The following is a 132,494-nucleotide window of genomic DNA, read 5'->3' as shown; positions in this document are numbered from 1 at the left end:
CACCACTGATAAATCCACCATAATTGAGAATTTCAATAAGCATTGGCTGGCCATGCTTTCCACCTGGCTACTCCTACCCCGGTCAACAGCACTGCACCACAGCAACTCAGCAACTCGTCCAAGCCTTCCCCATTTCTCCTTCTCCCAAATCCAGTCAGCTGATGTTCTGAAAGAGCTGCAAAATCTGGACCCCTACAAATCAGCCGGGCTAGACAATCTGGACCCTTTCTTTCTAAAATTATCTGCCAAAATTGTTGCCACCCCTATTACTAGCCTGTTCAACCGCTCTTTCGTGTCGTCTGAGATTCCCAAAGATTGGAAAGCAGCTGGTCATCCCCCTCTTCAAAGGGGGGGACACTCTTGACCCAAACTGCTACAGACCTATATCTATCCTACCTTGCCTTTCTAAGGTCTTTGAAAGCCAAGTCAACAAACAGATTACCGACCATTTCGAATCTCACCATACCTTCTCTGCTATGCAATCTGGTTTCAGAGCTGGTCATGGGTGCACCTCAGCCACGCTCAAGGTCCTAAACGATATCTTAACCGCCATCGATAAGAAACATTACTGTGCAGCCATATTCATTGATCTGGCCAAGGCTTTCGACTCTGTCAATCACCACATCCTCATCGGCAGACTCGACAGCCTTGGTTTCTCAAATGATTGCCTCGCCTGGTTCACCAACTACTTCTCTGATAGAGTTCAGTGTGTCAAATCGGAGGGTCTGCTGTCCGGACCTCTGGCAGTCTCTATGCGGGTGCCACAGGGTTCAATTCTTGGACCGACTCTCTTCTCTGTATATATCAATAATGTCGCTCTTGCTGCTGGTGAGTCTCTGATCCACCTCTACGCAGACGACAACATTCTGTATACTTCTGGCCCTTCTTTGGACACTGTGTTAACAACCCTCCAGGCAAGCTTCAATGCCATACAACTCTCCTTCCGTGGCCTCCAATTGCTCTTAAATACAAGTAAAACTAAATGCATGCTCTTCAACCGATCGCTGCCTGCACCTGCCCGCCTGTCCAACATCACTTCTCTGGACGGCTCTGACTCTGAATACGTGGACAACTACAAATACCTAGGTGTCTGGTTAGACTGTAAAACTCTCCATCCAGACCCACATCAAACATCTCCAATCCAAAGTTAAATCTAGAATTGGCTTCCTATTTCGCAACAAAGCATCCTTCACTCATGCTGCCAAACATACCCTTGTAAAACTGACCATCCTACCAATCCTCGACTTCGTCGATGTCATTTACAAAATAGCCTCCAATACCCTACTCAACAAATTGGATGCAGTCTATCACTGTGCAATCCGTTTTGTCACCAAAGCCCCATATACTACCCACCATTGCGACCTGTACACTCTCGTTGGCTGGCCCTCGCTTCATACTCGTCGCCAATCCCACTGGCTCCATGTCATCTACAAGACCCTGCTAGATAAAGTCCCACCTTATCTCAGCTCGCTGGTCACCATTGCATCTCCCACCTGTAGCACACGCTCCAGCAAGTATATCTCTCTGGTCACCCCCAAAACCAATTATTTCTTTGGCCGCCTCTCCTTCCAGTTCTCTGCTGCCAATGACTGGAACGAACTACAAAAATCTCTGAAACTGGAAACACTTATCTCCCTCACTAGCTTTAAGCACCAACTGTCAGAGCAGCTCACAGATTACTGCACCTGTACATAGCCCACCTATAATTTAGCCCAAACAACTACCTCTTTCCCTACTGTATGTATTTTATTTATTTATTTATTTTGCTCCTTTGCACCCCATTATTTTTATTTCTACTTTGCACATTCTTCCACTGCAAATCTACCATTCCAGTGTTTTACTTGCTAAATTGTGTTTGCTTTGCCACCATGGCCTTTTTTTTGCATTTACCTCCCTTATCTCACCTCATTTGCTCACATCGTATATAGACTTGTTTATGCTGTATTATTGACTGTATGTTTGTTTTACTCCATGTGTAACTCTGTGTCGTTGTATTTGTCGAACTGCTTTGCTTTATCTTGGCCAGGTCGCAATTGTAAATGAGAACTTGTTCTCAACTTGCCTACCTGGTTAAATAAAGGTGAAATATATAAATAAATAAAACATTGGTGCCATGACCCGGATCACTGGTTGCTGCGGAAAAGGGGGGTGAGTGATATGGCTAGCTAGTTAGCGGTGGTGCGCTCTAATTGCATTTCAATCGGTGACGTCACTTGCTCTGAGACCTTGAAGTAGTGGTTCCCCTTGCTCTGCAAGGGTCGTGGCTTTTGTGGAGCGATGGGTAACGATGCTTCGTGGGTGTCAGTTGTTGATGTGTGCAGAGGAGCCCGGGTATGGGCGAGCGGACGCACTAAAGTCTATACGGTTACACAGGCAACAGATGGCACACAGACAGCAGAGCTGTGAACAGATAGGCAGGGACAGACTGGCAGAGACAAGGAGTCTCAGGTAAGTTTGTTGAGTCTTTGTTTGTCAACAGTATGGTTCTCTCTTTTTTAGACTTGTAAAATAGGGACGTAATTGGACAATGCCATGGATACCCCCACTCTCAACTTAAACTGGTGACTGAATCAAGATTTGTTTAAGGCAATGGTATTTCTGTTGTGATTAATTGTGTAGTTTTGGGTACCGGTAGTTGGGAGTACGGCAAACACCTTATTTATTTTCTAGGAGACAGACTGTGAGTCAGTGAGTGTAGTGAAAGGGAAAGAGCCAGGGATAGAGACTTCAGATGACAGTGTCACAGCCACGACAGAACCAGGTGTCAACCTTGTTGCCAGCAGCACCGGTATAGGGGACAGTGGCACAGCATTGTCCAGTTACCTCAGTGATGTCACAAAACCATATCAGCCACACCCACAATTTATAAAACCGCAAACTCTGTGTGTTGACGTTTCAAGAGAAATGGTTTCGCGATTTCCCCTGGCTACATTATAATCCATCAAAGGAGTGTTGTGTTTTCACTGTAGCCAAGGGTTTTCAAGCCAGCCATCTTTTGGCCAAAGACCGGATGCTGCCTTCGTTAGTACAGTATTTAGGAAATGGAGAAAAGCCATTGTCAAATTCACAGCACATCAAAACTGCCAAACCCATCGCTACTTTTTAACTGTAACATCACACTAGCTAAATCCAATCAGTGCTCAGTTATCCAGCGCGTGGGGTTAACAGCAGGAGGATGCAAGGCATTGCTTGATGAAAATTGTTAGTTTGGTGCAGAATGTAGCAAGACAGGGACAAACCTTTAGAGGCCACTAGGATGACAGTGGGAATTTATACCAGCTTTTGAAACTTAGTGCAGAATAGGATGATCCCATTTTACTGAAGTGGTTAACAGAGCGTACCACAATGTACACAGGCCCCAAAGCACAGAATGAAATTCTGAACATCATGGCCAATACAGTCATTCGAGGCATTGCAGCTGAGATAAGGTAGGTCTCTTCCGATTGTACAATTTTCAGTAATTGTTGATGGTACTCAAGATGTCTCTGGTGCTGAACAGGAGAGTGTCTGCCTGTGTTACGTTGACTATGACCTTGTCTCTCACAAAGAGTTTATTGGGCTATACAGGGTGTCGGAGACAACAAGGGAGGGCATTGTGAAAGTGGCAACTGATGTGTTGTTGAGGCTCAATTTGCCCATGTCTGGCTTACGTGGGCAGAGTTACGATGGTGCTCAAACATGACTGGAAAATACACAGGTGCACAATCAATTGTGAGGAGGCAGCAGCCATTAGCCCTCTATGTGCATTGTGGAGCACACTGTGTAAATCTGATTACACAGGATGTCCGAAGATACACATCTGACCACCCTGAAACCCCTATGTCCAACAAGGTGGACTGTGCGGAATACTGCTATTAGAGCTGTGCTAGGGCAGTGTGAGCGGGTACTAAGCAGCCTAGAGGAGATGGCAAAAACTGCATGCAAGACAGCTTCAACTGCCACTGGCTTATTTGAGCACTTCAGCAAAGGCAAGACTGTGTTGGGCCTCACACTTGCCTCTCTCTCTTGGAGAGCTTGAACGTCTAAACATTTCACTGCAGAAGAAAACTCAGACTGTCTCTGGTATGCAGGCTGAAGTCGAGTGTGTGCAGTCATCTCTTAGGGGCAAGAGAAATGACGAAAGCTACCTTGCTCTGTATGAGAAAGCAACTACATTGATTGACCACTGAATCCATTGAATCTATTGAGACACACTGAATATGATTTTCTGGCAAAGCAGTGGATCAGAGCATACTTTTTTAAAATGTTGGATGGTGTGGAGGTTCAGTTTGGCGACCGTTTTGACCAAGGTAGTCTAAACGTCCTGCAAAAGTTGGAAAGAACACTTCTCACTGGGGAGTTGGAGTTTCTAGATCAGTGTTGGCTACTGGAACCCCTGCATATTTTGAGGCAAGGCAGGCAAGGTTTTGAGTGGTCCTCCACCCCCTCTATATCATATGTAAAGTTACTGGAAACCATGTGGTGCTGAATATGTTCATTACACTTTTTATTTCACAGACCCCTTGCAATTACACCACGGACCCCTGTTTGAGAACCCCTGTGTATAGTATGATATTTGTTATTTTGTTGAGTCGTTTTCAGTTTTTAGTACGTGACAGTACACTTACTAATTATTTGTTTTATGTTATTTTATTTAAAATGTCATACTTTGTGTGACATACTTGTACATAGCTGTTGTTTGAAGAGTTGAGAATAAGTATGAATGAGTATGAATAAGTATTTTTGAAGGATATTTTGTTTGATTTATTTGGATTATTCATTGAAGTAGTTCTTTCGCTTTTAGAACTGTACTTATTTGGATCTTTTTGTTCTTGTGAAGCTATTGTAGTAGACCAGTGGCACATATTTAATGACTATATAAATGTATCAGAAAAAGTCTAATAAAAAGGTCGATTTAATACTGAGACCAACTTTGTGATGGTTCTCAATGGAGATTATTTTAGATGAGATCGCACTATGCTCATTGTATTTACGAAAACTGCAACCATACAGTGTACAGTACCATTGCCACCTACTGGCCTTTCTTGGTATTGCTGGTTGTAAATACATACCTTCACACATGACTGATAAGGAACACTGCTATAACTATTAGTAGTAGTAGTATTATAATGATTTGAATAAGTTGGGACAGCCCTTCAGTTAACTATCTATCAATTATCCAGTAGTAGTGATTATGGTTCCTAAATATACATTTAACATATAACAACGTAGGTTGTGTTACAGCACTACTTTTGGTGTCCCCCTCAGGAAATGATATTGAGAAAATGTCATGTAATTTTCCCTTCCAAAGTTGATATCAGATTTTCGCCCCTGTTTTTGTAGAAATATTGCAACTTCTCTTTTGCTGTGAACATGTTTTTTGGGATACTTTTCAGGCCTTTTGGCTGGGTTTTGAGTCATATTTTTTCTGGAAAGTTCAGGGAACAGAACCGAAATCTGAAAATAACTGAATTTTTCAAGGAACAGAATCAAAACCGGGAACGAAAGTCTTCTATACAGTTCCGGAACAGAAGCATAATTTTAAAAGCACCGGAACCGTTTTTATTTATTTATTTAACTAGGCAAGTCAGTTAAGAACAAATTCTTATTTACAATGATGGCCAAACCTTCCCCTAACTCGGGCGACGCTGGGCCAATTGTGTGCCGCCCTATGGGACTCCCAATCACAGCCGGTTGTGATACAGCCCGGGATCAAACCCTGGTCTGTAGTGACGCCTCTAGCAATGCGATGCAGTGCCTTAGACCGCTGCACCACTCCCACCAAAGCATAGTCTACTGTAGCCTATTGTCAGGTATACTCACTCTCTGTCCTCTAGGTCATCAGGCTGCTGATTATCCCACACAGCTGTCACCATCGTCTCACGCACCTGCGCCTCATGACATTATCTTCCCTATATCTGTCACTCCCCTTGGTTCTTTCCTCAGGTGTTATTGACTCTGTTTTCATGTCGGTGCATTTGTGGTTTGTGGTTTGTGGGTTGTGGTTGTTTTATGTATTAAAACACTCATTCCCTGAATTTGCTTCCCGACTCTCAGCGCACTCATTACACCTATTGATGTTACAAGCGTGATTCAGAAATTAGGGAAAGAGATGTTTTATTAGAGAAGATTGGATTAGTTAAGGATGCTATAGTTGGATTTAATAATTGAAAAAAGGTAAGATATTTTTTCTTTATGATTTAGAGGTTTAAAAAAGTAACAGAAAAGAATGATATAACCAGAACTTTTCAAAACTTTTTTTGCTGATCGGAAAATGGAAAGAAATAATGTAACGAAAAAAAAAATTATGTATTTCGGAACAACAATATCATGTAATAAAATAGAATACATTAAACAACAAAAGGCTTGAGTATGCCTGCCGAGTATGCATGCCTAGTTTGTAGAATGACTGTATAGCCAAATAAGGGATTTTTCATTTAATTATAATTTAATTCTAAGTCATTTAAAAAAATATATAAAATTTTATATATTCAGGTCTCCCTCTCTAAATCCACCAAAGGAATGTGCCTTTGTTTCAAGATACTTTTCCAGCCAAAACTCTAACACGTTACAATTGGCGCATTCACCCCCCCTCCTCTCCCCTATAACTACTCCCCAGGTCGTTGCTGTAAATGAGAATGTGTTCTCAGTCAACTTACCTGGTAAAATAACGGTTAAATAAATGAAATAAAAACGTTCAAAAGCGAAAACTGGAACAATATTTCTAGCATAGAACATGGGGAATGGTCAGAGGCGATCTATAGAACATTAATGTAATTTTGTTTGTTATTTTGTGATATCATTAAGAATGTTATAAAGGAAATACTGTAACTTGGAAAGTATACCCACTACATGTCTGAAGTGTCCATCCTATGCGTTTTGCAGATACAAGGAGGTTACAACTTACAACTGTTGATACGAGGTTATAATTAATAAATTGACTGTTTATAGATGTGATAGGTAAAGACCTTTAGAGTTTAATTCAGGAGATGGTAACTCTTTAAAGAACTGCTCTCATAGTGCACCAGATACCAATGAGTTAATTGTTACATGATTAATTTAATTGGGCAACAATTAAACATATTTAGGTAATTAGATAAATAACAGTCTTCAGATTAATGTTAAAGTCAAGATAACATTTGACCTTTATTTAACTAGGCAAGTCAGTTAAGAACAAATTCTTATTTTCAATGACAGCCTAGGAACAGTGGGTTAACTGCCTTGTTCAGGGATAGAACAACAGATTTTTACCTTGTCAGCTTGGGGATTTGATCTTGCAACTTTTCAGTTACTAGTCCAATGCTCTAACCACTAGGCTACCTGCCACCCCATTAGGAGGGATCTTAGACCATTCCTCCATACAGAATTTTTCCAAGAAACCACATTTGTTTAGCAAGTCAGCAAGTCAGTTATGTTTTTTTTAAGTCAGTAAATGAGGCTGAATGAACTGTTTCGCTGCCAGAAAAGGCTCCGCTGATAGCCAGGTGTAGAAGTGGTAAGGTGTTGGGACTGCTGTTGGGACTCTGCTTGTTGGGACAGCTTTAAGTAGGTCCTAACAGTTTGTGGGCACGGTTTGTCACCATTATAGTGCAATTAATGTATAGTTTAGTGTTGTGTTGTGTAGTGGCTTTGCTGGCATGCATCCCACTTAAATTTTGTTTTGCCCCACCAAGATTTACATGATAAAATTCCCACTGCTCACACTGCCAGAGAGTGAGGAGGGTATGAGTGAGTGACATAGTGAGAGAGAATGAGAGAAAGTGAGTGACTGAGAGATTGAGTGAGAGTGGGAGACTCTATCACTCACTTTCACTCACTCTCCCCCTCTCTGTCACTCCTTCACATGCACTCTCTCTCTCACTCACTTGTTATGACCTGCTGTTCTCTGTCTCTCATCATATGTTTTTATTGCACTGTTTATCAATGATAAAACATAATGCAAGTTCTTAAGTCTACTATAAATATAATATCATTACACTTATTAAAAGTGTACTTTATATTAATCATTTTTCCAGTCTTTTAATATACTATAAATAAACTATCATCAACCTTCAGTATACTTATTAAAAGTGTACTTTAAATTCATTAAAGTATACTATATGCTCACTATCGTTCAACTTAAACACACTCATTAAAACTATACTTCAATTTCAATCGCTTTAATTGTAATTTATTATATTCATTCAAAAGACAGTTTTGTTTTTATGAAACTTTGTTTGTGAGTGATCAAGTACACTATAAGTATACAGTGCCTTGCAAAGGTATTCATACCCTTTGTATTTCTTCAAATGTTATTGTGTTAAAAAGTGGGATTAAAATTAATTTCATTGTAATTTGTTGTCAACAATGAACTCAAAGTACTCTGTAATGTCAAAGTAAAAAATTAATAATACAAATTAGATAACTAAAATATAACTATTGCATACGAATTCAGCCCCTTTGTTACGGCAAGCCTAAATTAGTCAAATGTGGCTTAACAAATCACATAATATGCTACATGGACTATGTGTGAAGTAATAGGGGTTGACATTATTTTTTTATGATTAACATTTCCTCTGTCCCCCATACAACATTTGTAAGGTCCCTTAGTCAAGTTTTGATTTTCAAGCACAGATTCAACGGCAAAGACCAGAGAGCCTTTTGAACGCCTCATAAAAGGGCAGAAATATATTAGTTGACACTTCAGTCTATTCTAAAGTAGATCCTTCATGATTATGAAAACATTATAGATAACATGTTTATTCCCAAATGGTCGGAGATATCTCTCTCTAGCTGATGATTTATATACAGTATAAAACATGAATTCAAACCTCAATAGAACAAAGTAAAACATTGCCAAGGACACCATCAAATTACAAATGTAATTATATTACTTGAATCACCATACGTATGATGACCGATACATGGACAATCGTAATTTAATCATAGGTAATATAATATTATGACAGCTGACGGATGGTGACCGCTGACTCATACCAGACCCAAAAGCCTGGGTAGACAGGCTCAGCAAAGGAGGCCTTGAAGCGGTGTATGAGAGACATGGTGTCCCCCACAGTGTAGAATGAGAGGGTGCCTGCTGAGTGGTCCAGGAAGACACCTATCCTGGAGGAGTAGGGTGCATTGATTTCCACCTGGTCTTTACCATATCGGGCGGAATAGCTGGAATCGGAGCAGAAAAGGCTCCAGGACTTGCGGTTGTAGCCGATGCGGCAGCTGTCCCCGTAGCCTACTCTCTTGATGCCCTTGTAGGTAATGCCCACGGAGGCCCCCTCTCCACTCCACTCCACCTCCCAGTAGTAGGCACCTCCAGACAGGGGCTCTTTGCAGAGAACCTGGGGCAGGCAGTCAAACCTGGAGGCACTGTCAGCGTAGTCCTGCGGTTCTCTCTTCAGGGCTGCCTTCCTGTTGCCTCTAGACAGGTATAGCTGGCGGTAGGCTGTGTTGGGGTCCAGGGTGAGAGCGCAGGCATCTGAGAGAGGAGAGAGCGAAGGCATGTCATGAGTGAGTGCCACTGTGTGAACTGAATGCTCTTCTTTTCTGTGGGCTTGATAATTTAACCCTTATACCCATACAATACTAGAAATTACAAGGTTAGTTATGGAATGTAAAAGGTTGTTTAAAACCAGTACTATACACAATCATACAAAACAATGGCTGCATTTAGACAGGTAGCCCAATTCTGATATGTTTTTCACTAACTGGTCTTTTGACCAATCAGATCAGCTCTAAAACATATTTGATGTGATTGGTCAAAATACCAATTAGTGAGATTTTTTTTTAGAATTGGGCTGCCTGTCTTGACACAGCCCAAGTCCCAGATTTAAGTACCATATCGTCTAGCACATCTCCAATCTGAAATGTCAAAAAGGTCAGACGTAGTTAGTTGAATTACCACAAACATAATATTGCAAACGCTACCAGTCATTCAAGTCAGCAAAGTGACCTTGAGTTTCACCAGACAAACTAAGGGCGAGTAACGTAGCCTGGTCCCAGGTCGGTCTGTGCTGTTTTGCCAACTCCTCTGGTAATTCTCATGCATTGGCAAGGCAGGACAAACAGATCTGGGACCAGGACACCAGGCTATGATTAATGGGACCCTGCAAGATTGTAGTTGGTCTTATTAGATTTGTCCTGCATGTCCAGTATGGGGTTCGTGTCTGTCACAATATCCATTTGGATTTCAGTTAATTCATACCATATACTGTTCAGAGAATAAAAAAATATATATTTGGTGCATAGACATTGATAAAAGCAATATTCTTTCAATTATGGATGTAATAAAAGTAATTTTCTTTCAATTATGGATACATTTCAGGAAAGTACTTCTGCCTTCTTGATCTTTGCCTTATCATTATGATTACACATTAGTTTTGTTACACATTTGATAGGACTATTAAGGCTTTTCAATAATTTTTCTAAAATGACTTGCAATTATTACAATAATTTTTTAAAGACAATTGTCTTTAGTGTTGGTATGCCCATGGATGTAAAATAACAAGCAGGACCCACAGGGAACCCCCCCCGCCCCCAGAAGACCCTCTGTAAAACCATTCCCATTCCCTGACCCCTGACCCCCTCACTATAATTACAGAGTTGTAGCCGCAGCCTTATATATGGAATCTCTTCAGCAGCATATTTTGTCTTAAAAAACACAAGTAAATAAGTTCATAATTCTGAACATTACAATTAAGTTAGCAGACTTGATGAATAAGGGTGGGTAATGATGGAAATGGTTTAATGAAAACAAGATATGACATACAGTGCATTCGGAAAGTATTCAGACCCCTTGACTTTTTCCACATTTTGTTACGTTACAGCCTTATTCTAAAATGGATTAAATTGTTCCCCCCCTCAATCTACACACAATACCCCATGTTTGCAAATGTATTTAAAATTAAAACTGAAATATCACATTAACATAAATATTCAGACCCTTTACTCAGTACTTTGTTGAAGCACCCTTGGCAGTGATTACAGCCTTGAGTCTTCTTGGGTATGATGCTACAAGCTTGACACACCTGTATTTGGAGAGTTTCTCCCACTCTTCTCTGCATATCCTCTAAAGCTCTGTCAGGTTGGATAGGGAGCGTTGCTGCACAGCTATTTTCAGGTCTCTCCAGAGATGTTCGATCGAGTTCAAGTCCAGGCTCGTGCTTGGCCACTCAAGGACATTCAGAGACTTGTCCCGAAGCCACTTCTGCGTGTCATGGCTGTGTGCTTAGGGATGATGTCCTGTTGGAAGTTGAACCTTTGCCCAAGTCTGAGATTCTGAGCGCTCTGAAGGAGGTTTTCATCAAGGATCTCTGTACTTTGCTGCGTTCATCTTTCCATTGATCCTGATTAGTCTCTCAGTTCCTGCTGCTGAAAAACAGCCACAGCATGATGCTGCCAACACCATGCTTCACCGTAGGGATGGTGCCAGGTATCCTCCAGACGTGACACTTGGCATTCAGGCCAAAAAGTTCAATCGTGGTTTCATCAGATCAGAGAATCTTGTTTGTCATGGTCTGAATGTCCTTTTGGTTGCTTTTGACAAACTCCAAGCGGGCTGTGTCTTTTACTTAGGAGTGGCTTCCGTCTGGCCACTCTACCATAAAGGCCTGATTGGTGGAGTGCTGCAGAGATGGTTGTCCTTCTGGAAGGTTATTCCATCTCCACAGAGGAACTCTGGTGCTCTGTCAGAGTGAACATCGGGTTCTTGGTCCCCTCCCTGAACAAGGCCCTTCTCCCCCGATTGCTCAGTTTGGCCGGGCGTCTAGCTCTAGGAAGAGTCTTGGTGGTTCCAAACTTCTTCCATTTAAGAATGATGGAGGCCACTGTGTTCTTGGGGACCTTCAATGCTGCAGAAATGTTTTGGTACCCTTTCCCAGATCTGTGCTTCAACAAAATCCTGTCTCGGAGCTCTACGGACAATTCCTTCGACCTCATGGCTTGGTTTTTGCTCTGATATGCACTGTCAACTGTGGGACCTTATATATAGACAGGTTTGTGCCTTTCAAAGTCATGTCCAATCAATTGAATTTACCAAAGGTGGACTCCAACATCAAGGATAATCAATGGAAACAGGATGGACCTGTGCTCAATTTAGAATCTCATATCAAAGAGTCTGAATACTTATGTAAATAAGGTTTCAGTTTTCTTTATTTGTAATACATTTGCAAACATTTATAAAAACCTGTTTTCGCTTTGTTATTATGGGGTATTGTGTGTTGATAGATGAGGAACAAATTGTATTTAATCAATTTTAGAATAAAGCTGTAATGTAACAAAATGTGGAAAAATAGAAGAGGTCTGAACACTTTCTGAATACACTGCATATAAACAACTTTTAGAAAGCTCATGTTCTGAGCTAGCCATTAAAAGTATGGTCCTCAGATCCAAGTGAATCTGAACAACCCTTTAACTGGAACAGAGTATGGAAAAATATGACCTTGACATCCCATAATCTGAGCCCTCAATTTACACTTTATTTGAACTGTATTTAACACAGAGGAAAGTTATATGATGAAATTGGCCCCATGCCTAACTGTTCACTGTGTGCCCTAAATCAGGTAGGCACAGTCCTTCATATAATGTGGGTGTGAACTGCAGTTAAATGCTTCTGGGACAAAGTTACACATTTTTTTTCAAAGTGCATGAATGTAAATGTTCAATCTGCTATGTTATATTACTTAACGGTTATAGCTCCTTGAATCTCTCAGAAGATTACTCCTGGCAGGGGGAAGGCATGATATGGGGAGGGTTCTCTGGTCTCTGGGAGGAAATGGGAAGGGAGGGAGGATGTAAAAGCATCCTCAGTTGACAAGGAACCTTGGATGTTTAGGGGAGTGGGCACTGACAACTAACCTGTGTTGCTAGACGGGGTGGAAAACATGGTTACATACCAATTGTACTATTACAAAATCCTTTTTGATCAAGATAATTATTTCTGTATGTATTTACTTTATCTGTTGGAACTTACTTTTTTTTTTTAAGTTGTGGAGCCCATAGGTACATGTTATATAAACTGAATATATGAATTGACACTGTACCTGTAAACCACCAAACAAAACAATTCTGAAATAAAAACTTGTGACCCTGCAGGACAGGTGTGCACCAGCATGCAGGTAGAGTAGAACAGCTACAGTAGCTCATGTACTATAGACTTGGTTCACCTGGCTGTGCTGCTGTATGTGCGCCTGCACCCCCTCAGCCAGGTCAGAACTGGTGGTACTCTCTGTAGCCATGGCTAGGACGAGATGACCGACCACTCGGCCCATCTGGTCTGGAAGATCGACCACTTGGCCTATCATCTGGAATACCACCGGAGGCAGAGCCATTTATTTACATGTATAGCTCGGACCACAGTTATTCAAATCTGCTTGTGACCGATGTTTCCCTTTCCGCATGCTCAGTACGCACTTCTATTCTATACCTTGATTGTCCTATTCAGAGCAGGTTTTAAACTTGCCGAAGCTGTAGTGTCCAATAGTTGTAGTAGTCAAGTAACGTAGCTTAGAAAGATTTGCCAACACAGTGATGTCATTCTGTATAACCCTTTTACAAACCTATACTCCCACTCACCGCAGTAAACCGGTATAAAGTTCATTGAGCATGCCCACTTACAAACCTAGTATCTAAGGAATGTGGTAAGACTACTCCCATCACAGCACTAGCCTGTTTCCATGTGGGCTGGGCGCCAGGTAGTATTTTAGACTAACTCCTGTCTTTATAGTGGTTTTAACGCAATTTATGAACAGTAGTTCACACTTAAATGATCAAATAGTACTAGCACTGGCACTAGAATGAACCCTCAGTCTTATAGTATTTGATTTGGTAAGTTTAGTCACTGAAGGTGAATCATTAAATTGACGTACATTTCAGGAAGTCTTCTCTGTGCTGGGGCTCCTGGCTTGGTGTCTTGTACACGGCAACAACTGCATCGGCTACAAAGAGAAGGAAATGCAAAAGAAAACAAAAAACATACACAACACTGTATTTGGATTGTACAATATAGCCTGATACTGCATGCATGGAAATGTACTTTACAATCTTGGGATTTATTAGTGTTTCGGATATCCCCAGAAAATCCAACTTTAATGAGTGTGTGTTTGTGTAGAATTGCTTGATGCGTGTGTGGTGTTCTAAGAGAGTTAACTTATCAGCCAATGTAAATATTCAGGGCCACTTGAGCCACCACCAGACCTTTGAGTGCCCTCTAATAAAAATCAAGGTGCTCAGACTACTTTACTATTCCAACAATACTAGAGGAACCATTTTGTTTTCTTATGCACAGCAGAGCAATAAGGAAATTATAATCACTCAAGGAACCATTTGAAATTCAGATTATGCCGTAATTGTCCTGTGAAAATGTTATTACTGGAATTTAGCTACAACACAAGGCAAGCCCATATTTCCTCAGCAACCACCTAACAATGTTGTTTGGGGGTTTGATGGAGGCCTGGTGGAGTGGTGGGGTCGATATTCTTGTTTTTGAACTAATACCATTCCAAGTATTTTCCAGAATGAGATCAGTGGGGAGTTTCATGTTGATTGACTCACCTTTCACAGTATTTCTCCTTTTGGCTTCATCCAGTTGGCAGAAAGGCATTTTGTTCACTGAAACAGGAAAAGTTCTGGTTGAGTAAATATTCTCTATAAGAATAATAATAAGAAATTACTGAAGCATTTCCAAGTCCATGGTTTTAAAAAGGACAAAAGCCTGGGGTTTAATCTAGGTCTTGGCTCTACATCACTCATTCAGCAATGGCAGTAACTAACTGAAGTTACAGTGCATTATCTCACTGCCTCACCAGTCTTGGCCACTTTGACCAGCTCCTCATTGCTGATGTCATGGAGATGGACCTTCATCTCAGAGACAGCCTTGGTGACGGGTCCGAAGGAGAAGTAGGGGTTCACTGAGACTGTGGGCAGCTCCTCAGCCTCCGTCTGAGCGATTAGCATGTGGTAGCTCTACAACAGAGAGGATAAGAGACAGTTAGCTGTGTGAATGGATGAGGACAGACACATTCATCATTTGAATTGGCTCGAATTGGCTTGAATTATTATAGACAGGTTGGTTGTTTAACAACAAAACCGACACGTGTGCAACTATGGGTCAAAACAGACTGGGTTGGCTTAGATTGTTGACATGTAACTATTTAGTCTTCAATGTTCATTTAAAAACAAATGCATTTGCACAATTGTTGTCTCAAATACATCATTGCAGTTGTTGGTTAGCAAGCTAGTTAATTTTTGCCATATTAGCATAGACGTGACATCAAAACAAGACATGGTATCAAAAATAAAGATAAAACATGCCAGCTACGAGTCTCCACATTGCAGCTTCTTATCATTGTTACTTGCCATCTGGCCATCCAGAATCACAACAACACACGGCCTTCTGCCCCATTGAAGCGGCAGGAGCATTGGGCCAGTAACCGAAAGGTCGCCAGTTCGAATCCTGAGCCAACTAGGTGACACATCTGTCACTGTGCCCTTGAGCAAGGCACTTAACCCAAATTGTGCAAAGAGTTCTGGTTATTTTGGGGTGATGAGCTTGGCGGGCCACTCAAATATGAGATATATAGTGTTAGGGGGAAGGCAATGTTTAAAATGGCTTGTCATTCCTTGGCTTGAGCCCAAATATTATAGTAGTTGTTTTAGGGTTAGGGGTGTTAGACTTTAAAGCCTGAGAGAACTAGCACCTCTGAACATCATTTGCGAACCAAGTGCTCACAGATTTTACGGTGGTTCCCAAAACAAAGCGCACTGAACGATCACAAGACAAACGCTAGAACCACATTCGGTGCGATGTGTGCAAGCCTTTAGTCACCTGGATAAAGTGTATGTGGTCCTCTGTGCGTGACAGCTGTGTGATCTCGTTGTCTCGCTTCTTGAGGTCAGCGATCTCGTGGGTCAGACGCTCGAGGTGACCCTCAGCGTTGTTCAGTGCTGCCCTCTTATTGGAGGAAATTAGCTTGGTCATTTCCTGTTGCATCCTCTCGATGGAACGCATCATGTCGCCAAACAACTTCTCACACTCCTGCATAGCCCTCTGGGCTGAGCTCTGGAGAGGAAAGGGGCACACTTAATGGGCGTGCTGTTAAAATCTCTAAAGCATTTTGGGTTGTACCAATACACCCAGGAGGTCAGTCATAATGGAACTCTATTGGTGATGTATTGATATTTGTGATCATGAAATCTCTTGGTGGGAAGATATAATTTGTCTCTCCAGGACACACATTAGAAATATACACTCTGAGTACACCTACAGTATGTTTAGTATGACTTAACAGTATATTGTAATTGTGTAATTTCACAACCCACTGTGTTTTATGTGCTATAGAGACATGTACCTTGAGTGAATCCACAGCTTGTTTCAGCTCCTCCATCTGCTTAAGCCTCTCGTGGATCCTCTCCTGGATCTCTGCCTGGGTGGCACCCAGACGTTGCTATGGATGGAGGACAGTGACATAGCCCCACAAGTCAGACAATTGTTTCAAATACTGATCAACCTAAATGCTACAGACAAAAATCGTGGCTGAAGTGAAGTGGCATCTTTTTCCTCCCCATTCATGTAATTTGAAATGGCCTTCAAAATGCATTATTACAATGTGCATTAGGTTCAGACAATGCAGTAATAAAATCTAGCCAATAGCAGTTCTTGGAATTAGAAGGTTGCAACACCCCACCCCAGCACACACACATTTACAGTAACTGCTTTCACTCATGTGGGTGGGTCTAACTGATTGCCTGAAGTATTTGTTTTAGGGGCTTGGCTGATACTAGCTACTCTATTCCAACAATCAACCTGTCGCTCTCAGTCACACAACTACAGTCAATTGGCTACAGAAAGGCAAATTATTGAAAAGCCTAGAAAAAAGTAGTCGTTTTTTCCCCCGTTACACGAATGGCTTTGTCATTTAACAATACAGAACGTCAACTACTTCAAAGAGATAAATCATCGTAATATAAAAGTTTGAATCAAAAATCATGCAAAGCCGTTTTACCTGTTCTTCTGACCTCTCCTGTTCGGCAGATACCATGTCGTGACCTTTGTGCTCCTTCACAGTGCACAGAACACAGATACACATCTGGTCCGTCTTGCAGAAGAGCTCCAGACCCTTCTGATGCTGGGGGCAAATCTGTCTGTCCAGATGGCCGATCTCATCCACCAGCTTGTGCCTCTTGAAGGCAGGGTTCTCATAGTGGGGCTTTAGATGCCTCTCACAGTAAGACGCCAGGCACATCAGGCATGTCTTGATGGCTTTGTGCTTCTTCCCAATACAGATATCACATCCCACATCTTGTGGTCCGGCGTAGTTGTAGTCTGGGTCTGGAGGTGGAGGAGGGTAGGTCTCAGACATCCTGGGATGCGAGTGGGTTGAGTGTGTGGAGGAGCGGGAGGTCTGGAGGCGGCGCGGGGTGGGTCTCTTGTTGTAGGTGACCCGACAACGTGGGCAGTTGTAGGAACCGGTGTGGTCAGCGTGGTCCCAGTAGGTCTTCAGGCAGATGGAGCAGAAGATGTGGCCGCACGGGATGGAGACTGGGTCCCTCAGGTCTTCCTTACACAGATGGCAGCTCTCCTGGTCAGTAGACATGGGGATTCACTGATGCACCCTGGTGCTGTTAGGTTCTTGGTAGTAGGAGGCTAAAGACGAAGTGAGACTGTCAAATTTTTGGTCTTTCCTGTCCGTCAGGTCTGAGCAAAGTGAGCCACAGGTACTTCCGCAGCATGTTATATAAAGTAAACAGTCAGGGAGGGAAGGAGACTAAACTGGTTAAGCAGAAACTAGTAAAACGTGGGTGGGGCCAGGTGAGGACAGAGTGTCAATGGAACCATTCAACAGCCATCAATCAGGAAGAGGAGTGTGAATCCAGAAAGTGAGAGGAATGATTGAATTGTGTGATCTCAGGTTTGAACTTTGTTTGACAGTACTGCAAATAGATACTGTAGTTACAAATATAGATAACTGCTGATTTCCATCATTTCCAACAGGGACTCTACCCCAGACACAGCTCACATTTTGACCTTTGTGTTGTTTGTTTATGCAGTGCAATATTTTTATTTAACATGTGACATAAACATGGTTCACTGCACACAGTTTAATTTCACATTGGATTTCCCTGCACATCTAATAATGTAAGATACGTGTCACACTGGACTTCACTGCACACCTAATGAAGTACCAACATCAGTTGTACACAAGTGATACGTTTCTTTGATAAGTCACACCACAAAAGGGTAAACTATTAGTCTAACCCACTAAATGACAAGAAGTGGTTTGTGGTTTGTCTAATGTTTTAAAATTCAGCCATGTTTCAATACTAAAAACAAAGGACAAAAAACTGGTTGGAGTTGCCTTTTTATCAACAGCACAATTACTAAATATTCCATTAGAATCTTTACCATTAAATCACAATAGAGTTTGCAGAGGTTACTTGAATTTTTTTTTAAACAAATTTACAAATAGGGCATCTTTCACACTAGTTCTAAAGTCTGGCCCGAAGCATCCATCAACACCTCAACAATGACAAAACATGTTAGATACATTGTATACACAATTCCATCATACAAGTAGATTTGCAGATCAGTTAAGGTCTACCTTCAGCGTGACAAACAAACACATGGCCAACAGAATCTCAGGTAAAATGGCTTTCAAGATGGCTGATTCCATTTCCCTCATTACTGCCACTTATTGGTAGACCTCTAACAATGCCCGATCTATTACAATATTTTAAACATTAAACACATTCTTCTAAAATGCATTCTAATTTTAAATGTACTCTCTGTCAGTTCATGGAAACAAAAAAGATCAATGACCATCTATCTCAAATGCCATAGGGAATAAATATTTTTTTCTCAGGAGGCATAGGGAGGGGGCATGTTTTTGCATGTAAGAATTGTCCATAGCGAGATGAATCTGAATCTGTTAACATTGTCACTGATAAATGTGGCCCCTAGTTCAGGAGTTTGGCTTCAGAGTATTGCTGCTGGTTGATAGCCTCCAGCTTGTAGTGAGGGCATGGCTGTGGGGAAGAGTGATATGATGGATGCCTACTCAGGTCCAGGTACACACTGACCTCTTGGTACTTGGAGAGCTAAAGCCTGGTTGCAAATCAAAGAGGGGAGGGTAAAGAAGACATTTTTTGTGGACTTTTTTTTAGAGTGACTAATGACAAAATGAATCCCCTTGCCCTTCCGCTATAAATTAAGTTGGCTGGTTGGAATCTGGCTTGAGCTACAGGAAGTGACTTGCAATAGGTGTTCATCACCCTGCTATGCAATTGAGAGCAGTTTATTATCAACTGTTTATTTCCCATTTCTCTTCCACTCAGTTCCTCTCAATCCAAATCCTGATTCTAATTGGATTTTATTTTTTCTCCACATTTCTCCTCTTCACATCAGCCTAAACATTCCTCTGTCCATTCCAAGATGGCTGTCAGCTTGTTTCAGGGTTGTTAAAAATGAAGAATGTAATGTGACCAGGCTAGATGGCCCAGATAACAGCAGTGTAAAGAAAACTGCTTTAAAAAAGTACATTGTGTTAGTCAGAGCATAGTGGCTATATTCTACACACCAAATGTCATTGTTATAGGGTCTGCAAGTCATCCTGAACAAGTACTGTAGCTGACATGCTACTCACAAAATGTCCAGTGTCATGTTTGACGAGATGGTTGCAAGAGATTATTGCACATGAGGTGATCTGGTCAGTTTTTTGTGTTGTAGAATGTAGGTAGAGATTGAAATCTAGGTTTAACCTGAAATTGCCCCAGGGCCAGGGAAATTATAACATGATCAACATTTGCCAAGCAATTCATCTTATTAGTTCTAGATATTTCAGTGTCTGACAGTTTTAGAAGAAGCCTTGATATTTTTATAGCTGGCTCACTCACAGCAGTAGTGCTGTTACAATTATCCAGTTTGTAAATCTGTGAATCTTGCACACACAAAACAGAAGACAGCAATGCTTTATTTATTGGTTGGATTGACTCTGTACTTTGTTTGGGTATAACAAACATTAGGATCACCCCCTCACCCCCTTTTGCCCTCAGAACAGTCTCAATTTGTCGGGGCATAGACTCAACTACAAGGTTTTCGAAAGCGTTCCACAGGGATGCTGGCCCATGTTGACTCCAATGCTTCCCACAGTTGTGTTAAGTTGGTTGGATGTCCTTTGGGTGGTGGACCATTCTTGATACACACGGGAAACTGTTGAGCGTAAAACAAAACAGCAGCATTGCAGTTCTTGACACAAACCGGTGCACTTGACACCTATTACCATACCCAGTTCAAAGGCATCTTTTGTCTTGCTCATTCGCCCTCTGAATGGCACACATACACAATCCATGTCTTACATTGTCTCAATGGATTCACTGGTTGCTTTCATACATTTCCATGCAGAGCCAATGTTAAATCTACAACCTACATTTGCATAATACATTTCTGTCTCTGTTTTCTAGGTACTTTTCCAAGTGAACTGTCCAAAGTACCACACAAATGTCATAAAAAATATATATTTAATCCACATCAACAATTGTCCCTTTTTGCCCCTATTTGTTGTGGAGGTCTGTTCTGCAGTGTGCAGCAACAACCTGTTCCCTGTGATCTGGCCCCTGTCCAGACTCCTCCTCGCCAGCCCTGTGTATCTGCCAGCCAGCACTAACAAAGGTAACCATTGTTCCAAGGCAACACTTGTAAATACTTTGTCTCTCTCCATATTCTGACCAATCACACACAGACACAGCTGGGTCTTTGACTTCTAGGTTGCGTATCAAATGGCACCCAATTCCCTACATAGTTCACTACGATGACCAGCAACCTATGAGCCCTAGTGCACTATATAGGTATTAGGGAGCCATTTAGGAAGTAATCCTACACTCACACAGCCATTTTGTAATTTCTTACTCTCTTACTGACTCTCCACAACAACATCCCCAGACTGAAATCTCCTGGTTACCCCTCACTACACCTGATGCAAGAGAATGTTTGGTTTAATGAATGTTGACCTTTCACCTTGTAAACCGTAGGGTTTTATGCCTGTCTGATCAAAAGACATAACTAGGACATGTTTATGCATTTATGACAACCAAACTGCTTCCTCGCCCAATAACTTTGAGTGATGGGCATTAGTCTCTCTTTATTAAGTACATTGCAAGACATTGCAGGCCTTGTGCATTGCTTTTCATAAAAATGGGAAGTGTCTGTACCTAATCAGATGAGCCTAACTTGTATACCTGTGTGTTGTTACTGTATAACTAGATTATTTTTTGTCACATAAATCAAGACCATGCATTTGGCAGTGTATGACCCTTTCCATCATAGTCTGTCTCTCTCTCTCTCTCTCTCTCGTTAATCAATAAGGAAAACAGAGGGCTGCTTTTACTCTGGATTGGTCTACTTTCCTGGTATCTGATCCACACAAAAAAAAGAGGAAGAGAAACTGGCTTATCAGAAACCTGACCAAATACGGAGAGAGGCGAAACTATCTCTAAAGTGCAATGATGTAAGATATGCAATGAGGGAGGAGTTGCGTACACGGCCTTACGCAACCGGTTGTTTCGGTGGCCCTGTAATTTAAATAATTGTAAATTTAGTATGCCTATCAACTCTTCTGGAATAAGATAATTCAGCAAACCATTTTATCTCTAAGGTCCACTACCTCACACATTACATTCTGGCTACAGGGTAATGAGCTTCTCATTTAGGTCCTCTTTAGTGAACTAGTGAGAGAGAGAAATGTGCACTACAGTATGGCCACATCCTTGGCCCAAGAGGAAACCCAGGTGTAAATTGAAATGCAAATGAGATAATTAGTTCATGATGTCAGAATTGATCCAGAATTCTAGGGTGAGAATGGGCCATCCCACTGGGCACCTACATTAATTCAATGTCAATTCCATGTTGGTTTCATTGAAACAACGTTTATTCAACCAGTGTGTGCCCAGTGGGATGGGTCTTTAAAGCGAAACCAGCAGTTGAAACATTAACAAAGCATCCTCCCGGTCCCTGTTTCCATAGAAAGCTGAGGGATGGGCCTGGAGAAATGTATCAAAGAAATGTCAGCAACTCTGGTATGCTCCCATGGTGAATTAATCAGACACACAAAAAAAAGACAACGTTTTGATCCGAGTTTGATCTTCGTCAGGTCATAGACAAATTAATAAACAGAGCTATGGATGCAAGATATCAAAAATAGTTTTACCATGTTTTGAAGCTATATAGTGTTAGTTTACATTTACTTTGTTTAAAAATTGTAGTACAACAAGCTTATATTTGGGGTTCTGATTGGGTATGACAGCTGAAATAAGCTCACAAGTTATATTCTTCAAGTATCAATGGGTACATATAATGAATTTTTAATTACAAAAATGTATGTAGCAACTGCAGATTGCCCCTTTAAAGGCTTACTCTTTAAAGCCTTTGTAATATTACTGTAATATTACTAAATAAGCCTGTCATGGGAGAAAGAGGATAGGATGACACTTGGCAATATAGAAACCAAGGTGTGTTTCTTGAAAGATGGACTCTGCTGGTTTTAGACTATAGCTAATAAAGACACAGGATATGTTTATCCTGTACATACCAAATACTAAAGTAACCAGGGGACTTAAGTCATGGGCTAGATACATTTTTACATGGCACAATATCTTAAAAATATGTGAAGCATTCAGATCGACATCAGACAGATAAACCTGTAAGAGATAGGAATGTTTTGTCAAACATGTTTCTGTGATTGCAATGTTCTCTTTTGGCTGCCTCTAATGAGCATTTTTTTTCTCTCTCTGTTTAACACACACCATATCTACTTTTACTACTCCATGCACCTCTGGTGGAGGCTGCTCACAATAATGGCTGGAACAGAGCAAATGGAATGGCATCCAACACATTGGAACCATGTGCTTGCTGTATTTGAAACCATAATACTTATTCTGCTCCAGCTATTACCACGAGGCCTACCTCCCCAATTAAGGTGCCACCAACCTCCTGGGATGCATCTGTTGGGCAGTTAGACTAGTTCAACAGGCTGCTGTTTAAATATATACAATAACTTCTGTCCTGAACTCTAACTGCTCTTTGTCAAAACACCTGTGGCAGGCAGTTCAAACAGTGACAGGTACTGCTGTTTGTTTTGGGTCACAAAAGATAGAAAAAGATCCCCTCTGAAATTTGAAATGTATCCTATCCTATCCTGTTTGTGGTGGGAGCAGGTTTGTTTGTTCAGTAGGTGGACTCCAGCCCCTTCAAAACCTTATCTTCCACAAAATGTGCATTTATGTCTATTCAACTGCATCTAATGTAGGGCCTATGACATCTGTTCCAGTTGAGTTTGAGGGTGAAAATGGGAAAAAATATATATATTTGAAAACAATGCTGTATCTCTATCTCTGTATCGTAGTCTCTGATCAGCACACAAAACAATGATTAACTGATCCAGCCTACAGTGTAGTTTGTACACTATCAAGTCAAATACAGTTAAAAAAATAGAATCAGACCAAACACCAAACACCCCCAAAAATGCAGGCATATTTAGCAGCAGTTAGTGCCTCCCTGTGTGATACAATTAATTAATTCTCCCTGCCTCAGCCTATCCCCTATTTTTTTTTTTTATCTCCTTTCAGCCCGCCCCCTCGCTCTCTCCCCCTCCCTTTAAGTCTCCTACAGCCTTTGCTCAACCTGTTTATCTGAACTGGGCTGAGCTCTACATACTCTCCCAGGCAGCACAGGGGTAGAGCCTGCTTTCAATCAATAACCTCTGGAATTCAGAAATACAAGTAGGTCCTGTCTCTGGCAGGCTCTGCCACACTCTTGTGGACGGCGGACTCCCTAGTGCACTGGTTAGATCCCTCTGTAGATTCCTCTGTCTGTCTGCCTTTCTCTCTCTCTACAGTTCTGAGGTGTGTTTGTGTAGTGTAGTGAGTAGCGACGATGGCTGATCCCACGTCTTCGGATTACTTCAGCTGCCCACTGTGTGTGGGGCTGCTGAGGGACCCCGTGGCTATCCCCTGCGGACACAGTTTCTGCATGGACTGCATCAGCGGCTACTGGAATGAGGCAGACTACACAGGGATCTACATCTGCCCCCAGTGTAAGATCACCTTCACCCAGAGGCCTGTGCTCAGGCCCAACACTATGCTCACCAAGGTGGCAGAGAAGATCAAGAAGACTGGTGCCAACCTCAACCTGAACCTCACACCCCCAGGGAACACCTTTGCTGGGCCTGCCGACGTGCCCTGTGACTACTGCTCTGGTAAGAAGCTCAAGGCTGTTAAGTCCTGCCTGAACTGCCTGGCCTCATACTGTGAGAAGCACCTGAAGCCCCACTATGAGTCAGCCACATTCAAAAGGCACAAGCTGGTGGACGAGCTGGGGAACCTGGACAGAAAGATCTGCCCCCAGCACCAGAAGTCCCTGGAGCTGTTTTGCCGGACTGACCAGATGTGTATCTGTGCCATCTGTACTGTCAGCGAACACAAGGGACATGACATCGTCTCAGCCGAGGCAGAGAGGAGTGAGAAACAGGTAAGGAGAAGAGATATGTTTCTTTCTATCCGAGTGTCAGGCTTAACTGTGAGTTTTATGGGAGTAGCCCAGACCTTGACTTGTAGGTTTACAATTTTTCACAGAATGATTTGTATTTAGAAATCAAAATATGAATAATTTAAACTGAAATCAAGTGTGATGTGAGGATATCTGGATACTTTACATACAATGTAAATAACTTGTTCAGTCTGTCATATGGCAGAAATCACTACTCACAGAAGGTACAAGGCACAGTCACTTTAAGGGGAGTGTTCTAGAACTGACTCAAAGGTTAACTGACTAATGGTTTATTCACCAACACCTGCTTCCCTCCTAAAGAACCACATTTCTCTCAGTGAGCGAACAGAACTAGGTAGTTAGTCAGAGGGGAAATACGGGACAGGGATGTGAGTGAGTGGCCAGTGGATTATGGTGGTGCGTGTTGATGATACAGGAATGTGGGGTTAGGCAGACGCGTAGTATTCCCAACCCCCACTCCTCCACCCACTGCCACCACCTCTGCAACGTTTGTACTTTGACCCAGCTAGCTCACCAACCAGCCAGTGTTACCACCCACTCCTGCAGGTCAGGCAAGCACACTCACACATCCAAAACAAGTACAACTCTCTGATTAGCTGTGAGTTTGATCGAGGAATGTGTTCTTAATATGTGGTAAAGGTTTGTGGTGTTCCAGCTGTGCTTGATGAGACAGTGTTCCCTATCTGATAGCCATGTTCCCGGCTTACAAACAGGGGTCTCAAGTCCCAGGAAGACCCAAATACACCAAGGGCAGACCCAGGGTTTCTAGCCTGGTGTATTTGGGGCTATATTATTACAGAAACTAAAGACTCTAGTTTCCTGGACTGAACTTTGAAACCCACCTATGGGAAGGGGCTGGGTTTGAGCCTGGTAGTGGGGATGGTGATAATGGAATGCAGTTGTACCAGAATGCAGAGACTGAATCAAGGCCTTGTCTAACCGCATGTCCTATTTATGATCAACAAACCATTGACCTGACCATGACCAGCCACTGCGTCCAAATCAGTCTCCATTCGAATGGGCTGCCAGAATTGGCAGTCAAAAGCTACAGTTTTTAAAACAGCCACACTAATATACAGTATGTTACTTTTACATTAGTATCACCAATATCTTTGACATTAATGTATATCAAGGACATTTATATGACATCATCGTAATACTGTGAAGAAAAGCTTTTTACAAAGGCCATAATTCAGCCTTTCTGTTTGCTAAATGGGGAGACTGGTTCCTCTCATCCCCAGATTTACAACCTGACTCTCCTCTCCCATGGCTTCACTCCTTCTCTTTCACACTCCCCTCCCTCTCTTCCCCCTATCCCCTCTCCCTAGATTCCCCACATTCCTTGAGCTTATCTTGAAGAATGGGCTGGTAGGTTTTGAGTAAAGGCTGAATTAGCTCTCCCTCTCCTCTCTATACTGTATAGGCCAGTATGTGTGCACCTTAAAACATATCTTTAGAAGTCAGGCTCAGGCATACAGCAGTAGTTTCACATTCCTGGCATGGTCAGGATTCCATGAGGTTATTTTTTCCCCCCTCCTTCGGAGGTAAAGCCGCCCATTCTGAGTAGATCTTTAGATCTAAGCTTGTTATGGGAAAAAGGCACTATTACTCTCATAGTATAATTGCATCTTTGTCACATAAGATACGTTTTTTTAACTTCATAAAGAAACACAAACGACCTATTAACTAATAACAGTATGAGAAATAAGCATTCGATCTTAATTGCAGAGTATAACATACACACATGCAATGCCCCTCAAGATAACGCTGTACATGGTCACTGTTAACCACAAATAAACCATTCACTGTTAACCACAAATAAACCATTCAGTGACATTACATAATCAAGGCCAAGTTGGAAGGCATAACAAATTTAATGATACTAATCGTGAACTAAATGACATGCAAGGCCCTTAAATATTCACTCACAGGAGGCTGCTGAATGGAGGATGGCTCATAATGATGCCTGGAATGGAGTAAATGGAATGGTAACAAACACATGAAAAACGTGTGTTCGATACCATTCCATTGATTCCGTTCCAGCCATTACTATGAGCCCGTCCTCCCCAATTGAGGTGCCGCCTGTGACTCACTTGTAAGAGGTATTGTGTTGATGATTCTGTGGTGTCACCTCAACAGAAACTCCTGGGAGTTGCTCAAGCTGAGATCAGACAGAAATGTCAGGACAGGGTGAAGGAGCTGGAGGAACTGAGAACAGCAGTGGACTCACTAAAGGTAAGGAGAAAATGTCTTGAAAACATTGTCTGATGATTGTCTATTTCATACACTAACTCATAACTGCTCTGTCATGTTCAATGTTTAAAAAAACGTGAGATATAATTTTCTTGTTAAACTACATTCCTGATTCCCAATTAAAGCAGAGAAATGTAGATCAAATTAATGTGTGATGACCTTCTGCATGGCAGCCTGTAACTCACAATGTATCAATGATGACTGTGTCTTGTCTAGAAATGTACAACTAGCTTATGTGTATAGGCCTCTTGACCTGAGATAAATGAATCATTAACTGTGTTGTCCAGAGCTCAGCCCGGAGGGCCATGGCGGAGAGTGAGAAGATGTTTGAGGATATGATCCGCTCCATCGAGAGAATGAGGTCAGAGGTGACAAAGATGATTGGCATCAACGAGAAGGCTGCATTCAACCAGGCTGAGGGGCTGGTGGAGAGGCTGGAGCAGGAGATAGATGAGCTGAAGAAGAAGGAGACGGGACTCAAACAGCTGTACAGCACTGAGGACCACATCCACTTCCTACAGGTGAAACTGAGAGGACTACATACAATTACATACTGTATGTTCTGAATATTCTGTAGTACATACAGTACATTCACTTATAGTGGTCAGTGGATGTCCACTAAATTTTAAAGTGCAAGAAAATTGGATCTATAAAAGGTTCAATATTGCAATGATATTAAGCAGCAATCAAAGTCATGGATCTCTACAAAATGTTCCTCTGCTGCTCGTTCATTGTTGGTCCTTGAACATGCTTATTTGATGACACTCATGATTATTTTTATACAGAACTTCAACTATCTGTGTACTCCCACGGATGATGGCTTTATCCCCAGAGTGTCGGTGAACCCAGACTTCTCGTTCAGCGCAGCCAGGAAAGCCGTGGCAGAGATCAAGGATCGTCTGGAGGAGCTGGGTAGAGAGGAACTTGTGAAGATCTCCAAGTCAGGTCAAAACAACATACATAGCCTCCATTTCCAGTCTTTCCCGTGTCCTATTTCAGAAGCAATTGTCTGACCTGTGAGACTAGAACATATACAACCAGTGTCTAACTGACCATCATTTGTTTTATATCTTAAAAACAATACACAGTATATCTGAAATTCTGTTAACAGTAGCCAAGACACAATGTTTTGCTGACTACCTTTTATATTGCCCCTCACAGTGAACGAGGTCCCTGTTTATACGACAGAAAAGAGAGAGAAAAGCAGCAGAGGTGAGTCTTGTGATCAGTGTACTGTATATATGATGTTTGTTCGTTGTGTAAAGTTAGATAACACACTAGCAAACAAAAAATGTAATGGTGAAGGCCTATGAAGAAATTCAGTGCTGTGGATTTGAATAGACATTGAGACATTGTCTTCTATTTTCACCTTCTAGTCATAGAAGTCATGACAGTGGACAGCCCTCCTCCACCAGAGCCCAAGACCAGATCAGAGTTTCTGAAATGTAAGTACATATTTGTTCAATTAGCACCTACTCTCAAACCTGGTTCCAGATCTGTTTGTGCTTTCTTACCAACGCCTATGGTCATTGTCATGCCAAACAATGACCATAGGAGTTGGCAAGATAGTACAAACCAGATCTGAGACCAGGCTTATTATCTCTTCATAAGCCTGTTGACTCAAACCTGTATCACAGAACAACACTAATGTTGACCCATTTCACATCCCTCCCCCAGACTTCTGCCAGCTGAGACTGGACCCCAGCACAGCCTACAAGGAGCTACACCTGTCGGAGAGCAGCAGAAAGGTGATCCGAACCAGGGACCTCCAGCCCTACTCTGACACCCCGGAAAGGTTTGACAGCTTCGCGCAAGTGCTGTGCCGCGAGGCCCTGTCTGGTGGCCGCTTCTACTGGGAGATCGAGTGGAGCGGGGAGTTCTCCATGGGGGTGGCCTATAAGGGAATCAGCCGCAAGGGGAAAGGATCACTGTGTCTGCTGGGCTATAATGATAAGTCTTGGAGCCTGCTGTGTTCTGATACAGGGTACTCAGCCTGGCACAACAGGGCAGATAAAGCCATCAATGCGCCCCATTCACCGAGGATAGGGGTCTACCTAGACCACTCGGCAGGGGTCCTGGCCTTCTTCAGTATAGGCAACCACATGACTCTCCTGCACAGGTTCGAAACCATGTTTGTGGAGCCCCTCTATCCCGGCTTTGGAGTTGGAACCTCGGTCAAGATCTGTCAGCTCAAATGAACACTAACATGTGCCTCTTATTCCTTGGTGAAAAAGACGTTTTGGTTTATTTTTCACACGGTTCGCTAAGCATCATTTGTAATTTGTTTTGTTTTTCTTTAAGACTGACTGTGCCACATTGCTCTATCCAATAGTTCTATTTTATGAATTTTCTAAACATTTGAATGAGCAGAGGTCCTAATAATTACATTGTATGTAAACATATAACCTTTATCTGACCAAGTATTCTTTATCTAATGGTATTTTGAAAAACTAGTATCTACATGGCCAACTAAATGTGTTTGTACTGTATGTAACAGTTAGCTTTTTATGACAAGAATAACTATTTTCAATAAAGATGAAATGACTACTCATATATATATATATATATACACACACACACAAGTTCAACATTTGTGGATTTGGATTTTCAGCCACACTTGCTGCGGACAGGTGTATAAAATTGAGCACACAGCCATGCATTCTCCATAAACAAACATTGGCAGTAGAATAGAACTGAAGAGCTCAGTGACTTTCAACGTGGCACCGTCAAAGGATGCCACCTTTGTAAGTCAGTTCATCAAATGTATGCACTGCTAGAGCTGCCCCGGTCAACGCTAAGTGCTGCTATTGTGAAGTGGAAACATCTAGAAGCAACAAGGGCTCAGCCGCAAAGTGGTAGGCCACACAAGCTCACAGAATGGGACCGAGTGCTGAAGCGCGTAGTGCGTAAAAATCATCTGTCCTCAGTTGCAACACTCAATTACTGAAGTTCCAAACTGCCTCTGGAAGCAAAGTCAGCACAAGAACTGTTTGTCGGGAGCTTTGTGAATTGGTTTTCATGGCCAAGCAGCTTAAAATCATGATGCGCAATGCCAAGCATCAGCTGGAGTGGTGTAAAGCTTGCCGCCATTGGACTTTGTAGCAGTGGAAACGCGTTCTCTGGAGTGATGAATCACGCTTCACCATCTGTCAGTCCAACAGACGAATTTGGGTTTGGCAGATGCCAGGAGAACGGTACCTGCCCCAAGTCATAGTGCCCGCTGTAAAGTTTGGTGGATGAGGAATAATGGTCTGGGGCTGTTTTTCATGGTTGGGGCTAGGCCCTTTAGTTCCAGTGAAGGGAAATCTTAACGTTAGAGCAAACAATGACATTCTAGATGATTCTGTGCTTCCAACTTTGCAGCAACAGTTTGGAGAAGGCCCTTTCCTGTTTCAGGATGACAATGCCCTCCGTGCACAAAGCGAGGTCCATACAGAAATGGTTTGTCGAGATCGGTGTGGAAGAACTTCACTGGCCTGCACAGAGCTGACCAATAGTATGTGGACACCTGCTCGTCAAACATCTCATTCCAAAATCATGGGCATTAATATGTAGTTGCTGCTTTAACAGCCTCCACTCTTCTGGGAAGGCTTTCCACTAGATGTTGGAATATTGCTGCATTCCAATTCATCCCAAAGGTGATGGGGATGACACTCATGATTATTTTATATATACATATATATACATATATATATATATATATAGCATATGCATATACTGCATATATATATATATATATATATATATATATATATATATACTGCATGCAGTATATGCAGTATATTCCGGTCTCTGACATTGCTCATTCTGATATTTCTTAACTTCTATATAATTTTTCGTGATTATGTGTGTATTGGGTTTTAAAAAATGTATTGATGTGGGTATTACTGCACTGTTAAAGCTAGAAACATTTCGCTGTTCCTGCGATAACATCTGTAAATGTGTGTACATGACCAATAAAGGCAAACCCAAGGCTGAGTGTACCCTTAATTTTTTATTTAATAGAGTAATTGTATTTTTTTCCCCAAGGGGAACTTCAGTTGTGGCTAATTATAGTACAAATTGTTTATATTATCATCATCATTATTTTCCATTAAATGACTGATTAGTTTGTGAGCTGTCAAATCAAATGAGGCATTTTTCTTGAGGAGAATCTGTTTGATGTTAAAGTTATATAAGCTGTTTAAGGACTTAATGGCCTGTTTAAGTCAACTAGGAGATTATTATTTGCTTCATTCCAGTGACTGTTTGATGCTGAATATCAGTGAAGGCAAGCCCCACAGATTTTTACAATGGCCTCAATAGTGTTTAGTGTGAGACATGAACAGCCTAAATAATCACAACAATGATTTATTTGGGCCTTGTGCTGTGAACAGTCCTACATGACAAAACACTGTGATTCTGAGTGAATGTTAGTGATAGTCACTAATATTAATTATTTAGCCTACCATAATAAAAACATGTTTGAAAGGATTGCCGTTACAGTAGTCTTGCATGTCTTTTCGCTAAATTAATTGATATTCCTGTGTATTTATCAACTCAAACATATGTTTAATCCATATAAACAACATGCCCAATGAAGCAGCTTCAAGTTTAGTTTTGACACCACAATGATTTCTGTATTTCTGTAATTCTACTTCAAGACAAATGTTTGTCAAGTGTTCTCTGCTCATAGGCTTCTTCTTCTTTTTTAAAGTTTTGTGGCTGACAACACCTATTTGTGTCTGCTTCTTCTCATCCCCATCCAGCGTGACAACCTCTGACAGACTCCTCCTCCTGGCAGTACCTGTTTTAATGGTCCAAAAATATTCCACATAGTTCATATACACACACTAGGCTCACAGAATAGGTTATATTACAAACACGTTTTGACCAAAGCAGCCAACTAAAGTAAGGTAGTTAACTTGATCATGGGCACAGTGGACATTTATATCTGTGATGTTCAAATTATTTCTTACCCGTGTCTTACTTGCTTAAGGACCCAGTCACCCCTGCCTGTACCTGACATTGTTGAAAAACAAGTCAATAATGAATGAAGATTGTTACTCAAAGCAGCCAACTAAAGAAATGTAGTTAACGTAAGTTCAATCACAAAGTCTGGTTTGAGTGCATCTCCTCAGTTTCATTCAGTAGTACAACACAATTCACAGTGCATTTCATCATGGGCACAGTGGAAATGTATATCTGTGATGCTTAAATGTTGTCTTACCCCCAGAGTGAGAGTACCCTCAGGTCTCCTTGCTGAGGGCGGAATTAATCATGCACAGCTTCTTGTGGGGTGAGACTGTTCTGCATGTCACGCCTCATGTCTAAAACATGGGAAAAGGACAAAGTCAAAATGTCGATGCATCTAAAAATTCAAGTGGTCCCTCAACACTCAACTTTCATCGTCTGTTCTTGTTTTCCCAATCGACAGTCTGAATCTTCCTCTTCTGCCATGGTGGATGAGCTACATTTTCTAGAAAATACAGGGCCAGACCCGAGTGTTGTCACTGGGTTTTTCCGGTCTTCCCATCTGAAAGACGAAAAAAAAAAAACTTTGCTAGCAAAAGTTGATTACCTAAATGGTAACATCTATATTAAAATACCATAATCCACAGACTTGCCTATAGTAAGGGTAAAATAGACTGGGCTTTTGTCTATCTGCAGATCTAAAATCCTACTATGTGGATGGGACATTTCTACTGGGCTGGAGAAATTATCTGGGATGATCAACTAGATCAGGACAGTCTAGGGTACTATTTGTCTGAAGAGGCAAAGTATTGTGATGAGCTATATGACTGTACTTCTGATTCTAATTCTCAAGACGAAAGTTAAAACCCTTAGCCTTAAGGTCATTGAGGAGATCAACAGTTTATTTTACCTTTATTTAACTAGGCAAGTCAGTTAAGAAGGGGGATCGTCTGAAAGCAATCGACATGCGGGGATGTAGTAAACAAGGATTTTGGGCACTGGCCAGCAGACAACGATTTCTACATTCAGGTCCTAATCTGTGGTTTGTAAAGGCAAAATGTCACTGCTGTGTCACATTGTCTACTAGCAGAATCTGAAAAGTGCTAGCCTTGGGCTAGCTTAATTTCCATCCCTGCTGACATTTCTAACTGACTTCACAGGCCATTTTTTTACTTTATCTTTATTTAACTGGGCAAGTCAGTTAAGAACAAATTCTTATTTTCAATGACTGCCTGTTCAGGGGCAGAACGACAGATTTGTACCTTGTCAGCTCGGGGGTTTGAACTTGCAACCTTCCGGTTACTAGTCCAACACTCTGACCACCGGGCTACTAGTCATGTACAACCATTTCTATTTTGTAAGGGGAAAACATTACGTAGTTTTGTAAGCTGGCTAGCCAACTTTAGCCAATGTAGCTAACTAGCCAACCAAGGTTCCTAACTACAAGGCGATATTTAGCCAGGCAGTTAACATTACCTCACTGTTTGTGTAGTCAGCCTTTTCTAAGTGGTGACATGCTAACTAACCAACTATCCTTGCCATGGTGCTGGCCTAATGTTAGCTAGCAAGTCTGACTACACGAACGGTGAGTTATCTAGCTAGCTAAATATAGCTTCTCTGGTGGGCTAATGCTAGCTAGCATGTCACCACGTGAAAGGGGAGCTGGCTAGTTCACTAAAGACTAACGTTTATAGGCAAATATGTTGACACAAGTTAACTTGTCCGAGATAGATTTGCGCTGTTATCAAAACGTCACACTAGGGTAAGTCTACACGAAACACAGACCTTACATGGGAAGATATGGTCTATTTCAGTCATGGATCAAATCATTCTGGGTCGCCATGGTAGCCTAGAGCGTTGGACTAGTAACCGAAAGGTTGCAAGTTCAAATCCCCAAACTGACAAGGTACAAATCTGTTTTTCTGCTCCTGAATAGGCAGTTAACCCACTGTTCATAGGTCGTCATTGAAAATAAGAATTTGTTCTTAACTGACTTGCCTGGTAAAATAACAAAAAAAATCTGCTGGTGTTTTGATACTTATTCACAAATTTAATGGTGACGTTCTAGAATCCACATCTTCACAAGACCGGAGATGGGTCATAGTAACTGTTAAACTTGACAATGCTGTTTTTATCATTTGCAATGTATACGGACATAGCTCACATGCTCCTAATATGACCCATTTCACCAAGAAAGTACAGGATTTAAGCAACAAATACTCAGAGGCTTTTCTAATTATTTCAGGGGATTTTAATGAAACACCTGATGCATATGCTGATCGTTTTCCTCCTAGAACGAGTCAAACAAAGCCCTCAGAATAGCAATATTATCACTACATCATGCAAGGATCTCTGTGTTAAGGATGCCTGGCATTATTTCATTCGGGGTGCACAGGGTTATACCTCGACCAACAAATCTATGTGACAGCAATCTAGAAAAGATGTATTCCTAATTTCCCCGTTTTTGTTACAATTTGTTATAGATGTAGCTCATCAGTTGGCTCCCTTTTCTGATCATCACTTGATTTCCTAGAATTTACAAGACACTAAAAAAATCTAAAGGTACTTGAGGATATTGGAAATTAAACAACACACTAAATGGACTGAAGAGGGGGAAAGAAACACTAGTTACTTTTTTGCACTTGAAAAGAGAAACTACAAAAGAAAATCTATAACTGCACTCAAAATGAACAATGTTTTATGCAAAGATCCCATTACAATATCATCATTTGTCAATTCCTTTTATAAAAACCTTTACAGCTCTCAATTTCAGGAAGATTTTTGTGAAAGCTACATTTGCCACATTCAGAATTATGTCCCTTTAATTGAGGATGATTTCCACTCAGTTTGCGATTCACCTGTGTCAATTGAAGAAATTAGAGAGGCTCTGAATTCTATGGACAGTTTTGGGAGTTCTATTGCATTTTATCCATTGCATCTTATCCTACCTCATTTGCACATGCTGTATATTTGACTAGATTTTTCTACTGTATTATTGATTGTATGTTTGTTTATTCCATGTGTTTTTGTATGTGTCGAACTGCATTGCTTTATCTTGGGCAGGTCGCAGTTGCAAATGAGAACTTGTTCTCAACTAGCCTACCTGGTTAAATAAAGGTGGGAAAAAAAAGTTACTAGAAGAGCAGATTTTTAATATGGTTCAAGATTGCATTAAAAGCAGGGAAATTGTCTCCACTATGAAACAGGGCCTTATTTCATTGATTCTGAAGCCCGATAAAGACCCTTCTCTCATTGACAATTGAAAATTGAAGACCAATTACTTTATTACATATTGATTACACATTGATTGCTCTGGTTTATGCCAAAAGATTAAAGAAAGAAATAGATACCATTATAAACATAAGCTCAAACATTTGTTTAGTCTTGGACCTTATAGATTATTCAGATGCAATTGACTCAGATGTGGTTGTCTTATTTTTGGGCTTCTGTAAAGCCTTTGACACAATTGAACATGAATTTCTCTTTAGGTGTCAAAGTTTTTGGATTTGGTGAAAATGTTATCAAAGTAATTTGCATGTTTTACAAAGATATAAATAGTTCTGTGTTACTAAACCTTAATACTTCCACAATATTCAGTATCAACAGAAGTGTACGACAGGGATGCCCAATTTCGCCATTTTTATTCATTTTGGTTGTGGAACTTCAATCTCTAGATATTCTGAATAATGCAAATTTGTATGGCTTAACCATTTTTAACAAAGAAACTGGCTGATGATACTACTCTTTTCTTAAGAGACAAAGCCCAGGTCACCCATGCCCTTAATGCTATAACTGCATTTTCTATTGCATCAGGATTAAAACTGAATGTTTCTAAATGTGAAATCTAATGTTTATTTGACTCTGATGATAAAGAAATAGAAAATATTCCTATAAAGGACTGTTAAATATTTAGGAATACATCTGTCAAAAAAACACTTAATCAGACAATATTTGAATTTTTCTCCTAAAATTAAGAAAACCAAAAATATTTTCAGTAATTGGCTACAAAGAGATCTTTCTACACTTGGGAGAGTACTTCTGTCCAAGGCAGAGGGACTGTCTCGTTTTGTGTACCCCTCATTATCGTTATGTGTAAATCCTGCTACTTGTAAAAACATCAGTAAGACCTTTCTTGACTTCATTTTGAAAAATAAGTCTCACAAACTGAAAAGTCAGTCCTTTCTAACAAAAGAGCTAAAGGCGGTCTAGAAGTGTTGGATTTTGTTGACATACATAACACTTTCAAGATAAAGGTTTAAAAGATGTTTTGATCAATACTGATTCAATATGGTATTTCATTACAAATAATGTGTTTAATAAGTTGGGAGGTCTTACATTTTTACTGGAATGTAATTATATTCCTGAACTGCTAAATGGGCTAGGTTTCACCAATAAGCTTTAATGGCCTGGAAAATGAAAGTTTCCTGCAAAATTCTTCCCCACATAAAGCTCTTTTGTGGAATAATTCAGACATAACTGTAAGGAATAAGTCATTGTTCTACCACAGCTGTCATGAGAGGAATATTGACTTTGTTCTTGATGTTTTCGACAACAAGGGTAATATTCTCACATATGAACAATTTATAACATTGAAAGAGTTTCCAATACCTTTCAGAGAGTTTATTTCTGTGATCAAAGCCGTACCCAGTGTTCTAACTACACTAATGAAAACTCATCTTAGCTTTGGTAATGATCACAAATTTTATCCAGAACTCAGATCGGAAGGCGTAGGCTTACTTGAGAAATCTTGTTGTAATAAATATATAAGACAAATTCTTCATTCACAAAACCAACTTACACCGAGAGGAAAGTTTTTCTGGAACATGCTTATTACTGACATTGTCTGGAAAAATGCATGGTTAAGGCCTTACAAATATTGTATACCAAACAAAGTTACGGAAGTGCACTTCAAAATTTTACACAAGATATATCCATGTAATTCTATGATTTCCAAATTTGTGCCTATTAATGATATCTGCATTTTCTGTGAAAAAGAAGGTGAGAATCTGTCTCACTTGTTCTTTGAATGTAAATTTGTGTCAGGATTTTGGGGAAACCTGCAAAGTACTTATTTACCATTATGAACACTACCTATGTTTTTTACATCAAATCAAAAATCAAATCAAATTTTATTTGTCACATACACATGGTTAGCAGATGTTAATGCGAGTGTAGTGAAATGCTTGTAAGATATAAAAATATATAATATGTTACTATTGCAATGATAACAAGACCACTGAAATTATTGTGATTTTTTTTATTCTTGTTGCCAAATACTTCATACACAAACAAAAATTCCAAAATTCTATACCAAAATTACAATTTGTAAAAATGTAATTTAACAATTTTATTAAAACATTAACCCTAGTGAACAATAGCAAGAATAACATTTTCCTAAATCACGACAATAATATTTTTTCAGAGTGATTACAATTGCACTATAATTGTTTTGTTTTTTTATATTTTTTTTTGTTCCAGTATTTTCTCGTTAATACCTGCATTCTGTTTTGTATGATGTAAGAATGTAAAATGTTGATTTGTATTTTGAATTTTTTTTAAAGACAAAAAAAATAAATAAAAGATAGACCCTATATGAAGTGGTTCTAAAATAGAATACGTAATTTCCAAACGTTCTATTTTCTTCTTTTAAATTGTATTTGTGTTTATTTATTGTTTATTTAGTAAATACATTCTTAATACTTTTTTTTCTTAAAACTGCATTGCTAGTTAATGGATTGTAAGCAAGCATTTCACTGTAAAGCCTACACCTGTTGTATTCGGCGCATTAGAAAAATACAATTTGATTTGATTCTATGAATTTATGACAATAAAAAAGACCGGTTGTCAGAAAAATAGAAAAAGAAAAGTGGCATATTATTCCCGGAGGTGTATATGGTCAGATTTCATGGGCTGAAACGCTGCAATTCCACTTTAAATCGACATCCATTAATGGAAAATGGTCTGGGGAGTAATAAGGTTGAATGATCTTATTCTCTTGTGGCATAGACACATTCCTTTAATTTCATGTTAAACTGGCAATAATAATTATTTGATGGAGACGTCGTTACAAATTACGTCGTTATTACGTCGCTCGATAACGTTATGGAAAAGGGTTTATTGGATAAATGTGGCATCTACTCTTGCTTCAGAAAAAAAGTGCTAGTTTAACAGGAATTGTTGGCTGGTTTTGAGTGGTCGTTGCTCTTATTACCTGGCAACCCTGGGGCCACCCGTCTGCCTTGGAAACCATAGAGATGACGAATATGTTTACACACGTCATCACTAGCTATTTAGCAAGGGATGTTTTACGTTGCATGTGTTAGCTATATATTGTGCTAGAACTATAAAGTATTGGAATCAGAAGAAAGTTTGCATATTGTTTTAAAATATAGTTATCTACCTTTTTCATTGTTGAGTAGCTTGCATTTAGCAGCTTGGTACTGATAATTAGCTAACGTTAGCAGATTTGTTCAGCCAGCAACGCCTAGCAGCTAGCTAACGTTAATCTGGACAAGCTATCAACACAAGTCAAGGGGAGATGTTCAAAGCAAAACTGCTTTTAATTGGACCAAGTGAGGTAAGACGAAAGAGCTATTTACACATTAGGTATTTATTTTGCGGCTGGCTAGCAATGATGAATTGTTTGGATTCATTGGGTACGATGCCAGTCTTTTTCTGCTCTCTTTGACTACTCCTTATGGAATTTGCATTCCAAACACTCACTTGACAATTACAGCAATGGAGTTGGCAAGAGTACAAACAGATGTGAGACCAGGCTAGGTTAGATGGGTTGCAAATGAAAGATATTGGCATTTATCTCTCCAGTGAAAATTGATTAAACAGATCTTCCGTTGTGTTTCAGTCTGGAAAAACAGTTCTAGCCAACTTTCTCTCTGACACCGTGGAGACAGTAGGAGGGGAATACTGTCCTACTCAAGGTGTCAGGTAAACTGAGGACTCATATCTCCCAGTTCCAGCATCAGATTTGTCAATCAGCAAAAGCTTGGTAGTAGATGTCTACAACTCCAAATTATGGCTTGTGCACCATTTAACCATTGTGTTGTTCCAAGGATACTGGAGTTTGAATCTCAGTATGAGGGAAGTGGGGACAAATCCTTGACATGTGAGGTGGAACTTTGGGACTGTGCTGGAGATTTCAAGTAAGGACCAATAGTGCTTTTTCAAACACGTTTCAAACTAATTTCACAGCTGAACTGTACACCTAAACACAGAAATTCGCTCAACAGAATTAGTCAAATAACCGTTTCAGTAGTGTAATTTACTATTCTGTCCACCATTCACAGCAAAGAGTACTGCATTGCAGTTATGTCAATCTAATCAAAGCTACAATTCTTCCAAATTGTCGTTTCCGATGCAGGTTTGAGTCGTGCTGGCCAGCATTGATGAAAGACTCCAATGGTGTTGTGATAGTGTTCAACCCAGACATGCCACGCCACCTAACGGAAGTAGAGACATGGTACTCCATGTTCATCTCCTCACAGGGGCTGCAGGACAGGCAGTGTCTACTGATGGCCCACCACAAGCCTGGCAGTGGAGTAGATCATGGACGACCCAACCTAGGTAGGACTAATTATCAACAAGCTTGTTACATTGTATCTTTGTCTAGTGCACTGTAGGAGCATCTTTCCTTTGAATGACATTTCAATATTTCCAATGCCCCCGCTGCTAAAGCAACCTTATGCGAGTACATGCCATTTGTCATCATGCCACTTAAGGCCCAATGTAGCAGTTCTATCAAATCATGTATAGGTAACAATTAAGTACCTTACTGTTATTTTTTCCCAAATAGAATGGTAAAAGTAGCTTCTTAACAAATAGCTAATGCTCAAGCAATACATTTACTAGGGCTGTGTAGGAGTGGTCTGAGGGACCTAATTGGATGAGCCTAATGGGAGTGATATGTAACCTGAACTAGCTGTTATTGAGAGGTTTGAAAATCCTATTGGTATATTAACTTATACCACCTGGTGATGTCACCAGGAAGGCCAAAACTCCATCCCACCAAAACAGGTGGACATTTCAGGCTCTTTTCAAACAGCCCTTACACTAAAACTAAATGTTTCAGTTTTTCCAACCCAATCACATTTGACTGCACTGGGCTTTCAGACAGGACAATTAGTGAGGACAATTAGTTGCATTTCTTTGACGTTTTGTCGTGTGTAGCTTCACATTTGAACAGGTTACCATTGAGTCACTCTAACCTGGAGGAAGATCCTGAGGATGTGCGGCAGGGGTTCCGCAGGTACTTGGAGAACATTGTGCAAACACTGTCAGAGAGCCGGGAGCGAGAGGAGATGTCTATCATTACTTAAGATCATCCCGAACCAAAGCTTCATCTATCGAAGGTTGGATTTTGACTCCACTAGATACTCTGCAGTCAAAGGCTCTGCAAGTTTTTTTTTTTTTTTTTTACAGGTATTTCTAACTTTAATGAATCAGCTGCACTTGTGCTTTTCCAAAACATAATTCCACCCTATTTCCAAAGTTGGTGGCAAAAGTAACCAGAAATGAAATCTTTCAATCAACTGCACTTTGATTTTTTTGTGTGCAGACAAATGCTTAAAATTGTCTACTTTTATAAATTCTGAAAAATAAATGCAACATGTAATGTGTTGGTCATGTTTCGTGAGCTGAAATAAAATATCCCAGAAATGTTCCATATGCAAAAAGCTTATTGCCCTCATGTTTATATCCCTGTTATTGAGCATTTCTCCCTTGCCAAGAAAATCCATCCACCATCCAGGTGTGGCATATAAAGAAGCTGACTAAACAGATGTTCTGCCCCTGAACAAGGCAGTTAACCCACTGTTCCTAGGCCATCATTAAGAACAAATTCTTAAAACTTGCCTAGTTAAGGTTAAATAAAAACAGGTTGCTAGGCCATCATTGTGCTGGGGACAATAAGGCCACTCCAATGTGCAGTTGTCTCAATGCCACAGATGTTAAGAGAGCATGCAATTGACATGCTGACTGCAGAAATGTCCACAAGCTGTTGGCAGAGAATTTAATGTTCATTTCCCTGCCATAAGTTGGAGGAAACTCGTTTTAGAATATGGCAGTCCATCCAACCGCAGACGGTTGAGCTGTCAACTTATTTAAAAGTGGCCCATGGTGGGGTTATGGCAGGCATAAGTTACAGACAACGAACAGTTGCATTTTATCCATTGGCAACTTGAATACACAAATAACATGACAAGATCGCAAGGCCCATTTTAAGGTATCTGAACAGATGCATACCTGTATTCCCAGTCATGTGAAATCCACAGATTAGGGCCTAACACTTAAATTAACTGATTTCCTCAAACTCAGTAAAATCTTATTTGAGTTTCTATTTTTGTTCAGTATATTTCCCACAAATGTTTCAGAAGAAAGTTGGCAACTTCAATATATTTGATAGCAGTCCTGCAGTGTCATGACAGTTGTAAATGTTTCAAGTTACAGTGCTAAAGTTCTTTAAATAATATACATTTATTAATTGGATTTCCAGTTGAGGTGGAAGTTAAGAACAGAGCAACAAGACAGTCCGATTTATACAGCATATCCAACAATGCCTCCTTTCCCGATGCACTCTCCAATGTAGAACCACATTAACACTTCAGTGCACACCAATCCATTTCTGAATGCATCCTGTAACAAAAGCATATTGAGATGAATGCCACACAAATACCAGCAAGTCACACCTTAAAACAACGTGAATCTATTCAGAGACAATTCCATATTTCCCAAATGGTTATGGTGTAGACCTAATGTCTACTCTAGTGGATTGTGGTTTACGTCAATCTTAAGAAGCACTTATTTTGTTTATGAAGGGACTACTTGTTAAACACCCACAGTCAATCCAATGGGTAAAATAAAGAAATAGCTAGCTACTTATACAGTATTGCAATTATTCAAACAATCTTCCCAGTTCTCACCTTCACTGTGGTCTGTCCAAGGCGTCCACTGTTGACACCGGTGACAATGTTTTTGATCCCAATAATGGCCTGGGGAATCTCGGCAGGGGAAGGGGGCACAAGCTCGACTTTAGCATAGTGCCAGAAGGTCGCCAGACGGGGCTTGGAGTAGGTAGCAGCGGCTGAAAGAACATAATATACGTCATGAAATGTGTCCTCTGCTGAACACTTGGGTCAAGCTAGACAAGAAATATAGCTAGCATAAGAGTTTACAGGTGAGATACACAAATTGGTATATACAACCTGAAGCTAATGCCTGCAAAAATGTGTAAATATTCCTTACAAGACAGAATGTTGGATAAAATTACATGTAAAAATAAATTAAAAGACAAAAGTACTCTACTGGTTGTCTGTGCGGTTTGTTCATCAGCTGCTGGACAAAATATCCACAGGAAAGTATTACCTTTTAGAGAGCCGGTAGGTATATGGGTCGGTTTTACATGGGTTGGCACAGAGGTAAAGTACGTCTTACTGGACATTTGGTTCTCGTCAATAGTTATTGAACCAAGTATGCCATGACAATGAAAATTGTATATTCTGAATCAGTGGAGAACAATCCACATTTCAAAAACATTTTAGATTGAAATCAGAATAAAAAGGTAACAAAAAGTGATGATTGTTCACCATCCTCCTGATTCAAAATACAATTTCATGGCATGCTTTGTTCAATAGCTATTGACAAGAGAACCAAATATTAAACTAACTTTACCTCAGTGGCAAACCAAACCATATTTCGAGCTGTTGAAGGACAAACCGCACAGACAACCTGTGCTTGTAAGGAATAGTTTAGCATTTATTAGGGCTACTCATTCAAGGGTTTTATTTAGAATTCCAGGCTTGGCATTCTGCAGTGATACGCCATCCCATCTGGTTTGCTGTTAGTGGGGCTATCATTTGTTTTTCAACAGAACAATGACCCAACACATCTCCAGACTGTGTAAGGGCTATTTGACCAAGAAGGAGAGTGATGGAGTGCTGCCACAGATAACCTGGCCGACACAATCACCACACCTCAATCCAATTGAGATGGTTTGCGATGAGTTAGACCGCAGAGTGAAGGAAATGCAGCCAAGCATTCCAGGTGAAGCTGGTTGAGAGAATGCCAAGAATGAACCAATCTGTCATGGTAAAGGAGGCTACTTTGAAGAATATAAAATATATTTGGATTTGTTGTACACTTTTTTGGTTACGACATGAGCCCATGTGTTATTTCAATTGATGTCTTCACTATTATTCTACAAAGTATCAATTAAAACCCTGGTATAAGTATTTTGACTGGTACTATATATTGTCACATACACCATCCAGTAAAATGTGTTCTTTTACAGAGTCAGCCATTGCAGTATGGCAACCGTGGAGCACATTAGGGTTACGTACCTTGCTGAAGGGCATAGCAACGCCTTTTTTACCTTGTCGGTTAGGGTGTTCGAACCAGCGACCTTTCAGATACTGGCCCAACACTAACCTCGTGGCTACCTGCCGTCCATTTACACGAATTTTGCAGGCATTAGCTTCAGGCTGTATTTCCCAATTAAATTTGGTATTAAAGCATAATTAAATCAGACTACAGTTGAGAGCTAGGTGACTCGGATTGTCAGAACACCTGAGGTTGACATTTAGCTAACTGCCTACATCAAATATTAAATCTGAGGCTACATCATTAGGTAACAAGTTATTTACTATATCGTTAGCCAGCTAGATAACAAGCTAACTACAGTACTAAAATTAGTAACCTCATATAGTTAATGTTCATTTGGAGACACATTTTTATTCATGATTAAGGGGGGACGGCTTGTTAGTTAGCTAGTTATCAAGTTTGAGTAGTTAGTTGCAGTCGGGAGAATGTGCTAACGTAGTTAACATTGACAGCAGAACCAGGCCATGCAAGCTTGACTGTCAGTTGGACTGCAATAACATGCATGTTTAAAAGCGTCAAGGTTTAGCTAATGTCCAAACAAAATAATTAGACTTACCTCCGATCAAAGTAGGTACTTTGGCCATCAGTTTCTGGACTGCCTGTGCCATGATGCTTTATTTTGAGTAATTTTCACGACTTCTCTTACCGGCTTGTTTGCTGCAACTGCGAATGTCACCTCCAGCTAGAAGGACCCTTCAAGTGGGCTGCCTTATGAATTGCCTGAACAGAAATAGCTGCAGCGCTGCCTCGTGTAACGCATGGACACTGAATGGATGTAAACTAGTGTGTGCTTATTATTCTTTTCCCCCACGTAATCCTTCTCAAAGGTGAACAATCTGTTTTTCATGGCAACAACAGACTGTAACAAATTGAACCAAGTGTCGGTAAATCTCCACACTTTCTTTCCACTATATCTGATCTGAAAAAGCACTGGATAGGTACACATCACTATAGCAGACTTCTGCCATATTGCTTTCACCGATTTAATTTGTCATATCAGAGCAGCTGGGGGAAAGGATGCATTCAGGGCTTGGGGAGCTGAAATATTAATCAATTGTGAGGCATATTGGCCTTATATTATTTGTATGTCCAAATGTAATTTTTTTATGCTTATTGTTTTGTTTTTTTTTGCATTTATATACAGGCCTATGTATTATGTTACAGTTCCTTCAGAAAGTATTCATAGACCTTGACTTATTCCACATTTTGTTGTTAAAGACTGAATTCAAAACGGATTACATTTTTTTTTACACACAATACACAAAGTGAACACAATGTTTGCACATTTATTGAAAATGAAATACAGAAATATGTCATTTACATAAGTATTCACATCACTGCGAAATTGTGAAGGTTAGAATCACCTTTGGCAAAGATTACATCTGTGAGTCTTTCCGGGTAAGTCTCTAAGAGCTTTGCAAACCTGGAATGTACAATATTTGTCCATTGTCCTTTTCAAAATTCTTTAAAGCTCTGTAAAATGTGTTGGTGATCATGGCTAGATAACAATTTTCAAGTCTTGCCATAGGTTTTCAAGCAGATTTACGTCAAAACTGTAACTCTGGTGGAAAGCAGACTGAACCAGGTCTAGGAAAACCACCTGTGCTTAGCTCCATTCCATTTATTTTTTATCCTGAAAAACTCCCCAGTCCTTAACGATTACAAGCATAACCATAACATGATGCAGCCACCACTATGCTTGAAAATATGTAGAGTAGTACTCAGTAATGTGTGGTATTTGATTTGCCCCAAACATAACACTTTGTCTTCATGAGATTCTGTTTTCTGTAAAGGCTTCCTTATTTTCACTCTCAATTAGGTTAGTATTGTGGAGTAACTACAACATTGTTGATCCATCCTCAGTTTTCTCCTATCACAGCCATTAAATTCTGTAACTATTTTAAAGTCACAAATTTATGAAATCCCTAAGTGGTTTCCTTCCTTTTCGGCAACTGATTTACAAAGGACGCATGTATCTTTGCAGTGATTAGGTGTATTGATACACCATCCAAAGTGTAATGAAAACCTTCATCATGCTCAAAATGGACATTTAATGTCTGCTTTTTTATTTACCAATAGGTGCCCTTCTTTGCGAGGCATTGGAACATCTCCCAGGTCTTTGTGGTTGAATCTGTGTTTGAAATCCACTGCTCAACTGAAGGACCTTACAGATAATTGTATGTGTGGAGTACAGAGATGAGGAAGTCATTCAAAAATCATGTTAAGAACTGTTATTGCGCACAGACTGAGTCCATGCAACTTGTTAAGCTAATCTTTGATCCTGAACTTAATTAGACTTGCAATAACAAAGGGGTTGAATACTGATTTACTCAAGACATTTCATCTTTTCATGTTTAATTCATTTGTAAAATGTAAAAAATATGTAATTCTACTTTGACATTATGGGGAATTGTGTGTAGGCCAGTGACAAAAAAAATCTAGATAATTCAGGCTGTAACACAACAAAATTTGGAAAAAGTCAAGGGGTGTGAATACTTTCTGAAGACACTGTATTATGCCAATTTCCATTCTTCGTGAGAAATACAAATAATAGTGGGGGATAAAAGCATCACTTCCAATTTTGCAGTTATTATTAATTGGCAGTTTCAAGTAGCATCATATAGAACATCCATGTTCAATGTTGTAAAATACAGAAGTTCCAAGTTGAGGCCAAATTTCATCAACATATTCAAGTTTAAATGCATTCATCAAATAACGATAATCTAATAAGATAACAATCTACCGTCAAACTACATGGATAGAGGTTACAATACCGATGTCTAACACTTTATTTAGGACCTTGTGAAGATGCTGGAAGAAACAGGTACAAAAGTATCTATATCCACAGTAAAACGAGTCCTATATCGACATAACCTGAAAGGCCGCTCAGCAAGGAAGAAGCCACTGCTCCAAAACTGCCATAAAAAAAAGCCAGACTACGGTTTGCAACTGCACATGGGGACAAAGATCGTAGTTTTTGGACAAATGTCCTCTGGTCTGATGAAACAAAAATAGAACTGTTTGGCCATCGTTATGTTTGGAGGAAAAAGGGGGATTTTAATCCATGACGGTGTAGTGTGTTACTAATGGTTTTCTTTGAGACTGTGATCCCAGCTCTCTTCAGGTCATTGACCAGGTCCTGCCGTGTAGTTCTGGGCTGATCCCTCACCTTCCTCATGATCATTGATGCCCCACGATGTGAGATCTTGCATGGAGCCCCAGACCGAGGGTGATTGACCGTCATCTTGAACTTCTTCCATTTTCTAACAATTGCGCCAACAGTTGTTGCCTTCTCACCAAACTGCTTGCCTATTGTCCTGTAGTCCATCCCAGCCTTGTGCAGGTCTACAATTTTCTCCCTGATGTCCTTACACCCTCTCTGGTCTTGGCCATTGTGGAGAGGTTGGAGTCTGTTTGATTGAGTGTGTGGACAGGTGTCTTTTATACAGGTAACGAGTTCAAACAGGTGCAGTTAATACAGGCAATGAGTGGAGAACAGGGGGGCTTCTTAAAGAAAAACTAACAGGTCTGTGAGAGACGGAATTCTTACTGGTTGGTAGGTGATCAAATACTTATGTCATGCAATAACATGCTAATTAATTACTTAAAAATCATACAATGTGATTTTCTGGATTTTTGATAAACCTATGATAAAAATTACAGACCTCTACATGCTTTGTAAGTAGGAAAACCTGCAAAATCGTGTGTATCAAATGCTTGTTCTCCCCACTGTAAATGCTTGGGTCATATTCAGTCACTCACAGGGCAGATATGCCATCAGTTTCCTCCTCCACCTGTAGCGATACAAGATCAATTAGATGTGATAATTTATTAAAGAATAATAAATACATAGGCTACAGTACAATTTCCTAAGGACATGTTCTCTCACCGTAGCCTCTACAGCAGTAAAGGGACTCTGGCTCTGTCCGAGCTTGTTGTACCCACTCTTCTCCACAACCAAAAGAGAAAGGGAATGTCCTCCCTCCTGAACCAGAACCATCACATTCTCCAGACAGTTCTCCTCCATGTTCTGTCCGTTCACCTCCATCACCACGTTCCCTACCAAAAGTCCTGCTCTACTCCCAGAGCCCCACAGCGCCACCTAGAGGACCCAAAACATCTAGGTCATTTCCATAGTAGAAAGCCAACTGTATCATTTCACCTCTTTAAAGGCCCAATGCAATCAAAATCGTGATTGTCCTGTGTTTTATATATATTTCCACACTAAGAGATTGGAATAATACTGGGAAATTGTGAAAATTATGATAATGCAGTTTTGGTGTAAGAAAAGACCACCCTGAATTTCTGCCTGTTTTGGTGGGATGGAGTTTTGGCCTGCCTGGCCATCACCAGGCAGTCAGTATAAGTTAATAGACCAATAACAAAGAGAGTTTTAAACCTCTCTGCCATTAACAGCTAGTTTTCAGGTTACATATCCCTTCCATTAGTCTTGTCCAATTTAGGACCCTCACTCAGACCACTCCCAGACAGTCCTAGCAAAATTGTTGCTTGAGAAATTGTTCTTTGCTAAGAAGCTACTATTTTTGTTTCTTTTTGACCATATTGATAGAATAAGATAACTGTAAGGTACCTAATTTCTATCCAGAAATTATTTGATATTGACATCAAAACAGCTGCATTGGCCCTTTTTACCTTACATTGGGCCTTTTTTTACCTTACATTTAATGAGAAATATAATTATTCTCAGCTCTTTGTAAGTAGAATAATTCAGTGCAATCTCTGGTTTGAGAGAAAAATGTTAAATTCACTTGTGATCCTTGAGCTGCCCACCAGTTAGTGTGTGTCCATGAGTGTCCTATGGTGCCCTACCTGGCTTACAAAGATTCCAGGGGTGTCCTGGACACAGCCCAAGTTAATGCCGAAACCCAGAGGTCCTTTCTGGAGAACACAAAGGACTAGGCACAGTGGGCAGCACCACTGGTTCTTCCTTTGGAACCTCCACTACAACTCGGAGTGGTGGTGGGACTAGGTTCTCATTTTCCTTTACCTGTTCAACTGCATTACTCCCACAGAAGAGCAGGTGGGATAGATCCAACTGAATGGAGTAAAATAGGGTACATAACAAAGAGAACCATATTAACTCATTAGATGTACTTTATATGTTAAATGCCTGCTTACTCTGGTTATAATTTAAACTGAAACCTTTTAGTCAAGGATGTTTATTAAGCCCTACCACACAAACACTAGCAATGGTCATCAAAGTTGTTACACGTTTTTAAAAACAATTCTAATAAATGCAACAGTTGGACAATGGAAGACATTCCAAACTTTTAGACATTTTATAATCCATCATATATTGACTGAATTACAGCAAATAAATAATTTTACTGGCACAGACTAATAATGAATGGAGTTCAGGGATTTTGGTGGGAATTCAGGTATTCAATTTATTGTAACATGTATCTTATTTTTAAATGTAACTTATTTTTTAAAATGTAACATCTAATTTGTCAACATTTAAACTGTAATAATTTTTTATTGCTGCCATCTCAGCCGTGCTGCCTTGGTCTACCTCACGCATTACGTGGGCTAAAGAAGGAAAGCATTTCACACACAGACACTGATGGTTACAATCTGGATTATAGATATACACTACCGTTCAAAAGTCAGTTTTATTGCTTCATTAAGATTTCAGCTGTGCTAACATAATTGCAAAATGGTTTTCTAATGATCCTTTTAAACTTGGATTAGCTAACACAACATGCCATTGGAACACAGGAGTGATGGTTGCTGATAATGGTCCTCTGTATGGCTATGTAGATATTCCATAATAACTACAATAGTCGATATTATGGAATATCTACATAGGCTACAATAGTAATTTACAACATTAACAGTGTCTACACTGTATTTCTGATCAATTTGATGTTATTTTAATGGACAAAAAATATGCTTTTCTTTCAAAAACAAGGACATTTTTAACTGACCCCAAACTTTTGAATGGTAGTGTAAGTGTATGGGTTTGTGAATGTGTTCCGTGCATGTGTGTGTGTGTGTGTGTGTCTTGTTTTTACCCTATAGTTTTTGCTATTGCTTGTGTCAAAGCTATTTCCTGCATATGGTATGCATAGTTGAGTTTGTTTGTATATGTATCATCACGGTGTCGGTGTCATCTCCTCTCTGACCCTTGGGTCCAGGGACCAGCTGGAGTTTCCTGGGTGAATGTGGCAGGTTGTGGTGGGAACCAGCCAGGGTGGGAAGGATAGGCATCCGCCAACGGACATAGCTCTGCTCACTCTCACTGTCAATCACCAGGATGGTCATGTGGTCCCTGCACTTCTTCACCTGCACACAATACATGGACAAGCTGTATCAGGCCAGTCATGTTCATTAGGCACCAAACGGAAGAAAAGGGCTTGAAACAGGGAGTGACTATCTGGACTTGTCCAATAAGAAACATTGGTTTTCATTTTCCATTTCAAAATGTTTTGATGCCCTAATGAATGTGACCCAGATTGCTCAAAGGCTGGTCCATACAGTGAAGGGAGGTCTGTCTGTCCAAGTCCACCTACCATCTTGCTGAGAACAGAGTTTGTGAGCTCTGACACTGTGTTGCCATCGATGCTCACTCTCACTGTCAGTCACCAGGATGGTCATGTGGTCCCTACATTGGTTTTCATTTTCCATTTCAAAATGTTTTGATGCCCTAATGAATGTGACCCAGATTGCTCAAAGGCTGGTCCATACAGTGAAGGGAGGTCTGTCTGTCCAAGTCCACCTACCATCTTGCTGAGAACAGAGTTTGTGAGCTCTGACACTGTGTTGCCATCGATGCTCACTCTCACTGTCAATCACCAGGATGGTCATGTGGTCCCTGCACTTCTTCACCTGCACACAAACATGGACAAGCTGTATCAGGCCAGTCACGTTCATTAGGCACCAAACGGAAGAAAAGGGCTTGAAACAGGGAGTGACTATCTGGACTTGTCCAATAAGAAACATTGGTTTTCATTTTCCATTTCAAAATGTTTTGATGCCCTAATGAATGTGACCCAGATTGCTCAAAGGCTGGTCCATACAGTGAAGGGAGGTCTGTCTGTCCAAGTCCACCTACCATCTTGCTGAGAACAGAGTTTGTGAGCTCTGACACTGTGTTGCCATCGATCCACAGCAGGCGGTCTCCCCTACACACCCCCGCTCTCTCGGCTGGACCCCCGCTCACCAGGCTCACTGAGATCCGGCCCTTCTCCCCTAAAGGCGGTTCACATGTCATGACACAAAGTCAACAATCATTCTACGACCAACGAATCAACTCTGATTCTGATTCATTCATAATTTCAAATTTGTATCAATGTCCTCTCAGCTGCAGTCTCACATACCTTCCACAAGCAGGAAGTTGACTCCAAAGCCTGAAGCTATATCCAACACCAGTAGACACAGCTGGCGCCCACTAAGCTTCATACGCATGGCCACCTGACTCACACAAAGAGACAGAGACAGGGGGTATCATAACTATTCACCTCTCTTCACATTTTATTGTGTTACAGAGTGCATTAAAATGGATTTAGTTGTAATTTTTTCATCAACCATCTACACAAAACACTGTAATGTCAAAGTGGAAGATTTATTTTTATTTTTTTAAAGATGAATGAAAGATAAAACACTAACATAACTTGATATGATAAGTATTCACCCTCCTGATTCAATACATGTTAGAAACACATTTGGCAATGATTACTGTGCTGACTCTTCTTGGGTAAGTCTATAAGAGCTTTGTCCACTATCGACATATCTATTTATTATTGCCATCGAAATGTTAGCTGTTAAAATTAGATCAAACAATAATATTAAGGGATTAGATATCCTTGGCTTAAAAATGAAGGCGTCATTGTACACTGAAGATTCATGTTTTCTTTTAAAACCACAATTAGAGTCTCTCCACGGCCTCATAGAGGAGATACTTTTGCTATCCTCTCTGGATTAAATCCGAATTATGATATTACATAAAAAATGCACATTTTACATTACCGTGTAGTTTACCAATTAAATGGTCTGACGGAGATGTGAACATACTCGGTATACAAATCCCAAAAGAAAGAAATGATCTCACTCCAATAAATGTTTATAGAAAGTTAGCAAAAATAGATAAGATCTTGCTACCATGGAAAGGAAAACACCTGTCTATTTGTGGAAAAATCACCCTGATTAACTCTTTAGTCATATCAACTTACCTGCTTTTTAAATTATATGAACAAAAAATATTACATTTTATTTGGAACGGCAAGCCAGACAAAATTATATAACGAATATGAATTCGGAGGGCAGAAATTATTAAATATTAAAGCATTAGACCTCTCACTAAAGACATCAGTCATACAAAAGTTATACTTAAATCCAAACTGGTTCTCTAGTAAATTGGTAGGAATGTCTCATCCTATGTTCAAGAATGGACTTTTTCCTTTTATTCAGATTACACCTGCTCACTTTCAGTTGTTTGAAAATGTTTTTTTTTTTAAAACAAGCATTAGAAAGTTGGTTGCAATTTCAGTTTAATCCACCTGAAAAGACAGCACAAATAATACAACAAATATTGTGGTTAAACTCAATTATAATAACTGATTTAAAAAAAATAAACATTAAAATAAATTTTTAAAAAAGGTATAATTTTAGTGAATGATATCATAAATTGGACTGGTGGATTTATGTCACACATGCAGCTAAGACAGACATATGGAAAGTCTGCTCTTACCTTAAAATTACAACCAATTAATTGCAGCATTACCACATAAATGGAAGAGGCAAGTAGAAGGGGGAAAAAGTAAGGAACTTGTATGTCGGCCCTGTATTAAAGAAAAATAAATGGTTAAAGAAAAGTGTGATAAATAAAAACATATACCAATTTCACTTAAGGACCAAAAAACTGACAGCTGTGCCATATAAATTGCAAAATAGTTGGGAAGAGATTTCGATGTACACATTCCATGGCACATAATTTATGAATTGATACGTAAAACAACGGCGGATTCAAAACTTCGAATTTTTCAATTTAAATTACTATACAAAATTCTTGCAACCACCAATAGAAAGTTATATATATGGGGGATACAATCTTCCCAGCTCTGCAGATTTAGAGTCATTAGATCATTTATTTTGGTATTGTCCATATGTAGCTTGTTTATGGTCACAGGTCCAGGAATGGCTGAAGAATTGCAACATTTGCCTAGAACTAACGCTGCTGATAGCAATGCTGGGTGATTTGAAAAGCCATAGTCAATCAAACAATAATATAATAATTATTTTGGCAAAAATGTTTATTTTTAATTTACAATCTGTAGAAGCTATGAGAATAGAAAGGTTCAGTACTTTTGTGAAGCATCACAGTACAGCTGAAAAATATATGGCAAATAGAAATCCAAAATGGATGATGTTGAGAGATAGATGGGAGGGGCAGGAGCTGAAGGGTGGGACTAATAACACGATAACCAATGTAAAACATACAGGGTCTGTAAAATGCATATAGGTTCAGAAATGTTCTGAAATAGCACAGTTACAAATATAAATCAAACTGGATGGACATCAGAAATAGAGGAAGGACTAAAAACAAAACAAATATAACTAATGTAAAATAGATTGTGTCTGTAAAATGTGTATAAGATATATAAACTGAAGGTAGAAGCCTAAGTGTTTATTAGTTTACTCCAATTAGGGGAAGGGTGGTAGGGTTTGCGGGGAATAATAAAGGTATATTGTTTAAAAAGTATGTATATAGGTATGTGTATGTATATATGTGTATATGTATGCATACGTGTATGTATGTGGATATATATATTTACCCCAAAAATATGTGGGGGATTGGAAATGATGCAGACAATTACATTGATGGAAGCATCAATCTTTCGGCAATTTTAAGCTGATTCACCCCTTAAATTATTATTATTTTTATTTTAAAAAAGAGCTTTGCACACATGGATTGTTTTAAAAATTCTTAATGCTCTGTCAAGGTGTTAGGGATCATGGCTAGACAGCAATTTTCAAGTCTTGTCATAGATTTTCAAACAGATTTAAATCAAAACTGTAACTTGGCCACTCAGAAAGTTCCTGACACTAACATTCACTGTTTTTTTATGGTAAGCAACTACAGTGTAGATTTGGCATTGTGTTATAGGTTATTATCCTACTGAAAGGAGGAATGCTCTCCCAGTCTCTAGTGTAAAGCAGACTGAATCATGTTTTCTTCTAGGATTTTGACTGTCCTTAGCTCCATCCTGTTTCTTTTTATGCTAAAAAAACTCCCAAGTCTTTGCCGATATCAAGCATATCCATACCATGATGCAGCCACTAGCATGCTTGAAAATAAGGAGGCAATTACTCAGTCATGTGTTGTGTGGGATTATCCCCAAAACGTAAGGTTTTGCATTTAGGCCAAAAAGTGTATACCTGTGTCGTGTTTTTTGCAGTATTACTTTAGTGCCTTGTTTCATACAGGATGCATGTTTTGGGGTTATTTTTATTCTGTATATTTGTATTCTTCTTTTCACTCTGTCATTTGGGTCATTATTGTGGATTCACTACAATGTTGTTGATCCATCCTCGGTTTTTTCCCATCACAGCCATAGAACGCTGTAGTTGTTTTAAAATCACCAATGGCCTCATGCTGACCATCCATGAGCAGTTTCCTTCCTGTCCTGCAGCTCAGTTCAGAAGGACGACTATATCTTTAATGTATCCAGGTGGTTTAACTTGACCATGCATAAAGTGATATTCAATGTCTGATTTGTTATTGATACCAATCAACCAATCACTGCCCTTTATGAATATTTCAAAAAGCTCCTGGTAGCTGAATCTGTGCTTTAAATTCAATACTTGACCGAGGGACCTTACAAATGTTGTATGTTATGGGGGACAGAGGAAGGGGTAGTCATAAAAAATCATGTCAAACCCGATTATTTCACACAGACTGAGTCCATGTAACGTATTATAGGATTTGTTAAACCAAATTCTATTCCTAAACTAATTTAGGCTTGCCTAAACAAAGGGGGCGAATACTTGTGCAATGAATATATTTTAGTTATTTACTGTCCTTTTTATTAATTTGTAGAATTTTCTTTTCACTTTGACATTATGGAGTATTTTGTGTAGATCAATGACAAAAAAAATCAATATTACATATATTTCAATCCCTCTGTAAGGCAACAAAATGTGAGAAAATCCAAGCGGGGTGAATACTTATGATACCCACTGTACAAGTTAGAATGTTATGTTCAGTCTATGTGCCTTTTTGGCCAAGTCTCTCTTGAAAAATAGGTATTTTGACAACAATGGTAAACCTGTTAAAATCAGGGTAAAATAAAAGCAAAACTGTGTATAATGACCAATATTTTAGGTTAAATCCTCCTTAAAAATTGCTATAGGTCATCGGCCATCTGACCTTTGGGTGTATCATGTCATCCACAAAGCCCGCATTGACCTACAGAAGTCGATCCCCGTCTCTGAGACCGCCGCGCTCCACCACCCCGCATGGCGTCACATGTCTGATCACACGACCAAGGCAGCCCTTCTCCACACGCAGGTGGAAGCTGAAGGACTCACCCTCTTCACGTTTAAGAATGCAGAGACGCAGTGTGGGTCTCAAGCAAGGCTCTACAGGGGACAGTTATATAGGAGAAGGAACAGTGAACATACATTTAAAGTCTATAGTCTAAAGTCAAAGTCTATCGTATATCATCTTTTTCCCCAAAATTCAGAAAAGGTGAAAGAATTGAGGTGTGTAATGACAAACACTAAAGGGGTAGCTTACCTGCATCATCTGAGATGACCATTGCTGGGTTGTCTATTCCCTCCTTAGGATTGAAGGTGAATTTCCTTTGACATAAAAGATAATAATTGTATTTTTCAGAATTGAGCGATCAAGTTGCAAATCACCACTTCACGAGCCATTGAGTGAAATTTCAGCAGTACAGTATATGGCCCCATTACGTAAGTGCAATCTGTGACCATTTATCTGCGCTTGTGAAGGCTTGAGGCCAAAGTCATAAAGCTCTCAGTGCCAGAGAGAGAGAGAGAGGGAGAGAGAGAAACAGAGAGAGAGAGTCAGAGGGAGTGTGAGAGAGAGAACAATCTTAAAAGTCAGCAAATCCAGGCTCAGAGTTTAATGTGTTGCTGTGTTTCCACGGGTCTTCAGGGACAGACTGTGCAGAACAGCACTATGAACTGCTATGAAACCTAGTTTCTATTCAGCCAAATAAGTAAACTCATGAGTAACATAAACTTGAATGTTTCCAATTCAACTGATCACTTGCTTAGGCCAACACATGTATTTATTCACATGCAAAAACTGTGGAATATTGGAAAACACTAAGGGTAGATTGTGAGGAGGAAAGGAACAAAACGCACTCTGTTAGCGCTATGACCTCCAGAAGACCTGAAAGAGAACATCACCACACAGCAGTCAGTTTAATAGTTTATAGCAATTGTTGATCTCGTCAGTGTGAGGCCAGCCACAATAAGTACGTTTCTTTATGTGAATCTGAAGACAAAATACATTTGGTCAACCTTAACCTTGCAAAAAACAAAAAATCTGTGAATCCTAATTACCTACTTTTCCTGACTTCCATTTACATATTTCAAACTGGTTGACCTGGTGTCTACCCACTGGGCACACACTGGTTGAATCAATGTTGTTTCAACGTAATTTGTCAACTTATTATGATGTGGAATCAATGTGGAAAATACATTGGATTTGATCCACACGATTATGTCATCATTGTAACCAAATTTTAACCAAATTTTCAACATAGACAAACCTTGTATAAAACATGTTGAAATTGTACCTTTAAAACAATGTCAGATCTTCAACATTATATCCACTATCAGAACAAAAAACAATAGGCTGGACAGCACCTCCTACTAGAGAATTGATCTACCTACAGCTACCCTTTTGTCTATTTATGTCACTGACTATTACCAATGTGCTATCGTGAGAATGAGTGTTGAGAGGTCTGCACTTAAAAACAAAATAGATTATTTGTTGCTATCAACATCATTACAAAAGGTAGGTTTAACAGAGAAAATTAAATGTGACCATACTTCATCACTCATACATCATCAAATATTTAGGCCTTAAATAGCATTGCAAAGTCATCGACAGATATTGTTTCAATTCAACCCAGAATTAAACTAAAAATAGACAATAGACGCACATAAATATGTTGGTCACAATTTGATGTTTTGAGAAAGAGATATTTTTTTTTCAATCTATTATGTTTTTGTATTGGTTGTGTTTTTTTTGTGTGTTTTTTTCTTCAGATACCTCCAATGGGAACAATGTTATCCAGTGTGTATCACTAGGGAGAGCTGCAGGGGAATTAGGGTTTAGAGTACCCTCTACAGCAAAAACTGCATGATTGATAAACAAACTGATCTGCTTTGTCTTCTTTCACCCTGTGTAAAACAGGACTTTATTATCTGTAGTGGGATCTCATGCCTGGGGCCAGACAAAGACCAGTCGAAGCTACAGAAGGATGACAAAGAGGGTTGTTTTAAGCATATCCCATGCTTTCATGTACAGTAAGACCTTGCTTGATTCTGAGGATGGGGGAATGGTTGAAATGTGGGTTTTGAATGATGCAATTGAGCTAGCTATACAGAGTCGTAATCTTGTAACTTCACCTGATAGCCAAGTGGGTAGTGCTCTGTCTGAAAATATACCTCCTTCGCCCACCAATGCAGCTGATTTTGTTAATGTAGACAATGACACATCAGATACTGAATACCAGATAATGCTTTCTAGCTATGAGGAGCTAGGCAGGAAACTCCTCCAATGTAGAGTTCGCCCTACCACACCCACAGCTGAGGAACATAGCTCTGTACATGATAACTCACCACACAGTAGCCTTCACTCACACCGTTTAGTCTCCCTAATAGATCTTTTACATGCAGTGGAGAGAAGTCGAGATTCATGGGGGTTGAATAGGCAACCACGCATCAGACATAAGCTACAATAATGTGTGCAAACAGATAGAAGAAGGGATTTAAGAGAACTGCAGTGAAAATGAGATAGTCAGAAGCGTGTTGTGGATCAAAAGGCCTGGACATTTCCAGGGACTTAGACAAACATAGCCATATTCACAGGGAGGTGAGACAACTCCTTTCTGATAGCAAAGTGTCTGACGAGTAATACTAAGGCATGTGATGAAAATAACCAGTAGCAAGAACGAGAGGCAGCATTGGCTAGGCCCGATAATCCTCCCCTAACCAATACATGCTCATAGCATACAGCTTGGTGATAGCCATAGTAATGAAAGCTGTATCAAAGGGAAGGAGGTTGCTAACCATAAACACAAGAGTAAGACCATACATCAGCTCAGTACACAGGTTGAAGCTTTAACCAGCATGATAGACTCCCCGACACAGTCAAAACAACCAGAACATAAGTGCCAATGTTACACGAGCCAACAGTCTGGGCCCAGAAGAGAGAAACCATACGGCTCCCCCAGATATGTTGAACAGGGTGTACCGAACTGTGACCACTGTTTCTTCTGTGGTGAGGAAGGACATAGAGCAGTAGGCTGTCTAAAGAGACTTAAGCGCTTGGGAAAAGGGAGCCGGTCACTGCGCAGGAACAACCAGTGATTGAGCCGCAGCTACAGTCCCAACCAGGTGGTTTCACAGGGTGGCGACCTCAAAGTATAAATCGCAGGAGTTCGGTCTCACAACGTGAATCCTCCAAGACATCTGGTGTAAAGAAAAGAGGCAGGACGGGAGGTGTATACTCACAAGGCCAGCCATCCGCAGAATATGACAAAGTGGCCCAGCTGATAGGAAAGAAATTCCTGCTCAGATGTAACATGTATGGCTTGGCAGTAAGCGGCCCAAGTGAGCATCTTAGGCCATGCCTGTAAATAGTACAGTGGCTTGTACAGTGGCGTGCGAAAGTATTCACCCCCCTTGGCATTTTTCGCATTTTGTTGCCTTACAACCTGGAAATAAAATATATTTTTTGTGGGGGTTTGTATCATTTGATTTACACAACATGCCTACCACTTTGAAGATGCAAAATATGTTTTATTGTGAAACAAAAAAATGATGTCAAAGTCAATACTGTTTAGAGCCACCTTTTGCAGTAATTACAGCTGCAAGTCTCTTGGGTTATGTCTCTATAAGCTTGGTACATCTAACAACTGGATTTTTTTTTGTTGCCCATTCTTCAAGGCAAAACTGCTCCAGCTCCTTCAAGTTGGATGGGTTCTGCTGGTGTACAGCAATCTTTAAGTCATACCACAGATTCTCAATTGGATTGAGATCTGGGCTTTGACTAGGTCATTCCAAGACATTTAAATGTTTCCCCTTAAACCACTCGAGTGTTGCTTTAGCAGTATGCTTAGGGTCATTGTCCTGCTGGATGGTGAACCCCCGTCTCAGTCTCAAATCTCTAGAAGACTGGAACAGGTTTCCCTCATGAATTTACCTGTATTTAGCATAATTCCTTCAATTCTGACCAGTTTCACAGTCCCTGCAGATGAAAAACATCAGTTGTAATACAACAAAATCGGAAAAATGCAAAGGGAATTAATACTTTTGCAAGGCACTTTAATGAAAATAGTTGTGCAATTTAGTTTGTGTGTTTCTTGTTTGAAGTGCAATAGTGTAGTGATCAGGTTCTCTGATTAATAGTGTTATTCTATTTGTGTATTTGTGTGATATAGGATTTGTGCAATTTAGTTTTATTTGTGTGTTTTTTGTTAGCAATAGGGTAATAGTGTAATAATTTGATTCTCTTTTTTATTTGTATTTATAGACTACATTTTGTTTCTATTTGTCTTTGTTACTACTTTTTAAAATGTAAGTCTTATTTTTGTATATATTTTTATATTGATATAGTTTTAAATGTTATGATTATTATTTTTTTGGTGGGGGGCGCTGAAGAGGGGATTCGCCCAGGGAGCCGTACAAGCTAGTTCTGCCACTACTCCACTACCACATATCTACAATACAAAATCCATGTGTACGTGTGTATAGAATGCGTGTGTTATGATGTGTATGTGTTGTGGTGTATTGAGAAATGCATTATGTGTTCATGAGTTTAGCTTTAAAATGGTTGCAAATAGCCAATGGGATTTGTATGCAGGGGTTGAGTTATTTGAATTAACAAATTACAGTTCTTGCATTGAAGTGAGTGGATTATGAGATGCATGGGCGGTTAAAGTTCAATGACGTATTGTGGACTTGGGCTGAAGACACTGTAGAGAGTGGTCGACTGGAATGTGTTAACTTAAGGAGCACATTAAATAAATCTCTTCCGTTTATTATAAGCATGCTTCGGAGTCTTCAGTAAAAGAACCCAGAATTTTAGGATGAACAACTGGTGAAATCCTCAGACTACTGATGACCAACCGAAAGAAAGCTAACAAGCTAAAACGTTAGCTAGTACTAGTAAATTAGCTGGTCAGCTGGAAAGTAAAGACGCGTGGACTAATGAGAGCCATGACACTTTTCAGTAGTGAGACCGGTTTGTGTTTTCAGGAGGATAACGAGAGCTTCAGCACAATTGAAAAGCAATTTTTGCTGTTTTTGGAGGCCAACAGCTGACGACCGAAGAAGAGCAGAGGTTACTCTGGGTCTTCCATTCCCATTCCATTCACTTACTTTTCTAAAATCTTCCTCTGATTTGTCATCCAAAGGGTCCCAGCTATAACATGTAGTGTAGTTTTGTTAGATAAATATCCTTCTTTATATCATCCTACCCTTTGTAGGACCCTTCCCTTTTGATACTAATAGAGGTAATGGTACATTTCACTTTAACCTCCAGCTTTCCTCAATAACTGAATAGGCTGAGCTGAGTAAATTCTCAAAACAACATCACATGATTGCAGTTTATGCTTCTTAAATCTGCTGATCAGCTTCTCTGAGATAATAGACATTGCAGCCCCAGTATCTACCTAGATCTTTATCTTTTCCCCGTTACATCTCACCATGACCATATACGGTTTCACATACTCACGATCACTACACACTGTAAAAAGTTCTGCCTCCTCAACTTGTTCTGTCGTCCAGTAGCATGTCCCCTTAATTAGGGATAGGCGGGACGCAAATGTCTCAACTGGCCAATTGCCAGGGAAAATGCAGAGCGCCAGATTCAAATAAAATACTATAAAATTCAAACTTTCATTAAATCACACATGTAAGATACTCAATTAAAGCTACACTCGTTGTGAATCCAGCCAACATGTCAGATTTTAAAAATGCTTTTCGGCGAAAGCATAAGAAGCTATTATCTGATGATAGCACCAGCAGTAAACAAAGGGGTTAGCATATTTCAACCCTGCAGGCACTACACAAAACGCTGAAATAAAATATAAAACATGCATTACCTTTGACGAGCTTCTATTGTTGGCACTCCAATATGTCCCATAAACATCACAATTGGTCCTTTTGTTCTAATAATTCCGTCCATATATATCCAAAATGTCCATTTAGAAAGTGCGTTTGATCAAGAAAAAAACAGCTTACAAAAAACACAACGTCACTACAAAATATTTCAAAAGTTGCCTATGAACTTTGCGAAAATATTTCAAACTACTTTTGTAATACAACTTTAGGTATTTTTAAACGTTAATAATCAATCAAATTGTAGACGGGGCAATCTGTGTTCAATTCAGGAATGAAAACAAACCAGCGACACTTTTCACGTCTTGCGCAACTCTCAACTGTGCACCCAGTTCCTAGTTGGCCTACTTCTTCATTGAACAAAGGAATAACCTCAACCAAATTCCAAAGACTGGTGACATCCAGTGGAAGCGGTAGGAACTGAAAACTGCCTGTAGCTCAGGCCCTGAAGCCAGGATATGCATATAATTGGTATCATTGGAAATAAAACACTTGGAAGTTTGTGAAATGTTAAAATAATGCAGGAGAATATAACACAATAGATATGGCAGGAGAAAATCCAAAGAAAAACCAACAGGATTTTTTTTGAAAGAGACCATCCTCTTAGAAATGCAAGAGAAAGCTCATACTGTAAAATAGCTTCCACAGGGTGGCTTCCACAGTCTATGTTCAAGGTTTCAGGCTTTTAACTTAAAAAACGAATAAGAAGTATCAAAATCAAAATCAAATTTATTTGTATAGCCCTTCGTACATCAGCTGATATCTCAAAGTGCTGTACAGAAACCCAGCCTAAAACCCCAAACAGCAAGCAATGCAGGTGTAGAAGCACGGTGGCTAGGAAAAACTCCCTAGAAAGGCCAAAACCTAGGAAGAAACCTAGAGAGGAACCAGGCTATGTGGGGTGGCCAATCCTCTTCTGGCTGTGCCGGGTGGAGATTATAACAGAACATGGTCAAGATGTTCAAATGTTCATAAATGACCAGCATGGTCGAATAATAATAAGGCAGAACAGTTGAAACTGGAGCAGCAGCACAGTCAGGTGGACTGGGGACAGCAAGGAGTCATCATGTCAGGTACTCCTGGGGCATGGTCCTAGGGCTCAGGTCCTTCGAGAGAGAGAAAGAAAGAGAGAATTAGAGAGAGCATATGTGGGATGGCCAGTCCTCTTCTGGCTGTGCCGGGTGGAGATTATAACAGAACATGGCCAAGATGTTCAAATGTTCATAAATGACCAGCATGGTCGAATAATAATAAGGCAGAACAGTTGAAAGAAACTGGAGCAGCAGCACGGCCAGGTGGACTGGTGACAGCAAGGAGTCATCATGTCAGGTAGTCCTGGGGCATGGTCCTAGGGCTCAGGTCCTCCGAGAGAGAGAAAGAGAGAAAGAGAGAATTAGAGAACGCACACTTAGATTCACACAGGACACCGAATAGGACAGGAGAAGTACTCCAGATATAACAAACTGACCCTAGCCCCCCGACACATAAACTACTGCAGCATAAATACTGGAGGCTGAGACAGGAGGGGTCAGGAGACACTGTGGCCCCATCCCCACCCACACCCCCGGACAGGGCCAAACAGGAAGGATATAACCCCACCCACTTTGCCAAAGCACAGCCCCCACACCACTAGAGGGATATCTTCAACCACCAACTTACCATCCTGAGCCCACAAAGACCTCCGCCACGGCACAACCCAAGGGGGGGGGGGGGGGGGGGCGCCAACCCAGACAGGCTGACCACATCAGTGACTCAACCCACTCAGGTGACGCACCCCCTCCAGGGACGGCATGAGAGAGCCCCAGTAAGCCAGTGACTCAGCCCCTGTAATAGGGTTAGAGGCAGAGAATCCCAGTGGAAAGAGGGGAACCGGCCAGGCAAAGACAGCAAGGGCGGTTCGTTGCTCCAGAGCCTTTCCGTTCACCCTCCCACTCCTGGGCCAGACTACACTCAATCATATGACCCACTGAAGAGATGAGTCTTCAGTAGAGACTTAAAAGTAATAGTTTTAGTAGAAGGACACAGTATTGGAAATTACTCACCTGCTAAAATCGGTTTCCTATTGAACATACTTCTTTCAGAAATAAATATTATAGTTTGATTACATTTAGGGTATCTGAGGAGTAAATAGAAACGTATTTTGACTCATTAAAACAAAGTTTAGGGGTAGATTTTTGGATTCCTTTAACAAGTGGATTAATCAAATCGATTGCGCCAACTATATTGACTTTTTGCGAAACTGGATTCAGCACCTCAAATTAGATTTGTTAAGAGTGAACCCATGTGTTGTGCTGAAGTGTTTAGTGGTGAAATGGGTGTGGTAAAGGGAGTTTAAGCCAAAATTCAAGTGTCAGAGAAAGCTGTTCCTGTCACGCCCTGGCCTTAGTTATCTTTGTTTTCTTTGTTATTTTGGTTAGGCCAGGGTGTGACATGGGTGATTTATGTGTTTTGTCTTGTCTAGGGTTTTTTGTAGATTTATGGGGTTGTGTTCTTTTAGGTGTCTAGGTAAGTCTATGGTTGCCTGGATTGGTTCTCAATCAGAGGCAGGTGTTTATCGTTGTCTCTGATTGGGAGCCATATTTAGGCAGCCATATTCTTTGGGTATTTTGTGGGTGATTGTTTCCTGTCTTTGTGTTTTACGCACCAGTTAGGACTGTTACGGTTTTCACGTTTATTGTTTTGTGGTTTGTTCATGTTTGAGTTTTCTTATTAAAGAACCATGAACTATAACCACGTTGCGTTTTGGTCCGCCTCTCCTTCCCAGGAAGAAAGCCGTGACAGAATCACCCACCACAACAGGACCAAGCGGCGTGGTGACAGGCAGCGCCAGCAGGAGCAGCGCAATCAGGACTTCTGGACGTGGGAGGAAATCCTCGACGGGAGAGGACCTTGGGCAAAGCCAGGGGAGTGTCGCCGCCCCAAGGTGCAGCAGGAGAAGCGGCAGCAGGAGCAGCGCAAGGAGGAATGGACATGGGAGGACGAGTTGGACGGTGATGGACCCTGGACACAGCCGGGGGAATATCGCCGCCCCAAGGCAGAGCTGGAGGCAGCTAAAGCGGAGAGGTGGCGGTTTGAAGAGGCAGCACGGAAGCAGGGCTGGAAACACGAATGTCAGCCCCAAAACTTTCTTGGGGGGAGCACACAGGAAGTATGGCGAAGCCAGGTAGGAGACCTGCGCCAACTTCCTGTGCTTACCGGAGAGCGAGAGAGACCGGGCGCGGGTGCATAGCCCGGTGAGGTACATACCAGCTCCTCGCATCGGCCGGGCTAGAGTGGGCATCGAGCCAAGTGCCATGAAGCCGGCTCTACGCATCTGGTCTCCAGTGCGTCTCCTTGGGCCGGCGTACATGGCACCAGCCTTACACATGGTGTCCCCGGTTCGCCTGCACAGCCCAGTACTGTACTCGATACCATCTACTGCATCTTGCCTATGCCGTTCTGTTCCATCACTCATTCGTATATCTTTATGTACATATTCTTTATCCCTTTACACTTGTGTGTGTATAAGGTAGTCGTTTTGGAATTGTTAGGTTAAATTACTCGTTGGTTATTACTGCTTTGTCGGAACTAGAAGCACAAGCATTTCGCTACACTCGCATTAACATCTGCTAACCATGTGTATGTGACAAATACAATTTGATTTGATTTAGAATGTGTTGGACTACGTTAGTCACCTTCGTGAGCGCCTACACCAAGCCTGTGCTCTTAGAAAGGAAGCTCTGTTCCTCACAGAGGAGTATAAAAAGACACTATGTTAAACAGGCTGTTTCTCTTCCACTACAGCCAGGTGACCAAGTACTGGTGTTATTGCCTGATCCAGGATCTTCACTGTCAGCTCGTTTCTCTGGTCCTTATTTAATTGAAAATAAATTAAGTGAAACTGATTATGTGCTTCAAACTCCTGATAGAAAACGCCAATCTCGTGTGTGCCACATTAACATGTTGAAGGCATACCACACCTGACCCATCACCCAGTTAGATAGTTCAAAAACAGTGGCAGGTACTACTGTCTCTGCTGCTATGATAGTGGGCTATCATATTGATGATGTTGATGGAGACGGATTAGAGTTGCGCAATACTCAGCAGCAGTGCGTTAGATTGCCCAACTCAGAAATGCTGCTGTCTCTCCAGTCAGGTCTGGTTCATTTAACCAACGGACAGGCCGACGATATTGTGAGGCTACTACACAGTTTTCCATGTCTCTTTAATGATGTTCCTTCTCGCACAAGCATGTTGGAACATGACAATGTTGGAAATGCTGCCCCTATCAAGCAACACCCATATCGTGTCAACGCTTCTAAGAGGAAGATAATGATGGATGAGGTGAGATATTTGTTGGAGAATGACCTGGCTATGCCAAGTTCAAGCCTTTGGAGTTATCCTTGCATTCTGGTTCCTAAACCTGATGGTATGTACAGATTATCGAAAGGTAAATTCTGTCATAATGCCAGATTCGTTCCCGTTACCCAGACTGGACGACTGTATCAACACTGTTGGTGCTGCTAATTATGTAACTAAGTTGGACCTCTTAAAAAAGGTTAACCTCACGTGCTTCTGAGATTTCTGCCTTTGTGACCCCAGACAACTTCCTACAATACTCTGTCATGGCTTTTGGGATGCGGAATGCACCAGCTACTTTCCAACGACTGGTTAACGCCGTATTAGCTGGCGTTCCCAATTGCAGTGCCTACCTTGATGATCTAGTGATTCATTCGTCTGAGTGGTCAGATCGTGTTGACTCTCTAAGGGTAGTATGTGAACGTTTGGCAACTGCTTCTCTAACCCTGAACTTGGCAGTGTAAGTTTGGGAAGGCTACTGTTACCTATCTCGGCATGGAGGTCGGCCATGGACAGGTGCGCCCTGTTGATGCCAAGGTCTTGGCTATAACTGCATTCCCGCACCTACCACCAGACGAGAGCTACAGAGCTACGCCGCTTTTTGAGGATGGTTGGCTACTACCGTAGTTTCTGTAAAAATTTCTCTGCAGTAGTTGCTCCATTGACCGATTTATTCAGTCCAGCAGGATCGTTTGAGTGGTCCTCTGATTGTAAGGTAGCTTTTGATACTGCGAAAACACTCTTATGTAATACCCCTGTACGGATTTTGAACAACAGTTTAATTAAACTTGAGGTAGATGCTAGTGCCAGAGGTGCTGGTGCTGTTCTACTGCAGCAGGACAAGAGTGGAGTGGATCTTCCTGTTTGCTATTTTTCACGAAAATTTAACAAATGTCAGAAAAATTATGCAACTACCGAACAAGAAGCTCAAGCTTTGTTATCTCTGCAGTATTTTGAAGTATATATTGGTTCCAGTGCCCTACCAGTGATTGTATTATACTGATCATAACCCCTTAGTGTTTCTCCACTGGATGTACAACCAGAACCAGCGCCTTATGCTTTGGGCGCTTATTGTGCAAAATTATAATTTGGAGATTCGCCACAAAAAGGGTTCTGATAATGTATTGGCAGATGCTTTGTCTCGTGTGTAAATGTGATCATTTTTGGTATGTTTTGTAAATACTGTGGTCGCAATCCCCATGGGTTGCTCTTTTAATAAGGGTGGCAGTGTTACGGATACAGGTATCCTGTGTATGTATCCTGTGTGTGTATCCTGTGTGTGTATTTCTTTTCTCTCCTTCTCCCCTCCTCACAGGTGGCAATCATCATTCCCCAATCAGTCATCAATCAGAAGACACACCTTCTCCATTACCCAATCACATCCCCTTTCCCTTGGTTTAAAAAACCCATTCAGTTGTTTTCTCTAGAGATCGTTCTCTCTCTCCCTCTCTTTGTATGCAGAGGTCTCGCTTTTGGTTTTTGCAACTACATTTCACTTTGTCCGTTATCCTGTGAGTGTTGTTTTATTATGGCGTTTGACTGTTTGTTTGATGGTGGGAAAGGGGGTACCAAGACAAGTTGCCCATGGGCACACACTACCCGTAGGTAAACTTTGTCTAAATACACTAGTTAGAACTGGGTGGACCACCCACTGTATTTTTGGTTAGTTAGCTAGCTGTTGTTGAAGCAGGTAGACTAGCTTAGGTGTGTTTTTGAATACTTATTTATTTCCTTGGGTCAAGCTCAGCCCCTTTTCCAGCTCCCCTTTACCGTGTGTTTAAAAATAAACCATGAGTGTCTGACTAATGTAGTTGTCTGTGGTTTTTCGTTCTCACATACTTTTTCACTACTATATGAGTTATGTTATGGGTCTCGTTACCATCCACCTTAGACTGCCGGGCCAAAGGGATTCGTAACATTCCCCATGTGCAGTGGCAAACCGTAGTCTGGCGTTTTTATGGCGGTTTTGGAGCAGTGGCTTCTTCCACGCTGAGCGGCCTTTCAGGTTATGTCGATATAGGACTTGTTTTACTGTGGATATAGATACCTTTGTACCTGTTTCCTCCAGCATCTTCACAAGGTCCTTTGCTGTTGTTCTGGGATTGATTTGCACTTTTCGCACCAAAGTACATTAATCTCTAGGAGACAGAACGTGTCTCCTTCCTGAGCGGTGTGATGGCTGCGTGGTCCCATGGTGTTTATACTTGCGTACTATTGTTTGTACAGATGAGCGTGGTACCTTCAGGTGTTTGGAAATTGCTCCCAAGGATGAACCAGACTTGTGGAGGTCTACAATTTTTTTCTGAGGTCTTGGCTGATTTATTTTGATTTTCCCATGATGTCAAGCAAAGAGGCACTGAGTTTGAAGGTAGGCCTTGAAATACATCCACAGGTACACCTCCAATTGACTCAAATGATGTCAATTAGCCTAACACAAGCTTCTAAAGCCATGACATCATTTTCTGGAATTTTCCAAGCTGTTTAAAGGCACAAAGGCACAGTCAACTTAGTGTATGTAATCTTCTGACCCTCTGGAATTGTGATACAGTGAATTATAAGTGAAATAATCTGTAAACAATTGTTGGAAACATTACTTGTGTCATGCACAAAGTAGATGTCCTAACCGACTTGCCAAAACTGTAGTTTGTTAACAAGAAATTTGTGGAGTGGTTGAAAAACAATATTTAATTACTCCAACCTAAGTGTATGTAAACTTCAACTGTATATAGGCTAGTGTTCCATCAACAGCTGTTGATCAGACAAGGTTGTTGCTTGAAATACATTTCCGTTGGCAGCAGGGGACTCCCTTACCCACAAACTGCTGTCGTCTGATGCTGAGGATGATGACATCAGTAGTTCAAAGACATACCGGTATCTGCCAAAATAAAGGAAACAGTTGAGTAAATTTAAGGATACAAAGTATACTGAAAGCAGATGCTTCCACACAGGTGTGGTTCGAGTTAATTAAGCAATTAACATCCCATCATGCTTAGGGTCATGTATAGAAAGGCCCAGTTTCCCATTATTTTGGCTACCATGGATAGAATAAGAGATCTCAGCCACTTTGAAAGAAGGGTCTCAAAGGGACATAGAGTGTGTAAAGGGTTGTGTGACGGTGTGTGTGTGTCAGTCACCAGATCTGAACCCGATTGGGAGAATCTGGTGCGGTGCCTCAGCGTTTTCTACTACCATCAACAAAATACCAAATTATGGAATTTCTTGTGAAAGAATGGTGTCACATATTCTTTCCTATATTAGATCGGACATTTATGTATATCCTCTAATTAAAATAAAAAAAACTCACCAAAACATGAATATTCAAACAAATCTTATCTTGGAACAGGTTATAAATAATTGTCTTTATTGTAATCTTCTGAACTGCGTTCAGTACACAGACCTTGCATTGTTGAAGTGGATAGAACAATTACATCAACAGAATGATAAACACAACAAGATAAGACATTATAGTAAGACAAAAATAAGTTTTGGTGGTGTAAACGGTCTGTTATTCCACTATAAATAATCAATATCCAGCAGCATCATTGCCCATCGTACCAGTGCAACACTCCGAAGGATAATCAATGATCATCATTAGCCATGCATGAATACAGTGCAAAATTCTGCACTGACTGGCATTTCCCAAAACGTGTCATATGCGGAGCTTAACACAATGCAAACACAACATGATAGATTTTCTGGCTGAGCCACAGTGGCACGTCACATTCTTCTCGCCCTAAAATCAGTCTGCAAAGAGATAAAATGCCCTTGGATGGGTATTGCACACATAGCATGGATAGGCTACAGCAAAGAATTCTCTATCATTTGCAGAACATATTTTGGGGGGGATATCCAGCTCTTGTACAAAGACGTTGGATGTGCATCTTTTTCCATACAGAAAAACAACTAAGCAGGTCAGAGACATAACATGAGCACTGTAAAAAATATCTGAGGAGGAGAAATTAGGTAAAACTGACAAAGCAGAGAGACTATTGCTATTTGTAAGAGATTCAAGACAATCTGTTCTGTTGTCTTCCTTTATTAAGAGACTAAGACTAAGCCACAGGAACAGAGACTAAATATACATTATCATTCTAATCCTGCTTTAAGGCTGAATTCACATACAGCTCCCCAACCATACTTGTAGCCTGGTCCCATACTGTATGTGAGGTAGCCAACTCTTCTTTCTTGTCATGCCAAACATAATGTATCATCGCATGGCAATGATAGAAGAGTTGGTTACAGCACAAACATTTCTACTCAACTGGCTCTCCCTCTATAATAGAATATTGCACAATGGACTTGAAACTAGGTATAATAACATCCTGGTATTTTTTTTTTTACAGAAATTACAATATCGGTAAGTACTATTCAGACAGCCTTAGACTTCTGTGTCTGCTGTCTAGTTCACATCTTTGTATCCCTGCTTTAGAATGTACACCATCACTGTCAAGGAATCATGGGTATCCAGAGTAAATGTCAAAAAGAAAGAACAAGTAAAACTCTGGTACCAACTTGGGTAAATATTTGGGGAGGGAATAAGATAATACTTTAGTGGGTCACCATTCCTCTATATAATGTTTCACATTTTATAGTTCATTATTTACTTCCACAAATCATCATGCAACAAGTAGTTGCTGACCCCTTCAAGCAGCACTTTTCACATGGATATATAAAAATAAAATAAAATACAAAAAAAGAAGCAATAAACATACATCAAAAAGTGCATTTGTACATTTTCTTTACAGCATAACATACTCACTGTACAATCATTTGATTATATACTGACATTATTATTACAAGTTCTGAATACACAGGACATGGTGGTGTTATAAATCCATTGTGCCAATTATAATGAGGATTACGACGTAGCATAGTTTGAGTCAGAAATCTTTCCATAGCAATATAGTCTATTGGAAAAAAGATTTGCATTGCCTTGTGACACAGAGAAGCTTGGCTAAACATAGCTGTGTGTATGGTTGTGCATGTGTGTGTGTGTGCGTGTGTGTATCTATGTCTGTGCATGAGTGTTAGCATATGGTCTATGTGCAAATAATGTGCATTGAAGCGAACAGAGCTCAGACCATTCCAGTGCAGAGGCACAAAAACTGCCCAGCCATTATCTCAAGTACCTTGCAACAATGGTTTTCACAACACACATGTGCCTGTCAGACTGCCAGAATGCAAAACAACAGAATAGAACAGTAATTGAATTTCTCTAGAAGAGAAGGAGTCGACATTCTTTTTAACAAGCAAAAACAAGCAGTTTACGCTTTTTGTCTTGGGTCCAAATGGTGACACCATTTGATTTGCAGGAAAGCACACATTGTCTACCACAGAATTGGCTATTGCAATTACACAAACAAACAAAAAATAAGTCACTCCTTAAGTTCAGCCATCAAGTCCCCCTCATGTCAAGAAAAACACTGTATTATCTTCTGTTGAGGGGGCTGCAGTCCAGTAAAAAGATCCACTATGTTTTAGAGTCCAGTTCTGGAATGTTCTCCCAATCAACTACAACACAGCATGGTTACAATAGAAACATAATGTTGAGTGCCAATGTTTGGGAAGTAGACCCACACCCTCTCTCACTCTCCTCATCTGAAATGCATTCTGATTATGGGGCTGTGTCCAGATTCTCAACACTTCTCCAAAAGTGTGCACAGTCTTGCATACTACCCTGTCAGGGAGTTCACATTCTCAAGTCCACTTATGTCCATCCATCTTTGATTTAATTTACAAAATGAAACCTGCCATATTCTGTGGTCCACATCCAGAATAGTCAGGGTGGTGGGCTTACCCAAAAGATCCTGGGAAGACTATGACATCACAGGAAATGGAGACAAATGACGACATATTGTTATGGATCTTCTGGCTGTCTTTCTGCCATGTCTGGTGTATACTCTTTTAGAGAGAACACTGTCCAGTGATTTGAAACCCCTGGAACTCTGTTCCAAGACCAATTCTGTGATCCAATGGGACTCAGTTCCATTGCAAACAGCCAAAGGAGAGGGAGGGATATTTTCAGAGAAGTTTCTTTAGTCCAGACCTCCCCCAGCCCTGAAGTCCTCTTCTCATGTCTCATGTTCACCACATGTCCATATTTCAACCTTTTTGTCCAGGCACAGTGTTTGTGCAATTGTCCTTTGGGATGTCTTTGGGTTTCAGTGGAAATGTATAAGGACAGGAGAAGTGTAGCCTTGCGGGTGGAAACAAACTGAGACAGTCCTGTCCCATCTCGGACCAAGAGGTTTGTGTATCCTTAACCTTCGTAAATAGGACAGGAGTTGAGCTCTTGGATGCAGTGCAGTGTGGGTTGTTGGGATTGTCCCCCACCAGCTACTGTACATCTCCTCTTCATTCCATAGAGACACATGCTTTATACTGTAGTTACTATATTGGGTATCTGTTTGTTTGTGTATAGTTCTTTTACACAGTATTGTTGGATAATAAAGGTTAAATACTGTAAACAAATTGGATTACTGTAAGGACATTTTAAACTAAAATGACTTATAGTAAGGGAGGGGAAACTATAATTTGTGGTCTTAAGTTATTGTCCTTTTTTAATAAAAATATAAAACCTTGCAAAAAAAATGTAATGTACTCTTCGTCTTATCGCTCTGCTATGACTTTGTATTTGAGCACCAGGTATGTAGCCAGTCTGAGGACCAGGAAGAACACACCCAGAACCAGGAAGTCCACATAGAGCTTAGCATCCTCCACGTCCAGTAGCTGTAGAACCTCCTCGGGCTTCTGGAACTTACACACCACCCCAGGACACTCCAGCTCCGAACGATTCATCCCATAGATGGATAGGATCACCCCCTCAAAGCCATACCTGGTAGGAGAAGTGGAGAAGGAGAAGTTGAATGAGTAACACAAACACTTACACCTTGCACAGAGTAACATAATGAGCAGGTTTACCAGATTGTTGGAGTGCATTCCACATAACCCAAGCTGGAAGACACAGCATAATATCCTCTCAACACATTATGATATTCTCTAATTGGTTAATTGAATGTCCTGCACTTGAGCACGAAGGTAGCAAAGGAAAGGATTCAAAGGATTTTATAGCCCCAACAAAGCAGACTCACCTGACATAGGACACATAGGAGCTCCATTGCAGGTACTTGGGGATGGTGTCAAAGTTGACAAAGAATCCAGAGAACAGGAGCACTGGGATGGCTGTGACTGGGCCCACGAAGGTCGCCACCTGGAGAGAGGGAAGTTCAGTTATTCACAAAACAACACCACAACTCCTCTGAAGAGTGGGAAAGTGAGTGAGTCAGTGTGCAGGAGCAGACTGCTATATCATTTTGAAATTATAAAACAGGAATATCTGCTGTGCTGCGCAGGCCAATTGGTTGTGCGTGGTAGTACCGGTCTGTAAACGGCTGACCCACAGTACCTGTAAGGAGGTGGAGGCGGCCCCAATGAGGAGGCCTAGGGACTGGGCTACCAGGGCGGTAGAGGTGGACAAGGCCATGAAGAGCAGGTACCGCACTGCTTCAGGAGGCTGCTCTGTCATCCAGTACACTATACTGCAGTACATGATGGGACAGATCACCTGGGGGGGAGGGAGAGGGGAGACATGGGAGCAAGAGAGTGAGAGAGTGAGGGAGCAAGAGAGAAACACACACAGAGATAGATTGAATGTAGTTGTCTCATGGAAAGCGACCATATAGTATTATTTTCTCTTGCTTTATTCTTTTCTCTTGTAAAGAAAAATAAATCAAAGTCAACTTAGCCACACAGCTCACCTGGAAGGGTATGTCCGCCATGGTTTTGGCCAGGAAGTAGGCTTTCAGGCTGTACCAGTAGTTGAGATGTTCCCTCAGAAACACTGACATCTCCAGAGGAACTGTGAAACACATAAACCGCGTATGAGTACAATACATTTCTTGTTAATAGTACAACAACTAGTGTGGTCTCAGATCTGTTTGTGCTGTCTTACCAACTCATATGGACATATCATAAAGTAGACCATGGGACCATTAGGCAAGACAGCACAAACAGATCTGAGACCAGATTGCAAGAACATGTTCACAAGGTAACATTGTTCCACCCTCCCCATGTTCTCGCTGTCTCTTACAGGTGAGGACGGTGGGCATCAGGGCAGCGAACATGAGGAAGAGCATGGAGAAGAAGAGGAAGCCAGTGTTGTTGAAGACCTTGCTGGCATCATTGCCAATGTTGAGATAGAGCAGACCGATCAGAATTCCTATACATATGTGGGACATCACTCTGAGGTGGGTTAACACCTGCGAACACACACACAAAAGCATGCCTCAATTTAGTACGCAACATAATCAAATCAAATTTTATTTGTCACATACACATGGTTAGCAGATGTTAATGCGAGTGTAGCGAAATGCTTGTGCTTCTAGTTCCGACAATGCAGTAATAACCAACGAGTAATCTAACCTAACAATTCCAAAACTACTACCTTATACACACAAGTGTTAAGTGATGAACAATATGTACATAAAGATATATGAATGAGTGATGGTACAGAACGGCATAGGCAAGATGCAGTAGATGGTATCGAGTACAGAATATACATATGAGATGAGTAATGTAGGGTATGTAAACATATAAAAGTGGTATTGTTTAAAGTGGCTAGTGATACATGTATTACATAAAGATGGCAAGATGCAGTAGATGGTATAGAGTACAGTATATGAGATGAGTAATGTAGGGTATGTAAACATTATATTAAGTGGCATTGTTTAAAGTGGCTAGTGATACATTTTTTACATCCATTTTTCCATTACTAAAGTGGCTGGAGTTGAGTCAGTATGTTGGCAGCAGCCACTCAATGTTAGTGGTGGCTGTTTAACAGTGATGGCCTTGAGATAGAAGCAGTTTTTCAGTCTCTCGGTCGCTGCTTTGATGCACCTGTACTGACCTCGCCTTCTGGATGATAGCAGGGTGAACAGGCAGTGGCTCGGGTTGTTGTTGTCCTTGATGATCTTTATGGCCTACTTGCTTGTACTTGCTGTTCACTCACCCACACAATGTATTGATTCACCCGTTCATTTTATTTTTAAGTTTACTAATTCATTTCAGACACACACAATGCAAGTCAATATTAAGATTATTATTATTAAGTGAATTGTTTACCGTATCCCTGCATATCGTTAATAGTGTTCTTCTGAACAGAACGCAGAACTGTGACCAGGTACTGGTGGCAAAGCTGTGTTTCTCCATCGTTCCTGTGTACTGTGTATCCTGTGGACAGACATAGAGAGTACAGGACATAGGACACAATTAGATCCTTTACACAGTTGGAGTTGAAAAGACATGCAATGAGTGAATAGGTAAAAACGTATGGGTATTGACTGAGTGAGTGACTCCTGAGTGATCTCATCACGCTGCATGACTGTGTGCTGCAGGTCAGTGTGGGACTGTGATGGTGAGTGATTCCTGTCGGTCAGTGTGCCAACACTCACGCTGTGACTGTTAGAGTGGCCAGATGAGGCTGGGTCACTCTTGTCGCTGGAGTTCTTCTTGCCCTCTTCTGAGCAGAGTCCTCCCTGCACAGCCTCAAACAGCACAGAGTTCAGGTCCCCATACTCCCCAGAGGCCACCTCAATAACTAGAGACAGGGGACACAGAGGAAAAACAAAGAACAGAGGACAGAGTGAGTTAGTAAACTAAGAAGAAGAACCTTGATCCACTAAAAAGGACCTTGAAAAATGTTTGCATTGTCACACTCATGCAAGAATACATGCACTCACGCACACACACAGGATCTTATGCTGACTTACTAAAGTCTGCAGGGTTGTGGTAGGTAGGACAGTGAAGGCCCAGGTTCTTCAGGTAAGGGATGAGGTAAGGGACAGTGCCATGGTATATACACTGGCCCTGACTTAGGATGTAAAGCTAAAGAAGGAAACACAGAGACATTCACAGTATTATTTACATATCTTTGTCTGATGTAATATCAGACTCTGAATTATACATGACTAATGCCTTTATGTATTATGCATGCTAATGCTTTGACATAACAACTGAGCTCGAAATATGGTCTAGAGCCTTCAAACTCAACTCTAGACCTTGAAGCCAGCTCCACTGCATTTTTTTCATTGTTCCCCTCTAATCAGAGACTGATTTAGACCTGGGACAACAGGTGTGTGCAATTAATTATCAGGTAGAACAGAAAACCAGCAGGCTACGGACATCATAACCAACAGTATAGACCTCACTTTCATTACGACAGTTAAAATAATGTTAGGCTAATGACAAAGCATATGGCAGTCAGTCCTAGATACTGTACAATAACATACATACTGTTGAATGGCATAAAAGCTTGAATTTAGTTACCTTATCAAACATCTCAAAGAGCTTGGCGCTGGGCTGGTGGATGGTGCAGATGATTGTCCTCCCTCCCTGAGCCAAGGACTTCATGAGAGAGACCACCTGGAAACAGGATGCGCTGTCCAGACCACTGAGAGAGAGAGATGACAAACGTTAGCTTGTGCTTGTTGGGACAGCACCAAGGGGGACAGCAGCGCAGCAACAAAGCAGATTCCCACCCAACATCATTGTTAGGCAGTATTTCCTCTGTGTCAGTGTGTACCAGGTGTGTCAGTATACCAGGTGTGTACCTACCTGGTAGGCTCATCAAAGAACATGACAGGGGGATTGTTGACCAGCTCCTGGGCGATGGCCAGTCTCTTGCACTGCCCACCAGACAGAGAGATGGTGCGGGTCTGGGCACACTCCTGCAGTCCCAGGGCCGTCAGGATCTCATCTACCTGGTGGTCAGACACATAAACATACACTACTATAAACATTTGAACGTTAAGATTTCCAGGCAATGTCTTTCTAGACGATACGGTGTTGCCCTGTAAACCTGGGATGTTATATGTACAGTATATACAGTATTGTAGAGCAGCCCAGACCCCAAAGTGACTCTTCTTATCAACTGTATGCAAGAAATTCCTCTGTGTTGTCATTATCTCTCCAACCCCCATTGTCTCACCTCTGAGAAGCAGGAGTTGCATCCTGTAGGTCTGATATCTGATTGGAGTTTAAGTAATAGTATTGGTCAACAACTCATTCATTGTCTGTCTCTCTTATTTGTTCCAGACCAACTGTGGTGACACACACATTCTCTCTCTCTCTCTCTTTCTATGTCTCTTCCATGAGCTACGGGCCATGGCATTATTTCTCCCTCACTCTCTGATCATGCCTAGAATAATGTTATAATTCCTTTTACAAAGTAATTAAAAACACACACAATATTACCCCACTACAGTAAATGGTGACGTGTGTGGACACCTGCTTGTCAAACTTCTCATTACAAAATCATGGGCTGATATAAGCCTCCACTCTTCTGGAAAGGCTTTCCACTAGATGTTGGAACATTGCTGCTGGGACTTGCTTCTATTCAGCCACAAGAGCATTCATAAGGTCGGGCATTGTTGTGCGATTAGGCCTGCCTCGCAGTCGGCGTTCCAATTCATCCCAAAGTTGTTTGATGAGGTTGGCGTCTGTGCAGGCCTGTCAAGTTCTTCCACACCGAACTCGAGAAACCATTTCTTTATGGACCTCGCTTTGTGCACAGGGGCATTGTCCTGCTGAAACAGGAAAGGGCCTTCCCCAAACTGTTACCACAAAGTTGGAAGCACAGAATCGTCTAACATGTAATTGTATGCTGTAGTGTTAAGATTTCCCTTCCCTGGAACCCAGGGGCCTAGCCCGAACCATGAAAAACATGCAATATATTGGCATAAATAAGAACAAATCTAAGATGTTAATTCTAGAGCTTGTTGAATTTTTACTCGGGAAAACAGCAAACTATGATACCACTGTGAAGTGGACATAAGAGCTCAAAATAGAGCACTTGCAATCAGAACTCCAGGCATGTAATTTCTACTTGACATGCAGAGAGATTCATTATAACAGAGCACAATAGGCACCAAAGTGATTTGTCTGTTTCAGATACAGTCCAACCTATGGGTGTGGTGTGTGCATCCATGCTGCTCTCTGGTGTGCGAGGGGACCAAGCTACCTAAATATTTTTCCACTGCAGTAACTGGGACAGATACAGAGGTTAATCCCAAACAGCCCACAAAGTTTTATTGTGATATCTGTAAAAGGGAAGGGCGTATGGTCAGGTGCTGTTGGAACGTAGGCAGAGGAAATCCTCCTGCACATTTTTGACAGCCTGCCGGCCATCAGAGTAGGGAAAGGGAGATACCTATTCAGTTGTCCAACAATGTATTCAACTGAAATGTGTCTTCCGCATTTAACCCAACCCCTCTGAATCAGAGAGGTGCGGGCTGCCTTAATCAACATCCACGTCTTCGATGCCCGGGGAACAGTGGGTTAACTGCTTTGCTCAGGGACAGAACAACATATTTTTACCTTGTTTGGTAGACCATCTAGATTCTACTTTCAGCATAGGTTAGATTTGGAGCTTTCTCCTAAAACGTTGGATGCTGATTAGAATAAATTCTTATTTTCAATGACGGCCTAGGTGGGTCAACTGCCTGTTCAGGGGCAGACCGACAGATTTGTACCTTGTCAGCTCAGGGATTTGAACTTGCAACCTTCCGGTTACTAGTCCAACGCTCTAACCACTAGGCTACCCTGCCTCCCCCTTAAAAGAGATGGGTGGGGCTAAAGCTTAAAAGGGTGTGATGCTGAATGGGTGTAGACAAAGAAGAGCTCTCCAGTCGGTACCAAAACGTTCAAAGGCCATTTTCTCAAAAGTGAGGTTACAAGTTGATCAACTTTCAAAGCAGAATTACTTACCCATTGTTCCTCAACGTGAATCGAGGTGTCTAGAATAATGCCTTGTAATGCTTGTTAATGCTTTGTGACTTAATCTTATGCTTTGTATAATGTTATCATCCCTTTTACAAAGTAATTAAATACATTTATTGACCTTTCTGTTACTGCAACTCAGCTATTGTCTCTTGCATATTGTTAAATCATCTTTATGGAGTCAGATACACCTTTTAATAGGACAATTGCACAGTCTTATCATGAGTCACATGATGAAATCACCAACAAATTATCATGGTCCAAACACACCAAGACAGTCGTAAAAAGATTTGGCATGGTACCCCAGATCCTCAAAAAGTTGTACAGCTGCACCATCGAGAGCATCCTGACCGGTTGCATCACCGTCTGGTATGGCAACTGCTCAGCATCCGACCGTAAGGCACTACAGAGGGTAGTGCGTAAGCCCCAGTACATCACTGGGGCCACGTTTCCTGCCATCCAGGACCTAAATTTCACCAGAGCGTCAAGTCTAGGTCCAAAAGGCTCTTTAAAACCTTTTTGGGATAGGGGGCAGCATTTTCACTTTTGGATGAATAGCATGCCCAGAGTGAACTGCCTCCTACTCTGTCCCAGATGCTAACATATGCATATTAGTATTGGTATTGGATAGAAAACACTCTGAAGTTTCTAAAACTGTTTGAATGATGTCTGTGAGTACAACATAACTCATATGGCAGGAGAAAACCTGAGAAAAATCCAACCAGGAAGTGGGACATCTGAGGTTTGTAGTTTTTCAAAGCTTGGCCTACCGAGTACACATTGAGATATGGATAAAGTTGCACTTCCTATGGCTTCCACTAGATGTCAACCGTCTTTAGAAACTTGAATGAGGATTCTACTATAAAGGAGGGGCTCAATGAGACCTCTTTGAGTCAGTGGTCTGGCAGAGTGCCTTGGTCTCATGACGCTCGCTCCCGACAGAGTTACCTCTCGTTCCAGTGCTTTTCTTCAGACAAAGGAATTCTCCAGTTGGAACATTATTGATGTTTTATGTTAAAAACATCCTAAAGATTGATTCCATATATCATTTGACATGTTTCTAAAGGACTGTAATGGAACTTTTTGAGTTTTTGTCTGGACGAAGTGCCTGCGCCTCATGAAGATGGATTACTGGGCTGAATGCGCTAACAACAAGTGGCTATTTGGACATAAATGATGGACTTTATGGAACAAATCAGTCATTTATTGTCGAACTGGGATTCCTGGGAGTGCCTTCTGATCATCAAAGATAATGTAATATTTATGGTGTTATTTCTAACTTTGTTGACTCCAAAATGACGGATATTCCTCTGGCTGTTTTGGGTTCTGAGCGCCGTTCTTAGATTATGCTTTTTCCGTAAAGTTTAAAAAAAATCTGACACAGTGGTTGCATTAAGGAGAAGTCTAACTTTAATTCTGTGAATAACAGTTGTATCTTTTATCAATGTTTATTATGAGTATTTCTGCAAAATCACTGGATGTTTTGTTATGAAAACATTACTGTACGTAACGTGCCAATGTAAACTGAGATTTTTGGATATAAATATGCACATTATCGAACAAAACATACATGTATTCTGTAACATGATGTCCTATGAGTGTCATCTGGTGAAGATTATCAAAGGTTAGTGATGGATTTTATCTATATTTCTGCTTTTTGTGACTCCTATCTTTGGCTGGAAAAATGGCTGTGGGTTTTTTTGGCTTGGCTATGACCTAACATAATCATATGTTGTGCTTTCACTGTAAAGCATTTTTTAAATCGGACATGATGGGTAGATTAACAAGATGTTTATATTTCATTTGCTGCATTGGACTTGTTAATGTGTGAAAGGTACATATTTCAAAAAAATATTTTTGAATTTCTCCTTTTCAGCGGAATGTTGTCGAGCTGCCCTAGAAAGGTTTTAACAGCCATAAGCCTGCTGAACAATTAATCAAATGGCCACCCAGATTATTTACATTAACCCCCCCCCCCTTTGTTTTTAAACTGCTGCTACTTGCTGTTGATTATCTATCCATAGTTACTTTACCCCTACCTAAATTATCTCGACTAACCTGTACCCTCGCACATTGGCTCAGTACCGGTACACCCTGTATATAGCCTCGGTATTGTTATCTTATTGTGTTACTTTTTATTTTATTTTTTACTTTAGTTTATTTAGTAAATATTTTCTTAACTCTATTTCTTGAACTGTATTGTTGGTTAAGGGCTTGTAAGTAAGCATTTCACGGTAAGGTCTACAGCTGTTGTATTCGGCGCATGTGACAACATTTTATTTGATGTGAGGTATTTATAATATTATATATCAAATATTATCCCACTACAGTATATTAAGTCAAACTCACCAATTCCTTTTTCACTTCCATGCTCTCTTTCATCTTCAGATTGGCAGCCACCTAATATAAGAGAGACATAACATGAGAAAATGAACCCTAGAAGGGTCAGGTCCATGCCAACCACCTTATCCAACAACATTATCTATTCATCTAACAGTGACCTCACCATCATGGTCTCCATGGAAGTAATAAGGTTACCTCACCATCATGGCCTCCCGCGTGGTGTGGCATGGCAGCAGCATGTTTAACTGTGATCTCATCATCATAGCCTACATATGTGAGGTGACATCACCATCATGGCCTACATGTCTAACAGAAGGGTGAGCTCACCATCATGACCTCCTGTGTGGTAAGGTGTGGCAGCAGCATAACTAACTATGACCTCACCATCATCTCTGTGGTGATCTCACCATCAACCTGACTAACAAGCAAGGTGACCTCACCATCATGGCCTCCCGCGTGGTGAGGTTTGGCAGCAGCATGTCGTCCTGCATGATGTAACAAGACATCTTCCTGAAGCTACGCAAATCCCTCGGCCGCCCGTTCACCCGGATCTGACCCTTCATCCCCGTCTCTCTGTTACACAAACATAGAAACAAACAATAAATGAGTGACACTTGCATCTGATCTGAGTGATCAGAGACTGTTTTATTCAATATGGTCTTCCTGCATCTTGGCCACTTTCTCAGATCAGAGAAAGTCCATGGTTTCCTATCTCAGTACAGTAGTGTAGGACTGCTATGCAACAGTTCCCCCCGATCCTGTTCTCACCTGGACCAAGCCCATTCTGACCCGTCTCACCTGTACCCAGCCAGGATGTTCATCAGAGTGGACTTGCCAGCCCCTGACGGCCCCATGATGCCGATGAGCTCCCTGCTACAGAACCTTCCTGACAGACACTTTAACAGGGCCTTGTAACCTGGGACGGGAAAAACAACAGTCAGTAACCAACAACAACAGGCTCCAAACACTTGAGCAGGGCTTTGCAACCTGAGGGACAAGAAACAAAGCAACACTATGCAACACTCTCACAATCCATACCGACTCTACACCGCAGGTCTGGGATGATCCACACATTCGCAGTCTGTCAGGATTGGAAACTCACAGGATAAAGCTTGTTTAAAACTATCCTTCTCATGTGTATCTGTGTTGAGGGATCGAAGTTCTACCATGAGTGTGTTAAGCATCAATCAGAGTCCAAATTGTGTATGCCTACGCACATCAATGTTCTAGAATGTTGGACCGTTGGCTTTCATACTTTCGAATTCTCAGCGTTGCTCAACCTATTTCTTAAACTGTCAACACATTCAAATGAATAGAAGATGCATACACAGAACCGCGTTGGTTGGGAAAGTTGGGAAGGCGCGCGTTCTGTGGACTGTGATTTATGCTTTAGAAATGTTCATACACACCCGAGGGCATGGGGTTTAATAAAAGAGAGGTGATCAGATGGTAAACAAGTGAAAGGTTGAGAGGGAGGGATGGAAACAGTGAAATGTAAAAGGGATAAGGGGATAGAAAAGGAGGGAAGGGAGACAGAGGGTGATTAAACCAATAAGGAGAGGTATGGGAGGAGACATCAGGATTAAGACTGGAACAGACAGGGAGATTGAAAGGGGGGATAGAGAGATGGATCGATGAAGAGCGAGGAATATGACATCCCCAGAGCTTTGGCCAACGGTGCCACAGAGTGCATTAAAGCATATGGCTGTCTGTCAGTTTCACTGCCTATACTGTTCTGGAACTCTCTCACTAGCAACATACATTGAGAGAGTATTACATTAATTCAGAGAGCAACAGTAGTACACAAGGTATGTCTGTCATCAGTCTATACAGCATTGTGGAGCCCTCTCACACTGAGCATCTATAACAAAAACACAACAAAATACAATATACAGAGTGCTTGTTCACATATCATTGGTCACAGTTACAGGCTTTGGTTTTTCCATTTATATTTAGACGTTGGACGTTAGCACATGGGGCACACAGATTGGTTTCACCTCGTTAGTCAGTATGTGTTACACCGGCGCTCGTTTGTCATCTCATTAGTGGGAAGGTGTTTTACCTGTGCTGTCCCAGGGCTCCTGTTGTCTTGAGAGATGTGGAGGTTTAACACCTTTTAGTTTGCTCTCCCTAATTGATTTCTAGACAGACAATCTTTTGTCTGATCTTCCCTGTTTCTGTTTTGCTCCACTTTTTGGTTTGCTTCCTGTCTTAAGTTTGGTGTGTTTTTTTTGTTTTGTTTGCCTCTTGGTCAAATTTAGTGGGCGCTAATGGTGGGTGTCTTTCTGGTCCCAGTTGATGTTGCTAGTCAACTTTCAGTGGACACCCCTGTGAGTGTCTTTTAGAACCCCTCCTAAAACCCCACCTTTTTTGTTTTGGTTGTTTTCAGTGACTCTGTTAGTTCCCCTTTCTGTTTGAGCGACAATTCATTTTTTTCTTGCTTGGGAAGAGTTACATATCAGCACAATACATTGGCATAGATGCAATATGCATTCCTTGCTCTGATGGAAAAGTAGTGATCAGACCCTGACCCAAATAGCTTAAGAACACCTGCTCTTTCCATGACAGACTGACCAAATGAATCTAGGCGAAAGCTATGATCGCCTTTTATTGTCGTTTATTAAATACACAGTGCCTTGCAAAAGTATTCATCCCCTTTGCGTTTTTCTGATTTTGTTGCATTACAACCTGTAATTTAAATAGATTTTTATTTGGATTCCATGTAATGAACATACACAAAATAGTCCAAATTTGTGAAGTGAAAAAAAAAAAACTTGTTTCACAAAATACAAAAAAAACAACAACTGAAAAGTGGTATATGCATATGTATTCACCCCCTTTGCTATGTATGAAGCCCCTAAATAAGATCTGGTGCAACAAATTACCTTCAGAAGTCACATACTTAGTTTAAAAAAAGTCCACCTTCCAGCAGGACAATGACCCTAAGCATACTGCTTAGCAACACTCGAGTGGTTTAAGGGGAAACATTTAAATGTCTTGGAATGGCCTAGTCAAAGCCAAGACCTCAATCCAATTGATCATCTGTGGAATGACTTAAAGTTTGCTGTACACCAGTGGAACCCATCCAACTTGAAGGAGCTGAAGCATGTTTTGGCCATATGTACCAAGCTTATAGAGACATACCCCAAGAGACTTGCAGCTGTAATTGCTGCAAAAGGTGGCTCTAACAAAGTATTGACTTTGGGGGGGGTGAATAGTTATGCACCCTCAAGTTTTCAATTTTTTGTCTTATTTCTTGTTTGTTTCACAATTTAAAATGATTTTGCATCTTCAAAGTGGTAGGCAATCCTGTGTAAATAAAATGGCCTCAATTTTTTTTTTTTTTTAATTACAGTTTGTAAGGCAACAAAATAGGAAAAATGCCAAGGGGGGTGAATACCTTCGTAAACCACTGTACTTCAGTCAGTGTAGATGAAGGGGAGGAGACTGGTTAATTAAAGAAGGATTTTTTTAGCCTTGAGACAATTGAGACATTGATTGGGTATGTAATGCCATTAAAAAATGTAAGTGCCTTTGACTGGGGTATGGTACTGTAAAAGGGGCCAGGAGCACCGATTTGTGTCAAGAACTGCAACGCTGGTGCACGCTTTGGGAAGCATTGGAGTCAACATGGACCAGCTCGCTGTGGAATGCTTTCGACACCTTGTAGAGTCCATGGCCCCAACAAATTGAGGCTGTTCTGAGGGCAAAATGGTGGGGTGGGTGGTGCAACTCAATACATCCACTGGACTCGTCTCCAGCCGCTAATGTGAGAATACAATATGTCTGGCAATGCGATACGATACATCCACTTATAATGACACCAACTGAGTGCTAACAATGCCCTATCAAGTCATTGCTACCCGGCTCACCCCCTCCTCACCAGCCAAATAGACAGAGTGAGTCTGAGTCCCAGGTATCTTTACTGAACGCTCTCCTGCCTGTCTATCTTCTGCCTCCGTCTCTCTCTCCTTTATCTCTATCCTGCCCCTTTCTCTATCCTGCCTCTCTCTCCTTTATCTCTATCCTGCCTCTCTCTCTCAAGTTGTCCTGTTGGAAGGTGAACAATCACCCCAGTCTGAGGTCCTGAGTGATCTGGAGCAGGTTTTCATCCAGGAACTATCTCTGTACTTTGCTCCATTCATCTTTCCCTTGAACTTGACAAGTCTCCAAGTATCTGCCGCTGAAAATAATCCCCACAGCATGATGCTGCCACCACCATGCTTCCCCGTAGGGATGGTATTGGCTAGGTGATGAGCGGTGCCTGGTTTCCTCCAGACGAAATGCTTGGCATTCAGGCCAAAGAGTTCAATCTAGGTTTCATCAGACCAGAGAATCTTGTATCTCATGGTCTGACAGCCCTTTCGGTTCCTTTTGTCAAACTCCAAGTGGGCTGTCATGTGCCTTTTACTGAGGAGTGGCTTCTGTCTGACCACTATACAATAAAGGCCTGATTGGTGGAGTGCTACAGAGATGGTTGTCCTTCGGGAAGCTTCTCCCATCTCTACAGAAGAACTCTGAAGCTCTGTCAGAGTGACCATCGGGTTCGTGGCCTCCTCCCTGACCAAGGCCCTTCTCCCCTGATTGCTCAGTTTGGCTGGGCGGCAAGCTTTAGGAAGAGTCTTGGTGGTTCCAAACTTCTTCCGTTTAAGAATGATGGAGGCCACTGTGTTCTTGGGAACCTTCAATGCTGCAGAAATGTTTTGGTACCCTTCCCCAGATCTGTGCCTCGACACAATTCTGTCTCGACCTCATGGCTTGGTTTTTGCTCTGACATGCACTGTCAACTGTGGGGCCTTATATAGAGAGGTGTGTGCCTTTCCAAATCATGTTCAATCAATTGAATTTCCCACAGTTGGTCTCCAATCAAGTTGCAGAAACATCTCAAGGATGATATGCATCTGAGCTCAAACAGGATGCACCTGAGCTCAGTTTGTAGTCCCATAGCAAAGGGTCTGAATACTTATGTAAATAAGGTATTTCTGTTTTTTATTTTTTATAAATGTGGTAACATTTATAAAAACCTGTTTTTTGCTTTTTCATTATGGGTTATTTTGTGTAGATTGACGAGGGGAGAAAATGCATTTAATTGTCACATCTTCTCCGGCACTCAGCGTCACCGGTCTCCTAACCACCGGTCCTGGCAACCCATCTTTACGCACACCTGCGTCACACCTGGACTTCATTACTCCCTGATTACTTGCCCTTTATATAGCTCTCTTTTGTTATCAGTTTTGGTTAGGCATTATTGGTTATGTTTTTTTGTCGGATGTTTGTCTTGTATCGTTCTATGTTCGTTAATATTAAACTCACTAACTGCACCTGATTCCTGACTCCCTGCGTCAACATTACAGAATACTGCCTCACCAAATGGAAGCAGCAGTTAATGACGACATCTCCCAAATGGTCAGCGAACAGGGACACCTACTTTGCCAACATCATGACCAGCTGGCACAACTGGATGAGGTCCTGCACGTTCTTCAACGTCTCGACAATTCACTAGAGGCGTCACCTCAAACAAGCGGAGGACAAGTCGACCCAGTGAGCCTGCACCCCAGCCCATCCAACAGTCCGCCCAGGTCAGCGATGCCCGTTTGTCCCTTCCCTCTATTCCACTCATCAGATGGGAGCCCCCACCACGGAGAGGTCCAAGGTTGCCACGGTTATTTTCCTGCTGACCGGACAGACATTGGAGTGGATTATGGCCATCTGGGAGAGAGGAGGAGCTGGGATCCTAAGAGGGGTTCATGGCTCTGTTCACAGGGGGTCCACTGGAGGGCAGAGAGGAGGGGGAGCGCCTACGCTAACTACAGCAGGATGACCACAGCGCAGTACGTGCTCAGTCAGAGCCTGAACCCATGTAGGTAGGGGCCACACGCCTCCCCGCGGCTGAGCAACGCCATCAGAGACAGTTAGGGCTATGTCCTTATTGTGGCCAGGAGGGGAACCAGCTTCTACGGTGTCCGGTACGTCTCAACCCGGAATCCACGAGAGCAGAGGGACGGCCCTGTGATTATCCGTCTCCTGGGTTAGGCATGAGTACTCCATCACTTTGCGGCAAATCTTTTTTTGTATCGATTTCACTAGCTGGCTGTCCCTCATCTATTGTTTCTTCAGCTCTAGTACATTCCCATGCAGCAGGCAATTTTATTGACCAGGCCCTTGCCTCCTACCTGCACATCACCTCATACAAGGTCTCCTCTCCATTTCCAGTCCAAGCGTTGGACATGCGACCATTGGGACCCAACACTATTACGCACATCACAGCTTCACTCACCCTCACCGTGGGACCCAGGCACCAGGAAAGCCTTTCTTTCCTCATCACCTCCGCACCTGTGCACAACGTCATCCTTCGCCTTCCGTGGATCCAACTCCATAATCCCACCCTCTCCTGGTCAGAGAGGAGGATTACCGCCTGGGGTCCAGGATGCCGGAGGACCTGCTTTTCCGCACCCTGTAGTTCAACGTCGGTGGAGGGCCCTGTGAGTGTCTGCCAGCCCAGTCCTCCCGTATCAATGGCCACGTGTTTTGGGACGTAGATGTGGACATCCGACAGGCTCTGGAGAGGGAACCCACTCCTGCCACCTGCCTTCCGGAGCGCATCTACGCCCCCCATTGGGGTCAGAGATCGGGTGCTGACCTTGGCACACATATCCCTCACCATTGGACTCCCAGGTATCACCAGCACCACTCAATACCTTTCTAAGAAATACTGGTGGCCCACTTTGGCGCAGGACGATGCTGTGTCAACTCATGTCAACACATGTTCAGTGTGTACATGTAACAGTATGACTTCAGACCGTCCCCTCGCCCATACCCGGGCGCGAACCAGGGACCTTCTGCACACATCAACAACAGTCACCCACGAAGCATCGTTACCCATCGCTCCACAAAAGCCACGGCCCTTGCAGAGCAAGGGGAACTACTACTTCAAGGTCTCAGAGCAAGTGACGTCACTGATTGAAACGCTACTTAGCGCGCACCGCTAACTAAGCTAGCCGTTTCACATCCGTTACATACACATTTTAAATCTCCTTGGCACGCTTCAGCAGGTAAAGTCTTTCACCTTCCCTGGTCTCATCTTTCCATTGATTTTGTCACTGATCTCCCCTCCGCTGATGGGTTCACCATCATTTTGGTGGTTATGGACAGATTCTCAAAATCATGCCGTTTCATCCCTCTCTCTGGTCACCCTACCACTCTCTAGGTCGTCGAGGCACTGTTCCAGCAGGTCTTCCAGCACTATGGCCTTCCGGGGAATATCGTCTTCAATCATGGCCCTCAATTCACATCCCATGTATGGAGTGCTTTCATGGAGAAGCTGGGGGTCACGGTCAGCCTCACTTCCGGGTACCGGCCTCAATCTAATGGGCAGGTGGAGCGGATTAACCAGGAGCTGGGGAGGTTCCGGATGATTCACTGCCAGGACCGGCAGTAGGAGTGGGCCCGATTCCTTCCTTGGAATGATACGCCTAGAATTCAACCCCTTGGGTTGTGCCGTGGCGGAGATCTTTGTGGGCTATACTCGGCCTTGTCTCAGGATGGTAAGTTGGTGGTTGAAGATATCCCTCTAGTGGTGTGGGGGCTGTGCTTTGGCAAAGTTGGTGGGGTTATATCCTTCCTGTTTGGCCCTGTCCGGGGGTGTCCTCAGATGGGGCCACAGTGTCTCCTGACCCCTCCTGCCTCAGCCTCCAGTATTTATGCTGCAGTAGTTTATTTATCGGGGGGCTAGGGTCAGTTTGTTACAGTGCCTTGCGAAAGTATTCGGCCCCCTTGAACTTTGTGACCTTTTGCCACATTTCAGGCTTCAAACATAAAGATATAAAACTGTATTTTTTTTGTGAAGAATCAACAACAAGTGGGACACAATCATGAAGTGGAACGACATTTATTGGATATTTCAAACTTTTTTAACAGATCAAAAACTGAAAAATTGGGCGTGCAAAATTATTCAGCCCCTTTACTTTCAGTGCAGCAAACTCTCTCCAGAAGTTCAGTGAGGATCTCTGAATGATCCAATGTTGACCTAAATGACTAATGATGATACATACAATCCACCTGTGTGTAATCAAGTCTCCGTATAAATGCACCTGCACTGTGATAGTCTCAGAGGTCCGTCAAAAGCGCAGAGAGCATCATGAAGAACAAGGAACACACCAGGCAGGTCCGAGATACTGTTGTGAAGAAGTTTAAAGCCGGATTTGGATACAAAAAGATTTCCCAAGCTTTAAACATCCCAAGGAGCACTGTGCAAGCGATAATATTGAAATGGAAGGAGTATCAGACCACTGCAAATCTACCAAGACCTGGCCGTCCCTCTAAACTTTCAGCTCATACAAGGAGAAGACTGATCAGAGATGCAGCCAAGAGGCCCATGATCACTCTGGATGAACTGCAGAGATCTACAGCTCAGTTGTATATTGCACAAATCTGGCCTTTATGGAAGAGTGGCAAGAAGAAAGCCATTTCTTAAAGATATCCATAAAAAGTGTCGTTTAAAGTTTGCCACAAGCCACCTGGGAGACACACCAAACATGTGGAAGAAGGTGCTCTGGTCAGATGAAACCAAAATTGAACTTTTTGGCAACAATGCAAAACGTTATGTTTGGCGTAAAAGCAACACAGCTCATCACCCTGAACACACCATGCCCACTGTCAAACATGGTGGTGGCAGCATCATGGTTTGGGCCTGCTTTTCTTCAGCAGGGACAGGGAAGATGGTTAAAATTGATGGGAAGATGGATGGAGCCAAATACAGGACCATTCTGGAAGAAAACCTGATGGAGTCTGCAAAAGACCTGAGACTGGGACGGAGATTTGTCTTCCAACAAGACAATGATCCAAAACATAAAGCAAAATCTACAATGGAATGGTTCAAAAATAAACATATCCAGGTGTTAGAATGGCCAAGTCAAAGTCCAGACCTGAATCCAATCGAGAATCTGTGGAAAGAACTGAAAACTGCTGTTCACAAATGCTCTCCATCCAACCTCACTGAGCTCAAGCTGTTTTGCAAGGAGGAATGGGAAAAAATGTCAGTTTCTCGATGTGCAAAACTGATAGAGACATACCCCAAGCGACTTACAGCTGTAATCGCAGCAAAAGGTGGCGCTACAAAGTATTAACTTAAGGGGGCTGAATAGTTTTGCACGCCCAATTTTTCAGTTTTTGATCTGTTAAAAAAGTTTGAAATATCCAATAAATGTCGTTCCACTTCATGATTGTGTCCCACTTGTTGTTGATTCTTCACAAAAAAATACAGTTTTATATCTTTATGTTTGAAGCCTGAAATGTGGCAAAAAGGTCGCAAAGTTCAAGGGGGCCGAATACTTTTGCAAGGCACTGTATATCTGGAGTTCTTCTCCTGTCCTATTCGGTGTCCTGTGTAAATTTAAGCGTGCTCTCTCTAATTCTCTCTTTCTTTCTCTCTCTCGGAGGACCTGAGCCCTAGGACCATGCCTCAGGACTACCTGACATGATGACTCCTTGCTGTCCTCAGTCCACCTGGCCGTGCTGCTGCTCCAGTTTCAGCTGTTCTGCCTTATTATTATTTGTCCATGCTAGTAATTTATGAACATTTGAACATCTTGGCCATGTTCTGTTATAATCTCCACCCGGCACAGCCAGAAGAGGACTGGCCACCCCACATAGCCTGGTTCCTCTCTAGGTTTCTTCCTAGGTTTTGGCCTTTCTAGGGAGTTTTTCTTGTTGTTTGGGGTTTTAGGCTGGGTTTCTGTACAGCACTTTGAGATATCAGCTGATGTACGAAGGGCTATATAAATACATTTTATTTTATTTTATTTGAATTCATGGCAACATTCCTCCACCGGGCTGACTTCCTTCCAGTGTGTTCTAGCCAGCCCTGGCTCCGTGGACTCCGAGCCAGACCGAAGCTCCTGCGGTGGACGAGTGGTTATGGCATGCAGAAGAGGTATGGAACAATGCCCACGTGAGACAGCGTGCCGTCCTCCATCAGAAAGAGCAAGGGATCACCACCACAGTGACGCTCCCGTGTTCCATCCTGGTGATCGCGTCTGGCTCTCCACCAAATAAAACACAATTTTATTGGTCAATTACACATGGTTATCAGATGTTAATGCGAGTGTAGCAAAATGCTGGTGCTTCTAGTTCCAACAGTGTAGTAATATCTAACAATTCCCAACAACTATCTAATACACACAAATCGAAAGGAGTGAATGAGAATATGTACATATGAGTATATAGATGAGCGATGGTTGAGTGGCATAGGCAAGGTGCTGTAGATGGTATAAAATGCAGTATATACAGTGGGGCAAAAAAGTATTTAGTCAGCCACCAATTGTGCCATTCTCCCACTTAAAAAGATGAGGCCTGTAATTTTCATCATAGGTACACTTCAACTATGACAGACAAAATGATAATTTCCAGAAAATCACATTGTAGGATTTTTAATGAATTTGGTAGCATTTGGTAAATAACAAAAGTGTATCTGAATACTGTTATATACCCTTTGTTGGCAATAACAGAGGTCAAACGGTTTCTGTAAGTCTTCACAAGGTTTTCACACACTGTTGCTGGTATTTTGGCCCATTCCTCCATGCAGATCTCCTATAGAGCAGTGATGTTTTGGGGCTGTTGCTGGGCAACACGGACTTTCAACTCCCTCCAAAGATTTTCTATGGGGTTGAGATCTGGAGACTGGCTAGGCCACTCCAGGACCTTGAAATGCTTCTTACGAAGCCACTCCTTCGTTGCCCGGGCGGTGTGTTTGGGATCATTGTCATGCTGAAAGACCCAGACACGTTTCATCTTCAATGCCCTTGCTGATGGAAGGAGGTTTTTTCTCAAAATCTCACGATACATGGCCCCATTCATTGTTTCCTTTACACGGATCAGTCGTCCTAGTCCCTTTGCAGAAAACCAGCACCAAAGCATGATGCTTCCATGCTTCACAGTAGGTATGGTGTTCTTTGGGTGCAACTAGGGCATTCTTTGTCCTCCAAACACGACGAGTTGAGTTTTTACCAAAAAGTTCTATTTTGATTTCATCTTGCTATATGACATTCTCCCAATCTTCTTCTGGATCATCCAAATGCTCTCTAGCAAACTTCAGACGGGCCTGGATATGTACTGGCTTAAGCAGGGGGACACGTCTGGCACTGCAGGATTCATTCACTAGGTCCCCCTGTGTGGTTCTGGGATTTTTGCTCACCGTTCTTGTGATCATTTTGACCCCACGGGGTGAGATCTTGCGTGGAGCCCCAGATCAAGGGAGATTATCAGCGGTCTTGATTATCTGATTATCAGTGGTCTTGTATGTCTTCCATTTCCTAATAATTGCTCCCACAGTTGATTTCTTCAAACCAAGCTGCTTACCTATTGCAGATTCACTCTTCCCAGCCTGGTGCAGGTCTACAATTTTGTTTCTGGTGTCCTTTAACAGCTCTTTGGTCTTGGCCATAGTGGAGTTTGGAGTGTGACTGTTTGAGGTTGTGGACAGGTGTCTTTTATACTGATAACAAGTTCAAAAAGGTGCCATTAATACAGGTAACGAGTGGAGGACAGAGGAGCCTCTTAAATAAGAAGTTACAGGTCTGTGAGAGCCAGAAATCTTGCTTGTTTGTAGGTGACCAAATACTTATTTTCCACCATAATTTGTAAATAAATTCATAAAAAATCCTACAATGTGATTTTCTGGATTTTTTTTCTCATTTTGTCTGTCATAGTTGATGTGTACCTATGATGAAAATTACAGGCCTCTCTCATCTTTTTAAGTGGGAGAACTTGCACAATTGGTGGCTGACTAAATACTTATTTGCCCCATTGCACATGTGATATAAGTAATGTAAGATATGTAGACATTATTAAAGTGGCATTATTTAGAGTGGCATTGTTTAAAGTGACTAATGATCCATTTATTAAAGAGTCAACAGTGATTAAACAGTGATTGGGTCTCCATGTGGGCAGCAACCTCTCTGAGTTAGTGATTGCTGTTTGACACCCCTCCGCCTCCCTTGGACATCGAGTGGAGCCCTGCCTCTGCTGTCAGATCACTCCTGGACTCCCGATGTCGTGGGAGGGGTGCTGAGTTCCGGTGGACGACATTCGAGATCCCAACATCATCCGAGAATTCCACCTTCACCGTCTACTCCTGCTCTCCCTCTCGACGTCGCCGGTCTACTAACCACCGGTCCTGGCCTTCCATCTTTACGCACACCTGCGTCTCATCATCAGTCACACCTGGACTTCATTACTCCCTCATTACTTACCCTTTATAGAGCACTCTTTTGTTATCAGTTATCAGGCACTATTGGTTGTTTCCTGTCAGATGTTTCTCTTGTTTGTGTACACTATACAGTAAACATCAGTACACTCTGTCAACTACAATATCAACTGAATACCAGCCTGCTGTCTTTTAATACAGTATTGTATAGTATTGTATCCCAGTATTGTATGGAGAAGCTGTGTCTCTCATATAGAAGCTGAATAGGTTATTCAGTTCACAGAGATTATTTAGAGTCTGACTGAAACCAGTGTGACTGAAACCCTCTGGCAATATTACAGGTCACCTTCACCACATACATACACACACACACTTCTTCATCCCCAGCACATTCCTCCTGATGTCTAATGGCTGCCATTCCTATCCTCACCCCTCCTCCCCCTCCCCTGCAGTGTCTTACATCCATTGGATACACCACAGACAGACAGGGGAGCAGCCCCCTGTCAGAGAAATAGCTCTTCCTCTGCGTGTAGCGCATACTAATGATCTAGCCTACTGCTGCGGGTGGAGTGTCTAACCCTGTGTTGCTGATGTCGCATACTGATGTGGTTATTCACCCTCACATTGTCTGCTGTGTCATAGAAAGAGGTGAGATGACTTTCCTCCATATTGTTTATGTCACATACGGTAAGACTCTTGCCCATTCACGCAGCGAAACACAGACACACGCACAAACACAGACACATGCGTGGGCACAGACGCACATACGCACCCACACACCCTTCTTCCGCCTCCCTTACACTGCTCTCATGTGGCTATGGGCTCAGGGTAGTCTGGAACTTTCAGTCTCTCTGTGGTACAGCACAGGAGATCATAGTGCATCACACAGTCTTCAGTCCAAGCAAGCCTGATTTCAGATGTGTCCATATCCATGTAGCTTATTGTTACTACTTCCCAAGATGGCATAGCAGTTCAGACTTATTTTTGTCCTCGTCCTGTCGTGTATATAAATATATAGATATATTTACAATTTTTTTTTTTTCACATACATTTTTAATTTTCCAAAAACTTTTCCAAAAACTCATCTTCAGAACACTCTCCTGCAATCCGCTTCACCAATTTATATTTATATAAAAAAGTATTATTTACCTCAGATCTGTAATCCTCCGAGAGGCTAGCCAGAAATTAGCCAGAAGCTAGCCGGGAGCTAGCCAGAAGCTGGTCCAGAAGCTACTCTGAAGCTGGTTCAGAAGCTAGTTAGCTTATTTACTGGCTAATCGTTAGTACTCAGCTAACCACGGTTTGTGGTCATCGGCTGTCCTTTGGCTCGAGAATCTATCGCCAGTTTTGTACGGCGCGGTGCAGCGCAGCGCGGCTCGGAACGGAACATACCGGATTTCGGCCGCTGGCTCTGGACATCCATACCTGGATCTCACAGCTAGCTAGCTGCTATCCGTGTGACTATCGGCTTTCGTCGATTCCGGAGCTAACATCAATTGTTCCGGAGCTAGCCAGCTGAAGAGTTCCATCAATCCTGGGCTGCAGTCACCTATCCGGACCCGTTTTGCTGCCTACGCGGAGCCCCACCGGGCCTTCACAGTTGGACTGCCGACGTTGTCTACCCGAGGGAATTGTCCGGCTGGCTCCTCCGGCGCAACGTTGCCTGGGCGCCCATCTGCGGCCTGCTAGCCGTTGGCTATCTTATCGGCTGCTATCTGAATAGACAATCGGACAATTTTTATTTTTTTTATTTATTTATTTATTTTTCTTCTTGGGCCTCTATAACTATATCTATTGTTTTTATTTTTGTTGTTGTTGTGTGATTTGGATTAATCCCCTCTACCACACGGAAACCCACTAATCTACTGACGGAACGCAAGAGTTGGCTAATAACAGACCTCCATTCTATGCTAGCTTGCTCCTATGCTAGCTTGCTACCGATTTAGCTGTCTAAATCGCCGTGACCGCCAACCAACCTCTCCACTCACTGGACCCTTTTGATCACTCGACTGAGCATGCCTCTCCTTAATGTCAATATGCCTTGTCCATTGCTGTTCTGGTTAGTGTTTATTGGCTTATTTCACTGTAGAGCCTCTAGTCCTGCTCATTATACCTTATCCAACCTATTAGTTCCACCACCCACACATGCAATGACATCTCCTGGTTTCAATTATGTTTCTAGAGACAATATCTCTCTCTTCATCACTCAATACCTAGGTTTACCTGCACTGTATTCACATCCTACCTTACCTTTGTCTGTACATTATACCTTGATGCTATTTTATCGCCCCCAGAAACCTCCTTTGACGTTCTAAACGACCAATTCTTATTGCTTTTAGCCGCACCCTTATTCTACTCCTACTCTGTTCCTCTGGCGATGTAGAGGTGAATCCAGGCCCTGCAGTGCCTAGCTCCACTCCTATTCCCCAGGCGCTCTCTTTTGACGACTTCTGTAACCGTAATAGCCTTGGTTTCATGCATGTTAACATTAGAAGCCTCCTCCCTAAGTTTGTTCTATTCACTGCTTTAGCACACTCTGCCAACCCGGATGTTCTAGCTGTGTCTGAATCCTGGCTTAGGAAGACCACCAAAAATTCAGACATTTTAATTCCAAACTACAACATTTTCAGACAAGATAGAACTGCCAAAGGGGGCGGTGTTGCAATCTACTGCAAAGATAGCCTGCAGAGTTCTGTCCTACTATCCAGGTCTGTACCCAAACAATTTGAACTTCTACTTTTAAAAATCCACCTCTCTAAAAACAAGTCTCTCACCGTTGCCGCCTGCTATAGACCACCCTCTGCCCCCAGCTGTGCTCTGGACACCATATGTGAACTGATTGCCCCCCATCTATCTTCAGAGCTTGTGCTGCTAGGCGACCTAAACTGGAACATGCTTAACACCCCAGCCATCCTACAATCTAAACTTGATGCCCTCAACCTCACACAAATTATCAATGAACCTACCAGGTACCTCCCCAAAGCCTTAAACACGGGCACCCTCATAGATATCATCCTAACCAACTTGCCCTCTAAATACACCTCTGCTGTTTTCAACCAAGATCTCAGCGATCACTGCCTCATTGCCTGCATCCGTAATGGGTCAGCGGTCAAACGACCTCCACTCATCACTGTAAAACGCTCCCTGAAACACTTCAGCGAGCACGCCTTTCTAATCGACCTGGCCGGGGTATCCTGGAAGGATATTGATCTCATCCCGTCAGTAGAGGATGCCTGGATATTTTTTTTAAATGCCTTCCTAACCATCTTAAATAAACATTCCCCATTCAAGAAATGTAGAACCAGGAACAGATATAGCCCTTAGTTCTCCCCAGACCTGACTGCCCTTAACCAACACAAAAACATCCTATGGCGTTCTGCATTAGCATCGAACAGCCCCCGTGATATGCAGCTGTTCAGGGAAGCTAGAAACCATTATACACAGGCAGTTAGAAAAGCCAAGGCTAGCTTTTTCAAGCAGAAATTTGCTTCCTGCAACACTAACTCAAAAAAGTTCTGGGACACTGTAAAGTCCATGGATAATAAGAACACCTCCTCCCAGCTGCCCACTGCACTGAAGATAGGAAACACTGTCACCACTGATAAATCCACCATAATTGAGAATTTCAATAAGCATTTTTCTACGGCTGGCCATGCTTCCACCTGGCTACTCCTACCCCGGTCAACAGCACTGCACCCCCCACAACAACTCGCCCAAGCCTTCCCCATTTCTCCTTCTCCCAAATCTGCTCAGCTGATGTTCTGAATGAACTGCAAAATCTGGACCCCTACAAATCAGCCGGGCTAGACAATCTGGACCCTTTCTTTCTAAAATTATCTGCCAAAATTGTTGCCACCCCTATTACTAGCCTGTTCAACCTCTCTTTCGTGTCGTCTGAGATTCCCAAAGATTGGAAAGCAGCTGCGCTCATCCCCCTCTTCAAAGGGGGTGACACTCTTGACCCAAACTGCTACAGACCTATATCTATCCTACCATGCCTTTCTAAGGTCTTCGAAAGCCAAGTCAACAAACAGATTACCGACCATTTCAAATCTCACCATACCTTCTCTGCTATGCAATCTGGTTTCAGAGCTGGTCATGGGTGCACCTCAGCCACGCTCAAGGTCCTAAATGATATCTTAACCGCCATCGATAAGAAACATTACTGTGCAGCCGTATTCATTGATCTGGCCAAGGCTTTCGACTCTGTCAATCACCACATCCTCATCGGCAGACTCGACAGCCTTGGTTTCTCAAATGATTGCCTCGCCTGGTTCACCAACTACTTCTCTGATAGAGTTCAGTGTGTCAAATCGGAGGGTCTGCTGTCCGGACCTCTGGCAGTCTCTATGGGGGTGCCACAGGGTTCAATTCTTGGACCGACTCTCTTCTCTGTATACATCAATGAGGTCGCTCTTGCTGCTGGTGAGTCTCTGATCCACCTCTACGCAGACGACACCATTCTGTATACTTCTGGCCCTTCTTTGGACACTGTGTTAACAACCCTCCAGGCAAGCTTCAATGCCATACAACTCTCCTTCCGTGGCCTCCAATTGCTCTTAAATACAAGTAAAACTAAATGCATGCTCTTCAACCGATCGCTACCTGTACCTACCCGCCTGTCCAACATTACTACTCTGGACGGCTCTGACTTAGAATACGTGGACAACTACAAATACTTAGGTGTCAGGTTAGACTGTAAACTCTCCTTCCAGACCCATATCAAACATCTCCAATCCAAAGTTAAATCTAGAATTGGCTTCCTATTTCGCAACAAAGCATCCTTCACTCATGCTGCCAAACATACCCTTGTAAAACTGACCATCCTACCAATCCTCGACTTTGGCGATGTCATTTACCCGCCTCTCCTTCCAGTTATCTGCTGCCAATGACTGGAACGAACTACAAAAATCTCTGAAACTGGAAACACTTATCTCCCTCACTAGCTTTAAGCTTTATGCACCAACTGTCAGAGCAGCTCACAGATTACTGCACCTGTACATAGCCCACCTATAATCTAGCCCAAACAACTACCTCTTTCCCTACTGTATTTTATTTATTTATTTATTTTGCTCCTTTGCACCCCATTATTTTTATTTCTACTTTGCAAATCTACCATTCCAGTGTTTTACTTGCTATATTGTATTTACTTTGCCACCATGGCCTTTTTGCCTTTACCTCCCTTATCTCACCTCATTTGCTCACATTGTATATAGACTTGTTTATACTGTATTATTGACTGTATGTTTGTTTTACTCCATGTGTAAGTAACTCTGTGTCGTTGTATGTGTCGAACTGCTTTGCTTTATCTTGGCCAGGTCGCAATTGTAAATGAGAACTTGTTCTCAACTTGCCTACCTGGTTAAATAAAGGTGAAATAAAAAAAATAAAAATAAAAATATATACTGTAAACAGGATTATTAGGGAAGTCGTTCTCGTTGCAAAGCATTTAAATGTTTGAAACAAAACTATTATATTAATCTGACTATCCAAAATAATAGTATTATTGTGTGCATGTAACCATACTCAATATATCTAGATGATTTAGTGCCAGTAGTTACCTACAAGCTGAAAATCCACAGGCCTTGTGAATGAAGCAGAGCCGTTGTGGGACGTGAGGAGTGTAGAAATGACCAGGTGTGTGTATGCGTGTGTGGACCAGATAGCAGGAAATAACAGAAGGAAGAGCTCCAGACACCTGCGGGGGGGGGGGGGGCTGCATGACAGGACCCATTCTAGGCTCTCCTGTTCAGAACGCCATCCACCCCCTCTCCTCAGCTTCAAATGACACACACACACACACACTCCGTGCCTGAACTGACGTTACGTCATCCGTAATCTTATTTATCCTCATCCATCCTCCCAGGCATAAATGGGCATCACAGGGATGGCGACTATAAAAATGAATGAGAAGGGGCCTCCCGGGTGGCGCAGTGGTTAAGGGCGCTGTACTGCAGCGCCAGCTGTGCCATCAGAGTTCCTGGGTTCGCGCCCAGGCTCTGTCGTGACCGGGAGGTCCGTGGGGCGACGCACAATTGGCCTAGCGTCGCCCGGGTTAGGGAGGGCTTGGTCGGTAGGGGTGTCCTTGTCTCATCGCGCACCAGCGACTCCTGTGGCGGGCCGGGCGCAGTGTGCGCTAACCAAGGTGGCCAGGTGCACGGTGTTTCCTCCGGCGCATTGGTGCGGCTGGCTTCCGGGTTGGATGCGTGCTGTGTTAAGAAGCAGTGCGGCTTGGTTGGGTTGTGTATCGGAGGACGCATGACTTTCAACCTTCGTCTCTCCCGAGCCCGTACGGGAGTTGTAGCGATGAGACAAGATAGTAGCTACTACAACAATTGGATACCACGAAATTGGGGAGAAAAAGGTGGTTAAAAAAAATTAATAAAAAAAAAAAAAAAATGAATGAGAAGGGGTGGCTGCCATGCCCCACCTGACCCTCACATGGGTCTTTACTCCACACGAGAGCCGACCAATCAAAGCAATGGTGCTCTCACTGATTGACTCTCCTTATGCATCCTGTTCCACTTCATGTGAACCACAAAAATCCTCAGATATTACGGCTCCTTTTCAACCTTCATGTTCCGATTTCTCTCTCAGCTGAATCTCAGAAGTCATCTGTTATTACAGCTTTCTCTTCACCCTAATGTGTTGTGTTGTTCTCTCTGAGAATCACACAGACTCCTGAGATATTACGGTCCTCTCCCTGGGCCCCTCTCCACAGCCTCCTCCCCCCCCCACCCTTCTGCTGAGATCTTCATAATATCTATTGGGTGCAAAAGCATATCCTGGAGCACAATGCTCTGCTCCACACCATCACATTATTGCTCGTTCTCATTCTCTCTGCTCATTTTGATGAAGGAAAAATGTTTAGGTGGCTCAAAATGGAAGAACAAAAAATATTGCTTAGTCTATTGACTAAGCCTATTAGAATATAATGACATTTGAACCAAATGAAAAGTAACAGGTAGTAGAGACTTCTAGGGATGCAGTGAGTCTGTGAGAGAGATACGAGCCAGTGAAGGGTTAAATAGGGCTAATGCCAGGAAGGTTTCAGTCAGTCAGACTCAAAATAACGTACAGTATTCAGCTTTTATATGAGAGACTCAGCTTCTCCATACAATACTGTACAATCCTATATTAAAAACCACTAGTAGAACCAGTTGGCTGGCCTTCAGTTGCTTTTGTAGTTGATGGCATGTACTGATGTGTATAGTGTAAAACATTTACAGATGAATCATTGATCGCTCATGAACTGCACTTTTTTCAACCTGTATGTATTGCCTGTATATATCCTTATCTATGCTTGATTGTGTTTTGATTGTGTATGCATACCCTCCTGTATTTCCCCACAGGGACAACACAGTCATTATCTTATCTTAGGCATCCACCTATGCATATCTATATCTATGCATATCTATGTTACTGAAGGGGTAAATAGTCTCTCAATGAACTGAATAACCTATGCAGCCTCTATGGGAGACAGACACCACTTCTTCATGCAATACTGGGATAGGCTACAATACATGTAGCTACACATATAAATAAGGGCACAGACCACAGACATACCTTTACATGTGTATATGGATAACAGGGAAAGGCTAGGAGAGGTTAGCTACATGCAGAGTTGAACAACAAAACAGTGGGCAAAAACCACTGATTGAATGGAGAATGCTGATGTAACAACGTTTCAATTCAATGCATGAACAAAGGGGTTAGTTATCGATCAGACCAGCCTTCAGTCAGGAATCTCTCTCTCTACCCCATTTCCCATTTGGACCCAGACACACAGGCGCATACGCACACATGCACATTCGAATGTGCACATGCAGGCTCTATACATACGTACACACACACACTGTCTCCCAGTCTGACCATGTGATTCCATTACTGTCTGCCCCTTTTGTCTCTACTATCATTACTACTAGACATGAAGGTACTGGACCACTTCCACCTCACTGTCCCTAATGGACATCAATAACATAAGACCAACAACAGCAGTGATGGAATGTGGATCTGACTTACTGCAACACCATGCTTCATGTTCAATGATTGTGGTTGTGTTATCTACGAGTGGAATGCACAGAGCCCCTCTACAAACACAGTGGAATACACATCTACCCAACACCCATAATGGACATCAATAGAACATGAGATAAACAACAGTAGAAAGATAGGATGTATGACAAAATCAGACATACTGTATTATTATGCGCCATGTAGCCTATAAATGAAGAACCTGTGGAGGACACAAAGACATGGTGTAGGGGTTTGGTCTTTTTTATTTTACCTTTATTTAACTAGGCAAGTCAGTTAAGAACAAATTCTTATTTTCAATGACGGCCTAGGAACAGTGGGTTAACTGCCTGTTCAGGGGCAGAACGACAGATTGCCACACACACACACACACACACACACACACACACACACACACACACACACACACACACACACACACACACACAAACCTTGTCAGCTCGGGGCTAGGCTAGCACTAGGCTACCCTGCCGCCCCTGGTCTAAGGAGGACGTTGTCCTGACAGAGAGGTATGGCCAACCAGAACCATTTTGTGTCATTCTGGAGACTCCAAGGCTTCGAAGTTGCTCATTAATCAGGCTGGTGGGTTTAAATGCCATTAATATTTAATGAGCAGATCAATCGTATATTGGGCCAGTCTGTCTGCCTGGTGTAGCCCATAACCTGGGTGTATCGTACATCGTGAGATGGGTTGGAGGGTAGGGGGGGGGCAGGCTGCTAGTGTAAATTATTTATTGTGTCTAAACTCTGCTGAACACAGCACAAATATACAGCAGCCATACAGCCTGGTAGGACAGACGCGCGTGCGTGCGTGCGTGCGTGTGTGTGTGTGTGTTGCATACAGATCATTGGTCCTTCGAGCTGGATACTCCAGACACACAGAGAGAATAAAAAGAGTTCAAGGAGTAAGAAAATCTACCAAGATAGGTATGGTAAGGTCTTACAATTCACTCGTTTTTCAACCACTCCACAAATTTCTTGTTAACAAACTATAGTTTTGGCAAGTCAGTTAGGACATCCACTTTGTGCATGACACAAGTAATTTTTCCAACAATTGTTTACAGACAGATTATTTCACTTATAATTCACTGTATCACAATTCCAGAGGGACAGAAGTTTACATACACTAAGTTGACTGTGCCTTTAAACAGCTTGGAAAATTCCAGAAAATGATTTCATGGCTTTAGAAGCTTCTGATATTCTAATTGACATAATTTCAGTCAATTGAAGGTGTACCTGTGGATGCATTTCAAGGCCTACCTTCAAACTCAGTGCCTCTTTGCTTGACATCATGGGGAAATCAAAAGAAATCAGCAAAGACCTCAAAAAAAAATTGTAGACCTCCACAAGTCTGGTTAATCCTTGGGAGTAATTTCCAAACGCCTGAAGGTACCACGTTCATCTGTACAAACAGTGGGACCACGCAGCTGTCATACCGCTCAGGAAGGAGACACGTTCTGTACCTAGAGATGAACGTATTTTGTGAAAAGTGCAAATCAATCCCAGAACAACAGCTAAGGACCTTGTGAAGATGCTGAAGGAAACAGGTACAAAGGTATCCACAGTAAAACGAGTCCTATATCGACATAACCTGAAAGGCCGCTCAGCAAGGAAGAAGCCACTGCTCCAAAACTGCCATAAAAAAGCCAGACTAAGGTTTGCAACTGCACATGGGGACAAAGATGGTACTTTTTGGAGAAACGTCCTCTGGTCTGATGAAACAAAAATAGACCTGTTTGGCCATAATGACCATCGTTATGTTTGGGGGGAAAAGGGGTAGGCTTGCAAGCCGAAGAACACCATCCCAACCGTGAAGCATGGGGGTGGCAGCATCATGTTGTGGGGGTGCTTTGCTGCAGTAGGGGCTGGTGCACTTCACAAAATAGATGGTATCATGAGGCAGGAAAATTATGTGGATATATTGAAGCAACATCTCAAGACATCAGTCAGGAAGTTAAAGCTTGGTCGCAAATGGGTCTTCCAGATGGACAATGACCCCAAGCATACTTCCAAAGTTGTGGCAAAATGGCTTAAGGACAACAAAGTCAAGGTATTGGAGTGGTCATCACAAAGACCTGACCTCAATCCCAAAGAACATTTGTGGGCAGAACTGAAAAGGCGTGTGCGAGCAAGGAGGTCTACAAACCTGACTCAATTACACCAGCTCTGTCAAGAGGAATGAGCCAAAATTCACCAAACTTATTGTGGAAACTTGTGGAAGGCTACACCGAAAAGTTTGACCCACATTAAACAATTTAAAGGTAATGCTACCAAATACTAATTGAGTGTATGTAAACTTTTGACCCACTGGGAATGTGATGAAAGCTGAAATAAAAAATTCCCTCTACTATTATTCTGACATTCTTAAAATAAAGTGGTGATCCTAACTGACGTAAAATTGATTTTTCACTAGGATTAAATGTCAGGAATTGTGAAAAACTGAGTTTAAATGTATTAAGCTAAAGTGTATGTAATCTTTATACTTTTAGACTTTAGACTTCAACTGTAGATACATAAATTAATCTATATGATAAATACAGCCATCACCAAATAAAGATTCTCATTACTTGGCCATTATGCTCTGTGATGTTATCAGGGTCATGTTCATTAGGGATCAAATGAAAGAAAACTGACTGAAACAGGGAGGGACTATCTGAACTTGTCCAATAAGAGTCTGGAAGACATTTTGCTATAGTGCGCCCTAACAAATATGACCCTGTTGTATTGTTTTTGTAGGGGTGGTGTATGGGTGGATGTATAGCTCAGCTACCTATCTATCTTTAGTATGTGCGGTGTAGGGGTGGTGCATAATGTCTGGGTGGTGTGTGGGCTGCAGTACCTCTCCTCCTCCAGCAGGGGCCCTCTCTGATGGTGTATGACAGCTCAGTGAACTCTATGTCCACAGCAGAGCGCCGAGGCAGGTGGGAGAACCGCTGGGCCTCCGTAATGTGGTTCTCCACTTTCTTTAGGTGGGTGAGCAGCGGGGCCTCCGTGGGCACACCCACACCCCCAGGGAGTTTGGTCTCCTCCATGGGGATGCTGACAGAGACAGACGTCTCTAACGTCCTCTCAGCCATACTAACAGACTGGAAAAGAGGGGGGAAACTGTCAGTTACTTTAATACTACAGATATCATGTAATTATTACACATGTTATTATTGTGATGAGTGTGTATATGAGATGAGATTCTACAAGTAGGTTACCCAGCAAACTGGGAAAATTCCCAGAACATTGCCTACAATTCCCATTAAGTTCTAGTTAGAGTTTTATCTAACATTAGGAAATATCCTTGGAATATTCTTCTAACATTCACTAAAATGTTGTGCACAACATCTGTAACAACCACCACAGAACATTCCCCAAAAGCTATTAGGTTTCCAGAAAATATAATAACAGTCATGTTTTCTCAGCAAACCAAAATTGGTTCTGTGAAAGTTCCCAGAACATTTGTGAGGTTGCGGAAAATGTTCTCTTAAAGCAAAAACTTTCCAGTCATGCTGATGACAACGTATACAACGTTTGTATAAAACATTCACCTCTTGTTGCAAGAACATTCCCAGAATGGAGATCCCAAAATATATGTTCCGAAAACACAAAAGACAGAAGAAATGTGTTCTAGGAATGTTCTTGCAACATCAGGTGACTATTTTTTACACTATAGAAGAAACAATGTAGAATCATCCACACAACTGGACAGTATTTGTGTTTTGGGAACATGCCTTTAAGGATGTCCCCACAATGTTCTCACCAGACTGTTCCAACAACCTAATGAAACATTCTGGGTTCTAGGAAAGTTCTTGCAACACCAGACAAATGTTCTATACAAATATTCTATAGTCATAAGCATGACAGGACAGTATATGTGTTATGAGAACATTTGCTGCGACCTACCAAATGTTCTGTGAACTTTCACAGAAACAATTTTGGTTTGCTGGATATTCTGTTAAATCCCAAAGCAAATGGGGCAGAATAGATCCATGTTATGTTATCATACCATGGGATATAAATAAACCCAATTCTCTGCCATGGGCTTGGAGGTTTGAGTATTGAAATGTAATGAAAGTGATAGATTATCAAGCAATTGAGTGAATGATGACTTGACAAACTGACATTGATTGACTGTCAAAAACAAACTCTGCCAGGCCTACTCCATAAGGACATGACCTGGACAATCAGTTTGTAATGTAGGGATGGTGTTGCTCTATATAAAGCTGTGAACAGCGATGATGAGACAGTGGAAACAGTGTTGTAGTGATTACAGACATGCTAGACAAGCTCTTAGAGGTCCGACGGTTTTGGCGGTGCTAATGTGATTAGGGCTATAGACGTCCCAAATCACACCCTATTCCCTATATAGTGCACTATTTTTACAAGAGGCCTATAGGGAATAGGGGTCCATTTGGGACACAGATTTGGTCTAGTTGTATAACGTTGTAAGAGGTTTTATTAGGTCCACAGCATAGACAGGCTGGATGTGGGGGATCTTATTCCCGGACGGTACGAGGAGTGGAGGATTTGGTTACAGACTAGCAGAGCCTTATAGTGCTGAAATGGCTAATTCACGAGAAACCTCCTGGCCTACATGGAGTATCCCCCCTCCCCCACTGCTCGAATCCTGACTCCCCACTCACTCTGGCCTGGGCAACACAAGCCAATTAAGAGGAAATACACCAATATTTCACATTAGCTTTCACACACACACGTTATACTACCTGTACACCTACGCTTACCACACCACAAAAATAAAACTTTTCTGGGGTACAAAATCTGAGTCCTTCCTATCGAAGGTTGGTTGGAACACGACACCTGTCTGTTTTGTTCTGCTTCCCTTGTTTTGCAACTCGCATATCAAACCTGCTCTATTGATTCTAGCTCCTATGAATTATTCTAGGGGGGACTTGGTTTCCCTACTACAGCATGAAAGGCAGGCAGGCAGAGCAACACAACACTATTTATGGGTTGCACATTGTCACAATATTTTTGTTAATGTTTTTTTGGAAGACTGAACGTTCTACTCAAGCTGTCTGAAGCTCATAGCTAGGCAGTCATAATATACAGTACACTACAGTGCATTCGGAAAGTACTCAGACCCCTTGACTGTTTCCACAATTTATGTTACAGGCTTATTCTAAAATTGATTAAATAATTTTTTCCCCCTCATCAATCTACACACAATACCCCATAATGACGACTCAAAAACAGGCTTTTTGAAATGTTTAAACTGTATTACTAATAAAAATGGAAATATCACATTTACATAAGTATTCAGACCCTTTACTTAGTACTTTTTTGAAGCCCCTTTGGCAGCGATTACAGCCTTGTGTCTTCTTGGGTATGACGCTACAAGCTTGTATTTGGGGAGTTTCTCCCATTATTCTCTGCAGATCCTCTCAAAATCTGTCAGGTTGGATGGGGAGCGTCGCTGCACAGATATTTTCAAGTCTCTCCAGAGATGTTCGATCGAGTTCAAGTCCAGGCTCGTGCTTGGCCACTCAAGGACATTGAGACATTTCCCAAAGCCACTCCTGCGTTGCCTTGGCCATGTGCTTAGGATCGTTGTCCTGTTGGAAGGTGAACCTTCACCCCAGTCTGAGGTCCTGAGCTCTCTGGTGAAGGTTTTCATAAAGCATCTCTCTGTACTTTGCTCCGTTCATCTTTCACTCGATCCTGACTAGTCTCCCAATCCCTGCCATTGAAAAAAATCCCCACAACATGATGCTGCCACCACCATGCTTCACCGTAGGGATGGTGCCAGGTTTCCTCCAGATGTGACGCTTGACATTCAGGCCAAAGAGTTCAAGCTTGGATTCATCAAACCAGAGAATCTTGTTTCTCATGGTCCGACAGTCCTTTCGGTGCCTTTTGGGAAACTCCAAGCCGGCTGTCATGTGCCTTTTACTGAGGAGTGGCTTCCATCTGGTCACTCTACCATAAAGGTCTGATTGGTGGAGTGCTGCAGAGATGGTTGTCCTTCGGGAAGTTTCTCCCATCTCCACAGAGGAGCTCTGGAGCTCTGTCAGAGTGACCATTGGGTTCTTGGTCAACTCCCTGACCTAGGCCCTTCTTCAACAATTGCTCAGTTCGGCCAGGCAGCCAGCTCTAGGAAGAGTATTGGTGGTTCCAAACTTCTTCCATTTAAGAATGATGGAGGCCACTGTGTTCTTGGGGACGTTCAATGCTGCAGAAATGTTTTGGTACCCTTCCCCAGATCTGGGCCTCGACACAATAATGTGTTGGAGAGCTATGGGCAATTCCTTTGAATTCATGGCTCGGTTTTAGCTCTGACGTGCACTGTCAACTGTGGGACCTTATATCGACAGCCTTTCCAAATCATGTCCAATCAATTGAATTTACCACAGGTGGACTCCAATCACGTTGTAGAAACATGTCAAAGATGATCAAAAGAATCAGGATGCACCTGAACTCAATTTCGAGTCTCATAGCAAAGTGTCTGAATAGTTATGTAAATAAGGTTTTTTATTTTTAATACATTTGCAAAAAAAAATCCTAAAATCAATTTTCGCTTTGTCATTATGGGGTATTGTGTGTTGATTGATGAGGGGTAAAAAATATTTTATTAATTTTAGAATAAGGCTGTAACATAACAAAAGTTGGAAAAAGTCAAGGAGTCGGAATACTTTCCGAATACAGACATGGGGCTTTACCTGTAAAGTACCGTCTTTCTGCAGGTTCAGGTTTCTCAATGGGTTAGGAGGTAGAAATGCAGCAATTTATTTGCTCAACACCTAGTCCTGTTACAATATGTAAAGGCCCAGTCAGTGAGTCATCAGAGTATACTGTAGGTGCGGCTGGCTGCAGCCCCTTATGACTGCCTAGCTTCAGACAGCTTGATTTATCCACAACGAGCTTTATAATAAGTTGCAGTGGGAGAAAGCACAATTACAAGCAATGGACGTATACTTGACAAGATATTAGAGGTAGTTTGAAGTGTGTTATTTTGTATCAAGTCAATAGGAAGTCGCATAGGCCTAAGCTGCCACATACAGTTGCAGTCTGTAGATACTTTTGTACCTGTTTCCTCCAGCATCTTCACACGGTCCTTTGCTGTTGTTCTGGAATTGATTTGCACTTTTCGCACCATGGTGTTTATACTTGTGTACTATTATTTGTACAGATGAATGTGGTACCTTCAGGTGTTTGGAAATTGCTCCCAAGAATGAACCAGACTTGTGGAGGTCTACAATGTTTTTTTCTGTGATCTTTGCTGATTTCTTTTGATTTTCCCATGATGTCAAGCAAAGAGGCACTGAGTTTGAAGGTAGACCTTGAAATACATCCACAGGTACACCCCCAATTGTCTCACATTATGTCAATTAGCCTATCATAAGCTTCTAAAGCCATGACATCTTTTTCTGTAATTTTCCAAGCTGTTTAAAGGCACAGTCAACTTAGTGTATGTAAACTTCTGACCCACTGGAATTGTGATACAGTGAATTATAAGTGAAATAATCTGTCTGTAAACAATTGTTGGAAAAATTACTTGTGTCATGCACAAAGTGGATGTCCTAACTGACTTGCCAAAACTATAGTTTGTTAACAAGAAATTTGTGGAGTGGTTGAAAAACAAGTTTTAATGACTCCAACCTAAGTGTATGTAAACATCCGACTTCAACTGTAGTTGAAATGATACACAGCAGTGCAGCAGTGTACAATGATACAATGTAGCATCAGCTACATAGACCAAGTCTAATTAAAGCTAACATATCTCAGAGCAAAACTTGCAAGGAGTCAACACTGTATCACACCAGTTTCTTCCCTGAAGGTAGAGTTGCCCTTAAAACAGATGTAATAAAGAAAACTCCAATCTGCATTGTGTGGTGCTGTTATAGGCCTACTGTAAAGTATCAATTCTGTTTAGCATGGCTCAAACCTTACATCTATTGATTGACATTCCATTAGTGAACTTCAATTAGCACACTGCTTTAAGCACTATAACCCGTCCGACCACTAGCACACTGCTTTAAGCCCTATAACTCGACCGACCATTAGAACACTGCTTTAAGCCCTAGAACTCGACCGACCATTAGAACACTGCTTTAAGCCCTAGAACCCGACTGACCATTAACACGCTGCTTTAAGCCCTAGAACTCGACCGACCATTAGAACACTGCTTTAAGCCCTAGAACTCGACCGACCATTAGAACACTGCTTTAAGCCCTAGAACTCGACCGACCATTAGAACACTGCTTTAAGCCCTAGAACTCGACCGACCATTAGAACACTGCTTTAAGCCCTAGAACTTGACCGACCATTAGAACACTGCTTTAAGCCCTAGAACTCAACCGACCATTAGAACACTGCTTTAAGCACTAGAACCCAACCGACAGAACACTGCTTTAAGCCCTAGAACTCGACCGACCATTAGAACACTGCTTTAAGATCTAGAAGCCACTAGCACACTGCTTTAAGACCTATACAGATCCCTGACAAACCAATGGACTCAGCATTTTTACAAAACAATTTGTATCCATGTTTCCTATATAGTGTACAACTTTTTTTATCAGAACCCTATTATCACATTATGCTCTGCAGAACCCCAACGAACCATAGCTGGTTCATCCCAACAGAACCTGTGTATCCCAGATGGCACCCTTTCCCAAGTAGTGCACTATAAAAGGAATAGGGTGCCAATATGGACGCAGCCTGGCAGACCATAATGGGGTCTCTCTCTGTGAGGTGAAGGCTGCCCTGTTCTTACCTCTCTCATGCATTGCCCTGCCGCCTGGCCACGTGATGGAATTGGGAGGTAATAAGGTGTCACATCTAAAGACATATGGTTAATGTCTTTCGTCTGTAGCCTTAGCTGATACATTGCTGGCAGTAAGGAATCCAGTGCTTGTCTGTCCTAATGAGTAATTACTTGGTAATAGCCTAAAGAAGTGGCACAGGTTCTCTCTTTCAGAGGCACCTGTTACTATGTTCCCCATGATGATGTAAACATTAAACCATCTATTGAATCTGTGTTCTTTGAGCTCTCTACCTCTCCACAAGAACAAAAGGCTAAACCTAAATATGGCTGTGCTGTACATGGGCTAATATGAACATACTGTACAATCCTGAGGTGTTTGGCAGGAGGGTGGATGGAGTGAAAGAAGAGAGGTTGTCCCATGCTGTTCCATGCATTACATCACTAATACATGCATTATCTGAAATAGATTTCTATTCCACGAACACACACAGGCCTACATGCAAGCACAAACACAATACACACAAATATAAACAGCTCATTTTAAATTCTTCACATTATGAAACATTTACAAATGATGCATTAATTAATCCAACATACTTTTTCTTGAGTGTTGACTTGACCAACAATAGAGCACTCCGTTCCCATTTATGAAGAGCACTGCTCAGTTCATCCCTTTACAATGAAACAGCAGACCCAGCAACAAGAGATGGTGCCCAACGAGTCAGTCCGGTGCCAGGCAAAGATCGTCACTGTGTTCCAGGCTCCATGAATGTTCGGTTCGGTTACGGCGGTTACGATGGAGAAGGATGAGGAAACGATGTTTCCCCCCCCCAAAAAAGATCACTCGGTGCTTGCTAGGCTACATAACGTCCTGCACACAATATCTACCGCAATTATTGTCGAAATTATCAAATCCCCCTTCTGGCCGGAACAAGTGTGGTATGATGATTGTCAGAGATTAATAATTCAACAAATGCTGCATCTTTAGTCAATCAATCAGGAGTGCGTTCGATTTCTGAAAGGTTATAGGCTAAATCAGATGTGTTTTACTTATTTAATTCCCATATCCAGAATACCTATCTCACAAACGTCCTTGCCGCGGTGTTGATTATATTTTCTTTCCCCCGTCTAGTCTCCACGTCCTCTTCTGGCTTGCTGCAGTAGCTCAATAGCACGCAGTACCGTTATCTTGCCGGTCAGTGCCTCTCTGGCACGCCCGTCGTCGGTGTTTCAGGGCGTTACTGGCAGGTTTTGCGAGGAGATAGTCCACAGGAAGCCCAGGCTGAATGCTTTAAAGAGCCATGATGATGTGATTATTGTGTTTTATGTGTAGGACACATATGGATCGGGCTTATGGGTTTTCACCTGAATAAAATCAAAAAGCTTTGATAGACCCCACACAAAGTTGTATTATGGGGTGCCAACAGTAGTTTAGAAATGCGATTAACATATAACACAGCATAATAATACTTGAATATTTGTGCAATTACAAACATACGCACTATTTTTACTATTCCTTATTGGGCATAACGATTTGGAATGATTTGGCACATAGCCTATAAGCATTGACGACCACGTCGTAGCCTATGCCGGTGTGTTGCCCATAGCTACAAAAAAATCCGATTGAAAAGTCGATACACCAATCCATTGTTTGTTTATTTCATCTTAGTGATGTAAGCAATACAAACGTAGGTTGTGGGCTATCGAATGCACCCACCGATGTGAATTTATCCGCGCGCGGTCTCTTTAAAGACCGCACCTGCGCATCTGTCTGGTGCTGATGCTGCAGTGCCCGGGTTATTTTCGGTGAAACAATCGGGGTTACTACCGTTCAAATAACGCCCTAAAAATCACTCCGTGGGAAGAAACCAAAACATATTTGGTCTGTGTTTTTTTTCGCCAGCCAACGTTGAATATTAGCCTACCTCATAAGGTACCATAAATAAGCAATTATGTCATGCTCGTCTTGAGCGGGGATAAAGTACATTACGGTCTTATTCGTCTTTAAATGGTTAGCCTGTTTAAATAGATAGTGGACCATCACAATTATCATTGTGTAACTAAGTCCAATGATAAGAGTAATGGCTGCAATTGCAGTTATTCCGTACAATAGCCCTATAATTAAATAAGAAAATATAAATACAATGAATAACCATTCTAGACATTTTTGTTTAAGAAAATACTAGGCCTACTCCCCTCTGCTGGTGTAATTTGCTGTGACTTTGTGCATCATAGATAGTCAGTAATTGGTCTAAGATGAATATATTCATATGGAACAGCTGACCTATAAAGATGCACTCCTTACATTTGCATAGGAACGATTTCATAATACCGTTTTTTTATAGCGTTGGTGCAGTTTTCACAAGTATGTGGTACATTGTCAAAACTCTTAGTAGAAAGCTTAAAACAGATTATCAAAAAGGCAATTGTTTTGAAACTAAGGACAGTATAAATTGACTAAGGACATTGCACTAAATCAGTCACTTTTTTCACCAAACCTAATCAGTGTTATCTAGAAATACATGTTTGACATTGCAGTACATGTTAATATAAAGTAATTGCCTTTCACAATGCAATGCTCATATTACTTTTGATATGATTCTCTCTTTTGTTAAGACATTTCACCATTACTTAATCTGACTGCTCTTAATTGAAGATCACTTCAACTTTTGGTAAACCTATAGATTTTACATGTACATATTTCTACAGATTGAGAGTTAAATAATGAAAATGTCTGAAATAGAAACATGAAAAATATGTACACGTACTTGAATGTACTTCTATGATTATGACTTTACTTCACAGTAAGTTAAAAAAAAAAACCTAATAGACAAGATATACTATATACAACAGATGTTCTGTATGTAACAAATCAAATAAAAGTTTATTGGTTGCGTACACAGATTAGCTGACGTTACAGCAGTTGCAGTGAAATGCTTCTGTTTCTAGCCCCTCTACAATGCAGTAATACAACATCCAAATCATCCAGAAAGTCCAAAACAAATAATAAATGCATCCCCAATACACCGAGTGTTCAAAAGACAGTGTTCTTTCTATGACTGATTAGGTAAAAGCTATGATCCCTTATTGATGTCACCTACATCCACTTCAAATCAGTGTAGATGAAGGGGAGGAGACCGGTTAAATAATGATTTTTAAACCTGGAGACAATTGAGACATGGATTGCATATGTGCGCTACTCAGAGGTTGAATGGGCAAGACAAAACACTTACAGTGCCTTCGGAAAGTATTCGAACCCCTTGACTTTTTCCATATTTTGGTAGGTTACAGCCTTGTTCTAAAATTTATGAAATTGTCTTTTTCCCCCCTCAATCTACACACAATAACACTACAGTCAATCACGGACTACAGGAAGAAATCCAGCCCAGTCACGGACCAGGATGTCTTGCTCCCAGGCAGACTAAATAACTTTTTTGCCCGCTTTGAGGACAATACAGTGCCACTGACACGGCCTGCAACGAAAACATGCGGTCTCTCCTTCACTGCAGCCGAGGTGAGTAAGACATTTAAACGTGTTAACCCTCGCAAGGCTGCAGGCCCAGACGGCATCCCCAGCCGCGCCCTCAGAGCATGCGCAGACCAGCTGGCCGGTGTGTTTACGGACATATTCAATCAATCCCTATACCAGTCTGCTGTTCCCACATGCTTCAAGAGGGCCACCATTGTTCCTGTTCCCAAGAAAGCTAAGGTAACTGAGCTAAACGACTACCGCCCCGTAGCACTCACATCCGTCATCATGAAGTGCTTTGAGAGACTAGTCAAGGACCATATCACCTCCACCCTACCTGACACCCTAGACCCACTCCAATTTGCTTACCGCCCAAATAGGTCCACAGACGATGAAATCTCAACCACACTGCACACTGCCCTAACCCATCTGGACAAGAGGAATACCTATGTGAGAACGCTGTTCATCGACTACAGCTCGGCATTCAACACCATAGTACCCTCCAAGCTCGTCATCAAGCTCGAGACCCTGGGTCTCGACCCCGCCCTGTGCAACTGGGTACTGGACTTCCTGACGGGCCGCCCCCAGGTGGTGAGGGTAGGCAACAACATCTCCTCCCCGCTGATCCTCAACACTGGGGCCCCACAAGGGTGCGTTCTGAGCCCTCTCCTGTACTCCCTGTTCACCCACGACTGCGTGGCCACGCACGCCTCCAACTCAATCATCAAGTTTGCGGACGACACAACAGTGGTAGGCTTGATTACCAACAACGACGAGACGGCCTACAGGGAGGAGGTGAGGGCCCTCGGAGTGTGGTGTCAGGAAAATAACCTCACACTCAACGTCAACAAAACTAAGGAGATGATTGTGGACTTCAGGAAACAGCAGAGGGAACACCCCCCTATCCACATCGATGGAACAGTAGTGGAGAGGGTAGCAAGTTTTAAGTTCCTCGGCATACACATCACAGACAAACTGAATTGGTCCACTCACACAGACAGCATCGTGAAGAAGGCGCAGCAGCGCCTCTTCAACCTCAGGAGGCTGAAGAAATTCGGCTTGTCACCAAAAGCACTCACAAACTTCTACAGATGCACAATCGAGAGCATCCTGGCGGGCTGTATCACCGCCTGGTATGGCAACTGCACCGCCCTCAACCGTAAGGCTCTCCAGAGGGTAGTGAGGTCTGCACAACGCATCACCGGGGGCAAACTACCTGCCCTCCAGGACACCTACACCACCCGATGTCACAGGAAGGCCATAAAGATCATCAAGGACATCAACCACCCGAGCCACTGCCTGTTCACCCCGCTATCATCCAGAAGGTGAGGTCAGTACAGGTGCATCAAAGCTGGGACCGAGAGACTGAAAAACAGCTTCTATCTCAAGGCCATCAGACTGTTAAACAGCCACCACTAACACTGAGTGGCTGCTGCCAACACACTGCACCTTCTTCACGATGCTGTCTGTGTGGGTGGACCAATTCAGTTTGTCCGTGATGTGTACGCCGAGGAACTTAAAACTTACTACCCTCTCCACTACTGTCCCATCGATGTGGATAGGGGGGTGCTCCCTCTGCTGTTTCCTGAAGTCCACAATCATCTCCTTAGTTTTGTTGACGTTGAGTGTGAGGTTATTTTCCAGACACCACACTCCGAGGGCCCTCACCTCCTCGCCGGAGGGCCGTCTCGTCGTTGTTGGTAATCAAGCCTACCACTGTAGTGTCATCTGCAAACTTGATGATTGAGTTGGAGGCGTGCGTGGTCACGTAGTCGTGGGTGAACAGGGAGTACAGGAGAGGGCTCAGAACGCACCCATGTGGGGCCCCAGTGTTGAGGATCAGCGGGGTGGAGATGTTGTTACCTACCCTCACCACCTGGGGGCGGCCCGTCAGGAAGTCCAGTACCCAGTTGCACAGGGCGGGGTCGAGACCCAGGGTCTCGAGCTTGATGACGAGTTTGGAGGGTACTATGGTGTTAAATGCTGAGCTGTAGTCGATGAACAGCATTCTCACATAGGTATTCCTCTTGTCCAGATGGGTTAGGGCAGTGTGCAGTGTGGTTGAGATTGCATCGTCTGTGGACCTATTCGGGCGGTAAGCAAATTGGAGTGGGTCTAGGGTGTCAGGTAGGGTGGAGGTGATATGGTCCTTGACTAGTCTCTCAAAGCACTTCATGATGACGGAAGTGAGTGCTACGGGGCGGTAGTCGTTTAGCTCAGTTACCTTAGCTTTCTTGGGAACAAGAACAATGGTGGCCCTCTTGAAGCATGTGGGAACAGCAGACTGGGATAAGGATTGATTGAATATGTCCGTAAACACACCAGCCAGCTTGTCTGCGCATGCTCTGAGGGCGCGGCTGGGGATGCCGTCTGGGCCTGCAGCCTTGCGAGGGTTAACACGTTTAAATGTTTTACTCACGTCGGCTGCAGTGAAGGAGAGTCCGCATGTTTTGGTAGCAGGCCGTGTCAGTGGCACTGTATTGTCTTCAAAGCGGGCAAAAAAGTTATTTAGTCTGCCTGGGAGCAAGACATCCTGGTCCGTGACGGGGCTGGTTTTCTTTTTGTAATCCGTGATTGACTGTAGACCCTGCCACATACCTTTTGTGTCTGAGCCGTTGAATTGCGACTCTACTTTGTCTCTATACTGACGCTTAGCTTGTTTGATTGCCTTGCGGAGGGAATAGTTACACTGTTTGTATTCAGTCATGTTTCCGGTCACCTTGCCCTGATTAAAAGCAGTGGTTCGCGCTTGGGTATGACGCTACAAGCTTGGCACACCTGTATTTGAGGGAGTTTCTCCTATTCTTCTCTGCATATCCTCTCAAGCTCTGTCAGGTTGGATGGGGAGCGTTGAAGCACAGCTATTTTCAGGTCTCTACAGAGCTGTTCTATCGGGTTCAAGTCCGGGCTCTGGCTGGGCCACTCAAGGACATTCAGAGACTTGTCCCGCAGCCACTCCTGCGTTGTCTTGGCTGTGTGCTTAGCATCGTTGTCCTGTTGCAAGGTGAACCTTCACCCCAGTCTGAGGTCCTGAGCTCTTTGGAGCAGGTTTTCATCAAGGATCGCTCTGTACTTTGCTCCATTCATCTTTTCTTCGATCCTGACTAGTCACGCAGTCCCTGAAAAACCGCCATGTTTCCCCGTAGGGATGGTGCCAGGTTTCCTCCAGATGTGACGCTTGGTATTCAGGCCAAAGAGTTCAATCTTGGTTTCATCAGACTAGAGAATCTTGTTTCTCATGATCTGAGAGTCTAGGTGCCTTTTGGAAAACTCCAAGCGGTTTGTCACGTGCCTTTTACCGAGGAGTGGTTTCTGTCTGGCCACTCTACCATAAAGGCCCGATTGGTGGAGTGCTGCAGAGATGCTTGTCCTCCCTGACCAAGGCCCATCTCCCCCGATTGCTCAGTTTGGCTGGGCAGCTAGCTCTAGGAAGAGTCTTGGTGGTTCCAAACTTCTTCCATTTAAGAATGATGGATGCCACTGTTCTTGGGGACATTCAATGCTACAGAAATGTTTTGGTACCCTTCCCCAGATAAGTGCCTCGACACAATCCTTTCTTGGAGCTCTACAGACAATTCCATCTACCCCATGGCTTGGTTTTTGCTCTGACATGCACAGTCAACCTTATATAGACAGGTGTGTGCCTTTCCAAACCATGTCCAATCAATTGAATTTACCACAGGTGGACTCCAATCAAGTTGTAGAAACATCAAGGATGATTAATGGAAACAGGATGCACCTGAGCTCAATTTTAAGTCTCATTGCAAAGGGTCTGAATACTTAAGGTATTTCCATTTTTTCACTTTGTCATAATGGGGTCTTGTGTGTAGATTGCTGAGGATGAAAAAAATACATTTTGGAATAACTCTAACTTAAGAAAATGTGGAAAAAGTCAATGGGTCTGGATACTTAGTGCCTTCGAAAGGGGTATGGTAGTAAGTACCAGGCGCACTGGTTTGGAGTATGTCAAAAACTGCAACGCTGCTAGGATTCACGCTCAACAGTTTCCTGTGTGTATCAAGAATGGTCCATCACACAAAGGACACGCAGCCAACTTGACAACTGTGGGAAGGATTGGAGTCAACATGGGCCGGCATCCCTGTGGAACGCTTGACACCTTGTAGAGTCCATGCCCAAAGGATTGAAACTGTTCTGAAGGCAAAAGTGGGTGCAACTCAATATTACGTAGGTTTTCATGTATCCAAAATTAAGCTGCTGAGGTGTTACATTTTTTTTTTTTTAAGTGCTCACGCCACTTTACTAAAATTGCATTGGCCAATACAGTACTCAGTACTACAGTACAGTACCATAATACAGTATATTCCATTTTACGTAACAGACACTTATATCCAAAGTGACAACACTCCACATTTTGGTATGTGACCCCAATACATAAGTACCATACAATAATGTAAAATACAATATAGATGTAAGATGTATGACTGCCATCCCCATAAGCGTACCACTCTCCTTCAGGCCATGGATGAGGAATGCAATGATTTTCACCCAGACCTATGTGAGGCTTGGTGTCGCCATGCCAAAAGGTTTTTCCCCAGGTGCATGAAAAATGAGGATGCTCAAGACAGGTTTGATGAAAACTAGCACCTGCTAAACATTGTGTTTCATTTGATTACATTGTGAAAGATGTCTTCAATGATCACCCCTGGGATAGAAATGGAAATGTGATGTTCAGTCAATTTTAAAATGGGTAGTGCAAGTACATTGCCTAATGTGAAAACAGTGTAACGTACTGTAATTTACAGTACTGTAGCATACTACATACATTCAAAGGTATCTTATATTTTTTGCTATTACATTAATGGTTGTTAAAATAATTAGTCATTGTGTTGTGTTTTGGTGATTAAACCAATGTATTTCACAGAAGGATTATATTGTGGCTCAATGGTTGTGTGGTATGTCTCCCCCCATAAAATGAATGCACAATGGAAGCTTTTGAACATAAGACTGGCTGCGTTACAAATGTTATAAGTTTGGAGTTTTGTCCTAAGAGTTTTGAAAATTCACCATACATGTGAAAATAGTACCAAGCGATAAAAAATAACTAAGAAACTGTGTTGCACCAGTTTCCAAGCCTTTAATGTTTTGGTGTTGGGACTGCAGCAACACCATGTGGTTATTATAGATATTAACACAGTCATTGGTTATTTTGAGATTGTTGACATTGAGCACAACACAGCAATGCTAGGAAAAGCTTTAACAATAATATATCATGTTGTGGCCAGTATTGAAACTCTGGATTCTGGAAAACTGCAGAAAAACATGTTTCAACAATACAGTCATTGCAAAGCCTTCAGAAAACTGCTCATTTAAATAAGGATATTAATGCATTAGAATAGAGCATAAAGCTCCCCGAGGTTATATCTGAGGAAGGATTAAGTCCACTTAGTGTCCACTGTCTCCAGGCTCTTTACCTTTATATTGTATTCACCTCATATTTCACCATGCCACCTGAGGGAACACAGGATCAGAGGGCGAAGATAGATCATTACTCAACGTCAATGCAGATTTCTGCTTTATTATATCAATGACAAGCTAACACATCACTTTCTATTCACAATATGCTTGAAGAATGGCCTTGTGAAAATAAGTTCTTAAATGGAGCAAAAGGGAACATTTGAAAGAAAAGCCATTTTCTTAGGCGCAGTCTTGATTTGTCATACGTGTGTGTTCTTAAAGAGCATGCCGACCTTATTCCACAATGCCTTTTGCTGAATGGATAAATAAGAAACATAAACCATGGCAACATGGGGATGGAATGTGCTCAAACGGGGATCACTGGGGTCAGGTACAGTTGAAGAAGTGCTCTTGTGTGTGACAAAGCAAGAGACATCTGGATTTGAGACGCAGGTAGCATCATCATAATGGCACCAGGACTTACAACTCTCCTCTCTGTGGCTCTTCTGCAGCTGTTGATACTGGGGACACTCGCACAGGGAGGTGAGTTCCAATTATATTTATTGGGTGCTCTGAGATATTACAGCTATAGTGCCACATTCACATCTATATATTGTGTTGCTGTAGGTCATGTCCTGCAAACAGTATTGCTCATGTCGGTTGATTGAATATGAAAGTAAATGTCAGCGTACACATTAAACTGTCACTACATAATGCTATTACTTGTCTTTTAATTTACGGTTATCATGGTTTCATATTGAACACTAAAGAGAGTACATACCCACTTGAAGGGTCATAATAAGCCTTCATTATCTTGGGTTCTTGTTGCATCTTGTAGGTCCAGTGAGGGTGGCAGTGCCTATCAGGCTGTCTGTGTGAGAGTGAGCTTGTCCAATGGAGAATTGGGTGGTCAGGTCTACTCCAGCTCGGTGGTGGAAGGGGGAGTACTATTGGGGCCCATGAGGAGACTGGAGGACCCAGACCACGACTTTAAGTAAGGAACATTGGTCAGTATTAGCATCATTATTAACACTAAACACACATTTAAATACATTTTATTTGACAGAGAAGTCTATGTAATCTCTTGTATAATCATACATTTTCAGGCTTAATTCGTATACATTTGACAATGACATACTTCCAGAAATCAAAGTCAATTTCTCTTATCAAAATGTTGTACGGTATGGTCAGTCATCATAGCCTATCCTGCCTTGTTGCATGATGAACTTACACTTGTTGCTCTCCATTTAATAGGTTCACAGAGAAAGAGTTACCCAGACTTTGAGCTGCCCCTGGAAGCGTGTGAATTGAGTGGCTGGAAATGAGGCCAATCAGACCTCCTGGGAGCTACTGTCAGAGTGGATGCAGGTTCTTGCGGGTCTAAAACAGTGCTTAATGAATCATCTCTTATTCTTCTGTTCTCCCACTATTCCATTCTGTGTGTAATAAGCAGTTGTTAGCATAGCATTGCTCAGACAAAATAATGTTTGACTTGGTCATGTTCATTTCATTGCAGGAGTTGGCTGCTATAAACACAAAGAAAACAAACATATCCTGAGGCTCAGCTCTTGATATAAACAAATATAATTAAATAGAATGGATTCAAAATAGAATGAATCTAGATCCCTATGGTCTAAACACAGAGTTGGATTTATAAGACAATGACAAATCATCAACAACTAACATTGTTAGTGAGGAAGCACCTTTGACTTTGGACAACCATCTACGTCTGGGTAACTCTTAAGCAATAGACAGTCCAACCAATGGCTGTAACATAAGGAGAAATGAAGACACACTTCGTTAATATTGTATATCCCCATCCATTTAGAAATACACATAGCATATTATGTATTCCAAGCTATCCCCACATGCAGTACAGTAAACATGCTGTTAGATAGTTAACCTGGTCCTCCTCTCTGACTTCCACCGACACCTCTACTCTCCTCTGGGCTGCGGTGGGTAACAAGATTAAGGTCTCAGCTCAACAACTAGCTCATTCTAGGTTCCAGGACAGATTGAATGAGCAGGTTGAGCTAAAGGACAACTCGTTAATCCCAACAGAACCTCTACACTAGGAGAGGCCTCCCCCTCTATCGTCAAAACTGTTAATATACGCTGCATGATGAGTCCTTTATGTAGTCAGGGAGTTTGTTTAGGAAACTGAGGAAAAGTAGTGTCTTTACCTCCACTGTGTTCTATACGTTAACCCTATGAGGTTGTTGAGGTTAGGACCACAGTCTCTCACGACAGACTGTTGTTAGTTCCACAGAGATGTCTCGCTAGGTTTCCCTTTGATCCTCCTTTTGACAGCAGATGAAGCAGCAATAGTCAGACGAGGATTCGAGCATTCCGATTGAGATTCCAATGAGGATCTGTGATGTTAGGCTGTCCACCGATATCCTTGTGATGATTTTGGAATACATATTCTAGTCACTCTTTTAGTGGAATGTGTCCGTCTTTTAACCTAAAGATACTTAAAGATAAAATACATTGTGGGGAAGTGTTTGTTGTGTGGGCCAAAGATTTTAGAACTTGTGAAATATGAATGGGTTACCTTAAGTTGGATATCAAATTTAATAAACACGTTGTGAACAAATTATTAACCACACTCTACAGTACACATTTATCAAGAACTCAACAAACTCACACCCATTCATTGAAATGAGCTAATCTGGTTTAACTTCATTGCCTGCTAGTTGACATGCCCAGTTATTTAGCTATCATCAGTCAATGGACTGTACCACTCAAGGGCGTAAAAGTTTACTACTTACCACAGGCAATGTGGCAATCACACAGGCACGTGTCACAGCGGGTGAACCAGCGCTTCCAGTCAGGATTCATCTTCCTGCAGTTGTCGATGCCGTAGCAGCCCTGCTTAAGAGGCCCCATGTAGGACTTAAGGGGACAGGTGGAGGAGCAGGTAGCTGTTTCTAGCTCCTTCTCAGTGATCTCCACACGGCCCTGACGACACACCCCTGGCCCAGGGAGAGAGGGGGGACAGGGGTAGAGGGGATGGGGTGTGGAGGAGCAGAGACATGAGGTGTATGTGAGAGAAGGAAAGAAAGGTAAAGGACTTAATATAGTACGATAGTGAGTGTACTAAAATGTGTTCCCTGAGGTGTTAAGGCAAAATTAATGGTGATCAATAAGCCTGTATGAACAAACAGGCTACTCACTGAGACTACTGTGAGCTGGCTACATTCACACAATGACATCGAACGCTAATTCTTCACACCTACAGGGAGTAGTGACGTGTAGTGGAGACAAATTAGTTGGGTCTTTGATCACTATTGAATAAAATGGGCAACTCACTGAGACAGGAGGGTTTGGGGGTCCAGCCTCCATTGGACTGGCAGGCTCGGGCCGGGTCCCCCACCAATAGGAAGCCAGAGCGACAGGCATACCGGACAACTGAGCCCACCCACCAGTCGTTCCCGTACACCATCCCGTTATAGTCCACATCAGGCCTCCCACAGTTCACTGAACCACACAGGACAGAACAAACACCATAGAACAAGAGCAAACAGGACAAACACCATAGAACAAGAGCAAACACCATAGAACAAGAGCAAACACCATAGAACAAGAGCAAACACTATAGAACAAGAGCAAACAGGACAAACACTATAGAACAAGAGCAAACAGGACAAACACCATAGAACAAGAGCAAACAGGACAAACACCATAGAACAAGAGCAAACAGGACAAACACCATAGAACAAGAGCAAACAGGACAAACACTATAGAACAAGAGCAAACAGGACAAACACTATAGAACAAGAGCAAACAGGACAAACACTACAGAACAAGAGCAAACAGGACAAACACTACAGAACAAGAGCAAACAGGACAAACAGAGCATGCGCAAAGTAGAGAATAATGACTAATATACTGTATGAGAAGATAAAGATAGTACAATGTATTTCCAATTTTAGTTTGATACATTTCAGTGTACTGAAAAATTCATTCATTTCCTGTTGGAAAATACAATTTGATAGAATTTTTATGTAATTATGATGATGAATGTGCTACACTACAGTGAGAGAGCAGGGTAAAGCAGATAAAGGTTACATGTGGGAGTGGTACCTCTGCAGAGGGATTTATAGCCAAACCAGCAGCAGTCAGAGTCCCCACAGCGATCCTTCTTCAGTTCCTGGTGTCTCCCCTTACAACCTCCCATACAGATGGGGGCTGTGCCTGACCAGTATGTGTCATCCACAGTTTCTGGCTCTGGAGTCACCTCTGTCACACCTGAATCAGATCAGTTCCATCAGATAATATACACTAAGTTACCTGTCAAATCTGAATTAATCATTTCAATTTCATCAGATTACATACATCCTGGAGCTGATTTAAGTCACTTTGGATAAGACAAACCGCTAAATGACTCAAATGTATGTACTGAACCAAGGGTAAACCTCACGAAAGTTATGCACTTTCATTCAATAACCATCACGAGTAATAATGTTCTAGTAAAATATCTTACCGCTACCTTCCTCCTCCATTAACTCAGGCAGCTGTGCGAATACCCCGTGTGAGGACCCCAGGAGCAGAAGCAGCAGTGAGTACAGTCTCATGGTTGCCTGTCTTCTGTCCCTCAGTAGCAGTCTCTACAAGCAGGAGAGGTAAACAACTCAGTTCTGAACCAAAGAAAAAGCATGCATGGATGTTTCTCCTCAAACTTCCATTTAAATCTCCATAAAAAGGTACAGAAGCATGCCAAGTAGTCTTCAGGTGTTCTGCATGAACTCTATCTGCAGTAGGGTCCAGAGATAGCGACAGAGTAAGGAAGCAGAGCACAGTGAGTGCTGCTAACACTAAGCTCCTAGGACTGGTTAATCTTTTAAACACAGCTAACAACAACCCATCCACTACTACCACAGATATAATACTATGTGCTGTGCTTACACAGAGCCATAGCATGGGTTGCAGATATATTCATGTACATTATACAGTTTTGTATGGATGTGCAATTGTAGTGTATAAGAAAAGGAGGCGAGAAATAAGATATTGTTATAAGAATGGCTTTCTTGAGTGCATTGCAATAGCTGCACGACTAGAGCAAAAAGTATGGATTCCATCTCTGCCGTTGAATAGAGTGGCAACAATCAAGAGCCTCAACATCCTATTTCAGTCCTGTACATAGCCTCTCTGTGTCTGCCAGTCTTGTCCATCATTGGAGGAAGTGTCTGACGGGCAACAAGCCGGATGCAAGAGCACCACTAAGTGGATTAGATTCTAGGCCAGAGAATGCTCTCTTTCACACCATGCACACACAGGCACGCACACGCAGTAAATCCATTTCTGTGGGATAATTAAGCGCAAAATATAGATAAGTATTATACACAACGTTCTGCTTCACTTGATAGAGAATCATCAGTTCACATCTACATGCAATGTTCTGAAATGTGCATCAAACTAAATATACACGCTCTAAAAAGGTGAGTGACAGCAATGCAAAATACGATACAAGCCAATAAAAAGCACAATCTGTTTATTGCCCAGGACCAAAAAACAAATGTCAAATCAAACAGCTGAGAGATATAATAAAAATCAGGGTCAATGAGTTAGCCAGCTAACTTAGATAAACAACCAGCAATAACTATTCATTTTCTGGTTATTTTATTTTAACTTGAATCAATTGTATTCAACACATTTTTGTTGTAGCCCTGGACAAGCACACCCGATTAAACTAATCATCAAACCCTCAATAAGTTGAATTAGATGAAATTCTCCAGAGCAACAAAATTATGCGTTGTTTGGGTGTATTCGAGGACTGGAGTTGGAAAACACTGAATTAAGGCGTCCTCATGCTTCCCAGCCAAAACAATTTGGCAGAGTTTATGCATATATTAAGATGACATTTTGTGACGTTTTGGAGGCAAGCCGAAGTTCGGAGCCGAAGCTCACACCCCTTTGTCTGTGACTGGTCAACAGTATGGATTCTTGAATAGTCTGTTGTCATTCAACGAGAGATGACTCATTTTCAAGCAAATTTTTTCCTTTGAAAAATACTTCACCAAACATCTTAGATATAAAATTGCACGACTAAGATTTCTTTGTCAAAAACATCAAGATTAATTACAAATGTCTTGAGTCATCTTAGATTAATTCTGATTAGACAAACAGTACTATTGTCGCTTTTTTTCTAATTTTTCAAGCAAAGGTCATTTAAGGGTGTATGCGAGCACACTCATTCGGTTATAACAAGTTATATAAGACTAGCTGGCTAACTCATTGATCCTGCTTTATAGTATACACCTATGAAGTCCATTCAGCTCAGCTCAAAGTTGTTCATAATGCAAAACATAGCAACTGTCTTGGTCTCCAACAATCGAGGATCAGACGTTGGAAAACAACTCTTCAGTCCAAGAAATCACATCCACAATATCAACTCCATATCTTCTGACAGAGTGCTATGAGGAGTGAGGGCCCTGCAGTGAGGGCAGGTAAGGCCAGTCCTGCTGGTTAAATCCCAATATTTAGGATGTGTGAATCCTTGAAGAGTTCCCCCTCCTCATACTCAGTAGACAGGTATGCAAAAAAAAACGGTAAAGCTCTCCCGTCCTTCCCTTAGTCCTGGTGCCTCTGTGCTGTGTCACTGCTCAGTATCTCAGAGGAACAAGCCATTAGATGAGCAGCATGTCTATGTGAGGGGTTGTAGTGGTTATACCACCTGCATGCCCAGCTGCTGAGCAGTGTCCTGTAGCTGCAGGATCACAGTGTCCTCCCCTGCCTGAGACGAGTCCCCCCCAGTCAAATCATAGAACACACCCTCCTCCTGCTCCCCCTCCAACAGCACCCCTCTCAGCTCCACCTGTACCTCCGTGGAGTGTGCTACTACCCTGGCATCCTCCCCAGGCCCCAGGATATCTGTCCGGGCAGCGTCCTCCCCCTCCCCCTCGTGGCCCTCCGGTCTCTCTCTCATCAGTTGCTCGGTCAGCTCCACACTCTCATAGCGGATCAGCTGCAGACGCATGAAGCCATCCTCATGCTCCCTATACCTGGGAGAGAGAAGGAAGACGGAGGTGTTAGCCACAAGACCAAAATGATTCCCAAACGATGCTCAAGACTTTCTCATTCACCTAGTAATGATTCTGGAGTCAAACTACTTGCATTGAATGAGGCCTTGTTAATACAAACCATCTCCACATAAACATGCTGTTAGATGCAATCTCAACCACATGCACTTTAGAATTGGTTGTCCTAGTATGCTGGCTATAAATGTTACGCTTGCTATGTTGGTACCTGAATCGGGGGTGTCCAGGGGGCCATTTGAACTGGTGCTTCTTACGGAGGTGGGCAGTGAGGTTGTTTCCCCTAGTGAAGCACTGCTCACAGACATGACACTTGTAGCGAGCCACAAAATCTCCCTGAGTCGTCAACACAAAAAGCAAACATCTTAGAAAATAGGTCACGCATAGTTTTGGAATGGATCACAATTAATAGAGTTGTTTTTTCATGGCGGACACAAACCGTACCGGGCTGGCTTCATATTGTCCTTTTCAGCACATTTCCACCAACTGTGATGGACGCATGACCAGGCCAGCCCAGCACAGTGCAGCAGTATAAAAAGGATAAACATTTGTAAATATCCCTAACTCACCTCATGTACTTTCTTGTAGTGGTTCTTGATGGAGTGCAGTGAGCGTGTGGTGTAGTCACAGTTGTTGAAGTCACAGCGGTAGGCCGGCTCAGTGCTGTGGGTGTCCAGGTGTTTACGAAGGTCGATCAGGTTCTTACAGCTGAGGAGAGATACACACACACCACAGGAAAGACGGGTTAGGATGGGTTCTGCCCATACTATCGTTAACTCTTGCTCACACTAAACAGGTACCCCTTCAATATAATTCACTTTCATAATATTGATAGAGTATGGACATGATCTCTGTCAGAAATGGATGGTGTTGGCTTATATTACTGACCAGGAGTCCTGGGCAATACCTAACTATTTGCCTAATTTATTAACCTACCTGTACTCGCAGTATTCACAGCTGTAAGGCTTCTCGTTGCTATGGCGGAACTTTATGTGGTTCCGCAGTGATGAGGGGGATGGGCAGGTCATATCACACAATGGACACTTGTAGTGATTTACTAACAGCAGAGAAGGAGCGAGAAGGAAAAAAAGATACAGATCAGAGCACAGTATTACTGGGCATCAAACGACAGCAACGTGTAATATAAATACAAAGGGAGTTCAAGGGACTGACCATGATTCCTCATGTGGTCCCTCAGTAGTCTCTCTGTTGCAAAGCGTTTGGAGCAGTGGGAGCACTGGAACCTCTGACCTAGGAGAGACAAGGGACCACAGACACACAGTTATAGTCAGTCATTAAGTAAATTTGTTACTGGGTTATACTCCACAATGTTAGCAACGCCATTAATCCAATCCACCCCTGACCTTCCCCTCTCACCCTCGATGGTGGTCTGCCGTCTGATGTGGTCAAAGAACTTGGTGTTGTTGGCAAACATCCCTCCACAGATTGGGCAGGCCACTACCTTCTCCCCAGTGTGGCTCCGCAGGTGCTCCCGCAGCTTAAAACGCCCTTTAAACGTGGCCTCGCAGTCTGGAGAAAAGCCAGGGAAAATATGTAGGTGATACTCTCAGTAGCAGTTACACTATGGTTCCAGGTCACATGAAATCAGTAATAACCTGCTTTTACCTATTTTATCCACCCTCAATTCCAAAATAATAAAAAAAAAAACACATCCTTCAACTGAAACACACAAACACCTCTACTTCTCCATGAAAAGTTGTAAACTAGCCTGTGTTAAGGGTCAGTGGACTCACCCTTCCAGCCACAGCGCACCAAGAGCTCCTTATCAGCAGAGGGTACATCCATACACATACTGTGCATCTCCACATGGCGGTAGAACCACTCTGGGTTAGCAAGGGAGGGTTGCTGCAAATGCGCACACACACAAAAACATGTTACTCTCATAGTAATGAACTTATTAAGACCAACAAATGTGTGAAAACTTCACCACTTAAACTGATATGCTTAAACCGGTCCACTTGAATAGATTTGAGCCCATCTAAATGAAAGAGTTGTGTGTGTTTCGTGCCTGACTGTTCACGTCCCTGGTCTATGCCCGGCTTAATGCCATGTCTGTCTGTCCACAAGCTTCACATCTAAGCTAGATATAACCCACACCAACAGTGTCTCACCTCACATTGCTCCCACAGGCAGATGAAGTTGTCTGTGATGTCAGGCACGATGTTGCGGTTGTGGAGGCCAATGGTGCAGGTGCCGATGCTGGGCTGGCCCTTGAGTACCCCCTGGCCCCACTGCTTCAGCTTGGTGTGGTAACAGTGGAAATAGACGTGGCGCTTAAACTCCTCGGCACTCTCCACAGAGCAGAACCCACAATCTTTCCATAGACAGCTGTGCTCCTCTAGTGACATAAAACGAACAAGATACATGCATATGGCATTGTACAACATGAGTGTCTTCCACAATCGCCTTTGATAGCTACTTTATCTCAAATAAAAATTAAGGTTAGACTTTTCCTCTCTTATGCATTGTATCTCTCACACAGAGCGTCACTCCACGTCGGAGGTACTGAGTGGCTGTGAAAAGAGAGTAATCCATGCTCCCCTTGCCCGCTCACCAAATGAGTAATTTCCCCCGTCCTCTATGTCCAGCGCCTTGAGGTGACCCTCCACATGCTCGCAGAACTCCTGCATCCGATCGAACGAATCTTGGCAGGACCCCCACTCACACGCCAACTCCAGCAGTGAGTCCTCTTTTCTCGTCCGTTTGCTTGCAGGAGGCATCGAATCTCACACTATACGTTCACATGAACGATCGTGTCTAACACAAAAAGCTAACCTATGAAAACGAAAATGTCCTTGCTAACAAATGGTAGCTAAGCTAGGAATTAGCAAATGAGCTAACTCACGGCAGTAGTAGTATCCACGTGTGACAACAACGTTATGATGTCGTGTTGAAAAGTAATGTAGCTAGCAAGAAAATATTTCTGTTTTCAAAAAATCGAAAACAGAATTGCTCAATTATTTAGACTAGAAAGAATAACCAAATATATAGTTGAACTACCCAACCTGGATGTTGTTGGACAAATGTTTCGCAATGAGTTACAGAGCTCCTATCAGAAATCTTCACCTTCTTCTTCGTTGGAATTGGGTTGGCGGGTCGCATTCTACCTTCAAGATGCATACATCGCCAGCTACTGTACTGGAGTGTAAAGGCAAGTCAAGGCCTAACTACATTAAATTCTCTTCATTAGTTCTGTTCCACTACACCCCTTCCGTCCCGTTTCCTCCCCCAACTCAGTGGCGACCCATCATTCAGGGCATTTTAAGCAATAAAATATATATTTTTGGCATTAATACATGTCACATATCAGTTTGGAAACCATGTAAAAAATCATATTTCATTGAGTTAATAAAACCATTTTTGTTTTCTTGAGTAAGTCAGCTCCAAAATGCAGGTGTTTCAGCCAAGCTCTGTGCTTTCTGTGGTGGTGGGGCAAGCCAGCAGAAAATACGGAGCGTTGCGCCATGATTGGCTCAGTGCTCAGTGTCATGGGGACACTACAGTCGTGGCCAAAAGTTTTGAGAATGACACAAATATGAATTTCCACAAAGTTCACTGCTTCAGTATCTTTAGATATTTTGTCAGGTGTTACTATGGAATACTGAAGTATAATTACAAACATTTCATAAGTGTCAAAGGCTTTTATTGACAATTACATGAAGTTGATGCAAAGAGTCAATAATTGCAGTGTTGACCCTTCTTTTTCAAGACCTCTGCAATCCACCCTGGCATGCTGTCAATTAACTTCTGGGCCACATCCTGACTGATGGCAGCCCATTCTTGCATAATCAATGCTTGGAGTTTGTCAGAATATGTGGGTTTTTGTTTGTCCACCTGCCTCTTGAGGATTGACCACAAGTTCTCAATGGGATTAAGGTCTGGGGAGTTTCCTGGCCATGGACCCAAAATATCGATGTTTTGTTCGCCGAGCTTCTTAGTTATCATTTTTGCCATATGGCAAGGTGCTCCATCCATCATGCTGGAAAAGGCATTGTTAATCTACAAACTGTTCCTGGATGGTTGGGTGAAGTTGCTCTCAGAGGATGTGTTGGTACCATTCTTTATTCATGGCTGTGTTCTTAGGCAAAATTGTGAGTGAGCCCACTCCCTTGGCTGAGAAGCAACCCCACACATGAATGGTCTCAGGATGCTTTACTGTTGGCATGACACAGGACTGATGGTAGCGCTCACCTTGTCTTCTCCGGACAAGCTTTTTTCTGGATGCCCCAAACAATTGGAAAGGGGATTCATCAGAGAAAATGACTTTACCCCAGTTCTCAGCAGTCCAATCCCTGTACCCTTTTCAGAATATCAGTCGGTCCCTGATGTTTTTCCTGGAGAGAAGTGGCTTCTTTGCAGCCCTTCTTGACACCAGGCCATCCTCCAAAAGTCTTCACCTCACTGTGCGTGCAGATGCACTCACACCTGCCTGCTGCCATTCCTGAGCAAGCTCTGTACTGGTGGTGCCCCGATCCCGCAGACGGTTCTGGCACTTGCTGGACTTTCTTGGGCGCCCTGAAGCCTTCTTCACAACAATTGAACCACTCTCCTTGAAGTTCTTGATGATCCGATAAATGGTTGATTTAGGTGCAATCTTACTGGCAGCAATATCCTTGCCTGTGAAGCCCTTTTTGTGCAAAGCAATGATGACAGTACGTGTTTCCTTGCAGGTAACCATGATTGACAGAGGAATAACAATGATTCCAAGCACCACCCTCCTTTTTAAGCTTCCAGTCTGTTATTCGAACTCAATCAGCATGACAGAGTGATCTCCAGCCTTGTCCTCATCAACACTCACACCTGTATTAACGAGAGAATCCCTGACATGATGTCAGCTGGTCCTTTTGTGGCAGGGCTGAAATGCAGTGGAAATTGTTTTTTTGGGATTGCATGGCAAAAAGGGACTTTGCAATTAATTGCAATTCATCTGATCACTCTTCATAACATTCTGGAGTATATGCAAATTGACATCATACAAACTGAGGCAGCAGACTTTGTGATAATTAATATTTGTGTCATTCTCAAAACTTTTGGCCACGACTGTACGTCACCTCGAAGTCTAACGGTAAACTATGGAAATTCTAGCCCTTTGGGTGCTGCCATAGAGTTACATTGGAAGTGCTCATCCAAGAAGGCTCACGGTCATTGATAAAGAAGGCTCACGGTCGTTATATGATAAAATTAAGTCAAATCACGTTATATGTACAGTAGCTTTGATTGGACTGCAGTCATTATCTTGAATCAAGTTGACAATCTACTGGTGAATCCTTTTCAGTCCTTGTCGTATGAATATAAATAATGAAGAGAAATTACAAATAAAATGTATTGGTGCTCGTCGGCTATTGGACATAAACATTACACAACAAGTTGAAAATTGCAAATTCAACAATGCGTGGTTTGGAAGGAAGTGAGCACAGCACAACAAGGTGAGTACAAAAATGTATTGCATGCTGCTGCATACATGATGTAATATGCCAGGGATGTATGTACAGTTGAAGTCGGAATTTTATATACACTTAGGTTGGAGACAGTAAAACTAGTTTTTCACCACAATTTCTTGTTAACAAACTACAGTTTTGGCAAGTCGGTTAGGACATCTACTTTGTGCATGACACAAGTAATTTTTTCCAACAATTGTTTACAGACAGATTATTTAACTTATAATTCACTGTATCACAATTCCAGTAGGTCAGAAGTTTACATACACTAAATTGACTGTGCCTTTTAACAGATTGGAAAATTCCAGAAAATGATGTCATGGCTTTAGAAGTTTCTGACATAATTTGAGTCAATTGGAGGTGTACCTGTGGATGCATTTCAAGGCCTACCTTCAAACTCAGTGCCTCTTTGCTTGACATCATGGGGGAATCAAAAGAAATCAGCCAAGACAGAAAAAAATGGTAGACCTCCACAAGTCTGGTTCATCCTTGGGAGCAATTTCCAAACGCCTGAAGGTACCACGTTCATCTGTACAAACAATAGTACGCAAGTATAAACACTACGGGACCATGCAGCGGTCATACCACTCAGGAAGGAGATGCGTTCTGTCTCCTAGAGATGAGTGAAAATCAATCATATAACAGCAAAAGACCTTGTGAAGATGCTGGAGGAAACAGGTACAAAAGTATCCATATCCACAGTAAAACGAGTCCTATAACCACATAACCTGAAAGGCCGCTCAGCAAGGAAGAAGCCACTGCTTCAAAATCGCCATAGAAAAGCCAGACTACGGTTAGCAACTGCACATGGGGACAAAGATCGTCCTCTGGTCTGATGAAACAAAAATAGAACTGTTTGGCCATAATGATCATTGTTATGTTTGGAGGAAAAAGGGGGAGGCTTGCAAGCCGAAGAAGACCACCTTCAACTGTACGTAGCGTTAGAAATAAGGTTCATGAAATCCTTCAAATATTTGCCATTTCTCAGACTCACTTTGATAATTCATTTGATAATACAGCAGTAGTAACACATTCCTGTCTCTTCTGTAGAAGAGACAGAAATGCTTATGGGGGAGGTGTTGCTGTATATATATTCAGAGCCATATCCCTGTAATGCTTAGAGAAGATCTTATGTCAAGTGTTATTGAAGTCTTGTGCTTTCAGGTTCACCTGGCACATCTAAAGCCTTTGCTTTTGGATGTTGCTATAGGACACCAAGTGCTAACAGTCAGCATATAAATAATATGTGTGAAATGTTTGATAGTGTATGTGATGCAAACAGGGAGGTCTACTTTCTTGGGAACCTGAATATTGACTGATTTTCATCAAGCTGTCCACTCAAGAGGAAGCTTCTCACTGTAACCAGTGCCTGTAATCTGGTTCAGGTTATTAATCAACCTAACCAGGATGTTTACAACACTACAGGAACAAGATCATCCACATGTACTGTAGAACTTTATTCTGAAGCTGTATCCATACAAATTGAATGTAGTGATCACAATATAGTGGCTATATCCAGGCAGGTAATTTGGCTACCCAACAAAAGTGTTAAAGCGGCCTTAGTAGACATATCAGCTTGATGCCAGCGCTTAGCAAAATGTTCGAAAAAATTGTGTTTGACCAAATACAAAGCTATTTCTCTGTAAACAAATTAACAACAGAGTCAGCATGCTTATAGAGAAGGGCACTCAACATGTACTGCAATGACACAAATGACTGATGATTGGTTGAAAATTTTGATAATAAGAAGATTGTGGGAGCTGTACTGTTAGATCATGGATTCAGAGCTATCTATCTAATAGAACTCAGTTTTCATTAATGGAAGCTTCTTTAATGTCAAACATGTAAAGAGTGATGTACCGCATGGCAGCTCTCTAGGCCATCTAATCTTTTCTATTTTTTTTAACCAATGACCTGCCACTGGCATTAAACATAGCATGTGTGTTCATGTATGCCGATGACTCAACCGCATACACATCAGCAACCACAGCTAATGAAGTAATTTAAACCCTTAGCAAAGAGTTGCAAGCTGTTTTGGAATGGGTGGCCAGTAATAAACTGGTCCTGAACATCTCTAAAACTAAGAGCAAATCATTCCATAAGTTCTAGACTTCAGCTGAATCTGGTAATGAATGGTGTGGCTGTTGAACAAGTTGAAGAGACTCAATTACTTGGTTTTACCTTAGATTGTAAACTGTCATGGTCAAAACATGCAGTGCCTTGCGAAAGTATTCGGCCCCCTTGAAC

General features: G+C 42.0%; 8 protein-coding genes and 1 long non-coding RNA gene across 12 annotated transcripts; 2 read left to right on the top strand and 7 right to left on the bottom strand.

Annotated features, from left to right (window-relative positions):
• Positions 1–8,133: 8,133 nt before the first annotated feature.
• ftr83 (finTRIM family, member 83) lies at positions 8,134–18,590 on the bottom strand. Of its 2 annotated transcripts, XM_090187100.1 has the most exons (8): positions 16,971–18,590; positions 16,317–16,412; positions 15,794–16,027; positions 14,772–14,931; positions 14,521–14,577; positions 13,836–13,904; positions 13,134–13,271; positions 8,134–9,448 (listed from the first exon to the last, which is right to left on the bottom strand). In XM_090187100.1, exons 1-7 carry the CDS (start codon positions 17,559–17,561, stop codon positions 13,177–13,179), a joined length of 1,302 nt encoding a protein of 433 aa, XP_090043226.1. In that variant the 5' UTR covers positions 17,562–18,590; the 3' UTR covers positions 8,134–9,448; positions 13,134–13,176. The 2 variants fall into 2 exon arrangements, with proteins under 2 accessions (XP_090043226.1, XP_021474687.2); XM_021619012.3 differs by lacking the exon at positions 13,134–13,271 and having other exon boundaries at positions 16,971–17,812.
• Positions 18,591–23,607: 5,017 nt separating this feature from the next.
• On the top strand, positions 23,608–29,327 carry ftr82 (finTRIM family, member 82). Its single transcript, XM_021619011.3, has 7 exons — positions 23,608–24,484; positions 26,663–26,758; positions 27,064–27,297; positions 27,562–27,721; positions 27,938–27,988; positions 28,153–28,221; positions 28,454–29,327. Exons 1-7 carry the CDS (start codon positions 23,891–23,893, stop codon positions 28,972–28,974), a joined length of 1,725 nt encoding a protein of 574 aa, XP_021474686.1. The 5' UTR covers positions 23,608–23,890; the 3' UTR covers positions 28,975–29,327.
• Positions 29,328–31,304: 1,977 nt separating this feature from the next.
• On the bottom strand, positions 31,305–33,623 carry LOC110534259 (uncharacterized). The gene is made up of 4 exons (XR_002475104.3): positions 33,515–33,623; positions 31,986–32,291; positions 31,735–31,777; positions 31,305–31,562 (listed from the first exon to the last, which is right to left on the bottom strand). It is a non-coding gene; the product is annotated as an uncharacterized LOC110534259 (long non-coding RNA).
• Positions 33,624–37,641: 4,018 nt separating this feature from the next.
• ift22 (intraflagellar transport 22 homolog (Chlamydomonas)) lies at positions 37,642–40,419 on the top strand. Its single transcript, XM_021619009.3, has 5 exons — positions 37,642–38,306; positions 38,592–38,674; positions 38,800–38,889; positions 39,108–39,310; positions 39,914–40,419. The coding sequence occupies exons 1-5, from the start codon at positions 38,268–38,270 to the stop codon at positions 40,060–40,062; spliced, it is 564 nt and encodes a 187-aa protein (XP_021474684.2). The 5' UTR covers positions 37,642–38,267; the 3' UTR covers positions 40,063–40,419.
• A 780-nt stretch (positions 40,420–41,199) lies between these two features.
• atp5mg (ATP synthase membrane subunit g) lies at positions 41,200–44,110 on the bottom strand. Its single transcript, XM_021619010.3, has 3 exons — positions 43,677–44,110; positions 41,665–41,825; positions 41,200–41,377 (listed from the first exon to the last, which is right to left on the bottom strand). The coding sequence occupies exons 1-3, from the start codon at positions 43,726–43,728 to the stop codon at positions 41,279–41,281; spliced, it is 312 nt and encodes a 103-aa protein (XP_021474685.2). The 5' UTR covers positions 43,729–44,110; the 3' UTR covers positions 41,200–41,278.
• A 4,429-nt stretch (positions 44,111–48,539) lies between these two features.
• Positions 48,540–55,695, bottom strand: nherf4b (NHERF family PDZ scaffold protein 4b). Its single transcript, XM_090188531.1, is given in 7 exon segments — positions 48,540–49,426; positions 50,196–50,332; positions 50,461–50,554; positions 54,510–54,721; positions 54,879–54,943; positions 55,475–55,502; positions 55,680–55,695. Coding segments are annotated over 7 exon segments (792 nt in total). The 3' UTR covers positions 48,540–49,186.
• A 12,453-nt stretch (positions 55,696–68,148) lies between these two features.
• abcg4a (ATP binding cassette subfamily G member 4a) lies at positions 68,149–111,085 on the bottom strand. Of its 2 annotated transcripts, XM_021619008.3 has the most exons (15): positions 109,465–111,085; positions 102,997–103,243; positions 80,720–80,837; positions 80,362–80,494; positions 79,928–79,978; positions 75,416–75,561; positions 75,128–75,251; positions 74,572–74,686; positions 74,254–74,399; positions 73,925–74,032; positions 72,894–73,062; positions 72,562–72,662; positions 72,210–72,368; positions 71,896–72,014; positions 68,149–71,639 (listed from the first exon to the last, which is right to left on the bottom strand). In XM_021619008.3, exons 1-15 carry the CDS (start codon positions 109,510–109,512, stop codon positions 71,414–71,416), a joined length of 2,010 nt encoding a protein of 669 aa, XP_021474683.2. In that variant the 5' UTR covers positions 109,513–111,085; the 3' UTR covers positions 68,149–71,413. The 2 variants fall into 2 exon arrangements, with proteins under 2 accessions (XP_021474683.2, XP_090043224.1); XM_090187098.1 differs by lacking the exons at positions 80,362–80,494; positions 80,720–80,837; positions 102,997–103,243; positions 109,465–111,085 and adding an exon at positions 80,122–80,140.
• A 7,382-nt stretch (positions 111,086–118,467) lies between these two features.
• LOC149980068 (inactive serine protease PAMR1) lies at positions 118,468–122,426 on the bottom strand. Of its 2 annotated transcripts, XM_090187097.1 has the most exons (4): positions 122,238–122,426; positions 121,838–122,002; positions 121,064–121,231; positions 120,404–120,726 (listed from the first exon to the last, which is right to left on the bottom strand). In XM_090187097.1, exons 1-4 carry the CDS (start codon positions 122,326–122,328, stop codon positions 120,515–120,517), a joined length of 636 nt encoding a protein of 211 aa, XP_090043223.1. In that variant the 5' UTR covers positions 122,329–122,426; the 3' UTR covers positions 120,404–120,514. The 2 variants fall into 2 exon arrangements, with proteins under 2 accessions (XP_090043222.1, XP_090043223.1); XM_090187096.1 differs by lacking the exons at positions 121,838–122,002; positions 122,238–122,426 and adding an exon at positions 118,468–120,224 and having other exon boundaries at positions 120,523–120,726; positions 121,064–121,578.
• Positions 122,427–123,228: 802 nt separating this feature from the next.
• On the bottom strand, positions 123,229–127,949 carry hinfp (histone H4 transcription factor). Its single transcript, XM_021619006.3, has 9 exons — positions 127,364–127,949; positions 126,921–127,147; positions 126,543–126,654; positions 126,166–126,318; positions 125,962–126,039; positions 125,725–125,845; positions 125,358–125,496; positions 125,000–125,124; positions 123,229–124,755 (listed from the first exon to the last, which is right to left on the bottom strand). The coding sequence occupies exons 1-9, from the start codon at positions 127,527–127,529 to the stop codon at positions 124,419–124,421; spliced, it is 1,458 nt and encodes a 485-aa protein (XP_021474681.2). The 5' UTR covers positions 127,530–127,949; the 3' UTR covers positions 123,229–124,418.
• Positions 127,950–132,494: the final 4,545 nt, after the last annotated feature.

This window comes from Oncorhynchus mykiss, chromosome 10, assembly GCF_057628025.1.
Source record: "Oncorhynchus mykiss isolate SJ-2025 chromosome 10, ASM5762802v1, whole genome shotgun sequence".
Lineage (NCBI taxonomy): Eukaryota > Metazoa > Chordata > Actinopteri > Salmoniformes > Salmonidae > Oncorhynchus > Oncorhynchus mykiss.
Note: the sequence above shows the minus strand (reverse complement) of the source record. Positions and strands in the feature narration are given on the sequence as shown.

Bases quoted from the DNA above. Each gene is read 5' to 3' on its own strand.
- ftr83 (XM_021619012.3), bottom strand. From the start codon at position 17,561: ATGTCTACTGACCAGGAGAGCTGCCATCTGTGTAAGGAAGACCTGAGG. The intron at 16,413-16,970 runs GTAAAACGGCTT...CTCCATCCATAG, and splicing joins AGGAGAGGTCAGAAGAACAG to CAACGTCTGGGTGCCACCCA. The intron at 16,028-16,316 runs GTACATGTCTCT...TTTCCTCTCCAG, and splicing joins AAGCTGTGGATTCACTCAAG to AGCTCAGCCCAGAGGGCTAT.
- ftr82 (XM_021619011.3), top strand. From the start codon at position 23,891: ATGGCTGATCCCACGTCTTCGGATTACTTCAGCTGCCCACTGTGTGTG. The intron at 27,722-27,937 runs GTCAAAACAACA...TGCCCCTCACAG, and splicing joins TGTGAAGATCTCCAAGTCAG to TGAACGAGGTCCCTGTTTAT. The intron at 28,222-28,453 runs GTAAGTACATAT...TCCCTCCCCCAG, and splicing joins CAGATCAGAGTTTCTGAAAT to ACTTCTGCCAGCTGAGACTG.
- ift22 (XM_021619009.3), top strand. From the start codon at position 38,268: ATGTTCAAAGCAAAACTGCTTTTAATTGGACCAAGTGAG. The intron at 38,307-38,591 runs GTAAGACGAAAG...GTTGTGTTTCAG, and splicing joins TTTTAATTGGACCAAGTGAG to TCTGGAAAAACAGTTCTAGC. The intron at 39,311-39,913 runs GTAGGACTAATT...TGTCGTGTGTAG, and splicing joins TCATGGACGACCCAACCTAG to CTTCACATTTGAACAGGTTA.
- atp5mg (XM_021619010.3), bottom strand. From the start codon at position 43,728: ATGGCACAGGCAGTCCAGAAACTGATGGCCAAAGTACCTACTTTGATC. The intron at 41,826-43,676 runs GTAAGTCTAATT...ATGTTCTTTCAG, and splicing joins AGTACCTACTTTGATCGGAG to CCGCTGCTACCTACTCCAAG. The intron at 41,378-41,664 runs GTGAGAACTGGG...CTTTTGTTACAG, and splicing joins TTGGACAGACCACAGTGAAG to GATGCATTCAGAAATGGATT.
- abcg4a (XM_021619008.3), bottom strand. From the start codon at position 109,512: ATGGGAACGGAGTGCTCTATTGTTGGTCAAGTCAACACTCAAGAAAAA. The intron at 73,063-73,924 runs GTAAACAATTCA...GTGTGTTCGCAG, and splicing joins TAACGATATGCAGGGATACG to GTGTTAACCCACCTCAGAGT. The intron at 71,640-71,895 runs GTGAGTCTGCTT...TTCTCCTACCAG, and splicing joins TCCTATGTGTCCTATGTCAG to GTATGGCTTTGAGGGGGTGA.
- LOC149980068 (XM_090187097.1), bottom strand. From the start codon at position 122,328: ATGAGACTGTACTCACTGCTGCTTCTGCTCCTGGGGTCCTCACACGGG. The intron at 122,003-122,237 runs GTAAGATATTTT...GATCTGATTCAG, and splicing joins AATGGAGGAGGAAGGTAGCG to GTGTGACAGAGGTGACTCCA. The intron at 121,232-121,837 runs GTACCACTCCCA...TGTGTGGTTCAG, and splicing joins CTATAAATCCCTCTGCAGAG to TGAACTGTGGGAGGCCTGAT.
- hinfp (XM_021619006.3), bottom strand. From the start codon at position 127,529: ATGCCTCCTGCAAGCAAACGGACGAGAAAAGAGGACTCACTGCTGGAG. The intron at 127,148-127,363 runs GTGAGCGGGCAA...TTATGTCACTAG, and splicing joins CGGGGGAAATTACTCATTTG to AGGAGCACAGCTGTCTATGG. The intron at 126,319-126,542 runs GTGAGTCCACTG...GCTTTTCTCCAG, and splicing joins GGTGCGCTGTGGCTGGAAGG to ACTGCGAGGCCACGTTTAAA.